Source organism: Clarias gariepinus, chromosome 2 (genome assembly GCF_024256425.1).
Source record: "Clarias gariepinus isolate MV-2021 ecotype Netherlands chromosome 2, CGAR_prim_01v2, whole genome shotgun sequence".
In the NCBI taxonomy this organism is placed as follows: Eukaryota; Metazoa; Chordata; class Actinopteri; order Siluriformes; family Clariidae; genus Clarias; species Clarias gariepinus.
This window is the reverse complement of record NC_071101.1, coordinates 48,993,633-49,137,811: the sequence shown is the minus strand read 5'-3', so window position 1 is coordinate 49,137,811 and position 144,179 is coordinate 48,993,633. Positions and strand designations below refer to the sequence as shown.

Genomic DNA, 144,179 nt, shown 5'->3' with positions numbered 1-144,179 from the left:
TCGAGGGTTTTGGAGAGTGTACGATGTCGCAACCACCCACGCGCTCTTCAACCTGCTCGCAGTACCGGCAACGTGCTTTGCTACACGGCCGGCGGGATAAAGCATCGGCGTTAGCATGCAGTTTTCCAGCTTGGTGCTGAACGGTGAAATTGTAGTCCTGTAACCGCTCGAGCCAGCACGCTAACTGCCCCTCGGGCTCTTTAAAACTAAGCAGCCAACCCAGCGAAGTGTGATCGGTCCGCAGCAGGAAGGGTTGCTCGTATAAATATGCCTGGAAATGCTTAAGAGCCACGACGACCGCTAGCAGCTCGCCCCGCATGACGCAGTAATTCTTCTCAGGTCCAGACAACGTGTGGCTGAAGTAGGCGATAACACGCTTTTTATTCTTCGAAACCTGAGACAATACAGCCACCAGCCCTACATCGCTCGCGTCCGTGTCGAGGATGAACATGCGAGATAAGTCAGGATAATCAGGCACGGGCGACGTGACCAAGGCTTCACACAACTGAGCGAAAGCACGTGCATGCACACTGTCCCAGCGAAATGACTGGTTCTTTCTCGTCTCCTTTTACGAACTGGCGGTAATAAGAGGCTAACCCGAGGAAGGTGCGTAGCTGCGACACATTTAGCGGTTCTGGCCAAGTCTTTACCGCAGCGATTTTGGCTGGATCAGTAGCGATCCCTTGGGCACTAATTATGTGACCCAGAAAGACGGTCTCCTGCCGCAACAGCTGGCACTTCTTGGGATTAAGCCACAGGTTCGTCTGCTGGATAGCCAGAAACACCTTGTGTACGTTAGCTAGCTCGCCCTCAAACTCCATCCCGTGCACCAACAAATCATCCAGGTAGACCACACAACGGTTGCGAGGAATATCTGCCAGCACTTTCTCCATCAACCGTTCAAACGTAGCTGAAGCGTTACGTAGGCCGAAAGACATGCGCCGGAATTAGCCCTTGCCCGATCGAAAACGCAGTTTTAGGTCGTGCTTCCGGGGCGAGCTCTACTTGCCAGTACCCACTATGCAGATCCAACAAGCTAAACCAAGCCGAGCCCGCAACGTGTTCCAGCGCATCATCTATTCGCGGCAACGGATAAGAATCCTTGTGGGAGGCGGCCTTTCCCTCGGTGCCTCCCGGAGCTAGTTTAACAGCTGCTGGGGTACGCTGTCTTCAGGCCTGAGAACGTTGCAGCGGTAGTCCTGCGGTCCCTGGCCTCGGCGTCGTCGCGAACTCTCGGAGGCTTGTTCAATGCCTAGCCGGGTAGCCCTGTCCCCGGCTAGGCTCACCTACCGAGTGGGCCCGAGCCGCGGGAGATTGCTCGGCTCTTTCGCCGTGTTGTTCTGCCATTATGGGCTCAGCGCGTTCGGCCTCGCGCCTCAGAAAGGAAATATATATTATTTTTTTTTTTTCCCTATATAAATATTTTTTCTTTTATCACCACTAGGTTGGACTATTGTAACGCCCTACTCTCTGGTTGTTCAACTAGGTGCATAAACAAGCTTCAGTTAGTCCAGAATGCAGCAGCGTGAGTCCTCACTAGAACCAGAAGGGATAAGCACATCACACCTATCTTATCTTCACTGCATTGGCTCCCTATAAAATTTCACATTGATTTTAAAATACTACTATTGACGTATAAAGCATTAAATGGTCTCGCACTACAGTATCTAAGTAAACTGCTAGTGTCTTATGATCCGCCACATCTACTTCGATCAAAGAATGCAGGGTTTTCGTCAATACAAGGTATTATGAAAACTACAGCAGGGGGCAGAGTTTTTTTCTTACAAAGCCCCTAAATTATGAAATAGTCTTCCAAATAGTGTGCAGGACTTAAAAACAGTCTGTGTTTAAGTCCTAAAAACCTATTTATATTTACCTATTTACCTAATTATTTAATCAAATTTAATCATTTATTATTTTTGTAAATAGATTAGCCTTAGGTAAAGAAGCAGATTTGGGTGACTCATGGACGTAGAGTATTATGGTGGACTGGTATGTTTAGATGCTGTCCTCCCCACTCTCATTGATCACTCAGGTTTGTTGACGGTGAGGTGATTGGTTGCTTTACATCTCAGTTTCCCCTCATGTCTGTGTTTCCTTCTGGCTCTCCCTTTTAGTTATGCTGTCAGTTAGTTCTGCCGGAGTCTCTGCTTGCAGTCTACAGTAAATATACATTTACATTATACATTATATGACTGTGACCAGACCTAACTGTGATCTCTCCTCTTCTGCCCTCTCTCCTGCTTTTTCTTCTGCCTCTCTGCCCCTCTCTCCCCTTCCCTCTCTCTGTCGAGCTACACATGTCGTTCCTGAGCTGCCAGTGATCCAGACTTCCTCTGCCCTCAGGACCTGTCTGACCCATCCTGGTCCCCCACTTCTGGTTGGGGATCTTGTCACATGGATGCCCCGTGTGTCTCTTTGGGATGCGTCCCGTGTCTGGGCATGGTTCTCTCTGCCTAGAAGACAGTTCTGGCCTTGACTGGTGTTGGCAACTGTTTCTTTGAGAATTTGAACGTTCTATAATTCAGGACTGGAACTTCATACTGTACAAGTCCACCTGAGTTTTCAATAACTAACTGGACTCCATATTAACATCAATCAACATCAACTTTCAAGGAAAGTTTTTCCTTGCCACTGTCGCCCTTGGCTTGCTCAACAGGGACTATCTGACCATTTTGATTCATACACATTCAAATTCTATACAAACTTAAATAACCTTTTTCATTGTGTAAAGCTGCTTTGGGACAATGCCAATTAAAAGTGCTATAGAAATAAAACTGAATTGAATGGAATTGAACTCCCTCCAATGATTTTCTATGGGATTGAGATCTGGAGACTGGCTAGCCCACTCCAGGGCCTTGAAATGCTTCTCTCGTTCGTTGCCCGGGTGGTGTGTTTGGGATTATTATTATGCTGAAAGACCCAGCCACATTTCATATTCAATGCCCTTGCTGATGAAAGGTGGTTTTCACTCAAAATCTCACGATACATTGCCCTATTTATTCTTTCCTTTACATGGATCAGTTGTTCTGGTCTGTTTGCAGAAAAACAGCCCCGAAGCATGATGTTTCCACCCCCATGCTTCACAGTAGGTATGGTGTTCCACACACGACAAGTTAAGTTTTTACCAAAAAGTTCTGCTTTGGTTTCATCTGACCATATGACATTCTCCCAATCCTCTTCTGGATCATCCAAATGCTCTCTAACAAATTTCAGAAAAGCTTAGCCATGTACTATTTTAAGCAGGCACAATTACACAATTGCACAATTGCAAATATGTCACTGCAGGATTTGAGTCCCTGGCGATGCAGTGTGTTACTGATGGTAGCCTTCGTTACTTTTGTCCCAGCTCTCTGCAGGTCTGCAGCAGGTTATTCACTGTGTGGTTCTGGGATGTGGGATTACATTCACCCCGTGTGGTTCTAGGATTTTTGCTCATTGTTCTTGTGATCATTTTGACCCCACGGGGTGAGATAGTGGAGTTTGGAGTGTGACTGTTCGAGGTTGTGGACTGGTGTCAGTCAAACAGATGCCATTAATGCAGGCAACGAATGGAGGACACAGGGGCCTCTTAAAGAATAAGTTACAGGTCTGTAGGATCCAAAAATCTTGCTTTTTTGTAGGTGACCAAATACTTATTTTAACGAGGAATTTACCAATTATCACAATGTGATTTCCGGGAATCTTTTTTTTTTCTTCATATTTTGTCTCCCATAGTTGAGGTATACCTATGATAAAAATTACAGGCCTCTCTCATCTTTTTAAGTAGGAGAACTTGCACAATTGGTGGCTGAATAAATACCTTTTTACCCCACTGTAAATCTCTGTCACAAATTTTCCAGCTTATTTTGAAACTTTAGTGTTGAATGCATCACTTTCAAAGCATGTTATTGTTTTTACTTTTGTTGACAGATCACATGCATTGTTTGCATCTGTCTCTGTAAAGGTCTAACTATAAAATTGGAATTAAACGCTGTATTAATTATTTTTTTATGCATTTAACTTTCTAAAAATTAATTATATGCATTAAAGGGGTAAGGTAAGGTTTCATATAAGCATTGAAAATTCTTCAGAGACAATTTTCTCCTTAATGATTTTATGATGGAAAATCTCACCTGTATCTGACTAACTAATAACTAATAACTCAAATCATATTTTATGTTTCTCAATGTAAAAAAAAAACTGTCATGCATAAAACACCTTTGTAATCCCATTTTTCATGTAAAAATGGTTAAACCATCCTCCAATAATGATAAATTGTTGAAGAATTGTTGCTGACAAAGTACAATGGACTCAAAATTGCAATGGCAAAATTTGTTCAAGAATTCTCCAGATTACAAAATGATTGAGTGATGGCCAAACATGTCCAGATGCTACAGCACACTAGATTCCATGGTTTGGTTAGAGCTTTTTGAGAGACACAGGCAGTCCTTCACCATGTTAGACTAGAGGTATGTCCCCTTTGAAGATCTCATTGGACAGTTTGCTGAAAAGTAACAGCCTTGTAAGTTCTAAACCTTGCCCAGTCCTGTCCCAAATACTTACTGCATAGCAATTAAGATACAGACTACTGTGAAACCTCAGATTGCGAGTACCACAGTTTGCGAGTGTTCTGCAAGAGGAGTGATAAATTTTAATGAATTTTGATTTGGAAAACGAACAAGTCTTGGTTTATGAGTATCAAGTATCATGAATTATGCATTCTTGTTTTGATGCCAAGCCACATGATTACAACTAAGCCAAAGTTTTTTCTTTCTAATCCACTGCGGAATTGGGGTAATCATCTCCCCTGCTGGGTCTTAGTTCGCGTCTCTATCAACATCTTTGCATGCGTGTAATGTTTACTTTAACACTGTGACCATGTGTGCGTACGTAAAACATATTTTATTTTGTGTCTGTATGCTTGTGTGTATATGCGTGTAAAGCAAAAGCAAATCTCATTAGAGAGGTTAAAGATCCATTTTCTTTTTCTGTATCAGCCTGCTCTTTGTGTTTGTGTGTGTGCGCATCTGTGTACACCGTACCCCCCCCCCCCCACACACACACACACACAAGCAGACCACTCCTAGATTTGCCCTTACAGACACACACAGACAAACACACACTCTTTCTCTCTGCTCAACACAGAAACACTGCTTTGTTGCGATTCTGTTCAAAGGTAAAGTGCAGGTTAATTTATTTTATTTTCACTTAGTTTTTTTTTTTGTTAATTTATTTTTTTGGGCTATGGAATAAAAAATTTGAGTTTCCATTTGGTTTACGAGTGTTTTGAAATACGAGCCAATTTCCAGAACGAATTATGCTCATAATCCAAGGTGCCACTGTATAATCCTTGTTGTTCATATCTATTTTAAACAATAGTTTAAATATAGTTATTTAAGTGGTAAAATTTATTTTAAGATGCATGCACTTTAATTTCCGAGGAGTAAGGAGCAAACATTTTTAGTCTCACAATGAGAGAAAGTGTTTTTTTGAAGAATCCAGGGTGAACATGCCTCTGCCTGTTTAGAACTCTGTGCCATGGATACCACCAGATCTGCCTGTTCTAAACAGTGCAGAGTGTTTTTACACGGGAGACCGACATCATTTAGGGGTTAAAGTTAAATGTTGTATTCAGTTCAGACTTTTACATTAAAAAATATATATATATGCGTCAAAAGGATAAGGTACTGTTAGCTTTCATTTACATTTTATGGATAAGAAACATACACATTTCACTCCTTTTTAGAATATTATGTATTAGAACAATATTGCATATCAAACATTATTTATATCCACCCAGTCACCCTTTTCTATGGGTAACAGACAATTATAGTTTAACTTGTACAAGCATCACAATCCTTCTTTTTCTAAAATAAGGCCCTATCTATTGTGAAACACTGGCACGTACACCACAGACAAGTGAAGCAAATCACATAGATTATCTTGTTACAGTAGCACTCACTTGCCACGGTTAAGGTCAGTGTGCATGATTCAGCGATAAGAAAGACACTTGGCAAAAAATGTCAGGCATGGGAGTGTTACATGGTGAAAGCCATTGCTGACAAAAAGAACACAAAGGCTCATCTTACATTTTTCAAAAAAACATATTGATTATGCCCAAGAGTTTTGGGCCAATTTTGAGACAAATGTTGAACTTTTTGGAAGGTGTAAATCCCGCAACATCTGGGATAAAACTAACACAGCATTTTAAAAAAAGGACATCATACCTACAGTCAAACATGTGATGGTAGTGTGATGGGCTGGCTTTAGAGCTTCAGGATGTGGACAACTTGCCATAATTAATGGAACTATAAGACGCGCTCTACCAAAAAATCCTGAAAGGAGAATCAGTTTGTCACATCAAAGTCAAGTGCACTTGGGTTATGCAGCAGGACAATGATCTAAAACACACCAGCAAGTCCACCTCTAAATGGCAAATAAATAAATTAATTAATTCATTCATTAATTAATAAGAAAAAGTTATGTTTTTTATGTTTTGGCATAGCCAAAGTCCAGACATAAGTCTAATTATGATTCTTAAAAAAGCCATTCTTGCTCGATAACCATTCAATTTAGCTGAATTCAAACAATTCGACATTGAAAGTTTGTCCCACTTTTCCAACATTTGATTGCAGTTGTTTCTGCCATTGGTGGCACAACTAGTTATTAGGTGTAGGTGCAATTTATGTTAAGGCCAGACAAGCTTAGGCATCATTTTAAAACTGCATTTTGTATTTACTGGGTTATATTTGTGTAATATTACAATTTGTTTGATGATCTGACTCATTTAAGTATGCTAAATATGCAGAAAATATCAGCAAATGCTTTTTCATGGCACTGTTTATTAGAATTAAAATAAATGTGATTAATGCCCTTATTTGTTCATATCTATTTTGCACCATGAACACATTTTTAAGCTGCATAAACATTTATGTCTGAGGAGTTAGGAGCAAAAATCTTTAGTGTAACAATTAAATGAAGTGTTTTTCTGAACCATGGGTAGAAAAGGCCATAGATGATGGGGTTAAATGTTGAATTAGTGTAACCCAACCAGAAAAATACATCATATATGATTGCTGGCGTGGTAAAGTTTGAAAGAGGGTCAACTAAAGATATAATGAAATATGGCATCCAGCATAAATTAAATGTACCCACAACAATGCCAAGAGTTTTTGCAGCTTTTTTCTCATGTTTCACAATTTGTAAAATTTTGTTTGAGGTCACATCAGGTCTGTTTTTTTTGGTGCCCTCCATTTTCTTTGCATGCTTTTCTGAAACCAAAAATATTTGCACATACAAACCAATCATAATACAGACCGGCAAAATAAAAAAAAGACATGTACTTATAGAAGCGCATACTGCATTAATCAAAAACAGACAACTTCCAAAACAATCTATGGATGCAATATAATCTTCTAAGTTTGCTTCAGTTGATTTTATACCAACAGTACTGAAGGCATACACTGTAGCCAAAATCCAACTCAGAGCTGCCATAAAACCTGAAACAGGTAACGTAATTCTTGTAGGGTACTGAAGGGGATAGCACACAGCTTGATATCGATCTGTAGCAATAGATATCAGGTGAAAGATTGATGCACAAGTGAAGACAAAGTCAAAAATAGAATGCCAATAGCAGAATTCTTCTCCAAAGTACCAGCAGCCATCCAAAGTCCTGACCATGCTGAAAGGCATGACTGTCAGTCCCAAAAGTAGATCTACCAGAGCCAGAGACATCACCAAAATGTTTGTAGGTGTGTGAAGTTGTTTGAAATGAGCTATAGAGATAATAACCACAGCATTCCCAACAATTGTAATGACTATTGCAAACACCACTATTGAATAAAAGACAGTTTTAGTTGCCACATTATGAGAAATTTTTACACATGAAACATTTGATTCAGGATAACAGTACTCTGTTAAATCTTTTACTTCCAACAAAGATAAATTTTGAGCTTCCACCATCCTTCAAGGTAATGATGTAAAAAATACCGTTTTATTTTTAGTCTCATGTGCAAAATGATTTCTTCTTTTAAGAAATGTCAGAAGTTATATTGGCTTCCATGTGAAGAGATGAGGCCACCTGACAGACAGTAGTCCAACAGCAAAAAAGTTACTTCCCCTTTTGATCAACAGGGAAGTGAACACATTTTGTTGCTATGCACGAACAAGCATATTGCAGGAATATAATTCCTTGTAATACATAGCAGAATGTTTTAATTAATCATTGATCTTTGAAAAAAGGAAGTGATAGACTTAACTATGAAAATAATTCAAGATATTACCAATGAGCATTATCGCCCTAGCAGTATTGCACTTTCATTCACTTGCCCAATTTGATAGCTTCTCTTTTACCCATTTTAACTTTGATTTGTTCTGACCTGTTAGTGCTGTTTATTTTCTTTGGCTTTTCTATATGTAATTTTTTTTTTTTTTTTGACTCACCAACAATAGCTCCTGATTTCACCTATTTGATCATTGTGCATTATCGACTTTTAAGTCATATTGGTATTTTTTTTTTTATCCTTGGTCTGCTTTTTTAATTTATTTATTCATTATTATTATTTTTATATATAACTCTTAACTTGCATAAGCTTGCAGTTTTCAAGCCTCAAACAACATATTTCGTTATACTCCGTATTGGATTTTATTTTGAAGGAGTTTTGTAAACAATTTATTTAAATCTTTACCACTGTTTTATTTGACCAAACCCAATACCAAACCAGGCCTTTTAACCGCAGACTAGGTTCATTTTTAGACTTGTTTTTAAAATCCAAATTATAAAGTGTTTTTTTTCCTTAAACTTAACCAAATAAAGCGACATTAATTAAAATTATTTAAGCTTGCTTACTTGTTTCTGGTGCACAAAGCCAGAAACCCACACTTTGTTGCCACGAAGTTGGAAGCATAGCATTGTCCAAGATATCTTGGTATGCTAAAGCATTAGGATTACTTTTCACTGGGGATAAGGGGCCTGATTGAAACAACCTGAATCCAATAAATAACAGGTTTGGCAAATATATATTTAAATTAATATATGAACACACTATATTGCCAAGTTTAGCACTGTGTTGATGGGAATTTTTGACCATTCTTCTAAAAGCACATCTGTGAGGTCAGATCCTGATGTTGGACAAGAAGGCCTAGCTTGCAGTCTCTGCTCTAATTTATCCTATTGGGTTGAGATCAGGACACTGTGCAAGCCAGTTAACTCCTTTTATACTAAACCTATGGACCTTGCTTTGTGCACTGATGTACTGTCATTTTGGAACAGGAAGGGCCCATCCTCAAACTGTTCCCACAAAGTTGGAAGCATGAAATTGTCTCTTTTACTGGAAGTAAGCGGCTGAGCCCAATTCCTGAAAAACAACCCTGCACCAGATCATTAAAGACTTGGATGAATGAGTTTGGTGTGGAAAAACTTGAAAATTTTTTGGGGTGGGTTAAATAATTTTGAGTATAACTTTATATAAATATATTGTCATGGCGTGAACTTGTGATGGACATGCGCCCAAATTTTTTTGCTCCTCGTTCATTTCAAAGGCTCCCCACAAAGGTGTGTTAAGGGGCAGGGCCACTATATTCGGCATGGCTGGCGAGGAATTAATAAATGGATTTCAAGCTCCTGCCACAGGCAGCTTCATCCAGAGTCCAGAGTCATAACAGCAAGAAAATAAAATTCAGAGTTTAAGGTTCAGAGCCTAATGTTGTGCAGCAAATGGCAAAGGTGAGAGCGACATGCGCCAATGGAAGGCAGGGTGGGGCCGACTGGAGCGAATAAAGAGTAAAGCTGCATTAAAAAGCCAGCAGGAACTGCTTTCCAATAGAAACTACTTGCTGCTCTAAAGCCAGCAAAATGGACCAGTCTGCACACATGAGTGGCATGTGAGCGGGGCAATACCCCTTACCCAAGCTATTTCAAAAGTGAGAACACTAAGCTGTAGTTACATCAGCTTGAGCATGCTATGCTGTCATCATGAGCATGCAATACTGCCCTCTCATTTTTTGCCCTGTTTGAGCTTTTTTTTATCTGAGTGCTGCCATTTTACCCTTTGAGCTTATTGAATAAAGGCAAGAGGACTGGGTGCCACCCTGTCACCAGTTTAAGCTCATCTCAAACATTTCACAAAGGTGGGTGAAAAAAACAATGCTGATTTACCGATTTGAACCCACAGCACGAAGGCATGCAGACAGAATGCCACTGATTCACCTGATTAAGCTTGAAAAAGGCATGTACTGTAAGGACGACACAGGCGAATGCCGCCATTTGAGAGCTGCATTGGAAAGGGCATAGAAAAGGCATATAAGAGCAACCACAGCACTTTCACTCCTCCAAGTGTCATCATGTATGAACCAGCCACTAGAAAGGCTGGTGGCATCACCGCTAAAGCCCCTGTTTCCAGCCGGGAAAGCTGTCCTGTCAAAGAATGTCATGGAGATTCTTTCCTGAAGCTGCTCCAATAGATGGCTGGGTGGGGCCGACAGACACATTCTGCCATTCCACTGTTGCCAACACTCGCCAGCCCATCACATGCAACCCTCACTACTTTCTTCTCCTTCTTTCCTTTTGCCTTTAGTCGTTGATGCTTTGTGGAGAATGGTCGCCTCGTCCTAAAGTCAACAACCATCTCCTTTGTCTTGTCAACATTCAGAGACAGGTTGTTGTCTTTACACCAGTCCGTTAGCCTCTGCACTTCCTCTCTATACACTGACTCGTCGTTCTTGCTAATGAGACCCACCACGGTCGTGTCATCAGCGAACTTAATGATGTGATTCGAACTGTGTGTTGCTACACATTCGTGAGTAAGCAGTGTGAACAGCAGGGGACTGAGCACACAGCCTTGTGGGGCCCCAGTGCTCAGTGTGGTGGTGCTGGAGATGCAGTTCCCGATCCGTGCTGACTGAGGCCTTCCGGTCAGAAAATCCAGGATCCAGTTGCTGAGGGAGGTGTTCAGGCCCAACAGGCTCAGCTTCCCGATTCGTTGTTGGGGGATGATAGTGTTGAATGCTGTACAGCATTCGAACGTATGTGTCCTTATTGTCCAAGTGTGTGAGGGCAAGATGGAGTGTAGTGGAGATGGCATCATCCATTGAGCGGTTAGGATGGTACACAAATTGCACTGGGGCCATTGAGTGGGGCAGTAGGGTCTTGATGTGTCTCATGACGAGCCGCTCAAAGCACTTCATGATGGTGGGTGTAAGTGGAACGGGACAGTAGTCATTGAGACAGGCCACAGAAGACTTTTTGGGCATGGGTACGATGGTGGTGGCTTTGAAGCACATGGGACAATGACGCTACTCAGAGAAATGTTAAAGATGTCAGTGAGAACATCTGCCAGCTGTTCTGCACATTCTCTCAGCACTCTGCCTGGGATGTTGTCTGGTTCAACAGCTTTACGTGGGTTGACTTTGCGTCGAGTTTTCCTCACATCCGCTGTAGTGAGACACAGCACCTGGTCGTTCGGAGAAGGGGTGGTCTTTCTCACTGCCACGTCATTCTGCCTGTCGAACCGAGCGTAGAAGTTATTTAGTGCATCTGGGAGGGAGCTGACACCGTGACAGGCAGGCGATGTCGTCCTGTAGTTAGTGATGGCTTGTAAGCCCTGCCACATGCGCCGTGTGTTGCCGCTGTCTATGAAGTGGTTGTGGATTTTCTAGGCGTGTGGGCCCTTTGCCTCTTTGATGACCCAAGAAAGTTTGGCCCTTGCTCTTCTAAGGACCACCTTGTCTCCTGCTTTGAAAGCAGAGTCTCAGACCCTCAGAAGTGCACGCACTTCCGCGGTAGTGCCACGGTTTCTGATTGGGTCGTGAGATGATGCTCTTGGAGACAGTGACGTCATTGGTGCAGTTGTTGATGTAGCAACCAGTGAAGTCGCTGTAAGTTGCAGCCTCTCTAAACATGTTTCAAGCAGTGTACTTGAAACAGTCCTGAAGAGCAGAGCTGCATTTCTGTCAGCGCGAAACAAGGCTAGCCTGTCTAGCTGAATAGCAGCGTTCGGTACTCTGTCGCTGAGCCATGTCTCCGTAAAAACAAAAACACGGCAGCCTCTAACTTCATGCCGTGTAGCCTGCTGAAGTCGGATGTAATCCAGTTTATTGTCCAGGGAGCAGACGTTGGATAAGATGATGGATGGGAGAGCCGGCCGGCTAGGGTTTGTTTTTAGCCTAGCACAGACTCCCGCCCACTTGCAGCGCTTCTGCTTTCTTGCGCATCGCTTCCGATGTCCCCTTTCCGGCATCAGGCAACGCTGAGTCATCGAGGCCTGGGTCACGCAGCAAGCCGAGGTCACGTAGCTTTTCGCGCAGCTCATCGTGGATGTCGGTAACCGGGTTATTTAGGTAGAAAAGTGTCTGGCGGTTGTATGTACGGACACCAGTCGGAACGATATCCAAACACAAAGTAAAATAAACATGCTACACACAAAACGTGAACAACGCAGCAACATTTTGGCTACTGTCACGCCGCCATCTTGGATCCATTAACTACCCTCTTCTCCTGTAAGACCTCAACTTGCTCTGGGCTCTTTTACTAACAAATAAGTAAAAGGAAAAAGGGAAGGGATGTGGGAGTCTTGCGGGGGGCGGGGGGTGTTCCTTGGTTTCTCTACATGGCAGCAGTTTCCTGGACTAGGGGATGATTGCTGCTAGTGAAGGCTAAAGATAAGAAACTAAAAGAGATGATTAAAGCCTGGCATTTGGCCTTTATTGTGCCCTGATACTCACCAGATTGATGCTTGGTTGGCCTTGTGATGACAGCAGAATGATAGACAGTTAAAGTATGTTTGAATGAGCCATGGAGCTGTTTGGTGCTAAAGTGTATTCTTGGTGCTCAGTGTAAAATGATAGAGAAATGAGAATCAGTTGTGCTGGTGAAGGCAGTGTAGTGTCATGATTCAGGTGGTATTGGCTGATGTAGTTGCCGTGGCCACAAAAGGGCAGGCATAGGCGCAGAGGGGTGTTTTTGAACAAAAGAGTCTTTAATCATGATATAACATAAAACATGGATCACAAAGAAACAAAACAAACAAAGAAACGAACACAATTTATAATAACCATAATTGAACAATACCCAGGCTTTATGACAAGACACAAAATCTAATCATTATGGCGATACACAGGCTTAAAGACAAAACACAGGCCCCAATACCTGTTGCACAAAATATAAGCACCATGGCGAAACACAGGCTTAAAGACAAAACACAGGCTCTAATACCTGTTACACCAAATATAAGCACTATGGTGAAACACAGGCTTAAATACAAAGCATACAGTACATAGACTCTACAAGCCAAGCATAGAGCTGAAATGGGGACAAGACAAGACTAGAGACTTGGAGAGATGGGCGACACGGAGAGACTGGACTAGAGACACGGTAGGACGAGAGACACGAAGAGACAAGAGACTGGACTAAAGACACGGGAGGACGAGAGACACGAAGAGACGAGAGACTGGACTAGAAACACGGGAGGATGAGAGACACGAAGAGTTGAGAGACTGGACTAGAGATACTGGAGGATGAGAGACACGAAGAGATGAGAGACTGGACTAGAGACAGTGCCCTGCCACATGCGTCGTTGTTGTCGCTGTCTATGAAGTGGTTGTGGATTCTCTAGGCATGTGCGCGCTTCGCTTTTCTGATGGCCAAAGAAAGTTTGGCTCTTGCTCTTTTAAGGGCCACCTTGTCCCCGGCTTTGAAGGCAGAGTCTCGGGCCCTCAGAAATGCACGCACTTCCGCAGTAGTCCACGGTTTCTCATTGGGTCGTGAGATGATGCTCATGTAGACGAGAGACTGGACTAGAGACACGAAGAGATGAGAGACTGGACTTGAGACAGGGGAGGACGAGGGACACGAAGAGACTGGACTAGAGACATGGGAGGACGAGGGACACGAAGAGACGAGAGACTGGACTAGAGACACGGGAGGACAAGAGATGGGACTAGAGACAGGGCTAAAGACATGGCAATCAGCTAAACATGACAATTAGCTTAACATGGTGATTAGCTAAACGTGGTGATTAGCTACCTATGGCAATTAGCTAAACATTTATTTAGCTAAACATGTCCATGTCACTTTAGCCTAACATACACATAGCTACACCTACCAGATAGCTAAACATACAACTAGCTACACTTACCAAAAGCTAAACATACTATATCCTAAACATATAAGAAACTAAACATACAGTTTCCTAACCATAGTGAAAGCTAAACGTACAGTGGCCTTAACATCGAGGAAGCTAAACATACCAGAGCAAAACTTCAAAGGGACTACAGCAACACTAGACACAGAGGCTAGGGACACAGAAGCTAGGGACACAGAGACCTGGGACAGAAACTAGAAACACTCGGGACACAGAGAGTACTTACAAAACCTGGAAGTACACACAAGACTGCAGAAAACCGAATCAGTTCCACACACACTTGAACCCAAAAGACCTACATACTATCACAACTAGCCTTGGGACATGCTTAGTGGTTAGGTGACAACATAAACCACAAAATAACAATATAAAATAAAATAAAAAATACAAAACAAAGTGCCCACATAAATGACAGTACATACAAACAGTCAATGCTCGACCCAGTTTCCCAGACTTACCAGCTCTTTATAGAAGATTTGATGACCTAGCGGGAGCTCACCTGGCCGAGGTGCCTTCTAGGCAACTGTGTCTGCAAAACAAAAACTACAAAAAGACAAATCAGTACCCTCTAGTGGCGATTCCTTACAAGTAGTCCTCGGACCTTCGGCATTGGTAGCAGGCAGTTAAAGTCGATCGACGTGCTGGGCTGACTGGGTTTGAAGGTAAGGAAGCTGAGGAGGCAGTTGAGCTTCGGTGAGAGTCTGTGTTTCCATGCTCTACCCCGGCTTTGTGCTGGACTCAAAATGGTTCTGCAGTAAGAGGAATGAGCGGGTGATGTGAGGGTTGGTGTCCCTAGGCCTCGCCATTCACTGGAGTGGCGCAAGATCAATAATTAAAGTGAAGTGCCATCCCATAAAATAGTTTTTAATTCTTCTACAGCCAACTTGATGGCAAAGGCTTCTTGCTTAATAACAGCGTATCTTTCGAATCTATCGTTCTGCTGGTGTAAGTTTTCTACTCACATACAGGACCAGTTGTTTGTGATGTGTGCTGAAATGGAGAAAATTTAGCAAAAGTGCCAGTAGTAGCTGGCTAGTCCCAAGACTGCATGCACTTTTTTCTTCGTTGTGGGCTTTGGATAGGTGCAAACCACTTCCACCTTCTTTCCATGGGGTTTTTGCAGCCTGTGACCAATGCGATACACCAAGCACTGTGCTTCAGTCAGGTCAACGTGTCATTTCTTTGGGTTTGCCGGGACCCTTTAGAGCTCTTTGAGAACCTGTTGGAGATGGTAAAGGTGATCTTCCCAGCTACATCAATGGATGGTTACATCCAGATAAGCGCCGGTGTAAGTCTGGTGGCGCCACAGCATGATTTCCAGTTCTTTCTCTCTCTCATATATATATACTAAACTATAAAATAAATTAGTTAGTATAAAATAAAATTATTATTATCATTATTATCATTGAATTTTTTTTTCAAAATCTCTGTAAAATAGGGGATATAGAATTAACAGCTTGGATCTACTAATAATAAGACAGAAAACTAAAAACCCAAAATAAACCACCATCCATGCAAGAACCGATGGGGGTCTGGAAACTAAAAATAAACTTATGATCCTCTCGGAGCCTATGCCCTTACTAAGGATTTATAGGAGGATTTATATTTTCTTTCTTTCTTTGGCCCTGATAACTTACCGTTGCTACCTAAATGATTGCATAAAGTGCCGAGGTATCAAAACCCTTAGACAGGTGTGGTGCCTTCAGGCTGATTGCCTTGTGGCAGTGTTGCCTGGCAACCGTGTGTCTATATGGCCGTGACTCTGCCTGTTCAGAACTTTGTGTACTCCAGTGAAAAATATTTTTGCGTGGCTCCGCCCCTCACAAGACCCATGTCATTACAGTGCCACGCCTGTCCCCCCATCCCCTGTATTTGCATGCGCCTCAAGCTGCCCACGCATCTCTGAAAGAACATTTAGGACTTCCACATGCTTATCAAGCACTCTCACTTGACCCTTCTATTTCATGTACCCGCTCCAAGCCCACGGGCTCTTCTGGTGGTGCGATCATTCTGTTACGTGTTGCGTTTGGAGAGCTGCACAACAAGATTATTAAATTTTTGTAAGAGCCCTAACGAAGGGCTTCTGAAGGGGTAAATGAAACAGAAGTGTGGGAGAGTGCTTATGATATGCACGGGAAAAACTTTAATTAATTCACAAACTTAATTAATTAATCTCTCTCTCTCTTACACACATATACACATGCTATATATTCAGTTTGTTTAAAAATATACATATAACTAGACAAAAATAATTAAATGCATTTAAAGGCTAAGGTTTCATTTACAAGCATCTAAAATTTTCAAAAATAATTTTCAAGACAATATCTTCTTTGAAATTTTATGATGAAAAATCTCTCAAGGATCTAACTAAGGTGTTATTAACAAAATAGTTTATTGACTTTGCAGTAACTTACACTGTAATTTTGGTTATTTAAAACCTAATCAGCCTAATTAGACATTTACAAGATTATATTTGTCTCTGTGCTGTCACTCAGATCATCAGCAATACCTTGGTTTATATCACACAAGTAGGTGGCATGGTTGTATAGTGGTTAGCACTGTCACCTTGGATCTCCAGGGTCCTGGTTTGATTCCGGGCCAGACACGATTCCCTTCTCCGTGTGCATGGAGTTTTCATGTTCTCCTCGTGCTTGGTGGCTTTCCTCCGGGTACTCAGATTTCCTCCGAAAGTCCAAAGTAGGTTAGGATAATTGGCATTCCCAAATTGCACCCATAGTGTGGGTGTCCTATGATGGATTGGCTCGTGAGTACCTTGCCTCGTGCCCTAAGTCTCCTGGGATAGGAATTCAGGCCCCCACAACCCTGAATACAGCATAAAAAGTATAGACAATGACTAAGTGAGAGTGAGTATATCACACAAAATAAGAGCAAGTACATGATGCTTTGGCACAAACCATTAGACATCTGTAGGTAAGAAACATACACAAATAAAGAAAGGGTAAATGAAATCATACATATATGAAACACAATTGTAATGGCCTCTTTCAGCAGGATAATGTTTCATGAGACACTAGAATAATTGTTTTCAAAAAGGGTTTGAGCAACATGACAAAAGGCTCTATATGTTGACCCCCAAATTCCCCAAATCACAATGTGATTGAATGCTGGCCAAACATGTTTGATCCATGTAGGACTCACTTTAATTTGTAAGATCTGCTAACAGCTTGGGGATAGATACCATAGCACACATGAGCTCTTGTGAAGTCTGTGCCTTTGTCAGAGCTGTTTGAGTGATAGGCAGGTGATTTTAATGTTACAAATGATCAGTGCATGTTCCCTTGGAAAACATCATTCGGCAGTTTGCTAAACGGTAATAGCCCTTTCAACAGTAGCAAGCTTGTAAGTTCCAAAAGTTGCCACATCCTGTCCCAGACACTAACTACACAATAATTAAAATATAGTCTGTAATCCTCATTTCACATATCTGTTTAAGCAATAAACACTTTTTAGCATTTAAATTTGTTTAAAATTTATTTTAAGCTGCATATACTTTAATGTCAGAGGAGTTCGAAGCAAATATCTTTAGTGTCACAATGAGATAAAGTGTTTTTCTGAACCATGGATAGAAAAGGCCATATATGATAGGGTTGAAGGCAGAATTAATGTAACCCAACCAGTTAAACAGTTCATAAATGATTGAAGGAATGGAAAAGTTTGAAAGAGGGTCAACTACAGAAATGATGAAATATGGCATCCAGCATAAATTAAATGCACCCACAACAATGCCAAGAGTTTTTGCTGCTTTTTTCTCATGTTTCACCTTGCTTTGCATTGATATTTTCATGATCTCCATTTTTTTTGCATGCTTTTCTGAAACCCAGAATATTTGTGCATACAAGCCAACCATGATACAGAGTGGTAAAATGAAAAAAAGAAATGTACTTATAGAAGCACACACTACATTAACCAAAAATAAACAACTTCCAAAACAATCTATAGATTCAATATAATCTTCTAAGTTTGCTTCATTTGCTTTTGTACCAACAGTACAGAAAGCATACACTGTAGCCAAAATCCAACTCAGAGCTGCCATAAAACCTGCAACAGGTAGAGTTATTCTTTCAGAGTACTGAAGGGGATAGCACACAGCTTGATATCGATCTGTGGCAATAGATATCAGGTGAAAGATTGATGCACCAGTGAAGAGAAAATCAAAAGTAGAATGCCAATAGCAGAATTCTTCTCCAAAGTACCAGCAGCCACTCACAGTCCTGACCATGCTGAAAGGCATGACTGTGAGTCCCAAAAGTAGATCCACCAGAGCCAGAGACATCACCAAAATATTTGTAGGTGTGTGAAGTTGTTTGAAATGAGCTATGGATATAATGACCACAGCATTTCCAACAACTGTAATGACCATTGCAAACACCAGTATTAAATATAAAACAGTTTTAGTTGCCACATTATGAGAAATTTTTACACATGAAACATTTGATTCAGGATAACAGTACTCTGATAAATCTTTTACTTCCAGTAGATTCTGAGATTCCACCATCTTTCAAGCTAATGATGTCAGAATAAAATATATTTATCCACTCTTGTCTGTAATTTCAGCTACAAAATATGGTATACTTTAAGAAATGTCTGTAGTTATATTTGCTCACTTGTCAAGAAATGAGACCACCTGGGAGACAGTAGTCCAATAGCAATGAAGTTACTTACCTTTTGGTCAACAGGGAAATAAGCATTTGTTGCTATGCACATTAGGTAAATGTGAAAAGAAGAAAAATCTATTCATAAGGCTAATAAATTGATATGTGAAAGGCATTTTTGACAGTTATTTATAAAAAGCACACAATGACATATGCTACAACTGAACAGAAGTGAATCTTATAGTTTTGCACCTAATCCGTCAGAAGATTAGTAATTTCCAGTGCAGTGGGGAAAGGGGAAAGACAACATTCTTCTAGATAGCAGCCCCCTAATGAAAAGATATTTTCCAAGGGAAGGAAAATATATTTTCTTCTATGGGATGTCCTTTGTGGACCTTTACAGATTTCTGCTAGCTTGAATGCAATTATTATTATTATTTTTTTATGAAACCAACAAAAATGAACAATATAAAAACTGGAACCCTAAATATGAACATGAATGTGAATATGAAACATAACCTATGGATACAAGTCAGGCAAAACATACAGTGGGAGCCACGTCAAGCAGCCGCCTGGAGCATGACAGGTCCATGACAGGTCCATGACAGGACCATGCTCGATCCGTGCACGGAATGTGATCCCCCGTGATGACGCAGTTAACAATGCCCCGCCCCATAAACACCCCCATGCGTTTCTAAAAAAATGGTTGCAATGCTGTATAATCCCGCCAGATGGAGCATTGACTGCTTCAGTTAACTGCAGTGTCCAAGTAGCCGCTTACCATATTTAATATATAACATAACTTACGTCACCATAGTTTCATAAATAGATGATGTGGTAAAAAAGAGGGAAAAAAATGATTAATAAAACAGCTTTAAATCACTTAATACACAACCCATTATGCTTATGCTATTTTTAATTAATTAAATAATAAAACTACTTATTGCAATATTTTTCACGACATCCCTAATAATCCTTAAAGACACGGTAACATCTGTGATTTATCTGTACCATTCGTTGTAGGTACGGAATACAAGTGCGGGCTAGAGTATGTACAGTATTTTACATTACAGTGTATTTTATCTATTTCCGTTTAGGCTTATATTGTGATTTATCCAGGGTTATCAAAGACTGGCTTACTACTACTAATAAAAATATTTCAATGTAACCCATGGGTCTCAATCACAAAATCAGCCAACGTTGTAAACAGATGACAAGACAAATTATATAGGCTACCCTGAAACGTTTTTTTGAACATTTAAAAATATATATATAAAAAAACAAATATTAAAACCATCGACTATTATTGTCAGGGTCAAGTTTATGGGGCTTTTCAGTCTTTTGTTAATTTTACTTCCAACTCGAAACTAATGTGGCTTATTAAAGATGCACTGTTTTATTGGACATGGCTGTTTTGTAATGTTCTGCAAAATAAATACTGTCTACGGTTCGAATATACTGTGGACGTCTCAAAGTCACGTCTCTTCAGATCCTTCTGCACTAATGTCATCGTGGTGTAAATTATTAACGTATCGATGTATTTCACTTGCGGACAAAATAGACCATGTCTAGTAACAAAATTAATAAATTTGTCACTACTCTTCTCTTACGCAGCACGGCTAGAAGATAATAAAAATTACACCAATCCTGCCATGACGCTACCCTGTCCATACACAACACTGGCTGGGAAGATGAACTTAGCCTTTTCAAAACTTACTATTATTTCTTGAGATAAAATTAAGGTAGGATGAAGAGAACAGAAATGAACTCCTCCTCTCAATATCTAAGTAGAGTGTAACTGGAGCAGCCACAAAATGCCCCCCCCGTCTAACTCTGATTAGGAAAAGCTCACAGACACCAAACCTGCAGCATTGTGGTGTAATTTTTATTATCTTTTTAGCCGTGCTGCAAAAGGGTAGTGACAAATTCATTACTTTTAATAACGTGATGTTTGATTAGATGGTATATAATTTCCAAGTTTGATAGTGGCAATTTTAGAGTGCATTATACGTGTGATGCGAAAAGGAAGTAAATAAACATGTAGCAATGCAAAGAGGACAGAGCTGCAAAATATTTAAGCAATATAAATTCAACAAAGTGTGATCATAATGGTTGTTGTTCCTGCTGTTTAATTATTATTATTATTATTATTATTATTATTATTATTATCCCAACTCTTTGACTATTTAAAACAACATCGTTTCCCATTTTTTGCACATTGAAGTTGGTTAAAGTAAATGTATTTTTAAATACACAAACAATCCCCCAACAATTAAAACACGCACACATGACTTTAAAAAAAAAAAAATATTCTTCCAAAACTAGTCAAAGGTAAAACAGTAATTTGTATAAAACAGGTGAATACATGTTTTATTTTTGTTTAAAGGTCATTAAAATACCCGGATAACACCAGCTGCATATCAGTCTCTATCTGGTTCTTTTATATTAAAATATCAATTTTTAAAAATATTAAAGATGGAACAGTTTAATTCTTAGTTTCCCCCCTAAATTATCAGACGTTTTGCAATTCTATGTTCAGAACATACAGCAGACCTGACCAAACATCATTCTAAAGCTGTTGCACTGTGACGTCATCCCTCCTACATCTCCCTCAACAGCTTGTTCAGGCTCCTCCAGTAGCTCTAAAAGGCCAACCGTCATCCGTCTGACCCCCCAATCCTCCACAGCGGAGCTCTGCTTAAAGGGAATTTAGTGAAGACAAAGATATATTAACTTTACCGAATATCTAGCTGTAATAAATATAAAATATATTAGTAAACCTACACCACAGGGTGTGTAAAATACTGTTTTGGGGAATTCTGGAATGTAAATAAACTGCCTGTGCTAACTTTAACCAGTGAACTTTGTTAGTGTTAACCCCGGTCTGTCTGTATTATCGTCTGCATTAAATTAACCGAGAATTTACTTAAAGCGCTTTTCAAACAAATAAGTTAAGCGATATATAACACTCGTATATGAGCATTAGTTCATCTCTGAAGCCAAACCATAACTTACTGAGTACTGAAGCCCCCCCACACACCTCCCCACACACGCACACCTCCCCCTACTCCTTAACTGATAAACACTTCAGAGTTTTTATCCAGCTCGTTTACTATGTGCTCGCGCTACCGCGCAAAGTCACGGTTAAATTGAGAAAAACATAAACCTGGTTATGAGATTTTAGACCGCGAGCTCCTGTACATCTATCCTCAGCTTGTGTCCTTCATGAACTGCATCACATTATATTCACAGATATAACCTGCAGATTAACTCTTACCTAAAGAATAAATAAATGCTGAATTTATCCAGACAGCATGCGGTCAGACTCTAAAGGCATTTTATAGATCACAAACATCATCAGGTAGTGCAGCTTTTGTAAAAGGGACATTAATAGTATTTTCGAAGCTTTATCATCTTTTTGAGTTAAAGATGACTGACATTGTGAGTTTGTGACACTGACAGTAAGCTGTAATGTTAACTCCAGACTTGGTAAACAGATCATTAAGTTATCTAAAGTCACATCTGACTGCTGGTGGTGCTGCCAGTGATTTTCAAAACGGCCAATAAAAAACTAAACTGGAAAATAAACTGGTAACTAATCCCAAACAAATTTTTATAAAATAAACACCACTTACCACGAATAGTCCATTAAGCCGCCATCTTCATCTCTAGTGCAGTTTGATAGCGTCAGTTCGGCGGGGGTGGGGGTGGATTTTAAAAATCATGTGATTGCAACTCACGCAGCTAAATTGCTGGCTTGTTTTAACATGTTCTTGAGAACGAAGCGCCATCTAGTGGTGGAACCAGGTAAATGCATAAATAGGGCTTGAATGGACGTGTTTACTGTGAAATCTTGACACGCCTTCCTGGAAGGAAATGGAGGGAGGATTACGGCATGCATAGGGCAGCCGTATGCCATTCGCACGCCTTTCACACGGTTGCGGCTATTTGACGTGGCTCGATCTGTAGATAATCTATATATATTATACAGCTAGTTGGTGTGTTTGTACATTGAAAATATTTATGAAAAAAATATCTGTCTGTCTGTTTGTGCAAGCATTATGTAAAAACTACTGAATGCATTTTAATGGGATTTTCACAGGTGTATTTGGCCAAGCTTAAGGTAACATATAGGCTTTGTGTCATCGCAGGTGGGCAATGGGAAAATAAAATATGCTAATTTGAAATTTAAATGGAAAACACCCTTTATATCATAAAATCAAATAGTCATTAGTTCATCTCAAAATTGAACAGATGGTACTGTACATTTTTAAATACAGTATGTGCTGTCACGGTGTGAATCAGTGATGGCCATCCGCTTCAATCTTTTGTTGCTCTTCACTCACGCATGGTAGACAGCCTTCCCTTCTGCAAGTGTGCAAAGGGGTGGGACTGCAGGAAAGGGCATGGCTGGTGAATGATCATCATTAATGGTTAAGGCAAAGATTCATGTGGCAGATGCTAACAATGCAGTAGAGTGGCACACAGGCGGGGACTTGAAAGGCATAGAACCAAATGCAACTACATTGACCCCCTCATTGAGGATGTCTCAGGTTACTTTGCTGTAACCCTGTTTCCTGAAAAAGCGGTAATGAGATGATGCGTGAAAATGCTATGGGAACGCTCCTCGCAGTTGTTATAGCGTTTTTTACACAGCATCGAGTGTAGCTTTTGAAAGCGAACAGACAGCAGCAAAAAGACTGCACAAGCTCCAATCGCACTTTTGCTAAAGAGCTAGCTTTCGTGATCCTGCCACTGCAGAAAGAAAACCTGGTGCCAGCTGAAAAAGCCAACCAGTTGACAAACGTTACAAAGAAACTTTCATGTTAGCTGGGCACTGCCATCAGACCCACACATGCACACACTTACAACTTTCCTTCCCTTTGTTCTGTCTTTCCTCTATTAAACCACTTCCATCCCACTATTCCAAATAAAATGACACTTTTTCCTAAAATGTGTCCGTGTGTCTGTGGTGTCAACTGTTTGTGTCAAACGTGTTACCGTGCTTACAAGTATGCAATTGAAATCTATTTAATAAAAGTGATCTCACAACTACATTCCGTGTACATTTCACAGTAACACTTATTTTATTCAAAGATTCAACAGATGGCATTGTACCGCGATTGTAACGCGATTATGCGTGTGCAATTAAATTCCATGCAAATTATGTTAGTAATTAATATATACCAAAATGCTAGATTTAATTAGTAGGGCTCAAGTCAAGTCAAGTAGGTTTTTAATGTCATTTCAACCATACAGTTAAGTACACGATGAAACCAAACAACATTCCTCTAGGACTAAGGTGTTACATACAATGTAAATTTAAAACATAAATAACAAAAAACTAACTAGCTAACTAACTAAGAACCCAATTAGCTGACTAGTTGAGACAGAACAGATTAACATTAAAAATTGACAGGAACTAAGTTCTATACAGAAAAAGACAACATAAAGTTTACATGCAAAAGTGCAAACAACAAGGAGCGACATAATAATACATAATTAAGTAAATTTTTGCCCTCTTTAGGAGTAATCAGTGTGTCACTTTAGAAGTGTGTGTGTGTGTGAGAGAGAGAGAGAGAGAGAGAGAGAGAGATCATTGGGGTCATGTGATGTGCAGGGGCTGAAGGTTAATGTAGTCGTGTGCCGATTTTGGTGCTAACATAAGAATAAGAATGAATTTTATTCAGTTTAAACTAACATCTACATTCAAATGTCTATTAATCAGTATATTTGAACACCCAAAATGCTATTATTACACTTTTTTTTGTTTGGGGTTTAAATGACTGTCACAAATATTAATAAGATATCCTAAGTTTACCTATTAGATTCTGGAATTGATTCTGTCAATGTTAAACCAAGTCAAATCTCTGCAGTCCATATGTCACAATGTATAATGTGAATGTATATTAACTGTAGAGTGCAAGCAGAGACTCTGGCAGGACTAACTATGACAGCATAACTAAAAGGGAGAGCCAGAAGGAAACACAAACATGAGGGCTTCCTGAGATGTAAAGCAAACAATCACCTCACCATTAACAAACCTGAGTGATTAATGAAAGTGGGGAAGACAGCATCCAAACATACCAGTTCACCTAATACTCTACGTCCATGAGTCCCCCAGATCTGTTCCTTTACCTGTGGAAAATCTATTTATAAAAATGCTTGGCTAAATAAATATGATGTGAATGTAAGTTTCATACGGTAGCGCGGCGCTGTGTGTACATTATTACTGTGACACACTTGAATTGAGACAAGACAGTGATCTGGGATAACTTCAGATAGTGGAATTGTGAATAAATTTCTTATACTTAATCCGAATAATATTATTAAATCTAAAGTGTGACCTGCTTTATGAGTGGGTCCTACTACACACTGATTTACTCCTACCAAGTCCAGTACGGACATAAATGCTGTTCCCAGAGGGTCTTCTGGATTTTCAAAATGAATATTAAAATCTCCAGCAATTAACACTTTGTCTACAGAAACGACTAGGTTTAAGAGGAAATCTGCAAATTCACTAAGAAATTCCGAGTACGGCCCTGGAGGTCTGTAAATGACAATTAGCGGAATCAACTGAGCTGACTTAATATAGTTAAATACACTTATGTTACTATAAAGAATTTCAAATGAATTGAATTTGTGTCCGTGTTTTTGTATAATAGTCAAATTATCATTGTGAATAACTGCGACGCCTCCTCCTCTACCAGTTAACCGAGGCAAATCACTCCTTCAGCCCCCGCCCACAATCTAGGGGTAACCGTGGACAATCATCTGTCATTTTTCCCCACACATCGCTAACCTTATTCGCTCTTGTAGATTTCTTCATTACAATATCAGAAGAATCCGCCCATTTCTTTCTTAACAGGCTACTCAGGTGCTTGTTCAGTCCCTTGTTATTTTAAGACTGGACTAGTGCAACTCACTCCTGGAAGGCCTGCCTCTGTTCACGATTCATCCTCTGCAACTGACTAAGAATGCAGCAGCACGTCTCATTTTTAACCTTCCCAATTTCTCACACACCACACCACTCCTCCCCACTGTCCCTGCACTGGCTTACTGTAGCTGCCCGCATCAAATTCAAAACACTGATGCTTGCCTACAAAGCTAAAAATGGCCCAGCACCCACTTAACTCTCTGCTCTAATCACACCATGCACTGCATTAGGTTCCCTCCGATCCTCCAGCACTGCTCACCTCATCCCACTATTTCTCACGGATCGAGGGCGGCATTCATCCAGACTCTTTTCTGTTCTGGCACCTAGGTGATGGAACGAACTTCCTCTAGGTGTCTGTACCGGAAAGACTTTGACTATCTTTAAATGACGACTCAAGACGTATCTGTTTCTGCAGTACCTGGACTAACCCCCACCCCCCGATAAAAAAAAGAACCTATTTCCAGTTGTTTGACTGATGGCACTTAGTCATTAACCTACCTAACCCAGTGGAAGTATGATGTAAACTTTAAAGCACTTTTTGTATATCGCTCTGGATAAGAGCGTCTGCCAAATGCCTAAATGTAAATGTGATGGCTGTGAGGCCGTTTGTGTGTTAATGACTAGCAGGGACTGGTGCTGTCTTTGTTATCATAGCTGGGATCCCCCAAATTAGCCATGGTGTGACTTTGTCTCTTCAGCTTGTGGGTTTGAAGGAGAAGCACACATTGCTCTTTTAAAATATGTTTTCCATCGCCTTGATGTACTTGAGTGCAAGTCAAATGAGCAAAGAATGCAGTAAGAGTCAAGACATGTGCATAAAAGAGTTACGTTGGCATTTCTGTAAGTTGAGCTTTATGTTAGCTAACAATATAGTAGTAAATTATATCTTGCCAAGTTAGCCTATGTTAGCATTTGGCTACACAACTACTTTTTGTTATTTGCATTGATGTAGGTGTCCAACATATTCAACAGTTTGTCACGTCCGAATTATACAATATTGTTTAAAAAAATATCTATTAAATCATTTTTAATTCAATGTTATTGGGAGCTGTAAGGTGCCTCCATTATTCAGAAAAAAATCTACATAAATACAATTCACAAACTGGGTAAGAATGCTGTTTCTTAACATGCTATGTATTTGGTTTTACATATTTATTTTAAATATAATTTATGACACTCCTATCTTTCCACACATAATAAGTTTACCTCATAATCAGGGAGTGATGACATATCTGCTGGAGGAATTTAAGATGACTTTTGCAGATGCAGACCCTGAGTGTATAAAAAAAGATCAAAATTTTTTATTGTAATTATTTTCATGTCCTTTCATTTTTGTCCCTCTAATAATTTTAATCGTTCCTGTCACTTATCTGGTTTATTTATTTTATTTTTTATTTTTTTATCCAGCATGGTACAGGACTTACTATAAGACACTGCAGATGAACTACTCTATGTCTCAGCCAGGAACATTCAAGCTAAGAGACATTAAAGCTGAGAAAGGGAAAAAAAAACTAAGTTAAAAAAATGAAAAAGGAAAAGATAAGTAGGTGTACAAATTCATCTATATATTAAGTTAAGTACATGTTTAGGTGTTTAAGGAGTTAATGTGTGGTGTGTTTTGCAGTTTCTGAAGTCCAGGTGTAGGGTCATTCAAACTGATGCAGACTGCAATGCTGGAACTGATGTTTAATGAGGAGGATGCCATTGTTGATGGAAGACCAGTGTGGGTTCTCCATCTCACAGGAGCTCACTGTTGTTTTAACTTTACCAGCAACTTCAGTGCAGATTTGAGGTCGATATGTGCTGCGCTCTTACATGCTGTCAGCATGTTAAATCCAATGGAGCCAAGCCATTTGCCAAGCCAGTTTGTTTTAGTATTGCTTTAAATTGAATTGCACATTCATAGTTGCTCGGTTTTTTATTTATTTAATATATAGGGTGGGCCATTTATATGGATACACCTTAATAAAATGGGAACGGTTGGTGATATTAACTTCCTGTTTGTGGCAAATTAGTATATGTGAAAGGGGGAACCTTTTCAAGATGAGTGGTGACCATGGTGGCCATTTCGAAGTCGTCCATTTTGGATCCAACTTTTGTTTTTTCAATAGGAAAACGTGACACAACAAACTTATTGGGAATTTCACAAGAAAAACAATGGTGTGCTTGGTTTTAACTTACTTTATTCTTTCATGATTTATTTACAAGTTTTCGACCACTTATTAAGCAGTTATTCGCAGTTTACATACTAATGACACGTGGGGAGCGGATAGAAATTGTGTGTTGTTGTCTGGTGAACGCAGTAACCGGGTCATCGCAGCAGATTTCAATGCAAGACCCCCTACGAGACCACCCATCTCCCATGGTACAGTTAGCAAACTGCTAATAACTGCTTTATAAGTGGTTATAAATATATTTGATAAAAAAATGATTTAATACATAATTTTTTAAACAATGTCGTATAATTTAGTTTGAGTAATTTTCCACTGCAGAAAATGAAAACTCCTTTGTGATTCCTAATGCATGTAGTTTTTGTCAAGACCTTTATAATTATTGTACTATTATCACTCAGCGAAGTTTGGCCCATATTCTGTTAACTACTAATATCCCTATCTCACCTACATGGTTTCACGCAATGGCCATAACTACGGTTCGTCATGATTATGTTTCCATCTTTGTCTGCCACACACACAATAACGGAATCACTGCTGTCTGGCTTACAGATTACATAAATTCTCTGAATAACAGATTACATTTTATTCCAAGATGGCGCCAGTGAGGTCGGCTGCCGTCACGACTGCTCCGACCACTTTTTCTTTGTTTTTGTTTTTTAAGTTAGTTTTCAGCATTTGTAAATCGGCAAAATTACCACCATGGAGTACATTAGTTATGATAAAGACACTCTTGTTTCTATTGGTATACAATGTACTCACAATTCGAGCTGGCCGAGTGAGATCCTGAGGGACAACAAAGGACGCGACGCGAAGCGGCGGCCCCGAGGAAAACGAGCCGGCGTCAGGAACAGGCTGAGAGCCAGTGCACACCGCACACCTCTGCCTAGCATCCTGCTCGCCAACGTCCAGTCACTGGAGAACAAGCTCGATGACCTCAGGGCCAGTATAAAGTTCCAGAGAGACATTCGGGACTGCAATCTCCTCTGCTTCACCGAGACATGGCTGAACCCAGCGGTGCCGGACCACGCCATCCAGCCGGCCGAGTTCTTCTCGATTCACCGCATGGACAGGACACGGGACTCGGGGAAGTCAAGGGGAGGCGGCGTGTGTTTAATGGTGAACAGCAGCTGGTGCAACAGCGGGAGTGTTGTTCCTCTCACACGCTCCTGCACACCAAATCTGAAACTACTGTCCATCATGTGTCGTCCTTTTTATCTACCTCGGGAGTTTACATTGGTCATAATCAGCGCCGTTTATATTCCACCACAAGCGGACACGGACACTGCCTTATGCGAGCTGCATGAGGCACTTACACAACAACAAACACAACACCGGGACGCTTTTAACAGTGCCAACCTCAAACGCACAGCGCCGAACGTTTATCAGCACATCACTTGCCCCACCAGGGGCGAAAGGACACTGGACCACAGCTATACAACTGTCAAGGACGGCTAGAAGGCACAATCTCGCCCTCCGTTTGGCAAATCCGACCACGCCGCCATCTTCCTCATGCCAAAATACAAACAAAGGCTGAAACAGGAAGTTCCGGTTCAGAGGGAGGTCGCGCGCTGGACGGACCAATCGGTGGCCGCGTTACAGGACGCACTCGATGACGCAGACTGGGTTCCGAAACAGCTCCGTTGATGACGTCAGCGTGTTTATGGAAGCGGTTGTGGGATTCATTGGGAAACTAGCGGATGATACCGTAGAAAAAAAGACGATTAAAACGTTTCCCAACCAGAAACCGTGGGTGGATAAAACCATCCGCGACGCTCTGAAATCTCGCACCGCTGCCTACAACACGGGACTCGCGTCGGGGGACATGGAACCGTACAAGGCTGCGCCATACAGCGTCCGGAAGACGGTAAAAGAGGCGAAGCAGCGCTACGGGAGGAAACTAGAGTTACTCTAGGAACCTGTGGCAGGGACTAAGGACAATAACGGATTATAAAGCAACAACATCCGGTATGACGAATGCAGACGTGACTCTGCCAGATGAGCTGAACACTTTCTATGCTCGCTTCGAGGCTGCAGCTAAAGACGCTAGTGATGCTAATGCTAGCGGCGCTAACGGCTGCAGACAGGAGGTCACTGCCAGCACCGGAAGCGCATTCAACATCACAGAGAATGACGTGAGGAGAGCCTTCAAGAGAGTGAACACCAGGAAAGCAGCAGGACCAGACGGCATCTCGGGTCGTATCCTCAGAGCCTGCGCAGACCAGCTAGCACCTGTGTTCACTGAGATATTCAACATCTCTTTATCTCAGTCGGTGATCCCCACATGCTTCATAGAGTCCATTATTGTTCCTGTCCCAAAGAAACCACATCCTGCTTCACTCAATGACTATCGCCCTGTAGCTCTCACCTCAGTAATGATGAAATGCTTTGAACACCTGGTCAGAGACTTCATCATTTCTTCACTACCCGACACACTGGACCCACTACAGTTCGCATACCGTCCAAATCGTTCCACAGACAATGCCATCTCTCATCTACTCCACACATCACTCACTCACCTGGACACTCGGAGGGGGAATTATGTTAAAATGCTCTTCATCGACTACAGCTCTGCATTCAATACCATAATTCCCTACACACTCACCACCAAGCTGGAGCACCTGGGACTCAGCTCATCTATGTGCCAGTGGATCTCCAACTTCCTAACTGGCAGACCACAGGCAGTAAGGATGGGCGGACATGTATCAGCCTCCATCACTCTCAGCACTGGAGCCCCCCAGGGGTGTCTTCTGAGCCCCCTGCGGTACTCTTTGTACACATATGACTGTGTGGCCACTACCAGCTCCACCACCATCATTAAGTTTGCTGACGACACCGTCGTGGTGGGCCTGATCTCTGATAACAATGAGACGGCCTACCTGAAGGAGATTAGGAATCTGGAGAACTGGTGCCAGAGGAACAACCTCCTTCTAAACGTCAGCTGACAAAGGAGTCCCAACAATGGACTGTTCTCTCTGTTGAGGTCAGGAAAGCGATTCCGCTCCCTGAAGGCCAACACAGAGAGACTGAGGAGGAGCTTCTTCCCACAGGCGATAAGGTCTCTCAATCACACCACCACACAGTACTGACACACATATGGTCTTTACACACATACACTGGACATTCTGGACATTCGTTTACACTAGTGGCCACTGCACAACTACACCTGGTGGTCACAAGTCACTTTAAATAAATCACTTTTTAAGCATTTTTTGCACAGCATTAGACACTTTAAATATGTGAATTGCACAAACAGTGGACATTACATTACCATTACAACTACCATTCCATACAAAAATTACATAAATATACCTACCCGTTCAGCTGCTCTTATTGTTTTATATTTCGTTATACATTCTTCAAATATTTTCTATATTGTGTATTTTTGTCATACAGTTATTTTTTTTTTTTTTTTTTTACTTTTGTTTTATATTTTATTTTATTTTATTCTTTTCTAGTTTTATTTACCCTATATTTTAATTCTCATATGAGTCTTCTATTTTAGGTCATGAGCAGTTGCCTAAGCATTTCACTGCATATCGTACTGTGTAAGACTGTGTATGTGACAAATAAAATTTGAATTTGAAAAAATGAACATTTTTGAAAATATAACTAAATAACTAAGTAAATGGTGAACCTAACACGTTACATTACATCAAAAAAGTATTCCAGTATTCCACTAACGCATTACTTTGTTAAGGGGTTACACCCAACACTGTGTAAGCAATCATAGCACTTATTGCACAGTCACTGACAAGTCTTTCATGTATCAAAATATTTAAATTTACATTTTTAAATCCACATTAAAACGTGGTTATAAAATAGGTAAATAATATCTAGGTGAACCAAATTAGTTAATTTCTGCATGAGGTAATAACCTTACGCAAAGAACTGTAAATGAAAATTGGACTGTGTATAAGATTATTAGTAAAAATCAATGATCGGATTAAATTAGGTAGAATGTTTACCACTTGATCATCTAAACTGCAACTCTCACTGATTTTTTTGCACTTTTTAAATAATCTATATTTGTAAAAAGGCTTTTTATGGCATGCAAATTTACATATATCATAGAAAATTATCCTTGTAAATTATATTAAAACATGTAAGGCTAAAAAAAAACCAACACAAATTATTCTTGTTTTTCTGACATTAGTACATTTGTATTAAACTGAATAGATTTTTACATCAGATGAGTTTGGTTCAAATATCTTTAGTGTAACAATGAGATACAGTGTTTTCCTGAACCATGGATAAAAAAGGCCATATATGATGGGGTTTAACGTTGAATTTATGTAACCAAGCCAGACAAACACTTCATAAAGAACTAGAGGAGTGGTAAAATCAAAAAAAGGATCAACCACAGATGTAAAGAAATATGGCATCCAGCATAAATTGAATGCCCCTACAACTATTCCAAGAGTTTTTGCTGCTTTTTTCTCATGTTTAACAGTTTGTGACAATTTGTTTGAGGCCACGTCAGCTTTGCCTTGTTTTGTTTCATGCATTTTTTTTGCATGCTTTTCTGAAACTAAAAATATTTGAGCATACAGAAAAATCATAACACACACTGGTAACATAAAAAATGCACCTGTGCTGAAAGCAGCCCACAGTTCATTAAGCAAAAGTATACAGCTTCCCAGGCAACTAATAGATTTAAGGAAGTCTTCTATATCAGTTAAATTTGCTTTTGTATACAAGAGCGTGAAACCATATGCTGCAGCTAAAGTCCAGCTTAGGGCTGCCATGAACCAGGCATAAGTAAGAGTTATTCTTGTAGGGTACTGAAGTGGATAGCACACAGCTTGATATCGATCTATCGCTATAAAAATCAGATGGAAGATTGATGCACCAGTGAGAAACATGTCAAAAGTAGAATGCAAAAGACAGAAATCTTTTCCGAAGTACCAGCAGCCATCCACAGATCTGATCATGCTAAATGGCATGACTGTAATTCCCAGAAGCAGATCCACCAAAGCCAGAGACATCACTAAAATATTCGTAGGTGTGTGAAGTTGTTTAAAATGAGCTATAGAGATGATGACCACAGAATTTCCCAAAACTGTAATAATCATTGCAAACAACAGTAATGAATATAACACAGTTTTTGCTGCAACATCATGATAACTTTTTTTGCAAGAGGCATTTGAGTTGGGATAGCAGTACTCAATAAGATGTGCTTTGTCTAGTAAAGTTGAATTTAAACCTTCCATAATACTTTATTATTAGATGAGCGATAATATGCAGTCCAGCCTCTTATATGCATCATCTAATTATGAAGAAGTCTGTTCATTATTTTATTTATATTTAATTATGTTCCTCCGGGAGGTAGTGGACCTTAAAAACAGCAAAACTACTTTCAGTTTTGATGAACATGGGAATAGAATTTTGCTTGTTCTTGCAAAATATTAGCAATATTAGTGGATCTGTTAGTTTACAAGTTACATTTATCCTGTTTAGTCGAAAATGAAGCTGCAAGGAGGAGGAAAAAAGAATCTTTGAGTGTCTTTATTAGGCTCAGACCTAGGGGGTTCCTGACTACTCTGGTATTCAAGCTCAGAGCATTTTAGCCATTATTTGTTTTATTTTATTTTATTTTTTAAATTTTATTAGACATACATAGCGCTCAGGAGTGTGCAATATAGAGTAATATATACTTTTTTACTAAATAAATAAACTATATAATGAACTGAAGTTTAATTATTTTTAACCAACTTCCCCAAACACGACTGACTGGAAAATTTGAAAGTGGGTCACCAAGCCAAAAAAATTGCATAAATACACACAAGCACATGTTTCTATGGTTGTGTCCGGTTGTTTCTGTGACCAAAATAATGGTCACATAATAATAAAATACTCATGTTGTGAGTTTTTGCAACTTCATTCATATAATGTGGTAGTGGTAAGAATGACCCTTTTTAAAAAACTAAAAGCAAAACAGTACTTATAAAAGCCTTGCCAATGTGTGTTAACAGATACACTTCAGACTTCAAACTGTGTATTTGGGTTTTCGAATATATCAGGTAGAACAAAGGTTATTATTACTTTTATAAATGGTAAATATTACCACTACCAGAATATGGAAAAGATGTCCTAAAAATGTAGAACTCTTAAAATCTCATAGAAACAACCAAAAGCAACAACAAAAAATGTGATCTGTGCATCTGTGCTATTTCTTTGCCTTTGTGACCCTTTTTCTTCAGTCATGTATGAGTAGTTGGTTAAAATGTACTAAAATTAAGTTCATGATATTGTTTATTTTATGCTGGAAAAATCACACTTACTGAACAGGTAAACTACAATCATCAGCTTTTACAACTAGACATTGACATTGATCTGGTCTTGACATCACCTGAGGGTGGTTTATTTGTCAAATAATATAAAATAGTAAAAATGTATTTGGGTCAGGTGCATAACAAAATAAATGTCTCGGGTATAAAGCATTTAACCTCTTGATTACTTTTCTGATTGTGGTTTGTGATTTGGCCAGCAAGGCCAAGTTTGAGTGTTATTATGTATGTTATTTACATTACATACTGGGTCTTTGTCTATGTATGTGTGAATTTGTGACAAAAGAAAATACTTTTGTATTAGGCCTTACAAATGTAATTTGTAGTAAAAGATCTGAAAAAACACTTCATTGGATAACAACTAAATATAGGTACAATGATGAATGGCTAAGATTACTTTGTCTAATGCAAAAGAAACCACATGTTTTTTTTTACAGAAAGGTTTAAATCAGAGTGTTAGGTTGACTGACCTACTAGGGTGAAAGAGATATTTAGATATAATCATTTTAAATGCCTTTTGAAAATGAGGATAAAAAAAGCCATAGACCAATGGATTACAAGTAGAATTAAGGTAGCCAAACCACACCAGGGCATCAAAAACATCTACAGGTGTCGAGAAGTCTAAGAATGGATCTGCTATAGTAGTGATGAAGAATGGCAACCAACAAAGAAGAAAAATTCCCATGACAATGCCCAGAGTTTTGGCTGCTTTTCTCTCTCTTTGCTCTGTGGTATGGTTCTTTGTTTCAGACTTTCCTAAAGTAACCCTGTCGGCCATTACTTTAGCTTGTCTTTGTGCAACATGAAAAATTTTAATGTAAAGACAGCTCATGATTGTTCCTGGGATGAAAAATGCTACAAGAGCAACAGTGACTCCCCACTGTCTGTTAAAAATTAAATTACAGTTTCCAACACAAGACTTCATCATTAAAAGGTCATCCAAGCCTTTAAGATTTATATTAGACAATACCACACTAAAACTAAATGAGAATGAGAATAGCCAAATGACAGCAATTCCCACAGCCACACTTTCATTTGTCACCTTCATCTTATAAACCAGAGGGTCAGTAATGGCCATGTACCGGTCAATAGAAACCAAACACAGGTGCAGGATGGATACAATGCTTAGTGTCATGTCTAAACTGGAATGTATTTTGCAAAATATATCCCCCAAGAACCAACAGCCTTCAACCCATCTCACCATACTGAAAGGCATGATCATAGACCCTAGCAGACAATCCACAATAGCCAGTGAGAGGATGATAAAGTTGGTCGGAGAATGCAGCTGTTTGAAATTCAAAATAGTGAGGATGACCAGAAAATTCCCCAAAACAGTCATAAGTACTGTAGGAAGCATTAAAATGTACATGGTGACTCTAATGACGTAGAAACGAGCTGTTCGAGAGCAAGAGTCTGGCTCATGCGGGAAGCAGAGAAGATCCTTATCCACATCAGCATGGCTTGCATTTATAATGAGGTTCTCTGTCCACTCCATTTGATTGTGTTATAATAATAATAATAATAAATATATTTACCAGATTAACAATTAGAGCATGGTAAAATATCACCAGCTAGGGAAAAAAAAAAATATATATATATATATAACTGTACACATTTCTTTATTATTTGAGTCCATAATCTAGCTGCATATGACCAACTAGACTTAAATATGTTCTGGTTGTAAAATGCTGACACCACTCTACCAATGGGAATGCTTCAAATGTGACATCATATCTTTGTCATATAAACACTATCTGTATCTGTTTCTCCATTAGTTGATTATGGATTATGTGGTCAAAAAAATGGTGATACCTGACAATCATGACAAGCAGTGTTTTAAGGCTCTGCATTACTGATTGAAAGGGTTGGGATTTAAGACCCCAGCACTGCCAAGCTGCAACTTTTGAGCCCTTGAGCAAGTCTCTTAACCCAATCTGCTCCTGGAACCATATAGTTCTTTATGCACAATGAAAGCATTGGTTGCAGCAATGTCCAAAAAATGCCAAAAAAAAAAATTCTGTACCACTTCATTGTGCTGTGCAGTGTAGTACTGTAGTAGCTGATCAGAGAGATCAACACACCCCATGTGCTGGTTGTATGCAGTCACAGGTGTAGGACATGGAAATGTCTTTGTAGTCCATGTACCTTGTAATTTCACCCTCCTCTTCACCATGTATAATTCTGTATAAACAGAATAGATAATAATTGTGAAAGTATGTATACATTTTGGTATCCCTCTTTGTCTGTTGATGGACAATAGACTGGACAAATATCTGTTAATGAGCATAGACCATGTAGTGCATCTTAAACATTTGCAGTGGTAATGTATTTTAGTATTTTATCTAACTGGAGCTAGCTTGTTTGTGCTAAATAACATTACCAATAGCAGTGTTATAAGCTAACCAAAACGAAGCCAAATATATATATATATATATATATATATATATATATATATATATATATATATATATATATATATATATATTAGCAACCATGATCTAAAGCTATCCAAAATGAGGTGAAATGCATTAGAACATTTATAAACATCTGTAAACTCCATAAGATATTAGCTTAGCCACCGGGAAATAACATGTTTGCTACATAAGGCAGCCTGTTAGCAGTGTTATCTACATGCTACACTAAACTGTATAAATGGCATTGAAAGACAATGTTTCACATAAGCTGACAAAAGCTAGCTAAAGTGAGAAAAATATTTACTAATATTAGTTTAATATTATCAAAATAAGAGTTATATAAGACTTAATAACTTCCCTATTGTCATAACAGCTTGCTTGAATGTCCTCTGCTGGATCTGGTCTTTTTTTCAAAATGATCCTGTTTAAGTTACAGTCTACTTCTGAGGAAAAGGTAAACTCCTCCCACTGTCCAGAACATTCTAAAGAGCTTCATCGGCTGTGTAGCGTGTGCCATCCTCCAAACCTGCAGAAAATCTTAATGAATCTATGTGTTTTCAAGCCGGTCTGTGTGTCAGTGTGTGTGTATATGTGTGTGTTTTTTTAAGCCGGTGTCCGAGGGGCGTGGCCTTGTATGTTAACTACCCGGACTGTTTTCCGTGTAAATGGCGTGTGGACGTGTCCTGCCTCGGGTCATTAGCAGATAATGAAGTGCGACAAAAATGATGTGCCTCTCCTTAGTTTCACACAGATTACATAAACTATAAATGCTTTATTTAAAAGTAGACACTTTAAGCTTTCTATCGATATATTTCTCATGTTTGTGTGTGCAGTATTCGTGGAGGTTTGTTCATTTTATATATATATCATGTTTCAAAAAGATTTTCGCGGAGACTGAGACAGCTAAAAGTTCACCCTGTTTGTTTTCTTTATTTTACAAAAGCACAATGTTTTGTGGATATTGAGAGTATACTCACAATACTAGACCCTTTGCAGATTCAAATGATGTACTACACTTATGTGTACGATCAAACACAATGAAGCATTTTAGGTTCTTTCACGGTTACCAGAAAAATATGCAGGTGTATTCGCCGGCGGGTCCACCGACTCCTAAGGTACTCCTTAAGTACACAAAAGCGAATAAAGTCCCTGAGGACATCGTTAACTAGGGCTTCAAACACTGCCGGAGCATTGGCCAAGCCAATGTAAGGACATAGGATCCAGTCTTTCTTGGCCACAAAGAAAAAAACCACCCCAACAGGGGACAAGGATGACCTAATGATGCTGGCAGCTGTTCCGATGATTTCACATGATGATTTAAGAATTTAAGAATTTAATTGAACTATAGAATATACTATATATATATAGTAAATAGTTAGTAAATAAGTAACTAAGCAAATAAAAGAGAAATTAATAAATAGCTTTAAATGGTACTTCAGCATAGTAAAAGTACCCAAGCATGAGTTTATATATAATGAAAATATTATGTATAAAGAAAGTCTAATTTATTAAGTTTAATTAAATTCTTAACATTTGAATGGTTAGTGATTGTTGCAGACATTTACACTATTTTTGGGGAAGAGCTTGGCTTGTACAGTCAGCACCCCGCCATAACCAGCAGATCAAAGGAGCAGTTATCGGCTATTACACGTAGCCTTCTGAGTTTGGAGGCCAGGGTTGGTAAGTTAGTTGGAAGCACGTTTGAAGGAGAAGATAACGTCACAAACACACACACAAACTCTCCGTGCATACACACCCACAGTAAAGTATGAGACGCGCGCACGAACATACATAAAGATCAGTCCAAGAATATGCGAGGTAACCAGGGGAGAAGATGAAAAGAGAAGTCAGAATTTGAGGAACAATAGCAAGGAAAGTTGCAAGTCACACGAGTGACACACTGTCGCACTGACCGGTGCACTGGGCATGATTATAGGGCCTAGGGATGGTTCCTAATCAAATACAGGTGTGCCATGATTGAACGTCGGGCACGCAGAAAACCCCAAGGTGGAGTTAGGACTGAGAGATGCTTGGTGGAATTAGCTGGCTCGTGACAGAAAGATTAATGGCGTGTGATTAATGACAAAGGTTAATTGCGAATTTTGTGGAATTTGCTTTGACCTTTGATTGATGTTTAAGTAAGGTTAAGTTTTATTCACTACAGATATCTGTACAATAATTTAATTTAATTTTATTGATGCGTCAGCTTTTGTTCTAATAAAAATTACTTACATACTATTCAGACACGATCTGGACAGCGTTTTTTATTCACTGAAAACAACAGTAAACTGATCTCAAAATTGCAAACAAACAAAATTATAACTCCTTTGTGATTCCTTATGCATGTTGTTTTAGTAGAGACCTTTATAATTATTCTACCATCATCACTCAGTGATGTTCGGCCCATAATCTGTTAACTACTAATACCCCTATCTCACCTACTAATACCCCTATCTCACCTACTAATACCCCTACCCTAATAACTCATCTTTTTAAGTGGGAGAAGTTGCACTAAAGAACTTGGTGGCTGACTAAATTTTTTATTTTTTTTTTGCCCCACTGTAAGTTGGACTTCTGGTTTTGAAAACATCTGAATATTTACAGAGACAACCAGACGGTATTTATTTGCCAGAATATATTCATGCATTCCGACAGGACTCAGGGTCTTCAGCGGTGCAGTTTGTGTAAATAAATTATTCCATTATTAGTTAGTAAACCTATGATTGCTTTGAATAGAGTTACATGGACAAATGGGAAAAGGAAATGGCAATCCAATATACTAATTATATTTATACCTTAAATATTTATTGTACTTTGATTTTGAGCTAAATTCTAAGTCAGAAAATGTTCCTTCTCACATGGGCATACGTACATAAAAAAAACCCTAGATATTTGTACAATAGTTTTGCTCTCATTTGAGTGCAAGCATCAGTTCTATTAAATAGACAGGACAAATATTAATGCAGGAGTCTGGGACAAAGCACTGTGGCCACCCTTATCAGTGATTTATAAATGGATGGTTACTATTTAATTAATGTTTCAAAGAGTAGGGAGTGTGTATGCTTCATGTATTCCAATGTCTAAAAATGCAAACGTAAATGGCTTAATATACAGTCATAGTCATAATTATTATTGTAATTTTACCTTAAACAAAAGATCAAATCATTATGACTATAATGTGCTCTGTTGAGTATTTAGGATGCAAAATATTTTGACTTAGGCATTGGTAGGTTTCTCGCCTACCATGCGGAAGGCCTGGGTTTGATTCCCAAACCACACCCCAGCCCCCAAACCTACCTGGGAGGGTTGTGTCAGAATGGGCATCTTACCTGTGCCAAGTCTTTGTGCGGATCGGGTGGTCCGCTTTGGCAATCCCTCGACTTGAGCAGCCGAAAGACTAACATTAACAAAACAATTGTTAATACTGTTCACATTGCTGTACTTAATAAAATCCTTAACAATATAATCAATAAATCACTAGCTGATGTATTCATAAAAATATTTAATATAATATTTATAAATATTTTATTTTATTTTGTTTTATGTTATTTAAACATTTTTTTTATATACCCTTACAGAGTCCTGGCCTAGATATAAAGCTCCAACATTTTAATGAACGCATGTACACACTTTTGATCAATGAGATCATATTTGCTTTGAATAGATTTATGCAGGCAAATGAGAAAAGGAAAAGGCAATCAAATCTACTGATATTTATACTGGAACATTGGAAGTTACTATGATTTGAACTATATTATTAGCTAGAAAATGTTCCTTCTCTCAAAGGGCATATCTTACATAAAAACATACAGTTGAATGTTATACTCTCTTGGTGCAAGAGTCGGGACAAAGCTCAAAGAATTTGTTAAAGCTATGTTGCTTAAATAGCAACTTTATCATAATTTGGGAAACCAAGTTCACAATTTCTAAATGTGTCCCTAATGTCATTGTATGTTCATTGATTTTCTTTACCATGTTATTTAAACTGGCATTAGTTATTTTGGAAAGAAATTAGCAGAAACTGTTTATTGAAAGAAATTACAAAGCTTTTTTTTATGATTTTATGCTCATACACTGAATGAGGTAATTCTTATCATCTGAGATAATACCTAAGATGTCAGTCATCAGTTCTTACATTTCACCTAATAATGAAGGCTAAACATTATCCAGTTCATCCTCTATGTTTCCTTAATAATACATTTTTTATATAATTTTCCAGGGTTTTGTATTATATAATAATTTTTAATATGATTGACTTGTTCTTACTTTTAAATTTGCTATTTTGCCAACTTTATATTTCATTATTATAAGAGCCTCAGACCAAATAAGATTTATCATTTCAACTTTATTTTTGCTAATAGTCATTAAATCATTTATAATGGTATTGAGGTTTAAATTATATATCAGTCACTAGGTACTGTTTTGCGGGTGTAATTTGTATAAAACCTGTCTTAAATTCTTGTTCATCCTTATTAGGCATGATACATATGAGTGTTTTTTAAAAGTGTTATGGGGCAGATGGGAAAAGGAAATGTCTATCAAATCTCCTCTCACAAAAACATACCTTACATCATATTTGTACAATAATATAACTATCACTTGAGTGGCAGCGTCAATCCTGATAAATAGTTAGAAGGAATCAAACTGCAAGAGTCTGGGACAAAGCTTCTTGGATTGTGAAAGTTGAAGAATTTGATCAAGTATGCTGCTTATATTTAATACAGGTTATGTTTTAGTATCTATTTAGTAAATCTTTCACTGTTTTCATTTCCCCAAGCATCTAAATATTTTCTCATTAGTTCAAAAGTGATGATTTTAATATTGCTGTAAACGATATTTAGTTTAACTGACTTATACTCTTTGGTATCCACTCATGAACAATAATCTACAGGCCAGATCAACGTTCTCTCACTCCTGAACAATAATCTACAGGCCAGATCAACGTTCTCTCACTCCTGAACAATAATCTACAGGCCAGATCAACGTTCTCTCACTCCTGAACAATAATCTGGAGGCCAGATCAACGTTCTCTCACTCCTGAACAATAATCTGGAGGCCAGATCAACGTTCTCTCACTCCTGAACAATAATCTGGAGGCCAGATCAACGTTCTCTCACTCCTTAACAATAATCTACAGGCCAGATCAACGTTCTCTCACTCCTGAACAATAATCTGGAGGCCAGATCAACGTTCTCTCACTCCTGAACAATAATCTGGAGGCCAGATCAACGTTCTCTCACTCCTGAACAATAATCTGGAGGCCAGATCAACGTTCTCTCACTCCTGAACAATAATCTACAGGCCAGATCAACGTTCTCTCACTCCTGAACAATAATCTGGAGGCCAGATCAACGTTCTCTCACTCCTGAACAATAATCTGGAGGCCAGATCAACGTTCTCTCACTCCTGAACAATAATCTGGAGGCCAGATCAATGTTATTTCACTGTAATCTAAGTTCTATGAAAGTATTTGTCCCTTCTATGGCAATAACATAAATTATTCAAAGTGTCTTGAGAAAATATTCAAATTTCTCAGTGTCACTAATGTCTTTTCTTTTGACTTTTTCTTCACCAAGTTCTTTAAACTATTGTTAGCTATGTAAGTAGGAAATAAGCAGAAACTCTGATTATTTAAAAAAAAAAGTACCTTTGATTGATGCTTTTTGAAACCTAGTTAACATGAGTTGCATTAGGCTAGGACACACAATGAGGTAATGTTTTTCATCTGAGATAACACCTGAGAGACCAGTTATCTTAACATTTCTCACATTTAGGCTGAATAATGAAGACTCTCTCAAAGGTCTAAGGCTAATCAAAGGTGTTAAACACAAAACATCCTAATGACTTCACACTCTGATCTAATTTTGGTTATCTGAAACCCCAGACTGATCCTGTGTACAACATTGCACCATCCTGTGTATCCTCTATGTTTTCCTCATGAATAATTTATCATGTTCTTCTGTTTGCTCCAAGGTTTTTTTTATTTTATTTATTTTATTTTTATTTTTATTTCAAGTAAAATTGACTTATACTCTGGTGTCCACTCATGAACACTAATCTGTCATGGACACTCTCACTGTCATCTCAGTTCTATGAAAGTATTCTTCTCATCTATGACAATAACATACTGTAGATTGGGTTTCAGTTTCACAATGTCTCAAAGTGTCACTAACGTCTTTGACTGTTTATTGCTTTTCTTCACTTAGTTATTTATGCATAAAATAAGCAGAAACTCAGATTACTTTCCAAAGTATAAAACATTTGATTGATGCTTTTTGGAATCTGGTTAACGTGAGTTTTTTCATGCTAAGACACAATGAGGTAATGCTTATCATCTGAGATAACACCTGAGAGATCAGTTATCATTTCTCACATTTAGGCCTAATAATAAAGACTCTGTCAAGGGTCTAAGGCATTGAAGGTGTAACTTTGGCCATCTGAAATCCCAGACTGATCCTGTGTACAACATTGCACCATCCTGTTTATCCTCTATGTTTCCCTAATGATTAATTTAATATTTTATTGCATTTGCTCCAGGGTTTTATATTATTTAATTTTTATATCATTGACTTTTTCTTACTTCTTAATCAGATATTTAATAAACATAATATGTTATTATTATTTGATCCTAAATTCAAATAATATTTGAACTTTACTTTAGGGTAATTGGTATTAAAACTTTAAACATGTTTTTTTTTCTACTGTATTGTTGCTGATGTATAGAAACCTCTAAATAATGTAATAATTTAATTAAACACAATATTAAGTAGGTTGCAATATTACTGTGTGTGAAATGTGTATATAGTTAACAATTTTACAACTAAACAAATTATGTATTAATGCATCCTGCATAAAACGTCCTGGATTAGAATTTGATTTATCAATAAAAACACAATTAGAAATCCAACACTTTAATGTACAACTGCAATTATTATTTTTTTTATTTTAGGTGTTTGATTCATGGCTTTGAAAACATTTAATTTTCATGCAATAAAGCAGGCAGTAATTATATTCCTGTACATACTTATGTATTCTGCCAGTGCCAGTGTGTTTATCACCTTTTGTAAATTAAGGTATTAATTAATTATAATGTGCTGGGTGTAGTGTAGGGCCTAAGTGCTAAAAACATGCACTGGAGTAATTTTCAGGGTTAATAGATGTGCTGGATAAACACTGCTGGACTCTGGGCCTTCAGCGATGCAATTTGTGTAAATCTTTTCTTACATTCATGTTTTCCATTATCAGTTATTAAACACATGATTGCTTTAAAAAGAGTTTAAAAAAGCGATTAATCCTAATGTGACTGTTTGCATCTATTTAATAGCATAGATCATTAAATTTAAGCAGTTTGATGTTTTGCTTTAAAAACATTTGTTTATTTACACAATGAACCAGCCAAAAATTATATAAATATATTTCTTTCTTCTGACAGCGACAGTGTGTAAATCTCCTTTGGTAAATAAAGGTATTCAATCATTATTATGTGCTTGGACTGGACAATACTGAATGCCCGCTGTGGGTTGAAGAATTTGCTTTGACATTTGATCACCTCTGCCATCTATTTATAGTCAGTTTAATTTTTTTTTTTCATTTTTTCAATATGCCAGTGTTTTAATGACAAAAAAAAATTGGTGCTAGTTAGGAAATAGACATTCATAGACACTTCTTTTTCCATCTGCCCATATAACATTTCAAAAAAAAGAGAGAGATTATAATAATTTTGCTCCATTAACTCTGTTTTTATTATCAACATACAGTGTTGTGAAAAACTATTTGCCCCCTTCCTGATTTCTTATTCTTTTGCATGTTTGTCACACAAAATGTTTCTGATCATCAAACACATTTAACTATTAGTCAAAGATAACACAAGTAAACACAAAACGCAGTTTTTAAATGATGGTTTTTATTATTTACGGAGAAAAAAATCCAAACCTACATGGCCATGTGTGAAAAAGTAATTGCCCCCTGAACCTAATAACTGGTTGGGCCACCCTTAGCAGCAATAACTGCAATCAAGCGTTTGCGATAACTTGCAACGAGTCTTTTACAGCACTCTGGAGGAATTTTGGCCCACTCATCTTTGCAGAATTGTTGTAATTCAGCTTTATTTAAGGGTTTTCTAGAATGAACCGCCTTTTTAAGGTCATGCCACAACATCTCAATAGGATTCAGGTCAGGACTTTGACTAGGCCACTTCAAAGTCTTCATTTTGTTTTTCTTCAGCCATTCAGAGGTGGATTTGCTGGTGTGTTTTGGGTCATTGTCCTGCTGCAGCACCCAAGATCGCTTCAGCTTGAGTTGACGAACAGATGGCCGGACATTCTCCTTCAGAATTTTTTGGTAGACAGTAGAATTCATGGTTCCATCTATCACAGCAAGCCTTCCAGGTCCTGAAGCAGCAAAACAACCCCAGACCATCACACTACCACCACCATATTTTACTGTTGGTATGATGTTCTTTTTCTGAAATGTTGTGTTACTTTTAAACCAGAAGTAACGGGACACGCACCTTCCAAAAAGTTCAACTTTTGTCTCGTCAGTCCACAAGGTATTTTCCCAAAAGTCTTGGCATTCATTGAGATGTTTTTTTAGCAAAATTGAGACGAGCCTTAATGTTCTTTTTGCTTAAAAGTGGTTTGCGCCTTGGAAATCTGCCATGCAGGCCGTTTTTGCCCAGTCTCTTTCTTATGGTGGAGTCGTGAACACTGACCTTAATTAAGGCAAGTGAGGCCTGCAGTTACCTTATTCATTTTTTATATGATTGACTTGTTCCTACATTTTAATCTGATATTTTATAAACTGTATATGTAAGTATTATTACAGATAAAATTTAAATAAGATTTAAACTTTATTTTTATTTAAAAGTTATTTAAACTTTAACGATGGTATTAAGCTTTCACTTTTTACCCTTCAAGTTGTTGCTGAGGTGTGGACACCTCCAAATAAATATAATACATATGTTACTCTATGTGTAAACTATCTATATGGTTAACACTTTTACAACTAAACAAAGTATGTGCTAATGTATCCTGTAAAAATACAGACAATACAAAGTCCTTTTGACTAAAGATCTTTAGACCTTTTGATTTATCAATAAAAACAAACAAAATAAATATAAACATGACACCTTCAAATACAACTGCAATATATATTTCAGATTACTTCAAATTCTGCAGGACCTAATTGCTAAACTCACCTGAATAAAGTCACCAATCATTTTCCAGCATTAAAAGAACTGTTGGACAAACATTTCTGGACTCTTGGACTCCAAGGCTGGAACTGAACAATCATTTGTTCGTTACTTTTTGGGCTAAAAATACAGCTTTCACACATTAGCAAATATCCTAAACCATTAGGGCAAAGAGGCCTAGAGTTGGTTAAGACCTAAAGTATGAAATTGGCCTAAGAGTCTCAAACAATTACAAATATGTTGTTTAAAATCTCCATCCAGACTGGGTCATTGTTGTCCCAGCCAAGTTTCCTTTTATATGTAGTCTATACCACACTCTAAGTGTTCTGTTAAGCGTTTGGAATGGAACAATAGTTTAAAACATTTCATTTTCACCATCCACATTGCTATCCTAGAAAATATAACAAAGCAAAATCTAGAACTACATAATCAATACAAAATTAACTCACTTATTCAGTAAACACAACAATAAATTGATCTGCAAACTGCAAATGAACATTAATTTATTGTTTGGTAACATATGCTTTTTTTTAAACCAACATGGACAGATGGGAAAAGGAAATGTCTATTAAATCTTCTGATCAATGATTTTGAACTACTGTATATTAAGAATTATAAAATGCTCCTTCTCACATAAGCACACTTTACATGCAACACTTTTTAGATATTTGCACAATAGTAGACTCTCACTAGAGTGCCAGCATCAATTCCTTTAAACAGTTAGGAGGCATGAAGTTGCAGGAGTCTGAGAAAAAGTTTAATAGACTGTGACATTTGAGATATTTCCTTTGATGTTTTGGGCTCAAAACACCTCTTTCACACATTAGCAAATGTTATAACCCTTTAAGGCAAAGGGCCTAGAGTCTGTTAAAACCTAAACTAGTAAGAAAGCTTAAGAGTGTCAAACAACTGGAAAAATGTTGCTTAAAGTTTACATCAAAGTTACAGCTATGCTTTTTAAACGGCAGCTTTATTGTGAATTGGGCAATTTCTAAAAGTGTCACTATTGTATTTGAGAAGTTATTGCTTTTCCTCACCAAGGTCTTTAAACTTGTTTAAGTTAAATGTGTAAAAATAAGCAGACAATCTGAGTACAAAACATTTGATTGATGCTTTCTGAAATCTGGGTAAAATGAGTTGCGTCATGCTAAGACACTCAATGAGGTAATGCGTGTGATCCGAGATAATACCTTAGAGGCCAGTCATCAATTCTCACATTTAGGCCTTAAGAACTCTCAAAGGTCTAAGGCAAATCAAAGGTGTTAAACACAAAACCACTCATTGAATTCACACTCTAATTTAATTGTGGTCAACTGAAAATGCAGACTGATCCTGTGTACAGCATTTCACTATCCTGTTCATCCTCTATTTTTCCCTAATGATTAATTCATCAGACAATTGAAATTGCTCCAGGTTTTTGTATTATTTAATTATTTCATAATATTTAATTTTTATATGTTTTCCTTTTACTTGTTAATCTAATTTTTAAAACTTTAAATTGCATCATTGTTAGACTAAATAAGGTTTATCATTTAAACTTTAATATTTGCTAATAGTTATTAACCCATTTAGAATGGTATTGAGCATTGTTGCTGATGTTTGGAAACGTAGAAAATAAGATTAATAGAATATGTACTAGTGTGTGAAAGATGTATAGAGTTTATTTCTTTTACAACTAAACACATTATGTATTAATGCATCTATTAAAAGACCTTAGAAATTCCTGAATCAGCAATTGGTTTAAAAACCCAAGAAATTTATGTAAAAATGCAACATATATAATGCTGGCACTTCAATCAATAGTATAAATCATTAAAATTTAGAAGTTTAACTTCTGGCTTTGAAAACATCAGATTATTCACACAATGAACCAGACTGTAATTATTTGCCAGAATATATTTATTTATTCGTACTGGACTCAGGGTCTTCAGCTGTGCAGTTTTTGTAAATATTTTATTATTATTTTTTTATGTGTCCATTATTAGTTAGTAAAGTGATGATTGCTTTGAATAGATTCATGTGGACAAATAGGAAAAGGAATCTACAGATTATATTTATACCTTTAAATTAAAACATACTATTTTTTTTCAACTACAGTAGATTATGAGTTAGAAAATGTTCCTTCTTGTAAAAGCATACCTTACATATATATATATATATATATATATATATTATATATATATATATATATATATATGTGTGTGTAAGGTATGCTTTTTTGTTATTTATTCAATAGTTTGACTCTCCATTGAGTGCCAGCATCAATTATATCAAATCAATAGAATGCATCATGGTGCAAAAGTCTGAGAAGGTGAGAGTCAAGGAATTTACTTTGACCTTTGATTAACTCTGCCCATGTTTAAGTCAGGTTAAGTTTTATTCACCACAGATATCTGAAGACTGGTATGACTATGACTTGAGTGTCAGCATTTATTCTATGAATCATTAAGTAATATTCATGCATCACTCAGACTGGGCCCAAGTTTATTTTTCTGTCTTTATAAAGGAATTAATTAAAATGTTTTTTATTATTTTTTTATTCATAAATAACGTAATTGATTAATGAATGATTACTGTTTAATTGATATTTCAGAGAGCAGGAAGTGTATATATATATATATATATATATATATATATATATATATATATATATATAATGTATGTGTAAAATATAATGTATTCCGATATGTGTAAATGCCTAAATATGCAGTCATAGTCACAATTATTATTGTTATACAGTATGCCACCTAAAACGAAATAACAAAAAGAGCCATTATGACAATAAAATGTTCTCTTGAGTCTTTCAAATGTAACAGTTTTTATATATATATATTAATATTATTTTTTTGTTTATAAAACCCTTACGCGGTCCTTGGTCAGGCCTAGATTTAAAGCTCTAACATTTTAATGGAGGCACACACACATACAAATACACACACCTTGTTTTTGTTATAAGTTAATAATAGTGACAAATCCTAATATGATAGTTTGCACCTATCACAAGTTATAATTTAAAAATTCAAACTTTAGACGCTTGCGTTCTTGTTTATCAAAATACCTTTTTTTTATACAATACAACAGGCAGTAATTATATATAAAATATATTTACTTTTTCTGAAGTACCAGTGCACAAATCACCTTTGATAAATAAAGTGCTTAATATATTATAATGTACTTGGTGAGGTAATAGAGTGATTACTTCCAGTTCTGCCAGACCTAACTGCTAAAATCACCTGATTAAATTCATTTTCTTGCATTAATAATTCATGGATTGTGAGAGTTGAAGAATTTGCTTTGATTTTTGATTAATTCTGCCACTCATATTTAGTCTTGTTTGTTTTAATCTTTATTTTGCAGTATCTTCCAGTATTTACATTTTCCCAAACATCTAAATATTTTCTTATCAGATTAAAAGTGACGATTCTAATATTGCCGTATAACACTCACATGGCCTTAAGTAAAATTGACCTATACTCTTTGGTATCCACTCAATAGCACTAATCTGTCATGGACAATAACCATGCAGGCTGAATCGATGTTTTCTCACAATCACCTCAGTTCTGTGAAAGTATTCGCCCGTTCTATGACAATAACATAGATTCAGTTTCAGTTTCACAATCTCAATCACTCAAGGTGTCACTAATCTTGTAGATGTTTATTGATTTTATTCACATTTTTTTTTTTTTTTACTGGTGTTAGTTATGTATGTAGGAAATAAGCAGAACTCTGATTATTTTAAAAAGTACAAAACATTTGATTGATGTTGTTTGGAATCTAGTTAACATGAGTTGCATCATGCTAAGACACACAATGAGGTAATGTGTTTCATTTGAGATAACACCTGAGAGACCAGTTATCATTTCTCACATTTAAGCCTAATAATGAAAACCTTCTTAAAGGTCTATGGGCTAATCAAAAGTGTTAAACACAAAACATCTTAATGACTTCACACTCTAATCTAATTTCAGTCTCTGAAACCCCAGACTGATCCTGTGTACAACATCCTGTTTATCCTCTATGTTTCCCTTATGATTAATTTATCATATTATTTACTCCAGGGTTTTGTATTATTTCATTCATTTTTTATATGATTGACTTGTTCTTACATTTTAATCTGATATTTCATAAACTGTATATGTTATTATTTGAGCCTAAATTCAAATAAGATTTACTTTTATTTAATAGTTATTTAAACATTTACAATGGTATTAGCTTAAACTTTTTACCCATTAAGTTGTTGCTGAGGTGTGGAAATCGTCAAATAAGTATAATAAGTACAATGTGACTTACTGTGTGAAATATCTATATAGTTAACAATTTTACAACTGTCATGATGTGGGTCTTATGGCTGATGGTGTGGCTGTGGGCAAAAAGGTGCAGGCATAGGCGCAGAGGGTTCTTTTAAAAAAAAAAAATCTTTAATGAAACAATAAACTGTTTTTGTTTTTTTCCTTATGCTCAAACAACAAACTTTATCTACTACAAAGGCATATTGTGAGACGGGTGCTATGGGGAGACACGGGTGCTATGGGGACCCACTGGCGCGATGGCGGTCCATACAAAGCTTCGGCGCGATGGTGAAAAACTGGCACTAATACCTTTTACGTATAACAAGCTCTATGTTGTGACACAGGCTTTTTGATGACATACATGACATTACCCACAAACTAAGCATGGAGTTGAAAACAGGGACTAGACGAGAGACACGGGGAGACTAGAGACACGACGAGACGAGAGACTAGAGACAAGAGACAGGACTAAGGCTAAAGACATGGCAATCAGCTAAACATGGTCATTAGCTAACCATGGCAGTCAGCTACACATACATCTAGCTAAGCATGTCTTTAGCCTAACATGCACATGGCTACACTTACCAAATAGCTACCACAACACTAGGGACTCTGGACTGACACATGCGGAGGCTGGGATTCCCAACCAAAATACCATAGAAAGCAAACCAAAATACAAATATAAAACAAACCAAAATACAACATACAACAAACCCGAAATTCAATATAAATCAAACCAAAATACAAAACAATACAAAACAATATGCCCACACAAATGACAGTAATTAATAATAATGCTCAACCCAGTTTCCCCGACTAAACAGTTTTTTATAGACGCTTTATGAGGTGCCTTGGTCAGGTAAGCACCCGTATCACCTGACCGAGGTGCCTTTTGGGAAACTGAGTCTGCAAACCAAAACTACAACAAACTAAACAGTATCCTCTAGTGGTGATTCCTTACAACAACTAAACAAGGCCCGGTTTTTCGAAAGCTTCTTATCGCTAAGTAGTTCTTAAGTTGTACCTTAACCTTTCTCTTAACGTTATGGCGCATTTTCCGAAACGTTCTTACGCTAAGTATCTCTTAGGTAAGTCACACGTTCTTAAGGTTGGTCTGGACCAACCTTAACTCATTCTTAGCGTAGTTTCAGCTCAAGCCACTAGTCACTGCCACTGAGCAGCAGTCTTTATAAATCAGCGGTGTATGGAAGCACATTATGGCACGTTATCAAAGTTGTATTAATGATGGAATATACTGTAGGCCTGTTTAAATTTTTTTTTTTTATTTTATATCAAAACTAATAGAGTGGCTTTTAATTAGCCTATTTTATAGTGTGATTAATGCACTAAAATTGGCGATCACTTTTCATATTGAACAGGTGGCAAACAATTTGGCAGCGATACAGTGTGTTGTGTGATAAACTGGAGATGGCGCCATTCGCGGCGTACATTTTGCCTTTAGACAAAACTTCAGCCCTTTTCATATTTTCCCTGTGGTCGCTATTTAAAAAAAAAAAAAGGTTTTGCCTTTTAAGGCAACAGATGATGGAGCTTCTTGACCTGCTCAGACCTGCACTTGCCAGACCAATGCCTCGTACTTACATTCTATGTCCCGATGTCCAGCTGCTGCTGCTTTTTGTTTCAAATATGTTTCATTGATCATTAGCCATTATCCATAACTGGATGGGCTTTTACCGCAAGTCAAAGCGCATACTGTAGGTGAGATAGGGGTATTAGGCACCGTGAGTCGCCTCGAGTGCCCGTCCGACGTTCTGCGAAGATCTGCAAGGTCCGCGAGCTTCCGCATGTTAAACATGTTGATTTTTTTTGCGTGGTAAAATGGAAACTTAACCACGGAACCAAAACTCGCGCTAAATCATGATGAACCGTACTTACAGACCCTGCGCAAAACCATGTAGATGAGATATTGTCAGGGTATTAAACCTCTATTTTGGCATCTCATCGTATTCATTTCATAAGTGCGCTATACAACCCCAACCACTGACATGCTTCACATTGTTTCTGAAGCTGGTGAAGAGTGTTGTCACAACTGTTTGTCAATCAACTATGATTGTATACTGGGTTCGTTTCACTGTCATTACAGGTTACATACAAATATTAGCTACAGTTTGGTGATTGAGGGTTAAGGGCCTTGCTCAACGGCCCAACAGTGGCAACTTGGTGGTTGTGGGGTTTGAACCTGGGTTCTTCCAAACCGTAATCCAATGCCTTAACCACTGAACCCTGGCCCTAGATCATATATACCCAGCAAAAAAAGAAAAGCTCAAAAGCACAAATCAGTGCTCAGACTGTCCGCAAAATTTTGAGCTACCTTCATTCAGGGACACATTATGAAACATTTTTAGTTTATGTCTTATGGTGTTGACTCTTTTAGTGTTCATACAAATTTTTACACATTAAGTTAACTGAAAGTAAAAACAGTTGAAAGTCAAAGGATGTTTCTTTTTTTTCTGAGTATATATAGTTTAGGACAATTATATATATATTTTTTTCAGCAATATATATATAAATAAATAATTGTCCTAAACTTTGGGGCAAAGGGGCTTAGAGTTTGTTAAAACGTAAAGTATCAAAATGGCCTAAGAGTCTCAAACAATTAAAAATATGTTGCTGAAAATCTCCATCCAGACATTATTGGCCCGGGCACAAGTTTCCCTTTATATCTAGTCTCTATACCACACTCTAAGTGTTTTGTTTAGTGTTTGGAATGCGACAATATTTTAAAATAGTTGACTTTATTCAAACATTTCATTTTCAATATTGTCCACATAGCTATCCTGGAAAATATAACAAAGCAAAATCTATAACTACATAATCAATACAACATTAACATTAACTTATTCAGTAAACACAACAATAAATTGATCTGCAACCTGCAAATGAACATTAGTTTATTAGTTGGTAATGATTTTTTTTAATCTAAATGACAGATGGGAAAAGGAAGTATCTATCAAATCTTCTGATTAACCATTCGTATATATATTAAAAATTATAAAATGCTCATTCCCACATAAGCACACCTTACATGAAACACTTTATTGATATTTGCACAATAGTAGACTCTCACTGAAGTTCCAGCATCCATTCCTTTAAACAGTTAAGAGGCATAAAGTTGCAGGAGTCTGAGAAAAAAAATTAATAGACTGTGACATTTGAGATATTTGCTTTGATGTTTTGGGCTCAAAACACAGCTTTCCCACATTGGCAAATCATAAGCAGGGTCATAACCCTTTCAGGCAAAAGGCCTAGAGTCATTAAAACCTATGAACAAAGCTTAAGAGTGTCAAACAATTAGAAACACATTACTGAATGTCTCCCTCAAGGTTGAAGTTGTTCTTTTTAAAATGCAGCTTTAGCACAGATTGGGTTTCATTTGCAAAATTCCTAAAAATGTCGATGATGTCTTTGATTGCTCATTGTTTTTCCTTACCAAGTTCTCTAAACCATTTTAGTTATGTTTTTTTTTAATTGATTCTTTTTGAATTCTGGGTAAAATGTATGGCATCATGCTAAGACACTATTTAATGCATCATGCTAAGACACTAATTTAATTGTGGTCAACAAAAAATGCAGAATGCAAATTTAATCACTGTTCACATCGCTGTACTGAAAAATATAACGAGGCAAAATCATAGTAAGCATAACAATATAATCAATTTATTTTATTTTTTTACTTTAATTTATTATGCTTTAGTTCAAAAACCCTTACACGGTCCTCGATTTTCTCAGTTTAAAGTGAATTGATTTCACTTTTTAAAAAAATGCATTTATTGCCAGTGAATTTATATAAAAAGCTTGTCTTGTGTTTTTAGACAACACAGCAGGTATTAAATAAATGTAAAATAATGTATTCACATGTTTTTGGTAAATGAATTATTTTTGCCTTTTTTATGTAAATGCATTTAAAGATAACACTCCATGTATTTACATCACACACATCTTGCTGTTGGCCCAGCATATAAATCATGCTGGTCTATGCTGGATTTTTTAGCAGGGTTTTGGCCAGGATGTTTAGATTTTTTTTTTTTTTTGCGATCTTTCATTATTTTAATTAAAACATCAAAATATTTTTCTTATTAGTTCAAAAGTGACAATTCTAACATTGCTGTATAATCTCCTACACTAGTCCGCCATGGACAATAACCCTGCAGGCCAAATCAATGTTCTCTCACTGTTATCTCAGTTCTATGTAAATATTCCTCCCCTCTATGACAGTAACATAGGTTGGGTTTCAGTTGCACAATTTCTCAAAGTGTCACTAATACCTTTGTTTATTGTTTTTCCTCACCAAGTTTTTTAAACTGGTGTTAGTTATTTATGTAGGAAATAAGCAGAAATACTGATTATAATCAAAAGTGCAAAACTTTTGATTGATGCTTTTTGAAATCTAGTTAACATGAGTTGTTGTCATGCTAAGACACACAATGAGGTAATGTTTGCCATCTGAGATAACACCTGAGAGACCAGTTATCTTCTCTCACATTTAGGCCTAATAATGAAGACTCTCCCAAAAGTCTAAGGTTAATCGAAGGTGTTAAACACAAAACACATCTTGACAACACAATGACTTCACACTCTAATCTAATTCTGGTTATCTGAAACCCCAGACTAATCCTGTGTACAACATTGCACCATCCTGTTTATCCTCTATGTTTCCCTTATGATTAATTTATCATGTTATTCTGTTTGCTCCAGGGTTTTCTATTATTTCATTTATTTATTTTTTTATATGATTGACTTGAAAAACTAAACTACTTTTTAATCTGATATTTTATGAACATTATTATTATACATTATTATTATTATTATTATTATTAGAGCCCAAATCCAAATAAGATTTATTTATTTTTTTACTTTTAGTTAATAGTTATTAAAACTTTTATGATGGTATAAAGCTTTAACTGTTTTTCACAGTAAGTTGTTGCTGATGTGTGGAAATAAATATAATGTGTATATTATACATAATATATTACTTTGTGTGTGAAATATTTATCTAGTTAACAATTTTACAACTAATAAATATGTACAGTATTAATGCATCCTGTAAGACCATACAAAGTCCTTTTGACCAAAGATCTTTAGACCTTTTGATTTATTAATGAAAAAAAAAAACAATCAAAAATAAATCTGACCCCTAAATGTACAACTGCAATATTACGATTTAAATGTTTGACTTCTGGCTTTGTAAATATTTGATTATTTAAAGCAGACAGTAATTATATTCCAGTTTATCTCCATGTATTTTGCCAGTGCCAGTGTGTAAATCATCTTTGGTAAATTAAGGTATTGATTATTTATAATGTGCTGGGTGTATTGTAAGTGCTAAAAACATGAACTGAACTAATTTTCAGGGTCAATAGATGTGCTGGATAAACACTGCTGGACTCTGGGCCTTTAGCGATGCAATTTGTGTAAATCTTCTTTTAAATTCATGTTTTCCATTATCAGTTATTAAACACATGATTGCCTTGAAAAGAGTAAAAAAGAGATTAATCCTAATGTGACAGTTTGCATCTATGATAATCAACAGTATAAATCAATAAACTTTAGAATTTTGACTTCTAGCTTTAAAAACATCTGATTATTTAATAAACCAGACAATAATTATATGAATATATTTTTTTCTTCTGACAGTGCCAGTGTGCATTAATTCATTATAATGTGCTGGGTGTAGTGTAGGGCCTAAATGGCTTATGTAGGTTGAAAAATTTGCTTTGACATTTGATCACCTCTGCTGACTATTTTAAGTCAGTTTCAATTTTATTCCACTTTTGCCCATATGCCAGTGTTTTAATTTCACAAAAGATTTAAATATTTTTTTTCATCAGTCCTCAAATCATGATTTTATTACTACTGTAGGTAGACTATGTGGTCCTTATCAACACTTTCAACATTTACTTATGAACACAGATATTGTTCATTTCTAGCACTATATTTGCTATTTTTGGCATTATTATGTATATGACATGCACCTGCATCATATGCATCTAATTTTCGTAAGGCTATTGTAGCATTTAAATAAATGCATTTATCTCTATTGTGGCCAAGATTCTTTGGATCTTGGCATGATGTCTTTTGAGGTGCTTTTGGTCTACTTCTCTGTGTCAGGTAGCTCCTATTTAAGTGATTTCCTGATTGAAACAGGTGTGGCAGTAATCAGGCCTGGGGATGACTACAGAAATTGAATTTAGGTGTGATAAACCACAGTTACGTTATTTTTTAGCAGGGGGGCAATCACTTTTTCACACAGGGCCATGTAGATTTGGATTTTTTTTTCTCCCTTAATAACGTAAACCATCATTTAAAAACTGCATTTTGTGTTTACTTGTGTTATCTTTGACTAATAGTTAAATGTGTTTGATGATCAGAAACATTTTGTGTGACAAACATGCAAAAGAATAAGAAATCAGGAAGGGGGGCAAATAGTTTTTCACACCACTGTATATGCATTTGATTAATATGTTGGATCAGTCTGCCTACTGTTGGCTCAGTCTTGGACTGTGTCTGTCACATCTAACACTATCCATTCTCCAACCTGGTAGAGGAGCACTCTTCTGACATTTGGAGTAGTTTGTCTATACTAGCTGAAAGATAATCATTGCTTATGATTTCATAAGCCTTTGATCTCAAGTTATCAGTATTGATATTGATTTATATTGTACTGAGTGAAACAGCAGCACTCAGAACATAGTAATGAATCTGCTGAAACCACCAATGATGGAATGCAGGAGGTACATTGTTGAAAATGTATCCTTCAGCATGTTAGAAATGTTGAAAGTGACTTCTGAAAACCTGTCATATTACTATATCTGTACATCTTACACTAATGTGCCTACTAAAAACACAGTATATTACCGTGCCTACTAAAAAACCTTTAACAATAAACTTTTTTCAATGCCATGGGTGAGTTACTGCATCCAGGCCTAAATGAGTTCCTGGCATTTTAAACATGACTATTGAGGTTCATTTATTTATAAATTTTTTCCTGTTTCTGTAAGGTGCTGAATGCTGAAGCAAGTCCCTTATTAAATGCCGCCGGTGAAGAAAAAAATAAAAAAAAAAGTAAAAAAAGAAGTGGTGGCTTTTAATTGGGAATTGTAGTGGAATCTATGACCTGTGCATTGCTGCAGCTTCAGAATTGATTTGGTTGCACCATGTATATATTCAATATCTTCACACTAATTGATTCAAGAGAGCTTGAATCAATTCTTTGGATTTTTTTTCCCCAAAAACTGGGTGATTAGAAGCTTGTGCAGATATGGGCAGCTTGAGAATCAAGATTACATTTACATTTAGGCATTTAGCAGACACTCTTATCCAGAGCGACTTACATTTTTATCTTATTACACATCTGAGCAGTTGAGGGTTAAGGGCTACGCTCAAGGGCCCAACAGTGGCCACTTAGTGGTTGTAGGGTTTGAACCTGTGATCTTCTGAACCATAGTCCAATGCCTTATCCACTGAGCTACACCTGGCCCCTGATTAATTTAGTCCTATTAGGTCTTGTTCACATTCAACAATTGGCTGATTTCTGAGACATTTATTACCTAAGATCCATTGGTTCACTGGGATCAAGAAATGTGAATCAACAGGCTTAAGACAACCTGTGAGCAGTTTCTGGCCAACATAGCCACAAACTCTACAACCTTTCTTGGTCAAGCACAAAGTTACTTTTAATGGTTCAGATTGGTCATATTGGTGAATGGATGCCAGTATTTATTTTGTTAACCAACTTGTAGGTCTTGTTAGAAGCATTTACTCTAGCTTTGTGTATAATGGCCTATTTATAAGTTAGGTAATTGAGTTTGACCTTTTGTATTGATCTATTTATTTAAATCAAATGCATGTAATGTGCGATTTTAAATATCAAGTCTCTGTCTCAATTAAATATAAACACTTATTTATATTTAACACTTTCACCTAGAGCACTGCTGCAGAACATCAACATTATTATTAATATAAATATTATTATTATTATTATTATTATTATTATTATTATTATTATTATTATCGTAGCTTTCTGCTTGGTATCTGCTCGTAAATGTTGTTTTAAAGTTGTTTTAATAATGTAATGCCTTGGTATGTATGTAAGATGCAATAAAAATCCAATGCCATTAACCATTTAATCGTATTATTTTAAGTATAACATATAAAAATAAATCAAATGTTGTTCTTAGGTTTAAAGGAAGAAGAAATGTGTCTGAGACAAGTTTTAAGCTAAAGGAAAATTTTTTTCTTATTGTGTCTGCTGCACCCTGACACACTTACCGGTCCGGGCCCGATCGACCAGGAGAGACAAACACACACAGAGACATGATGTCTGAAGATCTCTCTTTATTCTCAGCAAAGAGAGCACATTTAATCAGTGCTACATCAAAAGAAACAGTCAGTAACATGTCAGTCATAGAGAGAGTCGGAGACAGACAGGGGAGAGGAGATACATTTACATTCTCCTGATTAAACAAAAGGGTTCTAGTGGACAAGAGCCATTTGGATGCATATTCATCTGGATACAGGATATAGAAGGTGTTACCACATAAGGCATGAGGAAGCACAATGAGGGGGTCTGTTCTCAGAGCACAGGAACCTTCTTATTAGAATACAATGTCTTACAATATTATAAAACCTTACAGTTGTTCATGAACTTTGATGGATTCTCTCGGACATCAAGTTAACCTGTATTGCATCATAGCAAGACATAACAATGAAGTCATGTTTGTTGGGCTAATGTTTGTCATCTGAGATAACACCTGAGAGACCAGTTATCATTTCTCACATTTAGGCCTAACAATGAAGACTCTCTCAAAGGTCTAAGGCTAATCAAAGGTGTTAAAGACAAAACACCTTAATGAGTTCACACTCTCATCTAATTCTGGTCATCTAAATCCTCAGACTGATTACATCATCCTGTTTAACCTTCATATTCCCCTAATGATTCATTTCCTATAGAATTGCTTTAACACCATAATGTTTTATCAGGATTTATTATTTTATTCATATTATAAAATAAACACATAAGGTTTTGAACTTATTTCACGCCTTGACTCGATTTATGCTGTTAAAGTCACAAACAAAAATTCTGTATTGGGCAACAGTCTAGTATATCCTAAATGCTTATACTTATCATGACCACATATGATTTGAGGACCTTACTTAGACCTTTGATTAGTTTTTGACATCTGCTGCAGTATTTTTAAAACCCATTCTAACTCAAATATCTGGTTTGCCTGCATCGCACCATAACAAGACACACAATGAGGTAATGTTTGTCATCTGTGTTGATTCCTAAGAGACCAGTTATCACTTCTCACTTTTAATGATGTAGACTCCCTCACAGGTATCTGTCTTATCAAAAGTGTTAAAGACACAACAACTTAATGACTTCACACTCTTTTCAAATACAGGTCATCCAAAGACACAGACTAATTAGTGTATGTACAGTACAATATTGCATCACCCTGTTTATCCTTTATCCAAATGTCTGGTAAAGTGTGTCCACTTTTCAGAGACCTCATACAATAATGCATACCAGTATGTTATGAGGAACTAAGTTTGACTGACCACTTGAAGAGGCTATAATGATCCTTTTTATCTAAATAAACATGGGTTTGTGGTGTCCAGGTAAGGTATAGGCATTGGGCTGAATTGTACAATTCAATATAGGCAATGGTCCTGTCCATTGGCAGAGGTTTATAACACTCAAACCCTGAACAACCCAGTGGGCTAGGCTTCACTTATGGGTAGACAGACGATAACACCATGATTGTCTACCATCTCAGCTGCCAAATCAACAATCACAGTAACATACAGCCTGAACTGTGTATAACAAGCATCATTCACTCTGTTCACTGAGTGGTCAGCTGAACTGCACTTCCATTTTGGTATGTTTTGTATACCAATGCACTATTGCACTACTGTATTTAAAGAATTACAATTTCCTTTCTTAGGAACTAAAAGGCCCAAGCATCCATGTACAAAGTCAGCTCCATGAAGACATGGTTAGCTAAGTTTGGAGTGGAAGATCTTAAGTATCCTGCAAAGAGCCCTGACTAAAGTCAACCCCACTGAGCACATTGATCTTACTAATGCTATTGTAGCTACTGTAAATGAACAAAACTTCCAGCAGCCACACTTCAAAATCAAGTGAAAAGCCTTTCTAGCAGATTAGAGGTGATATAATGATAGCAAAGTGGACTAAATCTAAAATGAGATGTTGAGAAAGAATACAGGCCTGATCGTCAAATTTAAAAGTACTGTATGGTACAGTAAATAAAATGCCCTCTTAAATTCTAAGGAGTCAGCTGAGCTAAGAGACTAAGATACACCATTATCAAGCAGAGAGGGTCAAGAGGTCTCGCTCAAGGTTATGCGAGATTTGCCATTGTACCCATTAGTAAGAACATTAATAACTAGTTATGCATTTCTGATGTAATGCGTAAACATTTCTATATTACAAATAAAGTTATACCCATAGTGTGTTACATAAACAAAGCAAAGGCCAAATTTTACTTGTATGGTGGTGTGTAAGTTCACAAAGCAAAAAAAAAAAAAAAAAAAACGAGAGACACAACAGGTCATGTATAATTTTTTAACTGATGCATCCCAACCACCAGGAACAGATTCCCTTTGACTGACCGGTGTGCTTGTATAAGATTGCTGCTCGCTGAGAGAGGCTATAATAATGATCTCATTTAATGTGGAAGCATTGTATTTTGGTGTCCAGATACAAGCAAGAAATGTCAGGAAGCTAAATGTCCATCGTGTCTGTTTTTGGATAACATTATTTCCATTATAAAGGTCCGGCATCATTGTATGTCTAGATATACAGTATATACAGACTTTGACTCGGACAGGATGATATACAGACACAGCGATAGAAAAGAATTAAGGTTGTGCACCTATGGGTCAAGAGAAATGCCAACATTCAGCACCTATCTCTAAGGCCCCTGGGGCGTGTGCCATGACCCATTAATTAATTAATAAATTAATTAATTAGCTTGTCTATGGGCAGTGGTAATGCTGACCACAACCCGGGCCAGTATATTAGATGAACTGCTGAGATATCATTCACCAGATAAAAATAAGTCATGAACTGTGTATAGCAAAGATCACAACCAGTTTGCTTAAAGGTCACCTCATTGTTTCTGAAAAGCATGTGATATCACCTTACTTACATCATTTGGCTATCAGTTTATATAAATCGGATTTCTTACCATGCCCTGTTTGATTGCTACGAAATTTGTGCCACCAAAGGGTATATGCACATATGCTTCTATTGCTGTTGCCTTATTAAAGTTGCTACTGCATTTTTGTTATATTTTGCATTTATAGACTACCATATATTTGACTACATGCATGGATGCTGTAGCTGTGAAAGATGCATTGTTTATATCTTTGTCTGCCTTTTGTGAGAAATATCCTATAATGAGCACATTAGGAATTTAGTTTTAAAGCAGTTAGTAACCTAGAATACATGCTATGAGAATCAGTATGTGTTTATACTAATGGCTGTTGGCAAAAATGTTTGTGAACACCTGACAATCACACCAATATATGGGCCTTTCCCAAACTGGAAGTGCTGCATTGGTTGTCCTTGTATGCTCTAGAATACAAAGCATCACAATTTTGTTTTTCTCATGAATAATGCCCCTGTCCTTAAAATGCACCTCATGAAGACATGGTATATTAAGAAAAAAACTTGAGTGTCCTGCACCGGGTGCTGACCTAAATTCCACTGATCACTTTTACCATGAACTGAAAAACTGACTGCACCCCAGGCCTCCACACCCAACACCATCCTGACCCCACTTACAGTATGTTTTTATACTGTAGCTTAAATCTTTGCAGACATAATCCAAAATCTGGAGAAAATCCTTCCCAGCATATTTAAGGTTAACACCAAAACTAGATTGGAATGTTCAGTATGGTGAAGGGCCTCCCTTTGCAGCCAATACAGCATCAATTCCTCTTAGAAATGACAGATAAAAGTTCTGCACAGTGCCCAGAAGGTTTTTGAGCCATTCTTCTTGCAGGATATTGGCCAGGTCAATATGTGATGCTGGTGGAGGAAAATGTTTCCTGTCCCGCTCCTCCAAATCACCCCAAAGTGGCTCAATAATATTTAGATCTGGTGACTGTGCAGGCCATGGGAGATCAACTTCACTTTCATGGTCATTAAACCACTCTGTCACCAGTCTTGCTGTGTGTATTGGTGCATTATCATCCTCATACACGGCACAGCCTTCAGGATACAATGTTTGAAACATTGCGTGAACATGGACCTCCAGAATGGTAAGTAGTCCTTGGCAGTGACGCGCTCATCTAGCACAAGTATTGGGCCTAGGAAATGCCAGATATTGCAGCCCAAACCATCACTGATCCACCACCATGCTTCACTCTGGGCATGCAACAGTCTGGGTGGTTTGCTTCTTTGAGGCTTCTCTACACCGTAACTCTCCCGGATGTGGGAAAGACAGTGAAGGTGGCCTCATCAGAGGACAACACATGTTTATATGCAATAGTGAGGACTTCATGAACTTTTTTAATAATAAAATTGTAAATATTAGGCATAAAATTGAGGTTTTGAAACCGAACAATGTAATTGATGCAGATGTTAATCTAGCCATGTCAGACCAGAACCTAGAATACTTTACTCCCCTTGAAGAGAATGAACTAATTTCACTCATCTCTTCTTCAAATTCATCAACCTGTATATTAGATCCTGTACCGACACATTTTCTTAAACAGATAGTACCAGCAATAATAGAACCCCTGTTGAGAATAATTAATTCTTCACTCAGCATTGGATATGTTCCAAAATCTTTTAAATTAGCAGTTATCAAACCAATAATTAAGAAACCTGACCTCGACCCCTGTCAGCTGTCCAGTTACAGACCAATATCAAACCTCCCCTTTATCTCTAAGATCCTGGAAAAGATAGTAGCGGAGCAGCTATGCTCATATATACATAGGAATGGCATACATGAACTGTATCAGTCAGGATTTAGGCCTCATCACAGTACAGAGACGGCGCTCGTTAAAGTAGTAAATGACATTCTATTGGCCTCTGATCAGGGTTGTGTAACTATGCTTGTATTACTTGACCTCAGTGCAGCTTTTGACACTGTTGATCACGCTATTCTTCTTCACAGATTAGAAAATGTAGTGGGAATTAAGGGTACAGCCCTCTCCTGGCTCAGATCCTATCTGACCCATCGTTATCAGTATGTAGACTTAAATGGTGATTATTCTGCATGTTCTCTAGTGGAGTTTGGCGTTCCGCAGGGTTCAGTTTTAGGTCCACTGCTTTTTTCCCTTTACATGCTTCCTCTGGGCAACATAATCCGTAAGCATGGTATTAGTTTTCATTGTTATGCTGATGATACACAGTTATATGTCTCAGCAAAACCTGATGAGAAAAAACAGCTTACTAAAATTGAGCAATGTGTGCAGGACATAAGAAATTGGATGCTAACTAACTTCCTTCTGCTAAATCCGGATAAGACAGAAGTTCTAGTCATAGGACCGCATACAGCTAGGAGTAAAATTTTAGATCATACCGTAACTTTAGATGGCCTTTCTGTTCCATCAAATGCAACAGTGAAAGACCTTGGTGTGATTATTGATTCCAGCCTTTCATTTGAAGCACATGTAGATAATATTACCAGGATAGCATTCTTTCACCTCAGAAATATTGCCAGAATAAGAAATTTATTGTCGCTAAACGACGCAGAAAAACTAGTTCATGCTTTTATCACCTCTAGGTTGGACTATTGTAATGCCTTACTGTCTGGTTGTTCAGCTAGATGCATAAATAAGCTTCAGCTAGTCCAAAATGCAGCAGCGAGAGTCCTCACCAGAACCAGAAGATATGAGCACATCACCCCTATCTTATCTTCACTCCATTGGCTCCCTGTGAAATTTCGCATTGATTTTAAAATACTACTCTTGACATATAAAGCATTAAATGGTCTCGCGCCGCAGTACCTGAGCGAACTGCTAGTGTCTTACGATCCGCCACGCCTACTTCGATCAAAGGATGCAGGCTGCTTGTCAGTACCGCGTATTATGAAAAATACAGCTGGGGGCAGAGCTTTTTCTTACAAAGCCCCAAAGTTATGGAATAGTCTTCCAAATAGTGTTCGGGACTCAGACACAGTCTCAGTGTTTAAGTCCAGGCTAAAAACCTATTTATTTAGCCGAGCATTTTTATAAATAGATTTGCCATAGGTAAAGGAGCAGATCTGGGGGACTCATGGACGTAGAGTATTATGGTAAACTGGTATGTTTGGATGCTGTCTTCCTCACTCTCATTGATCACTCAGGTTTGCTGACGGTGAGGTGATTGTTTGCTTTACATGTCAGGAAGCCCTCATGTTTGTGTTTCCTTCTGGCTCCTCCCTTTTAGTTATGCTGTCATAGTTAGTCCTGCCGGAGTCTCTGCTTGCACGCTACAGTTAATATACATTCACATTATACATTGTGTGACTGTGACCATACCTAACTGCCATCTCTCCTCTTCTTCTCTTTCCCCCCCTCTTTCTTTTTCCTCTCTCCTCCTGTCCCCCCCTTTCACTCTTTCTCTCTCTCTCTGTCGAGCTACACATGTCGTTCCTGAGCTGCCAGTGATCCAGACTCCCTCTGCCCTCCGGACCTGTCTGACCCATCCTGGTGCCCCGCTTCTGGCTGAAGATCTCGTCACATGGATGCCCCGTGTGTCTCTCTGGGATGCGTCTGGTGTCTGGGAATGATTCTCTCCACCTAGAATATGGTTCTGGCCTTGACTGGTGTTGGCAACTGTTTCTCTGGGGACTTGACAGTTCGATAGTTCATGACTGGAACTTCTTACAAGTCTACCTGGGTCTTCAATAACTACCTGGACTCCATATTAACATCAATTAACATCAGCTATTATAGCTGAACTGCCTCCCACCCTACACACTGTATAAATGCAGATCATTTACTGCTTTTTGTTTCACCCAAATGAGGATGGGTTCCCTGTTGAGTCTGGTTCCTCTCAAGGTTTCTTCCTCTTACCATCTCAGGGAGTTTTTCCTTGCCACTGTCGCCCTCGGCTTGCTCACCAGGGACAAACTGACCATTTTGATTCATACAAATTCACATTTCATACAAACCTAAATAATTCTTTTGACTATGTAAAGCTGCTTTGCGGCAATGAAAATTGCTAAAAGCGCTATACAAATAAAATTGAATTGAATTGAAATTGAATGTTTACACGTCCTCAGCCCAAGATTCCCACTGCGGGCACCATTGAAACCAACGTTTGGCATTGGCACGAGTGACCAAAGTTTTGGCTTTAGCAGCTCGCCCATGTACATTGACGCTGTGGTGGAAACAGGAGAATTGAGGTGAACATTTAATTCTGCAGTGAGTTGGGCAACTGTGGTTTTATGTTTTTTTGGTTCGTCCTTCTTGGTGGTATGCTGACATTACCATGGATACTGTGGCTCTTGATGAATCACAAAGACTTGCTGTCTTGGTCACAGATGTGCCAGCTGGATGCACACCAACAATTTGTCCTCTTTTGAACTCTGATACTGTATGTTACCCATAATGTTGTGTGCGTAGTATATTTTAAGCAACACCGTCCTATTACTCTGCTAATTAAACCTTCACAGTCTGCTCTTACTGGTGGAATGTGAAATCAATGAAGATTGACCTCCAGGCCGGATAAATTTAGCCATGAAACCTCCAACACTAAATTGGCCAGTGTTTCAGTTTCATTGTCCAACCCCTGTACAGTAGGTGTCTACAAACATTTTCAATATAGTATGCAATCTTTTAGGAACTGGATGTGGTGTATAATCCTGCTGCAATAAAACATAACATATTTTTTTTCAATAATAAATAATTGTGTAATATTTTTGTACAGATATGCTTCTAGGTAAAAGTATGTGTAGCTGTAGCCCCAAGGTTTGTTGTTTTGTCAAAACACCAATATCAAAAGGTGTTAAGTTAAATTATATAACTACCTATCGAATGCTGATGTTATGGCCCTAAATTTGTATTTAATTTTTATATTAAATTTCAAGATCAGCTGGCCTACAATGTGCTCAATTTGCATTTTAGTTTTTGAGCTTGACATTGTACCCTTTATCAGTGGAGAAAAGATACTTGACATTAATCAATATTTGGTGATCAAAGTGATTTTTTGCCACTGTCATGAAGGTATCATTGTGTGCCCTCCCTCATGCTGCCAGATTATCATTATTATTATTATTATTATTATTATTATTATTATTTCTATTATCTAGGCAGTTCACATAAAATAGACAAAAAATATTTATACAATCTGTAGTTGTAAACACAGATATAAGGTCCAATTTTTATTTACCATAATTGTAATTTTGCAGAATTGCCATTTGAAAAAAAAAATCAAATCTTTAGACACCTATCATTTGTTTAATTAGACCATAAAGTTTTTTTTTATTTTTTTTTTTTTATCCCTATTTTTTACTTGACCACCAGAGGGCTTTGAAACTACCCATTTTTTTCACAACTATTATTTATCATAATACTTCCTTCTTAACCTAAAACATAATTTAATTTAAAAGACATGCTATTATTTAGCACATTAATTAATAGATGTACAAATTAGCATGAAAGCATACATGGGATTTTTTTATGGTGAATTAATGTTTTTTTAGGTTTTATTATAAGTTAAAGCAGTAAAACAAAATAATAATTTAAACAATAAAGTACTAAAATAATTTAACATTATATCATATAACATATTTAATTGAGTTTAAAAAGGGAGGCATTCAAGTGAAATTGAGAATGATGATGAAATTTTATGCACACATGCCTGTACATAATTTATTATTATTATTTTTTAAATCTTGGTAGTAATGTTACAGATTGTCAGAAGGCCCATCGTTAATCTGAGCTTGATTGCTACATTGCTTGTAGTTTTAAAATATACGGATATTACTAAACATGCTGTTTAATATAACTTCCCATTTTTGCAAAATTATTAAAGCAGCAATTAAAATATAAATAGAACTTAAGAAGAATTAAATATATTAAACTGGACTAAGAGCTGAAATGTCATGGAGTGATGTATGGACTTTAACTGCACTTACTAAAATATAAATGTTTATCTGGCACAGTGTTTTCAAAGCAAGTGTTATTAATATGTATCAATAAACAGTTTAATCATACCTCATGATATTCAATGTGTAAAATATTAATACATTATATATTCTTTATTTTGTTTGATGATTGTCAGGTCCCACTGTTACATTTACATAGCAAGCAGGGAACGCTAGCATTAACACACAATGCACAATGTTGTCAGATAAGATTTGTATAGCTTTGAGTAGTTTATTTTAGAAACCAAGTATTTTGATTCACAGTAAAAGTGAGGACATGACATTAATAAGAGAAATGTAAAACTAACAGACCCAGTGAATTTAAATATTAAAAAATGACTACTATTTGTTAGTTAGTTGTTTAGTTTGTGCATAAGTTATTGTTACAGAGTTAAAATAGCCGATTTAACAACTCACTGTCAAACTCATTTTTTATTAAGTGAAAATATTTGTAACTTTATTTTCTCTATATATACATTAATATTTATGACTGAAATATATCTGGCAATAGAGCAAAACTATAAAATAAAATTAAGCCAATATACATATCTAGATATGCGTACAATTATTATATATTTGGCTTTTTGTAGATTTATAATATAAGGATATACTATTTTAAAAGACACTATATTTATTATAGCTCCCTTAGCAACATTTTTTGAAGAATTATTAGAGCAGTAGTTACAATATGAATTAGTTATATTGTATGTAAGTAATGAATGTAAGACTTAATTGTAATTCTTACATACATTAGACTGGATTAAGAGCTGAAACATTATGCAATGGGATATGGCATCAAAGTGCATTTATTATTTATGTATTTTAATAATTACATTGAAATGTTTTAATTCCTCTTCCTCTTCCTACCACCAGATTGAGATGTAACAAACAAGTGCTATTACTTATTATTACCACCAGGTGTCACATTAACCATACTTAAAGTAATAATAGCCAAAATGCAGCATAATATATGCCTGTAGGATATACCACCACCCCACCACCATACCAAATATTTAATTAACTAGGAAGGCCAAATAAATAATAATAAAGTTAAGTGAAATTCATTCCATGTGCATGAGATATGAACTGTTCTGCATGAACTGATACGACATTCAATACACTTACATAAATACATCGAAGTTAATGAGTTTTACAACTTATGTGTTATACTAGCCTAAGAAATATCATGCATTGAGAAGGAAGCTAACTGCACTTATTATTTATTTAATAAAATAATTTCATTATTTACTTTCATTCCTCTTCCTTATGCACCACTAATGGAGAATGAAACTACAAAGTGCAATTACTTATTATCCCCACCAGGTGACAGCATCATGTCAGTCTTAAAGTAATACCACACTTTGTAAAGCAGTTTAAAAAAAAAATAAAACAAGTAAAATAGCAGTGAGATATGGGATTTAACTACACTTATCTTTTACCCAATAGAATCATTCCTCTTCCTTGTTTACCACCAGAGGAAAACTGAACAACTTAGTGCAATTACTTATTATTACCACCAGGTGTCAGCATCATGTCAGTCTTAATGCAATAATACACAAAAATGTAATTACATAGATATTTTTTTTAGGTGCTGTAGGAAGGCCTAGTATATAGCAAACACAACAGTTTGGTGATTGAATAAGGGCTGTAAAGTAAAGCATTGAGAGTTGTACACACAAAATATCAGGTAAATAATTCTAATAGTTCTGGGGGTAGCTACCTACTAATGTAGCTAATTGGCCGAAGGCCTGGGCTTGTTAGCTATCAGCAGGTAAGCTTGGTTTTCTGTCCAATAAAAACTTGTCCTAATGAGATTTTATACTGAGAAAACATATAGAATGTTGCATTATTTCTTTGTTTAACAACTGAAGCCATGTACTTTTATTTATACTGCTGTACAGCACATGGACAGATCAAAATTCAATAAAATTATACATGACATGAGAAGCTAACAAAATAATAATAATAATAATAATAATACAAAGACAGAAGATAACTATCCTAGCAACATATTTCAGTTAAAAAAGTCTAATTACAGTTTGTTTTGTTTCATACAGGTCCATTTTTTTATTATTATTTTGTTTTGTTTATTTGTTTCTCAAACCAGGTGGGACTCTGGATTTGTAGAATATATTTACAAAAGCAACTGAATTCACCATACTTTAGTTGAAAAAGCAGAGGCTCCATCAGATACAGTATGTATTCCCAATCTGGAGCTGGTCAAAGGCTTCTTGACAATACGGATGTCACACTCTGTATGCATCTCTTTTACAGACTTTATTAATTCCTTTCCAGCAAGTTAATGAAGAATGAAATAAGTTTTGTCATTGTCAGGCATAAAATGCTTTAAGACAAAAAGACCAAATACAGTAGATGGTACACGCAGACGACATGTTTTTATGATTTAATTATGAGTACAGCTGAAATCTGCAACTATTCCTGTGAAAAACTTTTCCACTGACAATGATCCTTACAGCCTTTCTAAACCAAGGGTACAAAAAAGCATAAATGAAAGGATTTAGTGCAGAGTTTAAATACCCAAACCAGACGAGAGCATCAATTAGCACTGGTGAGATCGTGTAATCAACAAACGGGTCAATGAGATTGCAGAGGAAAAATGGAGTCCAACAGATCAGGAAAACGCCAACCACGATGGCAAGAGTCAATGTACCTTTCCTTGTCCGGTATCTAAATACTCCAGGTTTGGGATTGTGCATCTTTAGATGATTGGCCAAAATGTTGATGGATCTTGCTTGGCTTCTAGCAACTATATATATCCTGGAATAGATGGCAAACATAATTAAACCCGGGATGAAAAACGAAATCATAGAGGTGACCACAGCTGAGCCATGGCTAAAGAATACATGGCAGCCCCCAACACAGCGCACGTGAGAATCATAAAAATCTTCACTTCCTTTGTGGTTTAGTTCTCCAAACACCAAGGCGTAAGCAAATGCTGCCGAAATAACCCAGCTCGCTGAGACCAGAATCAGCACAGTGGCAGAACGAAAGCGTGAACGATATGTTAACGGGCTGCACACAGCGCAAAACCTCTCTGCTGACACACACATGAGGTGAAAAATCGATGCTGTGCTTAACATGATGTCCATTCCTGTGTGTACCTTACACATAAAGTCCGAGAGGTACCAGCAACCATACACTGATCGCACAGAACTTAACGGCATTACGAAAATACCCAACAAGAAGTCACACATGGCCAGAGACAGAATTAAATGGTTGGTTGGTGTGTGGAGCTGCTTGAAGTATGCTATAGAGATGATAACTAATAGATTTCCCATCAACGTCATCAGGATGGTAATTGCCATGCCGAAAAACATGGAGATCTGGATGTTCACAGGGCGTGAAATCCTCCAGCAAGATTGATTGAGGGATTCATAGCACACAAGCGCATTAGGATTGAAGTCAGGCAGGTTTAGATTGTCCATTATGCTCCTTCCTGTGGGAGATCAAAGACAAAGTATCATTTTCAAAACTCTCTCGTTATGGTCAAAAGCAAGAAAAAAAGGTTATAAAACAGAGACTTACATTCACGAAGTGATATTATGCTGATGCGATGTACTCTTATGAGGTTCAAAAAAAGTTTTGTAGTCCATTGTGCTTCAAACCGTGGCAGAGAAAGAGAAATTGACTGGGAAAAAACATGTTATTGTCTAGGACAGATGTGCATATACAGTGTTCAAATATTTACCTTAAAGATCCAGCGAGCACATTCTGCTTCCTTCTGTAAAAAAAAATGAATAAAAATCATTTATATACTTCATGTCATAAAGTTCAAAGTACAACAACACTTCCTTTTACCAACGGTCTACAAGCAAAAGAGCAGAGGACAGTACCACTTCCTTTTTTTGTCTTTTTTTTTTTTTTTACTGTAAGCAAATGTATAAATGTCTCCTGGGAACAAACATAGAGGACATGTATAATCCTTTTAGAGCCTGGAAAAACTTGAGAGCCTGGAATGTCCTCTCCCATGGGCGTTGGTCATTTTATTGTGAGAAAACGGTCCTTTGCGGAGTCCAGCATTCACATGATGTTCTGCAGGTCCAAAAAAAAAATCAATGGTCCTTTAATACCTTGTCTTTTTTTTTTAGTTTAGTTGAAATCTTCCAAACAGAGCAAATATCTCGGTGAAACCTAGATACGTACCCACGTACATATCTCCCATGACCTACGCAAACACACACACACACACACGCACGTACACACAATGGGAAACAGATGTTTAATATTGACACTTGAAAAGGCACAGATAGATACAAAGGCCTGTATTAAACAGATCACCCTCCACATGACCAATCCTATTAACTATGCGATTGTAGGAGTTACATATGTGCATATATATTTTGAGACTTCAAAAAATGATTTAACATCGCTTTTTATCTTATGAAGCAGTTCTTTTTAATAAATCTTGTGAAGACTTAGAGCAAGAAAAGTAAACATGCTGATGGAACAAAGGTCTTATCTCATTTTATTCCTCTATTTCTGGTGGAGATCATTTAGGCCCTTGGTTGCTACCTGTTGTATTTGATTACTTTTGATCCTTTTGGCATTTGTTCCAGTGGATGTGGTCTTGTGCAATTGTTTGTAGTTCCCTCACGTGGACCTTTATACTGTACATGAAAAGCATATGGAAACCAAAATAATTTTTAAGTGTCTCCAGTTATAGGCACATATATTACAGTCAGCAGATAACCTGACTGGGAGCTTAATTTAAAAGCTTAAAACTTATTACATTTTTTTGTAAATAACATAATTCATAAAGATAAATTGTACTGCTTAAGAGAAAAAATGTTTTGATGCCTTCAGTAAAAAAATAAAAGAAATGTTATAAATAGGGAATGAGTGACGGAGTGATTTATGATCATGTATTTTCTGGTTATTCTTCTTTGTGATGTTCTTGTTTTTTTTTGTGGATTTTTTAAAGAAATCTAGACACATTTCAATCTAAAGGTTTGTACTTAGATTTAAGGGTATTAAAGAAAGAAAAATAAAACAAGAACTTTAAATATGTACTGTATTTTTATTCTCTTTCCCAATTATTTGGTACAGTGCATTCATACATACAGTGGTGTGAAAAACTATTTGCCCCCTTCCTGATTTCTTATTCTTTTGCATGTTTGTCACACAAAATGTTTCTGATCATCAAACACATTTAACTATTAGTCAAAGATAACACAAGTAAACACAAAATGTAGTTTTTAAATGATGGTTTTTATTATTTAGGGAGAAAAAAAATCCAAATCTACATGGCCCTGTGTGAAAAAGTGATTGCCCCCTTGTTAAAAAATAACTTAACTGTGGTTTATCACACCTGAGTTCAATTTCTGTAGTCACCCCAGGCCTGATTACTGCCACACCTGTTTCAATCAAGAAATCACTTAAATAGGAGCTACCTGACACAGAGAAGTAGACCAAAAGCACCTCAAAAGCTAGACATCATGCCAAGATCCAAAGAAATTCAGGAACAAATGAGAACAAAAGTAATTGAGATCTATCAGTCTGGTAAAGGTTATAAAGCCATTTCTAAAGCTTTGGGACTCCAGCGAACCACAGTGAGAGCCATTATCCACAAATGGCAAAAACATGATTTCCAAGGCACCAACCACTTTTAAGCAAAAAGAACATTAAGACTCGTCTCAATTTTGCTAAAAAACATCTCAATGATTGCCAAGACTTTTGGGAAAATACCTTGTGGACCGACGAGACAAAGGCCAGGTGCGTGTCCCGTTACATCTGGCGTAAAAGTAACACAGCATTTCAGAAAAAGAACATCATACCAACAGTAAAATATGGTGGTGGTAGTGTGATGGTCTGGGGTTGTTTTGCTGCTTCAGGACCTGGAAGGCTTGCTGTGATAGATGGAACCATGAATTCTACTGTCTACCAAAAAATCCTGAAGGAGAATGTCCGGCCATCTGTTCGTCAACTCAAGCTGAAGCGATCTTGGGTGCTGCAGCAGGACAATGACCCAAAACACACCAGCAAATCCACCTCTGAATGGCTGAAGAAAAACAAAATGGAGACTTTGGAGTGGCCTAGTCAAAGTCCTGACCTGAATCCTATTGAGATGTTGTGGCATGACCTTAAAAAGGCGGTTCATGCTAGAAAACCCTCAAATAAAGCTGAATTACAACAATTCTGCAAAGATGAGTGGGCCAAAATTCCTCCAGAGCGCTGTAAAAGACTCGTTGCAAGTTATCGCAAACGCTTGATTGCAGTTATTGCTGCTAAGGGTGGCCCAACCAGTTATTAGGTTCAGGGGCAATTACTTTTTCACACAGGGCCATGTAGGTTTGGATTTTTTTTCTCCCTAAATAATAAAAACCATCATTTAAAAACTGCATTTTGTGTTTACTTGTGTTATCTTTGACTAATAGTTAAATGTGTTTGATGATCAGAAACATTTTGTGTGACAAACATGCAAAAGAATAAGAAATCAGGAAGGGGGCGAATAGTTTTTCACACCACTGTAAGTATTAGCATACATAAGTATAAAAAAATATTATTAATATATATATATTTTGAAAATCTATGTAAATGAGGCCTGAAGTCCATGCTTATAACTCATCTGCATTGAATCATTGGTAAAATATTAACTATGCGCAATTACATAATGCAAGGTTAATTGACACAAGCCTACCAAGTCCAATTTCAGCCACATGAGGGGAAAATAATATGCTTGATTGGTTTATAATCATCAGTGCGTCCTTTCTCTTTCCTCTCTTACTTCCTATATAAATATACCAGTTGTTTGTGGTTGATCAGGGCTCAGCCACTAACAGTCATTCAGTCACTGAAAGGTAAATAAAAAATAATCATATAAGTAACATGCAACTGAAATTTTATATATTTTTGTGTTGTGTGTTTATGTTCTTTTTGGAATTTGTTATTTTCATCTATCTATCTGTCTGTCTGTCTGTACAAATGAGTGCAAAATTATAGCAAAGCAAACATTCCTACATAAAACAAGTTAATGTTTGTATACAACACAGAACTGTAAACAGCTGAAGGATTTAAAAAATGATTTTTATATTTTAAAAATTGTGGATGTTCTGTTTTTAAAATCCATTTCTATAGTCCAAAGAAATGTCAAAAAAAATCCTACTTTATATGTCAAAGGATGTTTGATCATTTTGAAGTTGTCACTGTTGTGCATGAGAAAATTGTATCATTAGGCTACAAAAGCAAAAATGTAGAGTTTTACAGGTTGTGACTCGTTAAACAAAACTAAATTTGTGATAATAAAAATGATGATATAATGTTTCACTGCTGAAAAAGAAATGCTTGTCTTATAGTGTCACAAATTTGGATTTTCTAAAATTATTTAGAAATTATTTCTGTAATGAAAAGTTTGTATTGGTTGTGTTTTAAATATTGTCCTGAATGTAACATCATCATATTGTGCTTGTGTCTTTAGCATGTAAAACATTCAGTGATATTTATGTAGAATCACTGAACCAGAACCAGACAAAGACTTTTGTCTATTATACAAATATAACATATGTTATACATACTGTAACTCCAGCCTACGTCAAAAGTAAATTGTGAACAGTGGCATCGCACTGAAGAATCACATGCTCAGATAAAAATAAACAAACAAACAAACAAACAAACAAACAAATAAATAATAATAATAATAATTAAAACAGGCAAGTATAGCCAACATAAATAACAAAAAATTATATTTTATTAAATGATCAGATTAAAACATTTAAAATATATTTAGCATATAAAAATCAATGCTTTCATTCACAACAAAAGTTAATGGAAAAAAAAAAAACCTGTTCATGGCCAATGACATTTTGAGTAATGTAAAAGTTAATGTTTTAATAACAGCCTCTGTGATATTTTATCTTTTTTTCCTGTTTCTGTTGATGTCACAGAAACAAGACACAAGCTTTTTCTTTAACAAGACTGCAAAGTGTGAGTAACTTCCTAATCGATTCCATACTTTTTGTATTTTTAGGCTTCCATCAATTGAACCACTTCACTAAAGATGAACATAGGCCTATCAGGATCGAGCGAGTCAGCAACCCTGTGTTATGATACTTTGAACAACTCCTGTGCTCGGACAGTGTACCCGCTCCCCTTTCGTCTTTCTTTATACTTCCTCTTCACCACTATTGTCATCCTTACTGTAAGCGGTAACATGTTAGTGACCTTTGTCCTGTTGTTTTCCCAGAATCCCCTTCTGGCAGCAACCAATCATCTGATTCTTTCTCTGTCTGTGGCTGGGTTTTTGATAGGAGGATTTGTGATGCCACACAGCATGGTGCGCTCCATTGAAACCTGCTGGTACTTTGGTCAGACTTTCTGTGAAATTCACACCACAGTTGATGTTGTCCTGTGTAACGCCTCTATGTGGCATCTTACATTTATCTCTGTTGATCGCTACATAGCCATCTTTTATCCTCTGCACTACCGAAACCTGATGACTCAAACGACCGGTGTGGCCATGATCAGTTTCAGCTGGGGTCTTGGGTTAGTGTTTGGCTTTGCCATCGTCATTTCAGATCCTGAAGTCAAAATCCGGGATGAATATCACAAATTCTGTGTGGGAGGATGTTTTTCTTTGCATGCCAGAGAAATTGGGGTAGAATACTCTATTATTTTCTACTTTATCCCTGTATGTATCATAATCACTGCCTATGGCAGGATATTTTTTTTAGCACAAAGACATTCAAAAGTGACTCATACCTACAATAAAGGCCCAACGATTTCTGCATCACTGTCAGCTAAAGGTCTCAAAACTACCAAAACCCTTGCTATAGTTGTTGGAACTTTCCTTTTTTGCTGGACACCATTTTTTTTGTGCAATATTATTGACCCAATAATAGGCCATTCAATTAACACCCTTTTGTATGAATCTCTCATGTGGGTTGCATACTTAAATGCAATGTTTAGTCCTTTAATTTATGCATTTTTTTATAGCTGGTTTAGAAAAACAGCAAAGGTCCTGCTGAGCAAACTGTTCATGCGTATGTAATTCTAGTATAAAAAAGCCAAAAGTAAATGTAGGCACAATTATCAACCTATTTATATTTATCTGGAATTTTAGATATTCTATAAAACTGAGATCATTTTAATGTAAATGCAATCCTATTAATTTTAATAAAGGTCTTATTGGACATCTAGTGTGATATTGAATCAAGAACATTGATGTTTTTTTTTATTAAATTTGACAATGAAGCCATTAATACTGTGTTAATTACAAACAGGTGAAAACAACCCCACGATATCCATGATAACATGTAGCCATGATAACAACCCAGCAACTCAGCTCTGCTCTGTTGTCGTCTTCACAAACAAATAACCAGCACTTGATTAAAATAGTCATGGAAGACCATAGAATTCCAGCAGTTTACTTAGCTAAGGTGTTACAAGACCACTCAATAGTATTTTGATATCTATGCAAAATGAATAAGCACTTTGGACTACCTGGAGATTGTTTGTGCACTGAGTGGAAGATCCAGACAATAACAATGCATTCATCTAGCCTAGAAGCATCAAAAACATGAACTAGTTTTCTGCATTGCATTGTGACATTACATTTCTTATTACTGCAATTCGTCTAAGATAAAATATGGCTATATTAGTACTTTCTTAACTTAATTTAAGCTCTTAACTTTCTTAAGCTTACTTCTAGAGTTATTTGGTCCTAGTGCAAGTGTTTCCATCAGGTGAGAATTACACTACCAGTCAAACATTTGGACGCATCTTTCATTTGTTTTCTTTATGTTTATTTTTCAACATTTTACATTAATACTGAAAACATCCAAACTATGAAAGAACAAAACTGCATCCATGTCATAAAAAAAAGAATGTTACCTAAGTAGCTACATCAAGTTTTTATAACAGCTTGGCACACTCATTGCATTCTTAGGCATTCTTCGCACTTAGGTAGGTAAAGAGAAAAGACAGTCCAGGCTTGTCAGTCAAAAAAATTTTACTTTCAAGGTATCCCTGAGTGCAGTTGCCAAAACCATCAAACACTATGATGAAACTGGCTCCATCCTAAGAAAGGAAGGAAGCTCAAGAGTTACTTTTGCTGTAGTGGATGAGTTTATTAGAAAGACCAGGTTCAGAAATGATTTACTGCACCTTAGATTAGAGCCCATATACATTTTTCTTGGAGTTCAAGTAGCAAATACATCTACTGTTTAGAGAAAATGGTGTTAGTAGGCCCTTCATGGTCAGACTGCAGCAAAATAAATTACTTTAGAGGAATAACATGCAAAGGAGACTTGCTTGGGCCAAGAAACACATAGAATGGACACTGGACAGTAGAAAACTGGACAAATGGGAGATTTTTGGTTCTAACCTATGTGTCTTTGTTAGACATAGAGAGGGTGAACAGACTGTTCCTGATTGTGTGGTTCCAATTTGTGGGTGTGCTCCGTTGTTAATACTGTTGGTGATTTAGTCAAAATTGGAGCACACATAACCAGCATGGCTACCATCGCATTTTGCAACAACATGCCATCATTTGTGTTACCATCATTTGTTTTTCAGTAGGACAATGACCCCAATTCAAGGTTGTGTAAGAGTTATTTCTCAAAGAATGAAAGTGATGTAGTGTTGCATCAGATGACCTGGCCTCCACAGTCACCTGATCTGAATTCAGTTGAGATGTTTTAGGATGAGACTGGACCAAAGAGTGAGGAAAGAGCTGCCAACAAGTATTAAACACATCTGTGAACTCCTTCATACAGTACAGTAAAAGTAGAGTAAAACCATCCGAGGTGACCTTTTTTGTTGACCACTGTACATAATTCTATTATTGTTGTGTCACGATTTTAATGTCAGTATTAATGTACAATGTTGAAAACAATATTGTTGGCCAAAAATTTTTTATATATAAAAAAAAAGAATTAAAGGTCAATTTTTTTTGACTGGTATTGTAAGATGGTATTGTATAACAAATAAAAACCCAGTTCTTAATGTCTCTCACCTGGTTTTAAAGAAAAATACAGCTGTGCATTTGAATCACAGTGGAAATTAATTCCATGTTTATGAAAATCTTGCCAAGAGAAGCACTTTTAGCAAAAAGCCATAGGCCTGAACAGGAACACCAAAATTTACTGCAGTCTGCATAGAAATGTCTCTATTTACTGATAATGATCAGTGACAAATGAATTCAAAAACCTTTTCTTATTTATCAAGGTATGATAAGTTGTGTACTAAATGGTGTACTAAAAGCTGTACTAAGGTTAAAACAACCATGATCAGGAGCCAGTTGTAGGTCATTTATCACTTTAACCAGCACTGCCTTTGAGCTATAATTAGACCTAAATCCTGACTGATACAGTTCATGTACATTATTCCTGTATAAGCATGAGCATAACTGTTGTGTATTTCTACGATCTTGGAGATGAAGAGGAGATTCATTATTGACCTACTGTATATTTGAACAGCTTACAGGACATTTTTTTAACCCCAGCTGATTATTGATTATTTAAAAGATTTAGGTGCATTCCACCAGTAAGAAAATAATTGAGTAGTTTAGAAGTTAATCATTTAGTGTTTGATTATGGTCCCATATGTACTATAGTCAAGTTTAGAAGGGATTGCAAGATGTTCTCCAGTACTCAACAAGCAGGGAATAAATAACATATAAGCAAATGTATTCATGTATGTAACTGTTTGTTTCTATAATTAGAAGTTTCCTATGAGAGTTTATGTATTATAGTTTAAAAAATAATTTAATCTTTTATGAGTGGCATAAAAAACATCAATCCTTTAAATTCTTCATATGTGAATGGGGTTTCAAGGAATTAGAGGAAATGTGATTGTAACTGGAACAGCTGGGTGAATGAGAAACCTTTTTTTTTTCATTTCCAAAATTTAGAAAAAAACAGTATACAAGCAAAATATGGAAACAAAAGAAACTAGTGATAAATAAATTGCTGTGGCAAAGAAATGTATGTAAATATTAGTCATGAGCTAGCTTTGGTTATATATAAGCTCATCTATGATGGTTTGTTATTACTCAGTACTTATTAAAAAAAATGTGACACATACATTTTTTTTTAACAATTGAGAACCACATTTTATAAAATTAATATTTAACAAATTCACACTGATATAATTACTGTACATCTTGGCATGAAGAATTAACCTCCACAGTTTTCACATTGCTATTTAATAAATATATTGACTTTATTAGCATTATGGTAAAGTGTTAAATATTACTAGTCTAAAATCGGGTCATGATAAGAAATGAAGGAAACAGGCCCTTCCATTATTTGTTCAGATTTTACAATGGCAAGAACAAAATTATTGGTTGCTAGCTTTCAAAAGGAGGATCCAGTTCCATGATCAGGTTTTATACTTAAAGCACAATGGCACAGACAGGAGAAAGAATTAGAACCGACAGACATGGGAAAGCTGATGCTATCCCCTTTTCCATGTATCAAACCTTGTTTAGAACGTTTTTATTTAGTTAAAGTGTTAATAAAAATGAAATAACATTGAATTTCAATGAGAGAAAAAAACAACAACAATCAAAACAATCTGGTGTGTGATGAATTTGCTTGAAATATTCCTCCAGAAAGAATGACTCTAAAAGCTTGTCTAAACCAGTTATAGAAAAATGCATACACTATTGGATTACAGGTTGAGTTGAAATATCCAACCCAGAGGAATAAATCAAACACAATCTGAGGAATTGAATAGCCTGTGAATGGATCTAAGCCGTCACAAATAAAAAATGGCACCCATGACATCAGAAAAACTCCCACGATTATGGCTAATGTTTTTGTGGCCTTTTTTTCTGATTTGCTCATGCCAACTTTTTCCACAGTTGTGCTCATCTTTGCATTTGTGGATTGAATTGCACGAGCTTGTCTTCGTGCAGTGCAAAATATTTTCACATACACACACAGCATGATTACTGCAGGGATGTAAAAGCATAGAAGAGGAAACACTACAGCTGCCGCTTTAGTTTGAAAAACCATACATGCACCTTCACAAAGGAAGGTATTATAATAAAATTCTTCACTTCCACAAATATTAAGTTCCAGAAATATCATACCAAACCCGAGTGCTGCAGATATGCCCCAACATATAACAATCATGAATCTAACAGTGTTGGGAGTCATTTTTCTGTGATATAGAAATGGATGACACACAGCATAATATCTGTCTAAAGAAATAATACACAAGTTTAAAATAGAGGCAGTGCACACAGTAACATCCAAACTGCTGTGTATTTTACAAAAGATGCTCCCTAAATACCAGCAAGTTTCCACGGAGCGTACCATGCTAGGAGGCATCACTACTCCTCCTACAAGCAGATCAGCGACAGCTAGAGAGAGAACCAGGTAATTAGTTGGAGTGTGTAATTGTCTGAAATGTACAACAGTTATGATCACAAGGAGATTTCCAAACACAGTGATAAGAGACGAAGTGCTAAATAGGATGTATAGCAGAACCCGGACTTGAAGTGGATAATCAGTCTTCAAACATGAGGTATTAAGGAAACTGAAACAAAGTGAGGGTTCCTCCAAAATCCCCAATTCATTGATATTGTCCATGTAGAGCACAAACAAGTACTAAATTTGAAAAATAAATAACGAGATCTAGGTACCACCACAACTACTAATAGCAAGGTACTAAATTTATAGTCTATCATAGCCAATTGTAATGAATCATGTTAACCCCTGATGGCAAATGATGCAATTTAAACAGGATCCTTCTATTTTTTTCTTAAATCAAAATATGATCCTCGTGCATTGGAAGCCTGTCCACTGCTTTAAATCATACATAGTTCCATTAAATTTTATTACCTTTTAGTCAGATTATACATGTTTTAAAACCCTTAGCTGGATCACCATTGTTATTTTTTTAGACAGAAAAAAAAAAATCTTAAATTAATTTTGCAATGTTAAAAGAGTCACTAATGTTTTGCCTCCAACATTTTCTTTATGTTTGAGTTTACTTTCTCATGCACTAGCATCTGCAGCATTTGTAGTGTCTTAAGTAGGAATTTGCAACTTCTAATCTTATTTCTCACATTGGAATATTTAAAAAAAAAAAAAAGCTATGGACTTTATTACTATACTAACCAATTTGGACTGACATTTTTGCAATGCAGCAATAGCAGATAAGAAAATTTAGCTTAACAACAAACTAACCATGGAACGTTCATTAACAAGTTGGTTATTGTTAATGAAAGCATTTCCTCCAGGGAAATAATCAGAAATCGGTAAGACTCCCTGAATGTGTTCCCTGAGTCTTGGTAAAACTCCCATAATGATGCAGCTGCACCCCTCACTACATACCATTAGTGGTATAGCCTATTAATGTAATGGCTCATGTGTCTTGCATGTAAGATCAAAGACAAACTTAGACAATAGTTAGGTAGTATGCATACTTGCCAACAAGTAGACAGGTCTGTAAATTACTTTAAATGATGGTAAATAACCTAAAAAGTGACAGATCATCATAATTTTCTTTAATAGTAAATAATAACCCCCATTGCGCTGTACCACTGCTGGAAAAACCTTATGAAATACAAGTTAAACATTAAACGAATTTACAAAACTTTATGCGTGCGGTTAAGCGCTGATTAGACTACATAGGAGGATCACGATGATCAACATCATTGAGCCCATACCCCATTTAAATTAAAGTAACAAATATTGTAAGTAAATAACAATAGCCCACATTTAGAAAAGCATTTTTTATTTAGATTATAATACTAAATACTGAATACTAAACCTAAACCAGGCATGAGAATTAATAAACCAAGATAGCCCCATACCTGTTTTTACTTAAGGAATAAAAAACGGTAATTGTGTCATCTTTAGAATCTAGAATCCAGAAGATTAAATTTACACAAATTTAAAAAGAGGCCTTAATCACTGAAATTCTTCAGAAGAGCCTCAGATTCAAGAGGTTCTTAAAGTGTGGAGAGGTGCATTACAGTTCCTCTCAATGTACAGTATAGGTGAGAACATCTGATTCACACCTAGGGAGGTAAATAATTTGTATTTGAATGTTGTCTGGCATTGTAAAGCACACACAGTAACACTAAAAGAACAACAACCCAGGATAAATAGGAATAAGCGGCCCTGATTATACGGCATAAATTTTATTTAGCACAACAAAATTCCTCCGCGCTCTGGAAAACTTTTTGCGTGCGGTTGAGTGCTGATTAGACTACGTTCGACCCTAAGTGCACGGGCGGCACCATGAAGCACGGACTCGGGCGAGTTTTTACGGGAAACCCAACAATGTGTTTAAAGTACCTGAAATAACCCAGAACTTAAAGGGGTCATACAGCACTACATGCACTATTTTAAGCTGTTTGGACTAAACTGTGTGTTAGGAGAGTGCGTACACAACCACTCTACGATGATAAAGAGCCGCCCAGTGGTTTTCTTTTCGTTTATTACAGTAACATCCCCCTTCTGAAATCAGGCCAATCGCAAAAGCCTTGCCTTGTGACGCCACACCACAAGAGGGCGTTCCTACATAAGTTGATTGACACTGGTGTTTTAGCAAAGATCCGCCCCGAGTGAGAAGACGCTGTCGGCCATTGTTTTTTCGCCGCTGGAGCAAAATGACGCCTAAGCGAGTGTTGTGTACAGTTGTTGGGTGTAATAGCGAACACAGCAGTCGTCATTCACTACCTAGGGTTAGTGACCTAGGGTACCTACCTAGGGTTAGGTATCTGAGCCACTGAGGACGCAGTGGCTGAATTTAGTTTTTAAAGCTAACGTCCCCGCTGATTTACCTAAATGCGTTCATGTTTGCGATAATCATTTTTCACCAGACTGCTTTATAAACGCGGGTCAATATAAAGCAGGTTTTACTAGGAAGCTGCTCCTAAAAATGGATCTGTACTAACACTTCGTGTTCCTGCTTTATCTTTACCAGGCTCGGTGAGTGTGATTTATTTTACTATGACTCTTTGCAGATCGCCTTTTCTAATAATCACGATGAATGCGGAGTGTAGGTTAACTTATACTCTCATAGAACATGGTTATGGCTTCTTCTCTGTGTACATCCGTCTCTATATAATCCCTAATCGCCCGTTTATAATAAACAATGCATTGAGGTGATTGTCTAGTTGCAAACTGTGTACGTAGTCGGAAAACTATATTATGCTTACCTTTGTTACGTTAGATGGTTTATAACGATGTCTGTCGAAGATTAAGAAGTCATGTAAACACATCAGTAAACACATCGCGTCCGTATCTCTCTCGGTAAGTTGCTCCGCTTTATGTTGTTGTTGCTCGCGGCAGCGTAACAGCCCGTTAATTCATGCCCATGCAGTGATGAGAAAGACAAACGGGTCGATGCATGTCCATTCTTTTAATTTCTGCGTTGTCAGGCGATATTACAAACTTCCGCGTAGGTTCCGTACTTAAATCAAACCAAAAACGACTGAAGAAAACAGGCTCGGGCTCTATAATCCATAGTTTTCCAGTTTGGACTGCATTACCCACAAAGCACTGCGTTGTGGCAATGCTTTGTGGGTAATCCAGTCCAAAGCATTGCCCGCACTGGACTACACTTCCGTCGCTATACCCTACGTGTCACGCCCCACAGAACGGGGGGGGGGGGGGGGGGGGTCTCAGCAGAGGTCATGAGCATTTAAATTAGCATGTACTGAAACAGGTTGCTGAGAACAGAGCTAGTTTTTACCAGGTAAAAGTAGTGTTTTTTTTTACACAATCCTTTTGAATTTTTAATTAACGTATAATACAAACTTTTCATTAGGACCCTAAAGATCATATTAAAATTTAATGAAAAATATAATGTGTAGGACCTTTAAATAACAATAAACAGATACAGAGATACTCTATATAACAGTTTATACTTTGTACAAATAAAATTGTCAGCTAGTGAACTTGATCTAAACAACATTTAACCAACGTTTTTTTTTTTTTACTCTATTATTGTACAGTACATATCAATAGCTCTGGTTCAGATTTTTCATGTTTGTTGTGTAAAGTACTCATGTGGAAATTACCATCACTATTGTATTTCTTCGATACAACATTTTTATGACTAAATTGTATTTTAAAACTGCGATGAGTGAAAATGTCACTTTGCGCCACCTGGCGGCCATTTTACGAATGACTTTGAAATGCAACTGATTTATTTTGGCCGCTGTCATTTTTACGTGGCAGTGAGCGCAACGGTAATAATCATTCCAGTTGGGTACCTACTGTAGTTCTAAACTTTTGCATTGTGTGCATGCTGTCTGGTTTTGATCATGTTATCGTTTTTTAATCCTGGTTTAACTATGACAATGTGATGCATGATTACCTGACAAAAACTTGCTTTATGACTGTTGATTTTCATTTGGTTACCTGAGCATTGTTTTCTTGAACTTGTAGCCTTTTCTGCTTTCTGACAAGGGGGCTGTGGCATTGTCAGAATTTAAACTTGAACTTTTAAGGAAAATTTCAGAGTGCAAGGGCAGGTTAACTTTTTATTACAGCAAATGTGAAGAGCAAAGGTATCAAAACAATTACCGATAAACAGAATCCGGAAACTGACAGGCATGAGGTCAAGACATCTGCAAGTGGAATCAATGGGGCATATCTGAATTGAAAGTCTAGAAAGCCAACACAGAGTCAGGTATACTGGATACTAAATGCCACACTGTGTGGTTTAGAAGTGTGCATGATAGCTTGCAGGACCATTAGTAGTCAAGGTAGCTGCTAAGATGAATTGGGAAATAAAGTTTGTCACATAGTTTCTGTAGGCAGTATTAAGCTGTGGGTGGGGAAATTTAGTACCTGTTCTGGCATGGCATATATATATATATATATATTTTTTTTTTTTTTGACATTCTTCCATTAAAAATACTTCGTCATAAAAAAGAGGATCTTTCCCTTAACACCATTAATATGATTTATTCCTGCTGCCCACATTGACAGGGGAGCATATTTCCAGATATTTTTCCCTCACTCATCTTATTTAAGCTCTGTCTGTTCATACTGTCCTCGCCCTTTGACTTCTGTTATGAATTGTGCAAGCAGTTGCCTTGCAATTAGCGGGAAAGCCAGCAATGATGTGGAGCATGCGGAAGAAAGGAATGCAAAATTAAAAATGAGACTGGCAGCAAAGATGGAACCATGCAGCATGTCTGTTTGGGCTCTTAGCAGTGCAAAATTAGCATCAATGGTTCAAAGTGCGACAGCTCACAGGGTGAGGACAAAGCCCATAACTGCTTGCCTACAAATGGCTCCAGCATAAAAGCAATGGAGACAGCTACTGGCAATTCAGCAGCAAGCAGCGCAGCTTGTCATACTGCTGGACATTTCCTGAGCTGCACTGATGCTGGGGCTACAGGATCATGGAAGTCTCTGTCTGATGTAACTCCTGCTTAAGATATAGTATGCTTTGCACCACATGACCCTTGTTTAGGACCATATCAGCCTAGCTAAGTAGTGTCCTCAGTTATCAAGGAAGTTCTAAGTCATCCCTGCCAGGCCTTAAGAATGTCATGGACACAACCTGCCCCATGTCATTTCTGATGTCATGCTGCTGACACTGCCACCAGGCTTTAAAAAATATTTGCCATGCTCTCTTCCAAGACCTACCATTTATGCACCCTGTGCTTATGCCCAGCTCTGGCCCAGGGCTTATGCCCAGTCCCACAACAGTGCCCATGCTACGCTTCCCCTAAGCTTTTAGGTCCTATATCATGGTGTGAGCACTGGATGAACCAGAAAGTTTTTTTTTTTTTTTTGGTTGGGTCAGGGTTCCCTCTAGTGGCACAAAGCTCTGGCCAGTTTGAAATCTTCACTGTTTTCATGTATATGGGGACCTTAATATAAACATTTTTGCTTACTGTTTATTTGTCTAGATTATTTCTTAGTTAAGGTCTTGTTCTGTTATATCTGTTCTGTTAGTTTTTGTTTATGTGTTCATTATTCCTATCTGCACTTATGCCATGCCATGAAAGTTTATAGATTTCACAGATGGTTTGTGCCTCTTCATAATGGTTCACAGTTCCCAACAGTCCAAATAAATTGTTTACTGTTAGCATGGACAGCTTTGAGTTGTCACTAATGAAGAACTTGTAATAAAAAAAAATATATTTAATTTAAAAAACCCGTCAAAATAGTGGAGCCAATTGGCTTACTAACTTACTTGTACTTGTTCTGATACATATTACATTGCAAATGCAGTGTTATGTACAGTAGTGTATAGCGGGTTCATATTGTATCCATGCCTATCCAAAACATGGTTATCCAATTTGTTGTTAACAGGTAAGAAATCTTTGTAGTTCTTGATTAGACTTGATGATTTGTAATAAATTGGGAATTGTAGTAGACACTCCATTAGTATATACTGTTTGTAGACAGTTTTAATAGTTTCATGTTTTATTAGAATAGGGTGGCATTGCTCATTCTTTTATATTTTATTACTTTGCTATTTTGCTTATAAAATCACTCAACTTCTACTGTATATAGTGTATCTGTATCCTGTATTTAGGGTCGCATGGACCTGGAGCCTATCGACACAAGACAGGGTACACCCTGGACAGGGTGCCAATCCATCGCACAATTACTGAGCAATAACCATTGAAACATCACTGACAGAAATGTATCTGTATTAGCTCATTGCATTTGTGTACACAAAAGATAGGGAAGATACAGATAGAAAGGAATGGAACAGCAGATAAACGTATTAAACACCTCCAGTATTAAGTTAATACAAGTCTCTAATTAACACTTTACAGTATTTAACCTAAAATAAAGCTTAATAGAATTTAAACTAAAAAAAAAAAAAAAATCAATCAAAACAATCGAGTGTGGGATGAATTGGCCTGAAATATTTTCCCAGTCAAAATGACTCTGAAAGCGTGTCTAAACCAGATGTAGAAAAAAGCATAGACTATTGGATTGAATGTTGAATTAAAATATCCAATCCAAAGGAAAATATCAAACACAACTGGAGGAACTGAGTATCCTGCAAATGGATCTACGCAGTTACAAATATAAAATGGCACCCAGGAAGTAAGAAAAACTCCTACAATTATGGCCAATGTTTTTGTTGCCTTCCTTTCAGATTTGCTCATACTGGATATTTCATCAGCTTTCTTTGTCTGTGCATTTGTAGATTGAATTGCACGAGCTTGTCTTTGTGCAGTGCGTAAGATTTTTATATACACACAAAGCATGATTACTGCAGGCATATAAAAGCATATAATAGGAAACACTGAAGCTGCTGCTTTCGTTTGAAAAACCATACATGCACCTTCACAAAGGAAGGTATTGTAATAAAAATCTTCACTTCCAAGAATATTTAGTTCCAGAAATATCATACCAAACCCGAGTGCTGCAGATATGCCCCAACATATAACAATCATGAATCTAACAGTGTTAGGGGTCATTTTCCTGTGATATAGAAATGGATGACACACAGCATAATATCTGTCCAAAGAAATAATACACAAGTTTATAATAGATGCACTGCACACAGTAACATCCAAACTGCTGTGTATTTTACAAAATGTGCTCCCTAAATACCAGCAAGTTTCCACAGAGCGTACCATGCTAGGAGGCATCACTACTCCTCCTACAAGCAGATCAGCAACAGCCAGAGAGAGAATAAGGTAATTAGTTGGAGTGTGTAATTGTCTGAAATGTACAACAGTTATGATCACAAGGAGATTTCCAAACACAGTGATAAGAGAAGAAATGCTAAAGAGAATGTAAAGCAAAAGTCTGACTTCCAGAGAATAATTTAACTTTACACATGAAGTATTAAGTGAACTGAAACAAAGTGAAGGCTCCTGTAATATATCCAACTTAATGATATTGTCCATCTACAGCATGCAGAATGAATTCCAGCTCGAAAGAAAATAAAAATCAAACATCAAAACCAAATTTTGGTATTATCACATAATTAGCATAGCCAAATACATTGACTAACATATAATAGATAAGACAAGTAAACCAAAGAGAAGATCACTTATAAAATTTATAGTTTGTTTTAGCCAATAGGAGACCATCAGTTTAATCCCTGGTGAAGCATGGTGGGGCAGAAAACAAACAGTTCAACATTAACAGAGTATACTGTAGTATGCTGAATTTCATTAAAAAAAAAAAAAAAAAAACGGCATTAACTTAAAATTTTATAGAAATGGTTCGTCATCTTTATTTTTTAATCCACATTATACTCAATCTTCAAGTCAGTGATCCTTATAAAGCAAAGAATAATGAACTAAAGGTGCAAAAAAGGACATATTGTTCCTTCAAACCCCCTAAATGACAGATATGTAATAACAGAGTGGATAAAAGTAGTAGAGGACAGACCCAAATGTGTAAACTCTGTAAAGATTTGAATTTATCATATCAAATGCAGAAATCAGTATTGCTGCCAGTGACTTGTTCATCTACAGTAATTCTGGGGGCCCCCAAAGCACCATTTTTTTTTCTCTATTCCACAACTCCCTGATAATTCCTGATAACATGAACCTCATCCTCACTCTTATCAAGCTTATAAAAATAAATTTCACTACAGACCATAAATCTGTTGAGGAAAAACTATGTGAGAGAGAACTTCCCTTTGTTGTTTTTAAACAGAAACTGAACTACCATCTCTTTACTAAACAGTTAAGTGGGCACTGTAATACTGCAGTGACCAAATGTTGAAGAATTAGTCATTAGCCATAATAATTAAGAGTGACACAGATTGTGCCGCCAAAATAACTAGGCATCTGTCCATCGATTTCCATATTGCTTACCCTGTGTTGGGTTGCGAAGGGCCTGTGACCTCTCCTGGGAACTTAGACAACAAGGCACCATCACAGGGCACAAACACACACTCACATACACACCCATTCATATAACTGGCAAACTATCATATCATTTTTGAAAGATTATTGCCTTCACTGTGTCCACACTGTCAGCACACACATTAAATTCTGTAAATCAGACATGCACACTGAATAATCATTAAAGAAAAAAAAGAACACATAAGAGTTTTACTTTTAAATAATTTTAAAGTCATTTATGCTGTAAAGTAAGACACTATGTATATACATTTTTTTATATACATATGAAAAAATGTTGTGTTTGTGACAGGATATAACGCCAACCAAATAACCAAGGGCACACTTTACAAAAGCTACCTCAAAGTTTGCACAGTATACCGGTAATAAGCAATACGAGAATTTCGGAAATGGTAATAATCTAGCATTTTGAAATAACTGATACTTTTACTATGCACATTTTTATATGGTCTGACTAATAAGAATCTGTCTCTTTAAGCACAGCGCTGACAGCAATGATGTGTGATATATTGGGGAAAATAAGTGAGTTTGTATTATAAGCTGTAGGATTTAAGTACTGCTACTGTAGTAAAGTCTTGTAAAAATGTTTTCATTGCTATTTTTATTATGCAAACAAACAGAAATAAGACTGAACTAGTTTTTTTTATTCTCACCCTATTAAAATCCATGCTTCCTACCAAAGACACAGCTTGATTTTGAAAATAATCATACAACATGACTTCAAGTAATAAGATGTAATGAATCAGTCTCGTCTTGTCTGGTAAACTAATTAGGCCTCTGCTATAACATAGTTATCACTAGATTATTATATTTTTAACTGTGTCAAAGAAATTTTCTCGAATTAGGTAATGAATGCCACATATCCAACAACTCTGCTTTCAATACAACCTGAAGGATAGATTATAAATATTTTCTGTATGATGTAGAGTAAAAAAAAAAATAAAAAAATTCCAAGGATAAATCAACTCAAGGGTAAAAAAATAAATAAATTGAAAAATGTCTAAGTAAGAAGGTTTAGTACAGTTTCTAAGTGTATTTAATGACTGTTGCATAAACTGTAACAGGATTTTAGCTTAATGTACTTTTGTCATTCTTTTTAGTTAAGGGTATTTTCTAAATTTAACCTATAACTGCAATTATGTTTAGAATTGTTAAAAAAATATTATTTGAATTGCACTGTAAAAAATCTTATGTGCTATCTACTTAAAATAATATGGTAATAAAATTGCACATATAATTTTTAAGCAGTTTTTAAGGCTTGATTTTTTTTTTATTACTTGAATAAATCATGTAAAAAGTCCTAAACTATTTAGCCAGACGCATATTATTTTAAAGTATTTAGGGCTTGATTTTATCCCCTAGCAGAATCTACTTAAATAATTAATGTAAAACATCCTAAATTATTTAGCCTGACACATGATGATTTTAACATTATTAGTGGAATAATCATTTTTAGTTTAAGCAGATTAAACAAAAGGTACTTATATGTATTAAGGTAAATTACTTAATAATATAAAAAACATTTCATAATGAAATGAATACATAATGCATTTTTGTGTTAAACATGCTTTTATTTCAGATTTAAGATCTGTAAAACAATTTGTAAAACAGTTTGTAACTGACAATTTCTATGCCATTGAAATCAACTGTTTAGCATTATATGCTAACATCATTTCTTGTGGGAATAGTCACATTCTGTACTAAAACCTGAGAGAACTTGTATAGTGAACCATTTTCATATCTTTGTAACATTGTAAAACACTAATACCCCTATCGCATCTATGCGGTTTGACTCACGGTGAGATGCGGTGTCAGGCACCGTGAGTCAGCGCGATTGCCCGCCAATGTTCCGCCGGCGTTCCGTGAAGTTCTGTAAGATCCGCAAGCTTCCACGAGGACCAGCAAAAAAATTAAAGATGTTTAAATTTTCGCGCGGAAAGATGAAAACGTACTCACAGCGCCAAAAACTCGCGGTGAATCATAATGAACCGTATTTACGGCCATCGCGCGAAACCACATAGGTGAGATATAACTCCCCAAAACTTGTTTCAGTGAACTGTGAAGACACAACAACAAGCTCAAGTATGCTAATGGCGGACAGAATGTTTTTTAGAAATGTTCATAATGTTTATTTTATTTTATTTAATTTATATTGCTGACACTAATGCAACAAAGGAGCTTATTTAAGAAATCAAAATAAAGTATAAAAATTAGTAAGGGGCTTAACTTATTTCTTAACATTTTACACTGTTCGCCTGTTCCTTCAAAATGGGGTCTGACCACTGCCCCCATTTTGGGTATATAACCCTAACCCTAACCCTGTTGTTACTTAATAAAACCCGGATAACTGGGCCAATTCTCTTAAAATAAATATGAAGCCTCACATTTTTGGACGAAATGGTTCCTCAAATTAAGCCTAAAAACTGCACTAATTTCCTTAAAAAATAGGTATTTTTTATTTTTTATTTTATTAGTGAAATGTTCTCAATATATTATAAAAAACACAGAAAACCATTTTTTAAAATGAAATATGCACATTATTTTTAATGATTACATCATTTTTTAAAATAAAAATTACAAGCCTCATGATTCATTTTTTATAGTTTGTACATCTGTAAGTATGGTTAAAGACTGTTGCCATAAGGGTGGTTTAAGGAGTGGTTTAAACCCTGCAACAACCATAGGTTTTGTACACAAGTTAAAAGTTAGAATTTTAACCAATACATTATGCAAAATGTGTTTCCTTACTAATGTCCCATCTGTTTTGCTTTTTAAGATGTTCAGTTTGGTAGTAATGGCTGTGCAGATAGGATAAGTAAAGAAGTAGGCTCTGGATTAGTAAAATGAAAAAATATTGAGTTAAAACAATCTGGTGTGTGAAGAATTAGCCAGGAATATTTCACCTGACCAAATGACTCTAAAAGCACGTCTGAACCAGCTGTAGAAAAATGCATACACTATTGGATTACATGTTGAATTGAAATATGCCACCCAGATTAATACGTCAGGCACAACTGGTGGAACTGAATATCCTGTAAATGGATCTATGCAGCTAGAGGTAAAAAATGGCACCCAGGAGCTCAGAAAAACTCCCATGATTATGGCTAATGTTTTTGTGGCCTTCCTTTCTGACTTGCTGATGCAATTTCTTTCATCGACAGCCTTCATATTTGTATTAGTAGCTTGAATTGCACGAGCTTGTCTTTGTGCAGTGCGAAAGATTTTCAGATACACACACAGCATGGTTAATGCAGGGATGTAAAAACAAAACATAGTAAATGCCAACCCTGCCACTTTAGTTTGAAATATTGAACATGCACCCTCACAAAGGAAGGTATTATAATAAAACTCTTCACTTCCAAGAATATTGACCTCCAGAAATATCATGCCAAATCCAGTTGCAGCAGAAATAGCCCAACACAGTACAATCATGAATCTAATAGTGTTAGGGGTCATTTTTCTGTGATATAGAAATGGATGACATACAGCATAATATCGGTCTAAAGAAATAATACACAGGTTAAAAATAGAGGCGGTGCAGAGAGTGACATCCAAACTACTGTGTATTTTACAAAAGGTGCTCCCCAAATACCAGCAAGTTTCCACAGAGCGTATCATGCTAGGAGGCATCACTACTCCTCCTACAAGCAGATCAGCGACAGCCAGAGAGAGAACCAGGTAATTAGTTGGTGTGCTTAATTGTTTAAAATGTACAACAGTTATGATCACAAACAAATTTCCAATCACAGTGATAAGAGAAAATGTGCTAAAGAGGATGTAGAGAAAAAGCCGAATTTCTAGAGAATAATTAATCTTAAAACATGACGTATTAAGGGAAATAAAACAAAGTGAAGTCTCCTGCAAATAATCCAAATTGATTATCTTGTCCATCTAGAGCACAACTGAAAGACCTGGGGAAAAAAATTACAAAAGACAAAACCTGTTATTACTACATAATTTAAATAATATACTAAGTGATATTATATTTGTAATACACAATAAGCCAATGTCATTAGCTAATAAACTATGCATAAGAGCTCAAATAGTGCACACTGTAAACAAATATTTATAATATTTTTTATCAAATGTTGTACCATATCTAGGAACACAAGTCAAAGTGAAGAGCATATATAGTCTATTGTAGCCAATGACGTCTATCCATTTAATCCCTGGTGGAGTTTGATGAAAGAAGAAAGACAAAGAGCACAAATCACAGCTTAGAGCAGACTCTAAGGTTTAGTAAGGTTTATTCCCTTAAAAGTAACATAAAACAATACTGATTATGTACCAGACATTATATTCACATTTAACAGAAATTTTACACGTATTGTAAAATTCATATCTAATCTAAAATAACTTCCATGCTTATATTCTAGAGTATGCTTATTAATTGTGTACACAATTTCACATTTTGACTACATTTTAAATTTGGTTAAGTTTTTAGCTAAGGGTGTATGCCTAAAGTTTAAAATGAAATTATAGTTAGTGATTCTGCTATTGTAGACATGGTTTTCAATATACCTAAAGCAGTGTTGGATAAGTTTGTATCGTTCATTAGACTGTAAGTTTGAATTTTGAAACCACTAAGCTGTTGCTGTTGGGCCCTTGACTGATGTTCTTAATGTTATCTACACTACTCACAATGTAAGTTAACATAAGTGCTTTTACCTATTTGATCTAAATTTAAATCAAATAAGTAAAAGTTCCCTTTGATATTACTAATAATGTATGAGAAGAAACACCATTTTCATTAGTTTAATATTTATTACCCTAAAAATTTAGACAATAACAGGGATAACCCCAAATAACGAAAATTGACAATGTCAGTAGCGGGTGTTTCCACCATTTGCCACAATGACAGCTTGACAACGACGTCTCATGCTCCTCATTAGAAAACTTCAGATGGGCCTAGAAATGTACTGGCTTAAGCAGGGGGACACATCTGGCACTGCATGATTTGAGTCCCTGGCGGCGCAGTGTGTTAACCTGATGGTAACCTTTGTTACTTTGGTCCCAGCTCTCTGCAGGTCATTCACTAGGTCCGACCGTGTGGTTCCGGGATTTTTGCTTACAGTTCTTGTGATCTTTTTGACCCCAAGTGGTGAAATCTTGTGTGGAGCTCCAGATCGAGGGAGGTTATCAGTTTTTTTGTATGTCTTCCATTTTCTAATAATTGCTCCCACAATTGATTCCTTCACACTTGTTTTCCCAGCCTGGTGCAGGTCTATGATTTTTTTTCTGGTGTCCTTTGACAGCTCTTTGGTCTTGGCCATAGTGGAATTTGGAGTGTGACTGTTTAAGGTTGTGGACAGGTATCTTTTATACTAATAACAGATGCCATTAATACAGGTAACGAGTAGAGGACAGGGGAGTCTCTTAAAGAAGAAGTTACAGGGCTGTAAGAGCCAGAAATCTTCCTTGTTTGTAGGTGACCAAATACTTATTTTTCACCATAATTTGCAAATAAATTCTTTAATAATCCTACAATGTGATTTTCTGGATTTTTTTTCTTATTTTGTTTTACACAGTTGAGGTATACCTATAATAAAAATGACAGGCCTCTCATCTTTTTTATCTTTTTCTCATCTTTATATATATATTATGTCTGATGCACCTTCATTGATGCCACTGGACATTTTTTGGGGGGTGAGGCCATAATAAGAATGTCTTCCTGTCTTTTTTTTTGCAGTCAACCCTAGGATCTTTTGCTTCCATTCTCTGTCAGAAGTTCCATTGTTCTGCTGCCTTTCCAAGCATTTAATTGTCATGGATGTCCATCTGTAGTCTTGACACCCAACTTCCACTGGATAGGTAAAAGCTACCATGCAGCATGTCTGTTTGGGCTCTTAGCTGTAAGCTTTTTTCCACACGGTGCAAAATTAGCATCAAGGGTTCAGAGTGCAACAGCTCGCAGGGTGAGGACAAACCCCATAACTGCTTGCCTACAAATGCCAAGCAGTAAAAAACATAAAAGCATAAAACAGCATAAAAAAAAAATGGTGACAGCTAGTGGCAATCCAGGACATTGCAGGTACTCCTGGACATTTCCTGAGCTGCACTGAGCTGACTAATTAAAAGGTCTTTCTGAGAGTTATAATATAGTTGTAATATAACAGATGTACAAACGGTGCACAGTGAATACTAAACCTTAACCAGGCACAAGGATTAATAAACTGACAACTGCCGTCACGGCTGCTCCGATCACCTGTTCTTTGTTTTTGTTTTTTAAGTTAGTTTTCAGTGTTTTAAAATTGGCAAAATCACCACCATTGAGTACATTAAGTATGATAGAGACACTCTTGTCTCTATTGGTATACAACGTACTTACAATTCAATGTTTTTAACTCCGGATCCAAGCTGGCCGAGTGAGATCCTGAGGGAAAACAAAGGACCCAACGCTAAACGGCGGCCCCGAGGAAAACAAGCCAGCGTCAGGAACAGGCTAAGAGCCCATGCACACCACACAACTCTACCTAGCATCCTGCTCGCCAATGTCCAGTCACTGGAGAGCAAGCTCAGTGATCTCAGGGCCAGAGTAAAGTTCCAGAGAGACATTCGGGACTGCAATCTCTTCTGCTTCACCGGGACATGGCTGAACCCAGCGGTGCCAGGCCACGCCATCCAGCCGGCCGAGTTCTTCTCGGTTCACCGCATGGACAGGACGCGGGACTCGGGGAAGTCAAGGGGAGGCAGCGTGTGTTTAATGGTAAACAGCAGCTGGTGCAACAGCGCGAGCATTGTTCCTCTCACACGCTCCTGCACACCAAACCTGGAACTACTGTCCATCACCAGACACAGCACCGGGACGCTGCGCTTATTGTGGCAAGGGATGGTAACTTTCATCAACACATCACCTGCTCCACCAGGGCCGAAAGGACACTGGACCACTGCTACACTACAGTCAAGGACGGCTACAAGGCTTAATCTCGCCCACCGTTTGGGAAATCTGACCATGCCGCCATCTTCCTCATGCAAAAATACAAACAGAGGCTGAAACAGGAAGTTCCGTTTCAGATGGAGGTCACACGCTGGACGGACCAATCAGTAGCCACGTTACAGGACGCACATGATGACACAGACTGGGACATGTTCAGAAACGGCTCCGATGACATTAGCGTGTTTACGGAAGCAGTTGTGGGATTCATCGGGGAACCTAGCAAATGATACCGTGAAGAAAAGGACTATCAGAACGTTTCCCAACCAGAAGCCGTGGGTGGATAAAACCATCTGCGACACCCTGAGATCTCACATCGCTGCCTATAACGCAGGACTTGCGTTTGGGGACATGGACTCGTACAAAGCTGCGCTATATAACATCCGGAAGGTGGTGAAAGAGGTGGAATGGGAGGAAACTAGAGTCACAGCTCCAACAGAGTGACTCTAGGAGCCTGTGGCAGGGACTAAGGACAATAACAGATTATAAAACACCAACATCCGGTATGACGAATGCGGATGTGACTCTGGCAGACGAGAGCTGAACACTTTCTATGCTTGCTTTGAGGCTGCAGCCTAAGACGCTAGTGATGCTAATGCTAGCAGCGCTAACGGCTACAGACAGAAAGACACTGCCAGCACCGGAAGCGCGCTTATCACCACCAAGCTTTACGTTAGGAGAGCCTTCAAGAGAGTGAACACCAGGAAAGCAGCAGGACCAGACGGCATCTCAGGTCATATCCTCAGAGCCTGCGCAGACCAGCTAGCACCTAAGCGCGCTCATCATCACCAAGCACGACGTTAGGAGAGCCTTCAAGAGAGTGAACACCAGGAAAGCAGCAGGACCAGACGGCATCTCAGGTCATATCCTCAGAGCCTGCGCAGACCAGCTAGCACCTGTGTTAACAGAGATATTTAACATCTCTTTATGAAACCTGTAGCCCCCACCTCAGTAGTGATGAAGTGCTTTGAGCGGCTGGTCAGAGACTTCATTTCTTCACTACCAGACACATTCGACCCACTACAGTTTGCATACCGCCCGAACCGGTTCACAGACGATGCAATCTCTCATCTCCTCCACACATCGCTCACTCACCTGGGGCCTCATGTATCAACGCTGCGCACGCACAAAAACTTTGCTTACGCCAGCTTTCACGTACACGGTCGGATTTACTAACAGTGAAATTAACGTGAGAATGTGCGTTTTTCCACGCCAACTTCATGTCTGGCGTGCGTGTATTTCTTGTCCAAATTTGGAAAGAGAGACAGCGAGGAGCCACGCATTACCCATCCCCTTACAGGTGCTGACAACGCTTGGTTTCCTGGCAACTGGTCCTTTCCAAAGGGAACTGGCAGGCCGCTCGGGGGTAAGCCAGTCGTCTTTGAGCCGTGCAATGCCAGCTGTATGGGACGGGATCATCCGCATGTCTAGCAGGTATATAAGGTTTCCATACCATGCAGTTGACCAGCCAAACATTAAAGCGTAATTTGCAGCAATCGCCGGTTTTCCTAATGTAATCAGAGCAATCGACTGCATGCACATTGCTATAAAGACGCCATCTGAAGACGAATTTGCATACGTGAATCGGAAACATTTCCAATTAATAAATGTGCAAATAATATGTGATGCACAAATGCACCTAACAAATATTGTGGCAAGGTGGCCTGGGACAACCCATGATTCATTCATCCTCACAAACAGCATGGTTGGGATGAGGCTCCAGGGTGGCAAGGTGCGCGATGGGTGGCTTCTTACTAAGTGATGTATTTAAAGATTTAAAGATATTAAGAGTTTTTCTCCAGGTCTACCTCCGATCAGAACACCTCCAATTCACATTCTGTGAAGTTTCTCTTCTTGCTTGCTTTTGCCATTGCTTTTTCGTTTGGTTTTGCCAAAGTGGAGTCATTACCATATTTATACGGAGGAGGAGGCAGGGAGGGGTTTGCGCTCGTGCACGTGCGCTCAATTTCACGTTAATTCGGATGTACAAAGAGAATATGCGTGGGATTTCGCGTACGCAGTGTTTCATACATCATATTTCTTTTACTGCGTACGCACATTTACAGCTTTGTCCATACGCAATGTTTTAGTATGAATTCAATGCAAGTCTTTGTACATGAGGCCCCTGGACACTAGGAAAGGAAATTATGTTAAAATGCTCTTCATAAACTATAGCTCAGCATTAAATACCATAATTTTCTCCACACTCACCACCAAGCTGGAGCACTTGGGACTCAGCTCATCTCTGTGCCAGTGGATCTCCAATTTCCGGACTGGCAGGCCACAGGCAGTAAGGATGGGTGGACATGTCTCAGCCTAACTCACTCTCAGCACTGGAGCCCCCCAGGGTTGTGTTCTGAGCCCCCTGCTGTACTCATTGTACACCTATGACTGCATAGCCACTAGATGCTCAGAAATTTCTACTCTAAAGAGCATCCTAACGGAAAACATCACAACCTGGTTTGGAAACAGCACAATGCAGGACAGAGGAGCTCTACAGAAGGTGGTGCGATCAGCTGAGTGCATTATCCACACCGAGCTCCCTGACCTACACTTAATCTACAGCAAGCGGTGCTGGACCAAGGCCAGGAAGATCGTGAAGGACCTCAGCCATCCCAACAATGGACTGTTCTCTCTGTTGCGATCTGGGAAGCGATTCCGCTCCCTGAAGGCCAACACAGAGAGACTGAGGAGGAGCTTCTTCCCGCAGGCGATAACCACACCACCACACAGGAGTAATAACATCTTTAATTAGTAATCCCAACATTGACTGGACAATCATGGACACATTCATACACACTTGCACTATATATTTATATTTTAATTTCTGGACCATTGCACAAGACACTTTAATAAGTCCCTTTTTATGCGTATTTGCACAACCATTGTCACTTTTATATACACATACACACTTTTTTCCTTCTATATTTTTAGTATGTCCTTATTTGAACAGTTTATTTTACTAGTTAAATTTATTTTCTTTTATATTTCTTTCTTATGTTTTCTTAAGTTATTTTTTAAGGTCACTGGTGGTCATATAAACATTTCACTGCATATCGTACTGTGTATGACTGACAAAATTTTTGAAAAAATAGGCGCAGGGGGATAATGGTAAAAAAAAGAGTCTTTATTACACAAAACATTAACCGATGCACTGGGCTCTTAAGCGATACACCGGTGCAGAGCTTAACCAAGGCTTAGAGCTTAACAAAATAAACATGGCGCTGAAGCTACACAATGACAAAAATTAGAGACGAGAAAACCAGAGAAAGGAGAGACCGGGGACAAGACGAGACCAGGGACAAGACGAGATTATGACTGGAGAGACTAATGACTGATCGGCTTAATAGTTAATCTGGTTATTGTTGACATGGTTGATGATCTAAATGTGTTAGCATCTAAATGGGTTAGTACCTGAACCCACATGGGGACTAACACACAAAAAGCTAAGCACACATGAGGCTAAAGCCACTAGCGGCCAATCCGACTAGAGGCTAAGCCTACTGGAGGCTAAACCTGCTAGTGGCTAAACCTGCTAGCGGCTAAACACAAATAACGAAACCTACAACAACCTAAACAGGAGACAAACAAACACTGGGAAAACACAGAACAGTACTTACATAAACCTCGAGACAAACACACAACACTCCACTAGACAGAAACAGCTCCACAACACCAAAGCTTAATAAACATAAACATAACAAAACTAGAGCCTTTTTATGTCAACAGACATACACGACAAAACTTAAACTAAATACCCCCATGACATAACAGTTAATGTTTATATAAATATAAATAATGCACTACCCAGTTTCCCAGAACTAACAGCTATTTATAGAAAGTTTAATGAGCTACCTCGGTTCAGATGAGCACCCCCTCACCTGACCAAGGTGCCTTCTGGGAGACAGAGTCTACAAACCAAAAACTATAAAACCAAATTATCAGGCACACAGTGCCCTCTAGAGGTAAACCCTCACAGAGCGCTGATTAGACTACGAGGAAGTAAACAACATTTAGAAAAACATTTTTATTAAGACTATAAAAAAATAATCCTGCATCTATTTTTAGGCGTGCCAGCTGTGTCACTTTTTATATAGAAGTTTTCAATACAAATCTTATAATGCCTACATGACATCAAACATTCCCCTTGTTTATATTTTAACTATTTATTTTAACTATTACACCATTAAATTATTTATTTTACTATTTTAGCTATTATTGTTTAATTTACCTCAAAATAACATTAAAACAATAACAATAAAACTTTTTTAAATATTGTTGATTACGTTTGGGCTGAAAAGACTGTTGTCCTCAAAAATGTAACAGATGAGAACTCGTGCCTATCAATTTGATATGCAGTATGCTGGAGAAATTTCCAGGTGGGAGGACACTGCTTTGTGTAGTTTAAAGACAAGAAAACCTTTAAATCAAACATTAACAGCCAAAATAAAATACCTCCACTATTTTAACCATTACAGAGACATCACAGTCAGCGGTAGTTTTCAGAAATTCTTTACAAGCTGAGGCTGCGTTGGGCCGGTGTTATGTGTAGAGCGCATGAGAATTTCCTAAAGCTCAAAATATATATATATATATATATATATAAAAAAAAAAAAACATATATATATATATATATATAAATTTAATGTAGTAGGCTGTTATGATCATCATGGTTTCCTTAATAAATAACGAAAACATTTTAACAAAATGCATTTTTACTGTGGTATTGCACTGGTATTGCGCTGTACCACTGCCGCATAAAAAGTGATACATTGAACGAATTTACAATCACAGAACTAAAATTACAGTACAAATTTAGAATTTAGCCTTTATAAGAATCTACTTTTATTTAAGTGCACTCACAATGATGCAAAAACGTTAGGATTTGGTAAAATAATGAAAGCAAACAGGGTGCACTGTTCTGTATTGTTTTTGGTGAACTGGAGCGCATCAGAAAATAAACTGTGTATACTCGCCTCACAGACGTGAAACATATATACTTATAGAAAGTGAAATATTTTTTGGATAAACTAATAAAAAAAAAATTTGACCACGTAATTCTTATGAAAAGTGGATTTTTGGAAATTAAATTACAATAAACAGATACAGAGATACTTTATATAACAGTTTTTTATGAATAAAGTCATTTCACGAATGACTTTCAAATGCAACAGATTTATTTTGGCCGCTGTCATGCAGCTATACATTGCATAAAAATGCTGAATTTATGCAATGTATAGCTGGTTTATAATATAGTCAAGTTTTGGATTGCCATGCCATATTGGCTATCCAAAATATCATTATCCATTTTGCTGTTAACAGGTGAGAAATCATTGTAGTACTTGACTAGACTTGGTAATTTGTAATAAATTGAGAGTCGTAGAAGGTACTCCATTAGTAAATGCTGTTTGTAGACAGTTTTGATGATTTGATGTTTCATTTAAATAGGGTGGGATTGCTTATTTTATTTTATTACTTTGAAATGTAGCGGTGTTAGCCCACTGGATATGTGTATATGTGTAGTAAAGATACAGATAAAAAGGAATGGAACAACAAATACACCTCTGGTAATCATGTTTATAAAATTTGCTAATTAACATTATTAACAAAGAATTTTACCTAAAATAAATATTAATAGAATTTAAACCAAGAATACAGATATTTAATAAACAAAACCAAAAAAAAAAAAAACAAACAATCAAAACAATCGAGTGTGGGATGAATTGGCCTGAAATATTTCCCCAGATAAAATGACTCTGAAAGCGTGTCTAAACCAGCTGTAGAAAAAAGCATAGACTATTGGATTGAATGTTGAATTAAAATATCCAATCCAAAGGAAAATATCAAACACAACTGGAGGAACTGAATATCCTGCAAATGGATCTACGCAGTTACAGACATAGAATGGCACCCAGGAAGTAAGAAAAACTCCCACAATTATGGCCAATGTTTTTGTTGCCTTCCTTTCTGATTTGCTCATACTGGATTTTTCATCAGCTTTTTTTGACTGTGCATTTGTAGATTGAATTGCACGAGCTTGTCTTTGTGCAGTGCGTAAGATTTTTATATACACACAAAGCATGATTACTGCAGGCATATAAAAGGAAAACATTGGAAACACAATTGCTGCCACTTTAGTTTGAAAAACCATACATGCACCTTCACAATGGACATTACTGTAATAAAACTTTTCATTTCCAAGAATGTTAAGCTCCAAAAATATCATTCCAAACCCAACAAATGCAGAAATACCCCAGCACACTACAATCATGAATCTAATGGTACTAGGAGTCATTTTACTGTGGTACAAAAGTGGATGACATACAGCATAATATCTGTCCAAAGAAATAATACACAGGTTTATAACGGATGCAGTGCATACAGTGACATCCAAACTGCTGTGTATTTTACAAAATGTACTTCCTAAATACCAGCAAGTTTCCACAGAGCGTATCATGCTAGGAGGCATCACTACTCCTCCTACAAGCAGATCAGCGACAGCCAGAGAGAGAATGAGATAATTAGTTGATGTGTGTAATTGTCTGAAATGTAAAACAGTTATAATCACAAGGAGGTTTCCAAACACAGTGATAAGACAAGAAATGCTAAAGAGGATGTAGAGAAAAAGTCTGATTTCCAAAGGATAAGCTAACTTTATGCATGATGTATTAAGTGAACTGAAACAACGTGGAGGCTCCTCTAATATATCCAACTTGATGATATTGTCCATCTACAGCATGCAGAATGTATTCCAGCACGAAAGAAAATAAAAATCAAACATCAAAGGCATTACCACATCATTAGCATAGTATAAAAAAAAATATAGCACTATTACACAATAACAAAATACTTTAACTAATAGACAATAGATAAAACTAGTTAACCGAACAGAAGAACACTTTAATTTATAGTTTGTTATAGCCAATAGGAGTCTTTCAGTTTAATCCCTGGTGAAGCATGGTGGGGCAGAAAACAAATAGTTCAACATCAACAGAGTATAGTATGGTGTATTTAATTAAAAAAAAGTAATAAATTAACTTTACATTTTATGAAAATAATTTGTCATATTTATTTTTAAATCCACATTATACTCAATATTTAACTTAGTGATCCTTATAAAGCAAACAATAATGAGCTAAAGGTGCAAAAAGGGACATATTGTTCTTTCAGACCAGCTTAATGGCAGATACTGTATGTATTAACAGAGTGGATAATAGTAGTGAGTACACTGTAAACCTGGATTTGATATCTAATTAAACAATCATTTTCAATGTACAAAATAATTTTAAGTTTGATTGCATTACTATTATAGGTAAGTATATTGTTCTAATTTGTAATACAATGTACTTGCATTTGATAAAATTATTTACATATTACATTACTAAGTTTAATAGCTTAAAAATAGTAAGTTTTAGCCATGGCCACACCTCTTTATCTCCATAGAGACCAAATTTAAAGTTGATGAACGCAAGATGAATGTGCGAGCGCCATTTAGGTTATTTCACCGGTCTGATTCGACCACAATCCATTTTCCTTGCTGAAATTTGTGTTAGTTTCATAACTAAACCGTAAAATTAAACCCAAGGCTCTGCTCTTGTGACTTTCTTTTGATCTAGTAAACAGTACTAGAAGATTTTCGAAGCGAGAAGATGAAGCGATTAGCGGTAAGCCCTTTGTAGCGTGAATGGTAAACCCAAATGCAGAAGCGACGCGAGTAGGCAGGATAACCACGCGAGTTATTCTAAGGACTCTCTCAGAAGTGGAGCAAGGGAAAAACACAAATTTAACCCGCGTCCTAGTGACACACACTCGATCAGAAAGTAAACCCAAGAAAAGTGAGTACTCATAGAAAGGCTGGCGAACCGTCAGGAATGACATGGGCGAACTCAATGACTGAGCGATGTGAAGCACCTTCTTGTCTCCTTTTATGCTACTTACTACTTCCGGATCCTAGTGCCAGTTGCGGAGCGAGTGTGTGTGTCAACAGTACTGTAAGAGAACTTACCTTTGTGTTTTTTAAACAAAGACTGAACTCACATCTCTTTACTAAATAGTTAAGTGGGCTCATATATAACTCAGCGAGCAAATGTGGAAGAATAAAGCAGGCAGCAATGGTAGAGGGAGTGCAACTGGATAATATTGGGTTAGGGGCGTCTATTATAAGCATATTATTTTAAATACAAAGCAGGTTGTGCTATTTTGGTTGCAATGACGCAGATTATACCTCCAAAATTACTATCCATCTGTCCATCCATTGCCATTTTGTTTACTCTACAACCTATCCCGGGGAATTTAGACCACAAGGCACCATCAGAGGCACAAACATTCACATACATTCATATAACTAGCAAACCATCATATACGTTTTGTCATTATTCATGCCCTGTCTGCCTGTTTTTTCCCACGCTGTCACTTTCCTTATGTGCTCATGTTTACCTGGCCTGTCTGTGTCCTTGTCCAAGCCCTCATTACCGCCCCGTCTTCACACCTGTCTCTAATCCAAAGCCTATTACTGCAGCATTTAAGCATGTGCTGTGCGCTACTTAAATCGCTGAATTATCGTGTGTTTCTGCCTCGATTCTCTCGCGTTTTCTTTCTATGTTTTTTATTGTTGCTTCGCTGCTTGACTTTCCAGGTTTTTATCTCGCGTCTTGTTTTTGACCGCGACATTTGGTTTATGTATTTTGTATGGTTGATACGCTGACTGATTAATTTTACAGATACTCTTGTCTAATGCTGTGATGCTTCATCTGCACTCGGATTCACCTTATTCTGCTCCATCCGTGACAGAATAATCCAGCCAGCAGTATGAATCCAGCAGATATTGATCGCATAAAATCAGCACAGGAGAGTCGTGGTGCTCTTCTTCGAGCTCACCATAAGGAGCTGCTCAGCACCAAGAATACCCTCGCTGACATCACGACCCAGCTCCAACAGCTCCAGCTCTCTTGGGTGCGAGGTGAGGACTTCAGCGTGCAACGTGAACCATGCCTCCCTGCCCCCCTGCCCCACCACCACCACCTATGAAGGCAACCTAGGCACCTGTCGTTCCTTCGTCTCACAGTGCGTGCTGATGTGCTGATATTCGAGCTCCAACACTCCATCATGACCAACGTGACAACGCTCCTCACAAGTAATTTTAAAAAAGAAATTGTAGACAGATTAGTTATTTCCCAACAAAATAGGCTAGAATTTGAATGACAATTAAATTCTGTGTCAACCTTTTTTTTTTGAGCATTTTTCAGAATACACTGCTTCCACTTAATACATCAAATAAACAATGACAAAAGACTAACCACCAGCCAAATAATATGTGACAACAAAAGGTATGAGGCCCAGGTCATCAATTCAATTCAATTCAATTCAATTTTATTTGTATAGCGCTTTTAGCAAATTTCATTGCCGCAAAGCAGCTTTACACAGTCAAAAGAATTATTTAAGTTTGTATGAAATGTGAATTTGTATGAATCAAAATGGTCAGTTTGTCCCTGGTGAGCAAGCCGAGGGCGACAGTGGCAAGGAAAAACTCCCTGAGATGATAATAGGAAGAAACCTTGAGAGGAACCAGACTCAACAGGGAACCCATCCTCATTTGGGTGAAACAGAAAGCAGTAAATGATCTGCATTTATACAGTGTGTAGGGTGGGAGGCAGTTCAGCTATAATAGCTGATGTTAATTGATGTTAATATGGAGTCCAGGTAGTTATTGAAGACCCAGGTAGACTTGTAAGAAGTTCCAGTCATGAACTATCGAACTGTCAAGTCCCCAGAGAAACAGTTGCCAACACCAGTCAAGGCCAGAACCATTTTCTAGGTAGAGAGAATCATTCCCAGACACCAGACGCATCCCAGAGAGACACACGGGGCATCCATGTGACGAGATCTTCAGCCAGAAGCGGGGCACCAGGATGGGTCAGACAGGTCCTGAGGGCAGAGGGAGTCTGGATCACTGGCAGCTCAGGAACGACATGTGTAGCTCGACAGAGAGAGAGAGAAAGAGTGAAAGGGGGGGACAGGAGGAGAGAGGAAAAAGAAAGAGGGGGGGAAAGAGAAGAAGAGGAGAGATGGCAGTTAGGTAAGGTCACAGTCACACAATGTATAATGTGAATGTATATTAACTGTAGAGTGCAAGCAGAGACTCCGGCAGGACTAACTATGACAGCATAACTAAAAGGGAGAGCCAGAAGGAAACACAAACATGAGGGCTTCCTGACATGTAAAGCAAACAATCACCTCACCATCAGCAAACCTGAGTGATCAATGAGAGTGAGGAAGACAGCATCCAAACATACCAGTTCACCATAATACTCTACGTCCATGAGTCCCCCAGATCTGCTCCTTTACCTATGGCAAATCTATTTATAAAAATGTTTGGCTAAATAAATAGGTTTTTAGCCTGGACTTAAACACTGAGACTGTGTCTAAGTCCCGAACTCTATTTGGAAGACTATTCCATAACTTTGGGGCTTTGGGGATTTTCATAATACGCAGTACTGACAAGCAGCCTGCATCCTTTGATCGAAGTAGGCGTGGCGAATCGTAAGACACTAGCAGTTCGCTCAGGTACTGCGGCGCGAGACCATTTAATGCTTTATATGTCAAGAGTAGTATTTTAAAATCAATGCGAAATTTCACAGGGAGCCAATGGAGTGAAGATAAGATAGGGATGATGTGCTCATATCTTCTGGTTCTGGTGAGGACTCTCGCTGCTGCATTCTGGATTAGCTGAAGCTTATTTATGCATCTAGCTGAACAACCAGACAGTAAGGCATTACAATAGTCCAACCTAGAGGTGATAAAAGCATGAACTAGTTTTTCTGCGTCGTTTAATTTCTTATTCTGGCAATATTTCTGAGGTGAAAGAATGCTATCCTGGTAATATTATCTACATGTGCTTCAAATGAAAGGCTGGAATCAATAATCACACCAAGGTCTTTCACTGTTGCATTTGATGGAACAGAAAGGCCATCTAAAGTTACGGTGTGATCTAAAATTTTACTCCTAGCTGTATGCGGTCCTATGACAAGAACTTCTGTCTTATCCGGATTTAGCAGAAGGAAGTTAATTAGCATCCAATTTCTTATGTCCTGCACACATTGCTCAATTTTAGTAAGCTGTTTTTTCTCATCAGGTTTTGCTGAGACATATAACTGTGTATCGTCAGCATAACAATGAAAACTAATACCATGCTTACGGATTATGTTGCCCAGAGGAAGCATGTAAAGGGAAAAAAGCAGTGGACCTAAAACTGAACCCTGCGGAACGCCAAACTCCACTAGAGAACATGCAGAATAATCACCATTTAAGTTTACATACTGATAACGATGGGTCAGATAGGATCTGAGCCAGGAGAGGGCTGTACCCTTAATTCCCACTACATTTTCTCATCTGTGAATAAGAATAGCGTGATCAACGGTGTCAAAAGCTGCACTGAGGTCAAGTAGTACAAGCATAGTTACACAACCCTGATCAGAGGCCAATAGAATGTCATTTACTACTTTAACGAGCGCTGTCTCTGTACTGTGATGAGGCCTAAATCCTGACTGATACAGTTCATGTATGCCATTTCTATGTATATATGAGCATAGCTGCTCCGCTACTATCTTTTCCAGAATCTTAGAGATAAAGGGGAGGTTTGATATTGGTCTGTAACTGGACAGCTGACAGGGGTCGAGGTCAGGTTTCTTAATTATTGGTTTGATAACTGCTAATTTTAAAAGATTTTGGAACATATCCAATGCTGAGTGAAGAATTAATTATTCTCAACAGGGGTTCTATTATTGCTGGTACTATCTGTTTAAGAAAATGTGTCGGTACAGGATCTAATATACAGGTTGATGAATTTGAAGAAGAGATGAGTGAAATTAGTTCATTCTCTTCAAGTCATCACTATAACACCACAGTATAATATTAGCTAAGCCCAACTGTGGAGTATGGAAAAAGTGGATCAGAAATTTACAAACCTCCTTTAACACTGCGAAGAGAATATTTATATTATTGCACAGGGAAATTCTCTTTGCCAGGGTGCAATGCATAGTTTAGTGCCTGCCTATAGTGTTTGAAAGAATCTAAACATTAACTGTCACAGGAAGAGTAAATGACATTTCTCATCTCATTAATGTTACAGTGTTTATTTATAAGATTTTTTTTCTTTTTGCTTGTTGTTCATTGGGCAATCTGTTGGCATCAATTAAAAATAATTTAGCTTGTCAGAAAAAACACTTGTGCTACCATATTAAATCATGTTCACATAATATCCAATGAAAAGTTCCTTTTTTGTGATATCCTTGATGGAAATTAAAAATATCCGTCGAGCCCCATTAGTCCAATCAAGATCACATGAGAGGGTGGAAACATTCTGCTGATATTTAGTTTAGGCCTCCAACAAGATGTTGCATCATATCTATCATGCTCTCACTTAAATTAGGAATGCGTGAATAATTTTTTAAAGTATAAAAGCATCAGAGCTGCTGTTTCATTTACAATTTTGTAGGCATTAGAAACAGGTCTTCATGAACCTGAAAGAGTTTAATTGGTCTGATCGCTGTGTGCATTTCTCCTGTCCAGAGAGATCTGTATCTCCTGCAGTTTATATCTTACTGTATGTGTGTTCAGCTGTTGTGGTTTTGCTAACAGTGTGTGGAAATCTGCTCATCATCATCTCTGTTTTTCACTTTAAGCAGCTTCACACACCGACTAACATGCTTGTGCTCTCTCTGGCTGTGTCTGATTTCCTGGTTGGCATTTTTCTAATGCCACTAATTTTAATCTGGACTATTGAGTCATGCTGGATTTTTGGAAGAGTTTTCTGCAGCATCTACTGGCTGTTTAGTGGTCTTCTCAATATATCAGTCTATACAATTGCTTTAATCGCTGTGGATCGGTATTTGGCTCTCTCAAACCCCTTTCTTTATATGAACATTGTCTCCGTGAGAATCACTTGTGTTGTAATTGTTTTTAACTGGTGTCTACCGCTGGGCTATACTACAGCAATCCTATATTTTAATGGGAATTTCAAAAGTTCTGTCTTGTGTCCTGGAGAGTGTTTTCTCTTTCTTAATGACGTTTGGTCTGTAATTGATCTTGTGTTATCCTTTATATTTCCACTTTCTGTCATAATCATATTGTATACTCTGGTTTTTGTGATTGCTAAGAAACATGCCACTGCTATCAGAGAGCTTAATAATTGCACACGGCCTAAAACACAGAAAATCACCTCACACTCAATGAAATCTGAGAGAAAAGCAGCTAAAGTCCTCGGCATTTTAGTGTCTGTGTTTCTGGTGTGTTTACTTCCATATTTTATTTACAGTTTATTAGCCAATGTTATTGAATTACACAGAGAAACATTTTGGAAAGTTTTATTTATTATTTATCTTAATTCCACCATTAATCCATTTATTTATGCTTTGTTTTACCCATGGTTTAGGAGGTGCACGAAAATAATTATAACTCTGCACATATTTAAAACAGACTCTGGATTAATCAATGTTCTTTCATGAATTTTTTTTTTCTTCTTCATCTTCTTGTGATGGTGGGCCTAAATACTGGTTATATTAAATGTATTTCATATTGTTTATAATTTTATTCCTGAATATAATGTACACTTTTTGTTCCATCAATAACAAAAAATATGATACACAGGGTAGAACCACTAAGGAAATGTGAGGAATACTACACATTAACATGCAGTGGGCCAATGACTCACAGAGTACCACAATGTGTGATTCACATCATTGATTTGGCAAATGTTTTTTATGTCGGATGCCCTTCCTGAAACAACCCTCTGCATTTATCCAGACTTGGGACTGGCACCAGAAGACACTGGATTGCGTCCCCGCGCAATATATATATATAAACTGCATTGTAAGGGCCATATTTAATTAATTTTATTAGTTAAGCATTTAACATTAAGTTTATTAGTTAAGCATTTAGTATTATACTCTTAAGTTGTATTGTGACATCATTTCATTAGTTGTTCTGTGACATCATCCCACAGTTGTGTACTGTAGCTGCATGTCTATCATGCACGTTAGTTATTAGTTGTTGTTTAAGATATGGAAGTGTGGAGAACACAAGCTTTTGACCATAATCTGCTAGAGTACCCGGAAGCTGAATGATATAGCAAATAAGTTGTTGTAACGATAATTCAAGACCGTAAGCTACAGGACACAGCAAACAACTTGTCGTGAAAAAAAAAGTGGATTTATGCAAGAAACTGTAACAACTTGTAAAGTATTATTTTTCCCTCATAGCGGTCAAAGGACCGGTGCTCGGCACTTCTTATGTTAACATAAGAAATAGTAACAGAAACTTATCATAAGAGGAAGGGTAAGATTATCTACTATTTCTGGCTGTGGGTTTATTGTTAGTCATAGATGCAGAGGAAAATATGTGATAAGAAACAGAAACAGACTAACTTGGTAAAGTAACAAAAACAAATGCAAAATTAACAAAAGAATGCAAACGTAACAAAATACCTCCACACAACAGATGACAACATAAACAATAAATGCAAGACCCCGAACTACCAAACAAATGAATACTTATTAGGAAACCAACGAGCTACCTCGGTTCAAATGTTCGCTTCCATCACCTGACCAAGCACTCTCTAGGGGTTATCCCTGACATCTACAAAGTATTCTTTTATTTAAAAATACTCACAAAAAGGACAAAATGTCTACTTTCTTACTCTCTTACTCTGGAGTAGTCAGATACATGTACATTATACAATATACTATATTATATATATATATATATATATATGCATTTTAAAAGCCACAAATTTAAATCTCTCAGTTCTTTATAGTAATGGAGTCATTTAGAAAGAATCTAAAAAGTATTTGACCTGTGCAATTGTGTATGATTCTGCAAAAGTTCAAGATGTCTACATAACATGATATATAACATATTATTACATACATAATATTATACGTAAATAATATTAAAATACAATATACTTACAGCATTCATCTACATTCTATGGCATATGTACATATTTTATTAATGATTATTGATGATGCACACGTTTAAATGAGTGATTCCACATATAAACTCATTGTGCCTCATTAAACTCAGAAGTTCTAGCAAAGTGCTCTTGTAAAAATGTGTTTTATTGCTATTTTTATTCTGCAAACAAACAGGAATAAAACTGAATCCGTTTTATTATTTTGATTATATTAAAATCTTAGCAAAGAAACAGCTTGATTTTGAAAGTAATCTTACAACATGACTAAGTCCTAGAATAAGATGTATTGAATCCGTCTCATTTTATCTGGTAAACTTTTTAGGCCTCTAATATAACATAGTTGTTACTAGACACTTTTTTGAATACATTTTTTAAACTGTTATGTCGAAAAAAATTTAAATTAGATAATAAATGGCACACATCCGACAGTTTTGCAAACAATACAATCTGAAATATAGATTATAAATATTTGCTGTATGATGTAGAGTAAAAGTCAAAAGTATCTAAGAATAAACCAACCCAAGGGTAAAAAAAGTAAGAAGGTGTAGTACAGTTTCTAAGTTTATTTAATGACCGTTTTTACATAAACTGTAACAAGATTTTAGCTTAATGTGCTTCTGAAATTCTCTGTAGTTAAAGGCATTTGCTAAATTTAACCTGTAACTGCAATTATGATCAGAATTGTCAATCTGTAAAAAATATTATTTAAATTGTACATCTGTAAGTATAATTATAGATCCCTGCCATAAGTGTGGCAAGGAGTGGTTTAAACCCTGCAACAATCATAGGTTTTGTACACAAGTTAAAATTGTATATGGTAGAATTTTAACTAATACATTATGCAAACAAGTGTTTTCTCACTTATGTCTCATCTGTTTTGCTTTTAAGATGTTCAGTTTGGTAGTAATGGCTGTGCAGATAGAATAAGTGAAGGATTAGGCTTCGGATAAGGGAATTTTTTTATGATAAGCTGCCTCAAAGCCCTCAAACCTGTGACAATGTCTATTGTTTCAAAGTTTTATTCATAAAATTAAGTCTAAAAAGCAATGTATAACATATTTATCTTATTATTGAACAATAGTCAAAATTTGGATGCGAATTAAGCCCTAACCACAATATATAGTGGGACAAAAAAGTATTTAATCAGCCACCAGTTCACCCACTTAAAAAGATAAGAGAGGCAAGCCTGTAATTTTCATCATAGGTATACCTTAACTATAAGAGACAAAATAAGGGGAAAAAATCCAGAAAATCACATGGTAGGATTTTTCATTGATTAATTAGTAAATTCCCCGGTAAAATAAGTATTTAATCATCTACAAACAAGCAAGATTTCTGGCATCTGTTTGAACTCGTTATCAGTATAAAAAAAAACTTGTCCACAACCTTAAACAGTGACACTCCAAACTCAACTATGGCCAAGACCAAACAGCTGTCAAAGGACACAAGAAACAAAATTGTAGACCTGCACCAGGTTGGAAAGACTGAATCTGCAATAGGTAAGCAGCTTAGAGTGAAGAAATCAACCGTGGGAGCAATTATTAGAAAATGGAAGACATACAAAACCATTGAAAATCTCCCTTGATCTGGGGCTCCACGCAAGATCTCACCCCGAGGGGTTAAAATGATCACAAGAACTGTAAGCAAAAATCCCATAACCACACGGGGGACTTAGTGAATGACCTGCAGAGAGCTGGGACCAAAGTAACAAAGGTTACCATCAGTAACACACTGCACTGCCAGGGATTCAAATCCTGCAGTTCCAGACGTGTCCATGCCCGTAATTTACAAATAAATTCTTAAAAAATCCTACAATGTGATGTGATTTTCTAGATTTTTTTTTCTTATTTTATCTCTCATAGATGAGGTATACCTATGATAAAATATACAGACCTCTCTCATCTTTTTAAGTGGGAGAACTTGCACAATTGGTGGCTAACTAAATACTTTTTTGCCCCACTATATGTATACACATTTAAAACAATCTGGTGTGTGAAGAATTAGCCAGGAATATTTCACCCAACAAAATGACTCTAAAAGCACGTCTGAACCAGCTGTAGAAAAATGCATACACTATTGGATTACATGTTGAATTGAAATATGCCACCCAGATTAATACGTCAGGCACAACTGGTGGAACTGAATATCCTGTAAAAGGATCAATGCAGTACCAGGTAAAAAATGGTGCCCAGGAGCTCAGAAAAACTCCCATGATTATGGCTAATGTTTTTGTGGCTTTCCTTTCTGACTTGCTGATGCAATTTCCTTCATCGACAGCCTTCATATTTGTGTAAGTAGCTTGAATTGCACGAGCTTGTCTTTGTGCAGTGCGAAAGATTTTCAGATACACACACAGCATGGTTAATGCAGGGATGTAAAAACAAAACATAGTAAATGCCAACCCTGCCACTTTAGTTTGAAATATTGAACATGCACCCTCACAAAGGAAGTTATTATAATAAAACTCTTCACTTCCAAGAATATTGAGCTCCAGAAATATCATGCCAAACCCAATTGTAGCAGAAATAGCCCAACACAGTACAATCATGAATCTAATAGTGTTAGGGGTCATTTTTCTGTGATATAGAAATGGATGACATACAGCATAATATCGGTCCAAAGAAATAATACACAGGTTAAAAATAGAGGCGGTGCAGAGAGTGACATCCAAACTACTGTGTATTTTACAAAAGGTGCTCCCCAAATACCAGCAAGTTTCCACAGAGCGTATCATGCTAGGAGGCATCACTACTCCTCCTACAAGCAGATCAGCGACAGCCAGAGAGAGAACCAGGTAATTAGTTGGTGTGCTTAATTGTTTAAAATGTACAACAGTTATAATCACAAGCAAATTTCCAATCACTGTGATAAGAGAAAATGTGCTAAAGAGGATGTAGAGAAAAAGCCGAATTTCTAGAGGATAATTAATCTTAAAACATGACGTATTAAGGGAAATAAAACAAAGTGAAGTCTCCTGCAAATAATCCATTTGATTATCTTGTCCATCTAGAGCACAACTGAAAGACCTGGGGAAAAAATTTACAAAAGACAAAATCTGTGATTACTACATAATTTAAATAATATACTAAGTGATATTATATTTGTAATACACAATAAGCCAATGTCATTAGCTAATAAACTATGCATAAGAGCTCAAATAGTGCACACTGTAAACAAATATTTATAATATTTTTTAACAAATGTTGTACCATATCTAGGAACACAAGTCAAAGTGAAGAGCATATATAGTCTATTGTAGCCAATGACGTCTATCCATTTAATCCCTGGTGGAGTTTGATGAAAGAAGAAAGACAAAGAGCCCAAATTACAAAGCAGACTCTAAGGTTTAGTAAGGTTTATTCCCTTAAAAAAAAAACATAAAACAATATTGATTATGTACTAGACATTATCTTTACATTTTATAGAAATGTTTTCAACATTTATTGTAAAATCCATATCTAATCTAAATGAACTTTAATGCTCATATTCTGAAGTTCCTTATATTCTCACTAATTGGGTACACAATTAAACATTTTGATTACATTACAAGTTTTTAGGGTGTATGCTCAATGCTTAAAATGTAATTATAATTATTTATTCTGCTATTGTAGACATGGTGTTCAATATACCTAAAGCAGTGTTGAATACGTTTGTATCATTCATTAGGCTGCAAGTTTGAATCTTGAAACCACTAAGCTGTTGCTCTTGGGCCCTTGACTGTTGTTCTATCTATTTAGCTAAGTATTATTAGTTTGGGAAAATCTGCCTGGTATTTTAATACATGTAAATCTTTCTGTAAATTCCAATTGCCTGCTGTTAAAAGTCATTATATACAGTCGAAAAGAAAAATTAAACATACACTATTTTTGTTACTATTATGCTAGGTTAGTTATAAGGATAGGCGTCCACCTGCTAGGCTTTACTGTCTTATGCACCTCCACTGATGCCATTGTCGACTGCAGGGTCATCAACTGGGAGCCACTCTTCATAAAAGGTCCTCTCCTTTAATGCAAAACATTTTGGGAAGGTGGAGCCATGATAAGCGTCAACCCTAGAATATTTTGCTGATACTAGTTAATAATATAAATATTTGTGCAAAGGTTGGTGTTAAAATTTGATTGATGGTTGTAGATCAGTGAGTATGCACATGTGTGTAAATCAGTTCAGTCCCATTTTATAGAGATTAATGTGAGTGAGTGAATCTTTGTCTGTGTGCATCAGTTAGTCCAGTTTTTCTTGTTGATTAGACAGATGGTAGAAGCTGTTGCAAACTCTGCATGTGAGTGCCCAAATGCTTTTGTACAATTCTCTAGATGGCAGGAGGGTGGAGTAAGTGTGATGGGTGTGTCTGATCAGCCACAATGCTGGTGGCTTTGCAGATGCAGTGTGTGGTGTAGATGTCTGACATAGAGGGAAGAGTGCATTTGGTTCACTGTGGTTCACTGTAAACCACAAGATTCTATTATCTATCCTTACAAGCCTTAGAATCTGTGAAACAGTGTGGGAATGGTTTGCTTCCTACCTAGAACATAGATTGTTTAAGGTGACATAAAGTTCACTTTCAAAAGCTACACTTGATGCTGCGTGAAAACGCTATGGGAACGAGAATACCAACTCCGCCGCACTGCAAGTGTACGGTCCCCCCATGGAGTCTAGACATAATTCTGGGATGCTGACTTGAGGACCCCTGAGCCTGGCATCCAACTATGAAATCTGACAAATGTTTTGCGGAAAGGGCAACCTGCCGCATTACACACTTGGGAACACCTCTTGCCAGAGCAATTGATGGGGCAAGCTTCCTAATCGAATGGGCCCTAATCACTAGAGGCGAAGTGGGCCACGCGTCTCATAGGCTATGGCACTAGCATCTCTCATCCGACTCGCCTGGTGGCGACGGCCCCATGACATATGAAAACCTGCTCTGATTTACGCCACTGGCTAGTGCGGTGGTGTGCTGTAAATTTGAAGAGCATGAACTGGACGCAGTAAATGAAGTCTTACTGCTCCGGAGCTGTAACAGTGGAGGAAAGAGGCTTCAAGAACAACTGCTGAAGATAGTTGGGTGAGGATGCAGAATAGCTTTAGCTAGCCAATAGACTAGAAAAACTGATGAGGCCAGCAAATAAGCCGGCCACTAAGGGGTGCTTTCCACAAACTCCATCAGTCAGGACAGAGGCCGAAAAGCAGCTACTTACGTTCTGAGTGTACTAAGGCATAAGCCCGAGGTCAATTTTCTTGCAGAAACTTCAGCACTGAAACAGCTCGGCAGTGCACTGGGTCTATGTGTTTTACTATGTCCTGGAATGTAAATGGTCCTGAGGGACAAGAATTTGTTCTGTCCCCAAAGCAGAACCTTTAGTGTGCAAGCCTATTCTGCCCAGGTGATTATTTACAAGACTACCGTAGTGTTGTTCATCTGTGCTAGGACATGTTAGCCTCTTGACTACTGGAGGGAGTATTTCAGGGCCAGAAATATAGTCATCATTTCGAGTCAATTGATGTGCCACGCGAGAAGATGACCTCTCCAGATCTCTTGGGCTGGACGGCCATTTAAGGCCGTACCCCACCCCGTGAGGGAAACTGTCTGTCGTTAGCAGCTTTTGATGACAACATGGACCTAGAGTGGGACCCAGAGTCAAAGACCGGGGTCTGAACCACCACCCTTATTGCCTCTGGGGATTGGCCCTTGGATGAAACCCCCTGGCACTTAGCCACAACTGAAAGCAGTGAAAGTTACTTCCTGGCCTATCTTAAACTCCTTTAGAGTGTTTAGGTGTGCCCACATTGCGGTCGGATCCCACATGACACTCAATGTCATACTTTGTGTACCCAGTGTAAGTGTGTATCCAATGATGTAAACATTAAAGCACTTTTTGTAAGTTGCTCTGGATGAGAGCGTCTGCCAAATGCCTAAATGTAAATGTAAATGTAAATGTGTAGGAAAGAGAACGCTTTCCGTGGCATTAAGACTCCATCTTAAAGAAAACGAAGTGAGCTAGGACAACATGTCGATGCAGAGGTGCTAGCTCCATAGAGAGGGTACAAAGCTATCGGCCAGTAACCCTTATTGCCTTAGGGGATTGGCCCTTGGACGAAATCCTCTGGCTTTTAGCCACAACTTGAGCGATCTCATGTGCAGAAGGTCCAAGGGTATTACCATGGAAACCGGAAGCTGCCATGAGACCCAACACTCTCTAGCAGTAGTAAAGTTACTATTTTGGACTAGCTTGATCTCTCTTAGGGCATTAAGAGTGGATTTGACATGCGCAGGAGACAGCTGTGCCCGCATTGCAGTCAAATCCCATGTGACACCCATAATATTTTGTACTTGAGCAGGAAAGAGAACACTTTTGTGGTGTTTAATCTCAATCCTAAGAATCAGAGTGAGCTAGGATGACATCTCTATGTCAAAGTGCTAGCTGCTAAGACTGAGCCAGAATCAGTCTATGTAATTCAGAATACAAAAGCCCTGGAATCATAAAACTAGGGCTGTCTCCACCCGCACTAGGACATGGCAGCCTCTCAGCTGCTGGAGGGAATATTTCAGGGCCAGAAATAGAGTCATCGTTTTGAGGTAATTGATGTGGCACGTGAGAAGGCATCTGTCATCAGCAATCTGCGACGACAACACGGACCTAGAGTGGGACCCAGAGTCAAAGACCGGGGTCTGAACCACATAGAGCTGCCATGAGACCTAACACTCTCTGAAAGTAGTAAACGTCACTTTCTGGCCTAGCTTGATCTCCTTTAGGGTATTAGGAATGGATTCAACACACGCAGGAGACAGTTGTGCCTGCATTGCGGTCGAATCCCATGTAACACCCATAATATGTAAGATTAGACGGGGGTTAGATGTTCGGCATCCTGAAACGGGGCAGGAAGGAACCGAACACCTAACATTTCGCTGGAGACTGCTGCTCCCCGAACACGAGTGGTGGCGGAGATTAAACCCACGGCCTCCTGCCAGTGCTCAGATCTCTCAGTAGGACAGCCTGGTAAGCCTGCAACACCATTGTGTGCAGGACAGCACAAGCTTGACCCGCTGCCTGATAAAGCTTTTACCACCAACGAAGGTGTTAGTCTACACGCTTGGTGAGGAGTGTGGATTTTTTCCCGGAAGGATGAGCTCCCAGGAGAGAGATAGCCCACAAGCGGCTCTTTAATCTAGGGCATCATCATAAAGGACCGCGCTTTTATCAATGACATTGAAACAAATCAATGTCAATAGCACAAAAACACAGGATAAATATGGCTTATTCCATGAAAGAGTTAACTCATGCAGGTTGCTAAGAAGGGGAGGCACCATCATTGATACCCAACAGAAGCCTGTCATCTAACTTTGAGCGTTTGGGGAATTTTTTTATTTATTTATTTTTACGGCGAATCGAGGTGTACGTGTTCAACCGTGCGTGTTACCACCTCTAATAACAACTGATACCCTCGCTTATCATTAGAGGAGCGCTCTGAAGTCATAGTTTCCATCTCCGCGGAAGCGAGAAAGGAAGTTCTTCCCCCCTACACAAGAAGCACCGAAACGCGCTTGAGAAGTGGACGGTAAAAGCTTATGATCCGGCAAGAGAGCGAGAGAAAATTTAATTTTTGTCTCGTGCGCTTCCGCCAGATATGCACGCAAAAATTTCTTCACGGCTCGCAGTTTTGTTTTAAAAACGTTGAGCTGAGCGCGAGGGACTTTAATAGAGAGAAACAGTACTTGCCTGCTCTCTCAAGCCCGAGATATCGTGCTCTTTCCCCAAACACTGAAAACAGAAACTATGGAGGTCTCCCTCAGCGAGATATTCTTCTACACGGAGGGACGAACTCGTGTCTAACTCTGCCATCTTTCTGGTGAGTAATTAGACACTTTCTGCTTTCGCTTTCTTTTTTAAAAAGTGCTTGCACACACGCACACAACAAAGCAGTCCTTGAAGATAAAAAGAGCTGAGGATGTTTCCAGTTCATGCCTATTTATAACGTCCAGGTGCACCTAATCGAAAGACGTCACCTGACCAAGGTAATAAATGGAAAATTTTTGCCATGTTTGACACACATGCTTCAACAACCGGCCATGCAAGGAGCGTTCCCATAGCGTTTGGCATGCAGCATTAAGTGTAGCTTTTGAAAGAGTGTAGCTCTTCTGTTCTTCCTCTATACCTGGCCTCTTGTTAATTTAATATCATTGTATGGCTTTTCATACCATTGTTATGTATGACACACAACTTATTCTTTCTTTTCCTCCTTCAGACATTCAGGTTCTCAGCATGTCTGGCAGACATCCTGGATGGCAGCTCATCAGCTGAAGCTTAATCTGAGTAAAATTAAACTGTTTTTCATCCCTGATGACTTATACCCTAGTCAAGACTTTGTGACTTCCCTGGACAACAATCAGACCACTCCTACAGTCACTGCTCATAATCTTGTAGTAACTTTGGAAAATCATTTGGCATTTGCCATACATTGCTAAATTTGCTCTTGTCATTTTCTTTTTCATCAGAAGAATACTGGCTACTTAAGTGCTTGTTCAGTCCCTTGTTATTTCAAGACTGGACTACTGCAACTCACAGGTCTGCCTCTTTACTCGTTCTCTGCAGCTGATTTAGAATGCAGCTGCACGTCTTGCACTCCCTGCACTGAGTTCCTGTAGCTGTCCACATTAAATTCAAAACCCTGATGCCTGCCTTCAGAGCTAAAAATGGCCCAACACCCACTTACCTCTCAGCTCTAATCACACCGTGCACAGCATAACATTCCCTCTGGTCGCACCATTTCTCAGAGATCAAAGAAGACATTCATCCAGATTCTTTTCTGTTCTGGCACCTAGGTGGTGGAATGAACTTCCTCTAGATATCTGTACAGCTCTGACAATCTGACAGAGTCTTTGACAATCTCTAAATGACAACCCAAGACGTATTTGTTTCTTCAGTACTTAGACTAAGAAACAAAGGAGGTGTTCAAGCCCAACACATTAAGCTTCCCAATCAGGTGTTGGGTGATGATAGTATTGAAGTCTAAACTGAAATCTTTGTACAGTATTCAAACTTAGCTGTTCTTCTTATCTAGGAGTGTGAGGGGCAGATGAAGTGTGGTGGAGATGTTATTGTCCACTGAACAGTTAGGACGATGTGCAAACTGCAGTTGGTCTAATGTGGGGGGGCAGCAGGGTCTTGATGTGTCTCATGAGCCACTTGGAGCACATTCATGATGATAGATGTGAATGCAACAGGACGGTAGTCATTGAGAAAAAACACAGAAGACTTGGCATGTGATGATCTTCAAGCAAGTGGTAATGACTCTGCTGCTCTGAGAGATGTTGACAATGTCAGTAAGAACACCAGCCAGCTATTCATCACATTCTCTGAGCTCTCTGCCAGGGATATTATCTGGCCCGGCTGCTTTAGTAGGTTGATTCTGCATAGAATTTCCCACATCAGCTGTGGTGAGACAGAGGTGTGGTCTTTCTCGCTGTTTGTGTTCTTGTGTTTTTCGTTAGTTGAACTTCATTTCCCAGAGTGCACCTTGGTCAGGTGATGGGAGCACACCTGAACCGAGGTAGATAATTATTTTTGTTATATATAGTCTGCCTAAGTTGAGTTTCGTTGTCTGGCATCTGTTTAAGTTAAGTGGGTGTTACGGTTTCATGTTCTTAGTGTCATGCCACTTCCCTAGCTCCTGGTTTGTGTTAGTCTTGGTTTATCTCCTAGTCAGGTGTTAGCTTCTAGCAATGTGTATATCCTTGTCATGTCTAGCCTTGTTTAGTGTAGCTCAGGTTTAGCCTTGCTCATGATTAGCTTTTCTTATGGTTGGCCTAGCTCGTGTTTAGTTAAGTTATTGTATAGTTGCCTCTGTTTAATTTAGATCCTGTTTGCTTGGCCTTTGGTTTCTCTTAACCCCAGTGTTGCTGTCCCTTCTTTCCCTTACAGTGCTTAAGTTCTGTCTTGCTTTATTAAAAGGCCCTTTTCCCAAAGTATCACCTCTGCCTATATGCCTACTCCAAAGCCCACACACAGCACCCGTTACAGCATGACTGTGTATGTGACAAATAAGATTTGAATTTCGGCTGAATACTTAAAAAAAAAAAAAAAAAAACCTTCTGTAAATAGATTTGTTTTAGGTAAAGGTGTGGATCTAGGAGACTCTCACAGATCACTCAGGGTTTTTGACAGTGAAAAGACTGGTTGTTTTACTTCCCATCTTGTCAGTGTTTTCTTCTGTCTCTCCCTTTTATTCATGCTGTCCTAGTTAGTATTGCCCTGAGTGAGAGTCCCTGCTTGCACACTGCACTAAATATACATTGACCTTATCTGTTATGAGACTGTGATTATATCTAACACAGTAGAACACCCCTAGTCACAAGAAGGTTAACACTTATTTATTTAGTCCAATTACAAGATATTTTGAAATAAATGTAAATTAATAGACAAATCTTCAACAGGATTGTGCGAACACCTGTATAATTCATTTCCAATCAAAATTGATGAAACATCTGACCCTAAATATATTACAAAAACATTATTATTTTTATATAAATACATTTTAATTTATACTTTATCAATTAGGATAAATATACCATATTTATCCTACCAATTAACATAATTTTCATGTTAGTGCCTTCTATATGTGCTACAAATGATAAAAAAAATCTAACTAGTTTGCCTTAAAACCTTTTGTGGATTTCCTTTCTGACTTCTGACTATTGCTGGTTTTCACCTTGTTTGTCTTCAGGGTCGCGGGGGGCCTGGAGCCTATCCCAGGAGGTTTAGGGCACGGGGCAGAATCCATCACAGGGTACACACACATACACTCATTCACACACTATAGGCAATTTGGGAATGCCAATTAGCCTAATCTGCAAGTTTTTGGACTGTGGGAGGAAACCCACCAAGCACGGGGAGAACATACAAACTTCATGCACACAGAGACGAGAATCAAGTCTGGCTGGGAATTGAACCCGGACACTGGCGGTTTAGGCGACAGTGCTAACCACTACACCACCGTGCCGCCTGAGCATATTATGATGATTATAATTATATTTTGTGGTCATAGATAAAAATAAAAAACAACCTTAACATCTAATCATGTATATCTGTGCTATTTCTTTGCCTACGTGATCCATTAAAAGTTTATTACATTGTCTTTTTGTGCTGAAAAAAAGGATGTCACTCTAAACTGCACAATCTTAAACCCCATTTATGTTTATTTAAAAACAATAAAACACATAATGGCTAAAACGCATTAAGGTTTAAGGGCTCCCTTCTGGCATCACAAAACTGTCCCTCTTTTCTTTTTGAACAAGGTCAATAAGACTGATAAAAATGATTAATTCTCAAAGAAAATCATCAGAGAATTCTCCACTAACCTTATGGTTCTTAGTCGACTACTTTTTAAAGTAGTGATTTGTTATGATATGATTCCTGTGAGTTTATTTAACAATTCTTAATGCTAGAAAATTGTATATATTAATTTTCAGTAAAATCTTAGATAAAATGGTACAGCACTTTAAAACCTCTGAAAACTAGTGATTATCTAGAACATCATCAACGGGTTATTTTATCTTGATTAAATACATTTCGTTTTTGTTTGCTTACAGATGCTACATAGTCTCTTTTCTAAATGTACTTACTGTTGTAAGACAATCATGTTTTAAATCTTTTCAAAAAAATAATTTCAATACAAGCAGTTCATACTAATTCAAAAAGGTGCATTTTAAACCACTAAGCAACACCTTTTATATGTGAATAGCCTATATGTGTATAAACTGTTTTGCACATTATATGGTGCTACTTTCTTAAAGGGAGATCAATATACACAAGATCGAGATTACCTCTGGTAACCTGTTAAGGGGCATAAGAGTAGGATTAGTGTGTAAATACTCTTGCTTACAGTATGTATGAGGGAACACAAATTTCTCTTTGATAACTAAATGTGATCAAAATGTGTCATCAATAAAATCTAAAATTTGATTTTTCCATGTTTTACAAAGCTCTTTACACTTTACTCTGGTTTAGTTTATCTTATAAAAGTACAAACATAGGACAATTTAAACATTATCATAGGTGAGACTAACTATTATATAGCTGTTAAATAACCTTAACAGTCCTGAGAATCAGATCACAGTAGAACACTCCTAGACCTATACACAGTTCAATATGTTTTAAATACACACAAAGTAATAAAGACAAATCTTAAGCCGGATTTCTATAAATCTGTTAACTTTCGCTCATCTCACCATCTTTATCCTATTGAGTAATATGCTTTGCATATAAGTGCATAGGTGGGAATGTGGAACTGTATATAGGCAGTTTATAGTATTATCCATTAGCTTTAAACTTATAAACACCAAGTAGGAGAAGAAGTGAAGGATATGTGGAGATGATGTGAAAATAATTAATGATCAAATTATTTCCTAAGTTTATCCTAAAACAAGCATTTAAAACAGGTTGGTGTGTGAAGAATCAGCCAGAAATATTTCACCAGACAAAATTACTCTAAGAGCGTGTCTGAACCAGCTAAAGAAAAATGCATACACTATTGGATTACATGTTGAATTGAAATATGCCACCCAGATTAATACATCATACACAGTTGGATGAACAGCATATCCTGTAAATTGCTCTATGCAAGTACAGGTAAAATATGGCACCCAGGAAGTTAGGAAAACTCCTATGATTATAGCTAATGTTTTTGTAGCCTTCCTTTCGGACTTGCTAATGCCAACTTTTTCCTTAGTTGTCTTCATCTGTGAATTTGTGGACTGGATTGCACGAGCTTGTCTTTTTGCAGTATAAAAGATTTTCACATACACAAACAGCATAATCAAGGCAGGAATGTAAAAAGTGAACATAGGCAGCACAATGGCTGCCACTTTAGTTTGAAAGATTGTGCATGCACCCTCACAAAGGAAGGTATTATAATAAAATTCTTCACTTCCAAGAATATTAAGCTCCAAAAATATCATACCAAACCCAGTTGCTGCAGAAATGCTCCAGCAGACAATAATCATTAATCTAATGGTAGTAGGAGTCATTTTAATGTGATACAAAAATGGATGACAAACAGCATAATATCGGTCTAAAGAAATAATACACAAGTTTATAATAGATGCACTGCACACAGTTACATCTAAACTGCTGTGTATTTTACAAAAGGTGCTCCCTAAATACCAGCAAGTTTCCACGGAGCGCATCATGCTAGGAGGCATCACTACTCCTCCTACAAGCAGATCAGCAACAGCCAGAGAGAGAATGAGGTAATTAGTTGGAGTGTGTAATTGGCTGAAATGTACAACAGTTATGATAACAAGCAAGTTTCCAATTACAGTAATAACAGAAAAAGTGATAAAGAGAATATAAAGCAAAACCCGGACTTCCAGGTGATAATCAGTTTTCAAACATGAAGTATTAAGGAAACTAAAACAAAGAGAAGGCTCCTCCAAAATCTCCAACTCAGTCATAATTTCTTTCTAAAACATGCAGGATGCCTTTCAGGTCTGGAGAAAATAAGCACAATGTGTCAAATAATTGCATTATCACACTGCATAACAACTTTGGTAATGCAGAATGTAAGTAGTAATTCATTTTACCTTACTCTGTACCCATAGGGGAAAGCCAACAAAAGAAAAGAACATCTACATTTATAGTAGACCTTAGCCAATAGCAGGATATCATATTAATTCCTGGTGGGACATGACAGAAAAAAAAAACACAGCCCAACAAACAAAGATTCACATAAGGATACACCATACACATACCCAGGAAGAGAGAAAGACAGAGAAAGAGCATAACATGTTGCATAGTGGATAGAAATAAATGTATAAACTGAGCATTGAACTTATTTGAAAATCAATGGCAAAGTTCACAGTGATGAAAAAAAATAAATGAAAATCACAGAATCGTATCACCAGACTACTGACAAATACTCAGTAATAGTGTAAACACAAATGCACAAACTAGGGATTTAATTTATTAGATGAAGTTCAGTCATTAGTGTCAGAGGTAACAGTAGTGGGTAAAACACAAGCATATGATGCAAAGTGACATTTTTCCTTGTCGCAGTTTTAAAATACAATTTAGTCATAAAAAAAAGCTTGTATCAAAGAAATACTGTACAATAGTAATGGTAATTTGCACATGAGTACTTTACACAACAAAGATAAAAAATCTGAACCAGAGCTATTAATATTTACTATACAATAATGAGTCTAAAAAAAAAAAAAACATTGGTTAAATGTTGTTCAGATTAAGAGATGTAGTGGGTCATTTACAAATGAACGTCTCGGGTTACTTTGCTGTAACCCTGTTCCCTGAAAAAGCGGAAATGAGATGCTGCGCGAAAGCATTATGGGAAACGTTTTGTCGTGACCAGTTGTGAAGCACGTGTGTGTCAAACACGGCACAATTTTTGGCATATATAACCTTGGTCAGGTGATGTCACTTAATTAGATGCACCTGGAGGTTATAAAAAGGCATGAACCGGAAACCTCCACAGGTCAATTTTGTCTGAAGGATGTCCAGTCACGCATGCAGTGCGGCATTGGAGTGCAGCATCTCGTACTGGCTTTTTTAGGGAACAGGGTTACAGCAAAGTAACCCGAGACGTTCCCTTTCAAAAGCTACACTCGATGCTTCATGAAAGCGCTATGGGAACAAGAATACCCACTCCGCCGCACTGCAAGTGTCTGGACCCCCATGGTTGTGTAGTGTGCGCACAGTACCCCCAAGGAGTCTTAGACATAATTCTAGGACGCTTGACTCATAGGCTAGGGCACTAGCATCTCTCACCCGACTCGCCCAATGGCGGCTGCCCTTCGGCCATGGCCCCACAACATATAAAACCTGCTCTGATTTACGCCACTGGCTAGTGAGGTGGTGAGCTGTAAATTTTGAAGGGCATGTACTAGACACAGTGAATGAAGTCTTATTGCTCCAGAGCTGTAACAGCAGAGGACAGAGGCTTTGAGAACAACTGCGGAAGATAGTTGGGCGAGGATGCAGAATAGCTCTAGCTAGCCAATTGGCACAGCCTAAGCACCATAGAAAGGATGATGAGACCCGCGAATAAGCCGGCAACTAAGGGGTGCTTTCCACAAACCCCATCAGTCAGAATGTAGGCCGAAATAGCGGCTGCATACATTCTGAGTGTACTAGGGCACAAGCCTGAGGTTAGTGCGGAAGCGAGAGAGAAAGTTCTTCCCCCCTTAAAAGGCTCATAATCTGGCGAGAGAGCGAGAGAAAAGGAAAATTCTGTCTCGTGCGCTTCCGCCAGATATACAAATATCTGAAGATATTGGAAAAATGCGTCTTTCGGCTGTTCCCTTTCAGGGGTCGCCACAGCGAATCATCTGCCTCCATCTAACCCTATCCTCTGCATCCTCTTTTCTCACACCAGCTAACTTCATGTCCCCACTTGGTGCATTCATAAATCTCCTCTTTGATCTTCCTCTAGACCTCCTGCCTGGCAGTTCCAACCTCAGCATCCTTCTACTGATATATTCACCATCTCTCCTCTGAACATGTCCAAACCAGCTTCAGACTCATCACCCTATCTGATACTCGCTTCATCTTTAGATTGTTCCTTACAAACTCCTCTTTCAGAATAACTCCTACTCCATTTCTTTTCCTATCCACACCATGGTAAAACAGTTTGAACCCTGCTCCTAAGCTTCTAGCCTTGCTACCTTTCCACATGGTCTCCTGGACACACAGTATATCCACCTTTCTTCTCTGCATCATATTAACCAATTCTTGTCTTCCTTGTCATAGTTCCAACATTCAAAGCCCCTTACTATCACTTCTAAACTCTTGCCTTTCCTTTACTCTCTCTGCTTTCAAACACGCCTTCCTCCTCTCCTTTTTCGACCAACAGTAGCCCAATTTCCACCGGCACCCTGTAGGTTAACAGCACCGGTGGCAGTCGTTGTTAACCCAGGCTGTGACCGAGCTGGTATAGAATTTATACTTGTGATTCGCATCATTGATTTGGCAAATGTTTTTACATCGGATGCCCTTCCTGACACAACCCTATGCATTTATCCAGACTTGAGACTGGCACAAAAAGACACTGAAATGCTTATCATACTGTTTTTCAAACATTAATCTGGCAAACTTTTTCTGATGCACACCCAGAGTCTGTTTTCTGCCTATATGCTAGTGTTACACATAATAAAATCTAAAGGCTATATATAAAGGTATACACTTACTTTGCCCAAATTTTATGCAAATAAGTAACACCTATATTTAATTTAAATTCTAAATCTGTAGTTAATTTTAGTACTGTGATTGAAAATTTGTTTAATGTTTAACTTGTATTTCATAAGGTTTTGCCAGATGTGGTACAGCGCAACAGGGTCATTATTTATTGTTAAAGAAAATTATGATGATCATAACAGCCTACTGCATTTCATTCTCATAATAAAGCAAAAAAATAAGTGGAGCTGAATGACTGACATCTGCTGATGCAGTAGAATGTCCTGACAATGTTTTAATTTTATGGTCATTTATTTTAGTTAATAAATCTACTACAAATTTAAAAAAAACAAAATATAAGATGACACAAAACCCTACATGAGTAGCTTTTCTAATTACACATAAAGGCTCACTGTGTTAATGTTTATTTTGCTTAAATTCGATCCTTATAATCATATTAAATTGAATTCTACATTTTTATTGTAATTTTAGTACTGTAATTATAAATTCGTTTAACTACAATGTTTCACTTGATTTTATCCGCTACTATGTGCAGCTCTAAAGGCCTGAGGCATCAGTCTATAGTTATATAGTGCCACTCAGTGGTAAAAGCCAGCAAACGCACAAACCCAAATGCTGCCGCTGTGCGCCGCGGTGGTAAAACCAACATTCTGATTGAATACCTACTGTAGGAATCGCAGTGGAGCAAAAACAAAAAACCTTGGCTTTGATTTGACAAGACAAATACAAGATGGCCCAATGAGATAAAAATGCATAGAAAAATAATATAACAGGATCGTACTACATAAATGTCCAACGATTCAGGGTAAAACGAAAAAAGGAGAACACAATGCAGCAAAATTGTAAAAAGATAACATGGGAAAAATTCCCACAAAATAAATACTTGTATTACTTACGAAGTGGTAAAGCCTGATCCTTTCTTGTCAGATCTAGCCTAGGATCAATTAGGTTTTAAAACTGCACTTGACTCAGTGAATGTTCAGGAAAAATTTTAAGCTTGCATTTGGATGATGAACTTCCCCTGACTGTTGTCAGACAATCGATGAATGATCATCTAAACGTTTATCATTTACAAAACGATACGAATGGGAAGGGGGCATTCAGGAAAGGGAATGGAAAAGGAAAAACACATTATTCATCATTACTGATACATCCATAGTAATATTGCTGTAACCTGAATGTAGCTTACTACAAGTGCTGGTGCTTGGTCTATTTGTACTAGCCTAAGAATTTATTTCCAAAAGAAAACAACACAGCACATTTTCTATAATTAAGAGTTTGCTACAGGAAACAACAGTAATGCACACATTGTCACTATTTTCTCAGTGAATTTAACAGGGCAACATAAGACTTCTGCATTGTGTTATTGTTTGTTTATATATGCCGTGTGGATTTGTTGTAATTTCTGTCCAGTCTTCAGCCAAATATCAGTTTTAGTCATCTGCTTTTTGTGTCTGAATCATTTTTTAGATAGCATACTGCTGAAGGGCCAATGCTGGGTCAATGGCACACATACATTGGGCAAACATTGGCATTAGTGGTTGGCCAAATATCATTTTGTCCATTGGCCAAATGTTGGCTCATTGGTGGGGCCAAAAATAAGTTGCCCCAACTTTGGCACCACATTGGTTCAGTTGATAATGGCAAGGTAGTCCAATGTTGGCATAAGCTGGAAATTGAAAAATAAATTAAATAAAGACACAAGACACACTCTGTCTATTATATGAATATTATTTGTAATAAAATTATCACAAACTAGGAAAATCTATGTAACCATTATGTTGATAAACTTCGAAATAAATACCTAGTACAAACACTTTTTCTCTCAGCAGGGTGGATGAAAATAAATGCATACAAACAAAGTATCCATTGCCTCAGACTGTCTTTTATATCAGGTGGCTCTGCATCTTCCTCATCATTATTCACCTCGGTACTTTCTCCATCAGCTTGGTCATTGTAGCTCAGCTGCTCTTTATCATCTTTCTCATCAACATTACAGCATCTTTGGAGAACTGTGACCCTAGCCTGTGTAAATACATTCATAATTTGAGCATTGTACAATGTACTTTAAAATATGCTCTTTAAAATATTCAACCAGCAAAATTATGAAAAAAACAAACATTTCTAGTAGTACAGCACACATTTTTTTCTCCAGGTGAACCAAAGTAATCAAAAATGCAGTGCTCTTAAGCAAAACAGCATGTACTGTACTGTATATAAGCCCTTTAATATTTCTGGCACTTACTATGGTAACAATCCCTCTGGTTCTAACCTTGCTATGGCTCTGTATGCTACTGTATTCACTAGCAATGGGTCAATTAGCATAGCATAATAGTGCACAGCTAAACATCTTTCTCACCACATTACAGGAAAACTACTAACTGCATTCATGTTTTCATATTACACCAGACATTCTCAACACACTAATATCTTACTCAAAATTATTTACATCTTTTTTGGAGGAATATACACCCACCTGTAGTTAGGAGTAAAGAGGCAAAAACCTTAACTTATGTTTAGCTTGGCTACAGAACTTAATCAGCAACATCTGGCTTCTGTGGGGTTTTAGGTTCCTCCCTAGCAATAAGCACCATCTAGTGACCTAACGATGTTCACAGTTGAGCACAAAGTACAATGGATTTAACATTTATCATTTAAAAAAACATAGGATAATAAATGTAAAGAAATGGGGTGTCTTGAATACCCACACATTGTCACCATTGTTTAACTGACATCATAGCGAATCTATTTGAATATAATTTATGAAAATAGGACAGATATTTCCAGTAATATTGTTTAAAGTCTATTGGCAACATACAAAATGTTTGTGTTCAACACATGTAGCAGGCATGAAAAATAATAGGCTTAAGATAAGTTGTTGTTTCTCTGTCTTGTTCTCTCAATGCATTGCATTTTCTTATTTAGTGATTGTGGATTACTATATATTTGTAGTTCTATAGGCAAAATTTAGGAAATGGAATTATACTCCACACATCACACACACACCACACACAAACAGGGCCGAAGCCACTAACCCAAACATCTTTCCCCAACATGGTGAACACACCGACATCCCCGCAAGGCATGCTGGTCGTCAGCCACCGCCCTGCCCACCCACACTGACCCCACCCGAGCTGTGACCGTCCCTGGTCACCATGACGAACTTCGTTTCGGAGGCGTGGAGGCGATCGGCGCTGGCGTTGGGAACGCCGGAGTCCTTTGGCGGACGAGGGATGATTGCGAACATTGTCCTGAGGCGGTCCGGCCTCCACAGAGGTTGATGGTGCATCGGTGTGCGACTGGTAGGGCGCAAGACGGTCCCGGTGGAGCACAACTCGTGCCCACCCCGCCAACCGTACCCGGTAGAAGACATCGAAGAGCCAAGCAATTACCGTACAGGGGCCCACCCAGTGGGACATAAGCTTGGCGGAGAGCCCCCTCTTCCTTCCGGAGGAACACACCCATACCTGCTCTCCAGCAGCAAACTGCTCGCCCCTGACTGTGAGTGTCCACGCCCATCCGCCCCATAGGTTCCCCGAAGGTCTTGCAGCGGTGCCCGCGAGCGCTGGGTGGGGCCCTTCTGCTTGGTGATGAGCGGATCACAGTTCAGCTGTGACACAGGCAAAGCGACTGCGGGTGACGCTCTGGGTGATGCAGTAACTCGGCTGCACGCTGGCTCGGACGGCTGATCAACTCCGGAGAGCCTGGAAACCTGCACATGGAGAATGTTCGGCATCGAGGGTTCTACGTCGCCATGGCGCTCCACTCGCTCGCAGTACCGACCACGTACTTTGCTGCCCGGCCGGCGAGGTAAAGCACCGGCGTTAGCACATAGGTTTCCCCATCGGTCTGCTACTGGAAGTTCCGCCCCCCGGGTGTGTGCTACTGTACTAACCTGTTCGGCTGTGGTATGGGTCCTAGCAACCTGGCTACCCCGAAGTTACCACGCAGAGTTCCGTTAGCCAAATTCAGCACCGCACCCCATCTCTCCAAAATGTCCAACCCCAAAATGCAGTCCTTCCCGACACTCCCCACTAAGAACTCATGTGCATAAACTCGACCACCTACCTGGACTCGCACCGTGCGACATGCCCGTACCTTCACGTAGCCCCCAGCAACGGTGTGGATGTTGAAGGCAGGATCAGGCCGTCTGCAAACACGCTTGCTTTGCCCCAGTAATTCAGAGCGCAGCAGCGAAACAGTGGAGCCAGCGTCCACGAGCGCCCGGAGTAAGATGCCGTCCAGCACACAGTCGATGTAAATCCCAGCGCGGCGTCCCAAACGTCCCCCCGGTGCTAGTTTAGCGGCTGCTGGTGTACGCTGTTCCCCAGGCCTGAGGACGTTGCAGCGGTAGTCCCGAGGTCCCGTGCCTCGGCATCGCCGCAAAACCTCGGAGACCTGTCTTCTGCTAGGTTCACCTACCGAGCGCCACTGAGCTGCGGGCGGTCGCTCGGCTCTTTTGCCTTGATGTACCGCCAATATGGGCTCAGCGTGCTTGGCCTCGCGCAGCACCTCGGAAAGGGAAGCTGGTGCCACTAACCTGATGTGCTCGCGGAGCCACGGCGGTCAGAATCCCCGGACAAATGAGCAACGGGCTAGCTCTTCCCGCATGTCGTGCTCGAATTCCGGACAGCTCCTTGCACGCTGCCTCCTTACAGTCACCTGCGCTGAACTGGAGTGCAGCTTTGCCCAGTCCTTCTACTCATCGGTCCGGAGGTTTTCCAGTGCCCGGAGCGCATCGCCCTCCAGCGAGAGAGCCACCTGGACAGCTGTTTCCGCCGGGGACCAGCCCGCGAAGCTGGCGGCTAGCTCCGCTTGGGCGAGGAATGCGTGGGGTTCAACGACGCCGTTAAAGGAGGGAAGGCGCAGCTGCAGGTCCATTCCTTAACACAGTATGTTAGCACTTACAAGGCATACTCTACTAAAAAATTTCTCACTCAGGCACTAGCAGGACAAGTGGTGGTAGCCTCATTTGTTAAGTTGTTGGACTAGAGATCAGGGCCAGTATTCACAAAGCTTCTTAGAATTCTCTCAGAGAGCTCCTATCTTAGCTTAAAAAGTTCTAGCTGGGAGTCCTATACTTAAAGTGATTCAAGAAACTTCTCAGAGTAAGGAAAGTACAAAAACCTTGATCTTAGTGAAAAGCTATGTTAGATCCCACTGCTAGGGATGATGCAGCAATTCAAGGACAGTAATTAATTGATAAATGTGTATGTGTGTACCCTGAGATGAAAAAATAACTTCTGACCTCTGCAAAGGTCTTGAAATGTGCTCTTTGTAAAAATATAATGTATGATAATAAAATGAAAGACAGTAAAATCATGATTTTGGATACTGTATGAAGAAATTGTATAATCAGGACTGCATTTCTGCTATAGGTTAAATATCTTAAAGTTAATTAAACAGCCAAATGTTGAAAATGTGTCTACTTTTTTTAAGCAATCAGTTTTCATGCAGTAGTTACTATATTTAGGTTCTTACTTTTACAATACTGATTTTATTACTTGTAATCCATTTTAGATTGATGAGAGCAAAATGGCTCAGCTTTTACCAATTTAAATAATTGCACGACAGTCTATATAAGTTGCAGTTTTGGACAGTATGTAGTCAACAATCCAAAAGCGATAGAAGAAAGTAAAAGAACAAGAGAACCAGATTGAACAGAAAAGCAGTGTTTACTTTTACCTTTATGTTTAGTGTTTGGAGAATATTTCTTCTTTCTCTCCTCTGCTATAGAAACTCTTAAGCTTTTTAAAAGTCCTCATCTCTACTCTTACCAATTTTTAACTTAGGTGCTGTTTTAAGGGCTAAGATGTTTTGTGAATTATTTTTATCTTTACTAAGGTTAAGTCCTAAATTTAAGGGGAAATTCTAAGTAAATGTCATAATTCTAATAATTTTCTTGGAAATTCATCACTAGCAGCAACTTTGTTCCCAGCACTGCTGCCTTTTCTTAAACCTCAATTGTTCAGTGTAAATGAGACAAATTTAAGTCACTCTGAATATGGGCTGCTGTCAAATGTGAAAATCTAAACATACGTTTACCCTCTACCCACATTATCTGAATACAACCCTAATAAATAGTAATTGTTTCTCTAAGCCAACTAATCACTCACTAAGCTTTGGAATGCAAACCCTAACAATGCTCACCAAGATAGTAAACTAACATGTCATACATGAGATTACTGCATTTAGTTGGTGTTCATACCTTTATGTCATGTAATTTTTTTAATAATCCCTTGTCTTGTTTTATATACCTTTGCAACTGGAAAAAAAACCCTTGGCATATGTGTACACAATTAATTGTAAAAATATGGGTCAGCTATTAGTACCAACTTTGTAATTCAGTTTTACAAACAACACTGATTTTAAATAGTTTTATTTCACCTAAAAATTATGATAGAATTTGAACCAAGCATATCCAGCAATTAGAAATGAGCAATCAAAACAGTTGCATGCGCGATGAATTAATCTGAAATATCTGACCAGACAAAATGACTCTGAAAGCGTGTCTGAACCAGCTATAAAAAAATGCATACACTATTGGATTACATGTTGAATTAAAATATCCGACCCAAAGGAAGACATCAAAAACAATTTGTGGCACTGAATATCCCGTAAAAGGATCTATGCAGTTACAGAGAAAAAATGGCACCCAGGAGGTCAGAAAAACTCCCACAATTATGGCTAATGTTTTTGTAGCTTTCTTCTCTGACTTGCTCATACCTACTTTTTCCTGGGCGGTTCTTATCTGTGCGTTTGTACTATGAATTGCATGAGCTTGTCTTTGTGCAGTGTGGAGAATTTTCATATAAACACATAGCATGATTAGTGCAGGGATGTAAAAACAAAGCATAGAAAACACCACAGCTCCCACTTTTGCTTGGAACACCAGGCAGGTACCATCACACACAACATTATTGTAATAAAAGTCTTCATTTCCAAGAATATTGAGTTCGAGAAATATCATGCCAAACCCAACAGAAAGGGAAATGCTCCAACACACTATGATCATGAATATAACAGTATTAGGAGTCATTTTACTGTAATACAGAAGTGGATGACATACAGCATAATATCTGTCTAAGGAAATAATACACAGGTTTAAAATAGATGCAGTACACACAGTGACATCCAAACTGCTGTGTATTTTACAAAATGTACTTCCTAAATACCAGCAAGTTTCCACAGAGCGAATCATGCTAGGAGGCATCACTACTCCTCCTACAAGCAGATCAGCAACAGCTAGAGAGAGAATGAGATAATTAGTAGGTGTGTGTAATTGTTTGAAATTTACAATTGTTATGATCACAAGGAGATTTCCTATTACAGTGATAAGAGAAGAAATGCTAAAGAGAATGTAAAGCAAAAGCCGGACTTGCAGAGGATAATCAGTTTTTAAGCATGAGGTATTAAATGAAATGAAACAAAGAGAAGGCTCCTCCAGAATGCCCAAATCGATGATATTGTCCATCTAGAGCGCTCACAGTGCCATCCAGATCTGAGAATATAAATTTCAGACTATAGCATTACCACACTGGTACTGTAACATAATGTTATGAAGTTACACTAATATTAAATCAGTAATGCAAATCATGTACAGTAAAGAGCTTGACATCATGTAATGCATACACATTTATATTGCAAATTCTGTTAAAGTGTGTACAATTAAAAAACTCTAAACCCTAGTGTTCATAGTTACCCAACACACCTTGCTCTGTATCTTCAAGTTGAACTAAAGAGAAAAACTTTATATTTATACTCTGTCCTGGCCTATAGCAGGTCATAAAATCAATTCCTGCTGGACCATGATGGGGAAATAAACAAACATCCCAAATGTATCATATTCAAATTAGGTTCTACTATCATGGGTATCATTCAAATTCACTCCCTCTATCACCCCACTGTTTGCTCTTCAGCCATTTTCACTTGAATTTACACATCATTTATAAAATTTCTCCAGGTAAGAACTGAAGGGGTCAGTCAGGTAGCCTGTGGAACTTTTAGCTGCGGCGTGGATACTAATTATCTACGGACAGGTTGTGCCAGGACAAAATATTGATAAGGGTGTCAATAATTTCAGTCTGTCCTAAGGTTTAATGTTGAGATTACATTTTAAGAGAATTGGCATCGAAGGAAAAGAGGCGGCTGTTGGGCAGGTTGCCTCATTGTAAAGGATTTAAATAAGTATGAATGAAACCAACAGTAAAACTCTAGAAGAAACACACACTCCCCAAAAAAAAAAAAAAATATATATATATATATATATATATATATATATATATATATATATATATATATATATATTAGTACCTATTTTAGTAACCCGAAGCCTTTTTTTAAACTTAAGTTTAGTTTTTACCTTTGTTTTTTGGTGTTTTTCAGCACTGCTAAGATGTTGAGTGTTTCCTTGGACGTTCACTCTGTGGTCTCGATACACTCGAGTTTTGAGCCAGGTTTCGCTGCCTTTGCAGTTATTTGGCTGCATCTCTGCATTTGGCACGTGGCTAGCTTTGTTTTGCTAGTTTTTCTGGCGACCGGCATGAAGCTAAAATACAGCATCCCGCAGTTATTAAGTCATAACAATTATTCCATTCCCACGTGCATTGCAGCCATAAAAGAACTCGGACTTCTGCGCCGACCACGCTATGTCCATAGAAGTTTGTTTATCATCAGCCTGGCTGTTCTGCTTCATCCATTCCATCTGTGTGGACCGATGTCGCTTATCAAACACGTCATCAGAGCAATGTTACTCCAGGTGTTTGTAGCATGGAAAACACCACAAGATTTCTGTCCCTGGGAAATGCTATCCAACAAGCAGGACAGAAAACACAGAGTGGATTTCACTGTATTACGCCCATTACAGAAATTTACTACACCAAAAATGCTAAAAATAAAACGTTTTAATTTACAATCTCTCACAAATAAATCAGTCCTTATACAAGATCATATTATGGACAAAGGCTTGAATTTTATGTGCATAACGGAATCATGGCATCAGCCAGTGGTGTTTTAGCTGTATTATATCGACAGCAACTGGATCTGTCTCCCCCCACTGTCCCTATACTGTTTTCATTTGAATGCCTTGCATTTAAGTGTAAAGCCCCTCTCCCCATGACAATGCTGCTTATTCATCGACCCCCTAAACCAATCTCAGTGTTTATCTCTGAGATGCATGATTTTCATACATCCATCTGTACCACTTCTGCCAACATTATTATACTCGGTGACTTTAATATTCATGTAAACACTCCCTCCTGCCATTTGGCAGTTGAGTTTTTACAGCTACTGGACTTCCTCAATGTTCAACAGCATGTTGATGTTCCAACACATTCCAGAGGGCATACCTTGGATCTGGTTATTACAAATTCTGTACCCATTAGCAACCTTTTTTTGTATGATCAGGGGGTGTCTGACCACAAGATCATTTTGATGGAGCTGTCAGTCCCTTGTTCCCCCACAAAAGCAAAATGACAAATATGTTACAGAAATTTGAAAAAGATCAACCCAGATACTCTGAGCAAAGATCTTCAGCATCTCTTCTCTGTTAAATGTTCCTCAGTCACTGAGTCAGTTGACTTCTACAACCAATCCCTCAGCAGTCTTCTTGACTTTCATGCCCCTGTCAGATATAGAACTGTCTGCTTCTCACGTTCAGACCCCTGGTATACATGGGAGCTGCGGAAGATAAAGACAGCTGGGCGTGTTCTTAAACGACGTCTGCAGGCCTCAGGACTCACTGTTCATAAACAAGTTTACAGAGAACATCAGAAGGCATATGCAAGAGCATTGAGAGCTGCAAGATTACAGTTTTATTCAAATATCATTAAGAATAGCTCTGGAAATTCCAAGCAACTTTTCTTTTTTATTAATCGCCTATTGTAACCACAATTTCAATTAATCTGGAAGCTACAGAGGAGAAATGCAATAACATCCATACTTTCTTCAGGAAAAAAGTGGATACCGTCTTGGGTTACTTTGTTGTAACCCTGTTCCCTGAAAAGGCGGGAACGAGATGCTGCGTGAAAACGCTATGGGAATATCTTTTCGTGTTGCCGGTTGTGAAGCATGTGTGTACCAAACACGCCAAATTTTGGCTTATATAACCTCGGTCAGGTGACGTCATCTGATTAGATGCACCTGCAGGTTATAAATAGGAGTGAGCCGGAAACATTCCTCAGATTGATTGTCTGAACGGACGTCCGGTCACGTGGGCAGTGCGGCATTGGGACGCAGCATCTCGTTCCCGCCTTTTCAGGGAACAGGGTTACAACAAAGTAACCCGAGACGTTCCCTTTCAAAGGCTACACTCGATGCTGTGTAAACACGCTATGGGAACGAGAGTACCAACGTCGCCGCACTGCGAGTGTCTGGACCCCGCATTGTGTAGCGTGTGCGCACAAGGCTGAGAGGTCTCAGAACTATGTCTGGGAAGCTGACTCGAGGACTCGTGAGCCCGGAGTGACAGAAACATCCAGACTATAAAATCTAATAAATGTGTGCGGAGAGGACCAGCCCGCCACGTCACACACTTGTTGCAGGGGAATACCTCTTGCTAGTGCAATAGATTAAGCAATCCCCCTGGTTGAATGAGCCCTGATTTCTAGAGGCGAAGTGAGCCCACGCGCCTCATAGGAGAGAGCAATAGCATCTCTCACCCAATGTGACATGGTCTGCGTAGTAGCAAATAAAGAGCAAATAAAATAAAGCAAATAAAGAGCTGCTCTGATCTACGCCACTGGCAGGTGCGGTGGACATAACTCCGAAGAGCACGTACTGGACATAATAGGTGAAGTTTCTCCTGCTCCGAAGCTGTAAAAGGCAGAGGACAAAAGGCTTCAAGAACAACAAGGTGCATGTTTGAAAATGGAACTTTCGGAAGATAGTTCGGGTGAGGATGCAGAATGGCCTTGACTAGCCCAGGGGCAAAGTCCAGGCAGGATGGGGAGATTGACAAGGCGCGCAGATCAACAATCCTCTTGAGATAGGTAATGGCCATAAGAAAAACCATCTTAAGAGTCAGAAGCCTGTCAGGCGCTGACTCTAGCTGTTCGAAAGAAGTGTCAATTAGACCTTCGAGGGGGTCGTGGCTCCAGTGGGTGGCCTCAACTGTTTAGCTCCATGAATAAAACGGGCAACTAAAGGGAGTTTTCCCACAGTAATCCTCGATTGGAATGTGGCAGGCTGAGATAGCGGCCACGTACGTCCTAAGGGTACTAGGGCACAAGCCCGAGGACAACTTATCTTGCAGGAACTTCAGCACTGAAACAATTTGGCAGTGGACTGGGTCTACCTGCTTCGTCATGCACCAACTTTCAAAAACATTCCATTTGAGGGCATAAGCTTTTCTAGTGGAGGGAGCTCTAGCGGCTAGAATAGTGTCAATAACGCTGGCTGGGAGACCAGCTTGACTTAGTTGGTCCCGTTCAGGGGCCAAACGTGAAGGTTCCAAAGCTCCGGTCGGGGATGAAATATTGTCCCCTGCGCCTGAGACAGAAGATCCCTCCTCACTGGAATCATCCAAGGTGAGCCATCGAGGAGAGAAATTAGATCCGAGAACCATACTCTGGCCGGCCAACGGGGCGCTATCAGTAAGAGGCGCAAACCGTGTTGACGGACCCTCGCCAGGACTCCCGGGAGCAGAGATATTGGCGGAAACGCATAAAGGCGTAAATTGGGCCACGTATGGGCCATCGCGTCCAGAGCCAGGGGAGCTGGATGAGTCAGAGAGTAGTAGAGAGAACATTGTGCTGTCTCTTGGGAGGCAAAGAGGTCCACCTCTGCTGTAAAGAATCTTTTCCAGATTTGGCTGACTATGTCGGGGTGGAGTTTCCATTCCCCCTTTGTCACAGCTTGTCTGGACAGTAAATCTGCTCCCACATTCATGTGCCCTGGAATGTAAATCGCCCTGAGGGACAGGAACTTGTCCTGTGCCCAGAGCAGAACCTGATGCGCTAGCTCGTTCAAGCGGCGCTAGTGCAGTCCGCCCTGGCGATTTATGTAGGAGACTACTGATGTATTGTCCACCCACACTAGAACATGGTAGCCTCTCAGCTGCTAGAGGAAGTGCTGTAGGGCCAAAAATAAAGCCATCATTCTGAGGCAATTGATGTGCCATGCGAGAAGATGACCTCTCCAGCGCCCTTGAGCTGGACGGCCATCCAAGACCGCACCCCAGCCGGTAAGGGAAGCGTCTGTCGTTAGCATTTTGCGACGACAAGACGGACCTAGAGTGGGACCCAAGGTGAGAAACTGGGGTCTGAACCACATAGAAAGGGTACGACGTCCTTCGAGCGTAACCGTTATTCGCCTTCGGGGATTGGCCCTTGTATGAAATCCCCTGGCTCTTAGCCACAACTGAAAAGCTCTCATGTGCAGAAGGCCCAAAGGTATCACTGTGGATGCAGCTGCCATGAGGCCTAAACATTTTTGAAAGTGATAAATAGTCACTTCCTGGTCTAGTCTGATTTCCTTGAGGGCGCTGAGGATGGATTCGACACGAGCGGTAGACAATTGTGCCTGCATAGTGATCGAATCCCATCTGACACCCAAGTATGTTGTCCTCTGAGCCGGAACGAAACCGCTTTTGGTAGCGTTGAGTCTCAATCCCAGCGAATGGAGATGAGCTAGGATGACATCACGATGTCGGAGCGCTAGCTGCTTAGACTGGGCCAGGATTAGCCAGTCGTCTATGTAATTGAAAATACGGATGCCCTGGAGTCGCAAGGGAGCCAGGACAGCATCCATACATTTTGTATATGTGCGGGGTGACAGAGCTAGACCGAATGGAAGGACCTGATACTGGTAAGCTTCTCCCCCGAAAGTGAACCTCAGGAACTTCCTGTGTTGTGGCAAAACTTTTATGTGGAAGTATGCGTCGTGTAAATCTATCGCCACTAACCAATCTTCTGGTTGGATTTGCGAGACAATCATATTGATGGTTAACATCTTGAATCTGTACTTTTTGAGATAGCGGTTCAACCCGCGAAGACCCAAAATCGGACGCAGCCCCCCGCCTTTCTTGGGAACCAGAAAGTAGCGACTGTAGTAGCCTGACTCCCTGTCTGGAGGAGGAACCTGTTCTATGGCTCCCTTCTCCAGCAACGCCTGGAGTTCGGAGTTTAGCAGATGCGCTCTCTCCGGTATCACGGAAGTGTAGACCACGCTGTTGAAATGCGGAGGGCGATGAGCAAACTGAATCCTGTAGCCTTTCTCTACGGTCTTTAGCACCCAGGGAGATATGCCTGGCAATAGCTTCCACACTGCCAGTTTCTCCGAAAGGGGTACAAGTTTTAGTGCGCGGGGAGGTGTTAGTGGTTCGGCATCCTGGAATATAGCAGGATAAAACCGAGGCACTAACATATCTCTGGGGGTGTCCGGGGGGGCATGCTCTTATAGGAAAGAGCGTTGAGTGCCGTTCCCCGGGGAGGATCACCCCCACAGTCCTGGGCACATAGGCCTTAGTACTTTGTCTTTAAAAAGAAGACAGTGCGGCGATCTGATCTTTTGGAGGCAGCCTGTTGGGGGTGACGAGCCGTACCCCAGTCCTTACGGGGGAGTGCCTAGCAGCTGACGCTCTCTTTCTGTGCCTCTCGCCTGGTGGGATTCAGATCTGGCCGAGGCTGGGTGGCCGAGGGCCTCTACTCTTGAGCACGGCGTGGGAGAAATTTCCCAAAAGCCTGTTCATACAATTTAGCTTCTTGGAACCTAGTGGCGACGGAACTCACAGCGTCGCCAAATAGGCCGGAAGGTGAGACAGGGGCATCAAGGAGGAATCTTCTATCCTTGTCCTTGATGCCTGTCAGGTTTAACCACAGGTGCCTTTCAGCGGTCACCAAGGAGGCCATGGAACGGCCGATTGCACGGGCTGTCTGTTTAGTCGCACGCAGGGATCAGTAGCCCGGCGTAATTCATTGAATGCGTCATGATTCAGTGTGCCGCTTGGTCTAAAATCTTTCAGCAGATCAGCCTGATACGCCTGCAAAACCGCCATGGTGTGCAAGGAAGCGCCGGCCTGACCTGCTGCTTGGAATGCTTTCCCTACCAGGGTAGAAGTAGTTCTACACGGCTTGGAGGGAAGTGTTGGTTTCTTTAATGAGGATGATGTTCCAGGAGAGAGATAGCCCGCAAGTGTCTCTTCAATCTGGGGCATCACCACATGACCTCGTGCTTTTGCATCAACGATGTTCGAATAAAATGAAGTCGATGGTACAAAAATACGGGAAGCAAAAGAATTTCTCCAAGAACGAAATAACTCGTTGTGGAGGTCATCAAAAAATGGGAGAGAGCGGTGTTTTGGCTTCATCTCCTGGCCACCCGACAGAGACCTGTCATCTAATTTAGATTGTTTTGGGTGAGTCTGCTCCTGTGGCCAGTCAATATGCAGTCGTTCGACTGCACGCGTTATAACTTCGAGCATTTCCTCATATTCTCTCTCATCTTTTGAGGAGCGTTCTGAGGAAGCAACTTCCATTTCCACAGAAGCAGGAGAACGAGTCTCTTCAACACACCGGAGTGCGCTCTGGAAGTGGGAGGAGAGACATCGGGATCGAGGGAGAGGGCGAGAGAAAGGAGGGACTCCGTCTCTCGCTCCTTGGCCAGATCTGCTTGTGATCCCCATGAGTGCAGCGCGGCTCGTGGTTCCCTAAAGAACGCGAGACACGCGCGAAGCAGCTTCATGGGGAGAAGATCACAGTGCTCACACTCTCCATTAAGCCCTTCGAGAGCGTGCTTTTCACCCAAACATTCGAAGCAGAATGAGTGCATATCGCCCTCCGAAAGGAAATTTTCACAAGGAGGGGAACATCTAGTTCTAAACTCCGCCATACTAACTGGTGAGATTTAATTCTGCTTATTTTGTATTTTCGTTATGCTTGCTGACACACACGCGCACAATGCGGTGAAGAAAAAGATCTGAGGAATGTTGCCGGCTCACTCCTATTTATAACCTGCAGGTGCATCTAATCAGATGACGTCACCTGACCGAGGTTATATGAGCCAAAATTTGGCGTGTTTGGTACACACATGCTTCACAACCGGCAACACGAAAAGATATTCCCATAGCGTTTTCACGCAGCATCGAGTGTAGCCTTTGAAAGGGAACAAGCACCTGGCCACTTGGTGCATGGACAATAATCTGCTGCTTAACACCAATACTGTAAGACCAAGGAGCTCATTGTGGACTTTAGGAAAGAAAGAAGAGGTTCACATCAACCCATCCACATCAACGGAGTCTTATCCTTTAAGTTCCTGGGGACCCACATTACGGAGAACTTATCCTGGTCCACTAACATCTCTAGTCTGGTCAAAAAAACAACACTTATTCTTCTTGAGAACACTTAAGAAGAACCAGCTGTCCTCATCTACTCTGGTAAACTTCTATCGCTGCACAATAGAAAGCATCCTAACAAACTGTGTCACAGTTTGGTACGGAAGCTGCTCTGTTGCTGAGCGTAAGGCACTGCAGTGGGTGGGTAAAACTGCCCAGCGTATCATGGGGACTCCACTTCCAGCCATTGAGGACTTTCAAAGGAAACACTGTGTGCGACGAGCACGCAGTTCTCTTACGGATTACTCTCACCCCGCCCACAAACTGTTTTCTATCCTGCCTTTTAGTAGGTGCTTCAGGTGTGCCAGGTCAAGAACCAGCAGACTGAGGAACAGCTTCTTTCTCAGAGCTGTCTCCTTATTGAACTCTGCTCCACACTGACACCTGCGCACCCCTCACACTATTTAATATGGACTGCACTACAATGTACATACCTGTTTGAAAATACAAAAATCCATGCACAATATATTTGTAAACTTCTGGCTGAGTATATACTCGTACATGTCTACTTGTAAATTCAAATCAAATTCAAATTTTATTTGTCACATACACAGTCATACACAGTACGATATGCAGTGAAATGCTTTTTCGACTGCCAGTGACCTTAAAATAAAAGTATAAAAAAATAAATATGAATAAAAGAAATACGTTAGAAAATAAAGTTAACTGGTAAAATATACTGTACAGGTAAAAATAAAGATATATTGCAATAAAGAAAATATGGTAAAAAAATTAAATTAACTAGTAAAATATACTGTGCAGTAAAATAAAAAAAAAATACTGTACAACAGAAATGAAGAAATGACTAAAGTGTGCAAATATGCAAAAAGTGACTTCTTAGAGTGTCCTATTATTAAAGTGATTTGTGCAGTGGTCCAGTATGTTGTGCAGTATATAGTGCAAAAGTGTGCATGAACAAGTACATAGTGGCCATGAATGCCCAGTCAGTGTTGAATGTAAAAGAGATGTTATTAGTCCTGTATTGTGTTGTGATTAAGAGACCTTATGGCCTGCGGGAAGAAGCTTCTCCTCAATCTCTCTGTATTGGTCTTCAGGGAGCGGAATCACTTCCCAGACCGCAACAGAGAGAACAGTCCATTGTTGGGATGGCTGAGGTCCTTCACCATCTTCCTGGCCTTAGTTCAGCACCGTTTGCTGTAGATCGAGTGCAGGTCAGGGAGCTAGGTGGGGATGATTCGTTCAGCTGAACGCACCACCCTCTGTAGAGCTCGTCTGTCCTGCATGGTGCTGTTCCCGAACCAGGTTGTGATGTTTTCCGTCAGGACGCTCTCTCTTAAATATCTGTGAAATTGGCAGATATTGATTGAAACCTGGAAAATATGTTTTTCTTTTTCGGCTGCCCCTTTCTTTCCAGCTACTGCATTTAAAGGCCGTGGCTGGAGACATAACTAACTCCCCGAAGACCAAGATAACGAGACGCTCTGGAATCCTACTGCTCCCCCCTTCAAGGACACCTGGCGCCTGACTATTACGGGATGTTACAGGCTTACAACTGACACGCACGCACTCACGCACTCACAGAACAGCTACAGATAGACACTCTACCTTCCCCATATCCAACGCGTTCGTGTGCTTATTCCCTTCAGTGTGGGCAGGCGGAATCGGGACCAGCGCTCTCTAGCTGCAGGGACTGGAGCTGTTTGCCTACATTGGACATTTCCTATCCCCTGTACCCTCATCGTTGCAATGTTTATGTCTTGTGTTTACATGTTTTTCTGTGCTTGTTGCTGAGGTATTTTTTGTACCCCTGATCGCACACTGCCCTTTTCGAAGGACAGTCTGGGAGGGG

At 38.2% G+C, this 144,179-nt stretch overlaps 14 protein-coding genes across 14 annotated transcripts; 2 read left to right on the top strand and 12 right to left on the bottom strand.

The window, feature by feature from the left end:
• Positions 1 to 6,894: 6,894 nt before the first annotated feature.
• LOC128514265 (trace amine-associated receptor 13c-like) lies at positions 6,895 to 7,944 on the bottom strand. The gene has a single exon (XM_053488034.1). It carries the CDS (start codon positions 7,942 to 7,944, stop codon positions 6,895 to 6,897), a length of 1,050 nt encoding a protein of 349 aa, XP_053344009.1.
• Positions 7,945 to 17,616: 9,672 nt separating this feature from the next.
• On the bottom strand, positions 17,617 to 18,636 carry LOC128515117 (trace amine-associated receptor 13c-like). Its single transcript, XM_053489155.1, has one exon. It carries the CDS (start codon positions 18,634 to 18,636, stop codon positions 17,617 to 17,619), a length of 1,020 nt encoding a protein of 339 aa, XP_053345130.1.
• Positions 18,637 to 32,007: 13,371 nt separating this feature from the next.
• On the bottom strand, positions 32,008 to 33,054 carry LOC128512342 (trace amine-associated receptor 13c-like). The gene has a single exon (XM_053485578.1). The coding sequence runs from the start codon at positions 33,052 to 33,054 to the stop codon at positions 32,008 to 32,010; it is 1,047 nt and encodes a 348-aa protein (XP_053341553.1).
• A 1,525-nt stretch (positions 33,055 to 34,579) lies between these two features.
• On the bottom strand, positions 34,580 to 35,626 carry LOC128514625 (trace amine-associated receptor 4-like). Its single transcript, XM_053488422.1, has one exon. The coding sequence runs from the start codon at positions 35,624 to 35,626 to the stop codon at positions 34,580 to 34,582; it is 1,047 nt and encodes a 348-aa protein (XP_053344397.1).
• Positions 35,627 to 69,159: 33,533 nt separating this feature from the next.
• On the bottom strand, positions 69,160 to 70,890 carry taar1b (trace amine associated receptor 1b). Its single transcript, XM_053487430.1, has 2 exons — positions 70,703 to 70,890; positions 69,160 to 70,613 (listed from the first exon to the last, which is right to left on the bottom strand). The coding sequence occupies exon 2, from the start codon at positions 70,600 to 70,602 to the stop codon at positions 69,565 to 69,567; it is 1,038 nt and encodes a 345-aa protein (XP_053343405.1). The 5' UTR covers positions 70,603 to 70,613; positions 70,703 to 70,890; the 3' UTR covers positions 69,160 to 69,564.
• A 4,280-nt stretch (positions 70,891 to 75,170) lies between these two features.
• LOC128517967 (trace amine-associated receptor 1-like) lies at positions 75,171 to 76,160 on the top strand. Its single transcript, XM_053491067.1, has one exon. It carries the CDS (start codon positions 75,171 to 75,173, stop codon positions 76,158 to 76,160), a length of 990 nt encoding a protein of 329 aa, XP_053347042.1.
• A 3,517-nt stretch (positions 76,161 to 79,677) lies between these two features.
• On the bottom strand, positions 79,678 to 80,709 carry LOC128512943 (trace amine-associated receptor 1-like). Its single transcript, XM_053486487.1, has one exon. It carries the CDS (start codon positions 80,707 to 80,709, stop codon positions 79,678 to 79,680), a length of 1,032 nt encoding a protein of 343 aa, XP_053342462.1.
• Positions 80,710 to 86,939: 6,230 nt separating this feature from the next.
• LOC128541328 (trace amine-associated receptor 1-like) lies at positions 86,940 to 87,971 on the bottom strand. The gene is made up of 2 exons (XM_053511700.1): positions 87,653 to 87,971; positions 86,940 to 87,580 (listed from the first exon to the last, which is right to left on the bottom strand). Exons 1-2 carry the CDS (start codon positions 87,969 to 87,971, stop codon positions 86,940 to 86,942), a joined length of 960 nt encoding a protein of 319 aa, XP_053367675.1.
• Positions 87,972 to 91,799: 3,828 nt separating this feature from the next.
• LOC128513087 (trace amine-associated receptor 1-like) lies at positions 91,800 to 92,831 on the bottom strand. The gene has a single exon (XM_053486717.1). It carries the CDS (start codon positions 92,829 to 92,831, stop codon positions 91,800 to 91,802), a length of 1,032 nt encoding a protein of 343 aa, XP_053342692.1.
• An 8,741-nt stretch (positions 92,832 to 101,572) lies between these two features.
• Positions 101,573 to 102,604, bottom strand: LOC128513306 (trace amine-associated receptor 1-like). The gene has a single exon (XM_053487042.1). The coding sequence runs from the start codon at positions 102,602 to 102,604 to the stop codon at positions 101,573 to 101,575; it is 1,032 nt and encodes a 343-aa protein (XP_053343017.1).
• A 5,782-nt stretch (positions 102,605 to 108,386) lies between these two features.
• Positions 108,387 to 109,376, top strand: LOC128511836 (trace amine-associated receptor 13c-like). Its single transcript, XM_053484836.1, has one exon. The coding sequence runs from the start codon at positions 108,387 to 108,389 to the stop codon at positions 109,374 to 109,376; it is 990 nt and encodes a 329-aa protein (XP_053340811.1).
• A 3,441-nt stretch (positions 109,377 to 112,817) lies between these two features.
• On the bottom strand, positions 112,818 to 113,831 carry LOC128512843 (trace amine-associated receptor 1-like). Its single transcript, XM_053486285.1, has one exon. The coding sequence runs from the start codon at positions 113,829 to 113,831 to the stop codon at positions 112,818 to 112,820; it is 1,014 nt and encodes a 337-aa protein (XP_053342260.1).
• Positions 113,832 to 123,266: 9,435 nt separating this feature from the next.
• Positions 123,267 to 124,289, bottom strand: LOC128513894 (trace amine-associated receptor 1-like). The gene has a single exon (XM_053487451.1). The coding sequence runs from the start codon at positions 124,287 to 124,289 to the stop codon at positions 123,267 to 123,269; it is 1,023 nt and encodes a 340-aa protein (XP_053343426.1).
• A 9,194-nt stretch (positions 124,290 to 133,483) lies between these two features.
• LOC128511982 (trace amine-associated receptor 1-like) lies at positions 133,484 to 134,515 on the bottom strand. Its single transcript, XM_053485051.1, has one exon. The coding sequence runs from the start codon at positions 134,513 to 134,515 to the stop codon at positions 133,484 to 133,486; it is 1,032 nt and encodes a 343-aa protein (XP_053341026.1).
• Between the last annotated feature and the right edge of the window lie 9,664 nt (positions 134,516 to 144,179).

Coding starts and splice junctions, on each gene's coding strand:
- LOC128514265 (XM_053488034.1), bottom strand. CDS start 7,944: ATGGTGGAAGCTCAAAATTTATCTTTGTTGGAAGTAAAAGATTTAACA.
- LOC128515117 (XM_053489155.1), bottom strand. CDS start 18,636: ATGGTGGAATCTCAGAATCTACTGGAAGTAAAAGATTTATCAGAGTAC.
- LOC128512342 (XM_053485578.1), bottom strand. CDS start 33,054: ATGGAAGGTTTAAATTCAACTTTACTAGACAAAGCACATCTTATTGAG.
- LOC128514625 (XM_053488422.1), bottom strand. CDS start 35,626: ATGGAGTGGACAGAGAACCTCATTATAAATGCAAGCCATGCTGATGTG.
- taar1b (XM_053487430.1), bottom strand. CDS start 70,602: ATGGACAATCTAAACCTGCCTGACTTCAATCCTAATGCGCTTGTGTGC.
- LOC128517967 (XM_053491067.1), top strand. CDS start 75,171: ATGAACATAGGCCTATCAGGATCGAGCGAGTCAGCAACCCTGTGTTAT.
- LOC128512943 (XM_053486487.1), bottom strand. CDS start 80,709: ATGGACAATATCAATGAATTGGGGATTTTGGAGGAACCCTCACTTTGT.
- LOC128541328 (XM_053511700.1), bottom strand. CDS start 87,971: ATGGACAATATCATTAAGTTGGATATATTACAGGAGCCTTCACTTTGT. Junction 87,581..87,652: donor GTATTTAGGGAGCACATTTT/GTAAAATACACA, acceptor TTATTTCTTTGG/ACAGATATTATGCTGTGTGT.
- LOC128513087 (XM_053486717.1), bottom strand. CDS start 92,831: ATGGACAAGATAATCAATTTGGATTATTTGCAGGAGACTTCACTTTGT.
- LOC128513306 (XM_053487042.1), bottom strand. CDS start 102,604: ATGGACAATATCATCAAGTTGGATATATTAGAGGAGCCTCCACGTTGT.
- LOC128511836 (XM_053484836.1), top strand. CDS start 108,387: ATGAACCTGAAAGAGTTTAATTGGTCTGATCGCTGTGTGCATTTCTCC.
- LOC128512843 (XM_053486285.1), bottom strand. CDS start 113,831: ATGGATTATTTGCAGGAGACTTCACTTTGTTTTATTTCCCTTAATACG.
- LOC128513894 (XM_053487451.1), bottom strand. CDS start 124,289: ATGACTGAGTTGGAGATTTTGGAGGAGCCTTCTCTTTGTTTTAGTTTC.
- LOC128511982 (XM_053485051.1), bottom strand. CDS start 134,515: ATGGACAATATCATCGATTTGGGCATTCTGGAGGAGCCTTCTCTTTGT.